At 36.7% G+C, this 144,179-nt stretch overlaps 2 protein-coding genes across 5 annotated transcripts; one reads left to right on the top strand and one right to left on the bottom strand.

Annotated features, from left to right (window-relative positions):
* Nucleotides 1-35,894: 35,894 nt before the first annotated feature.
* Nucleotides 35,895-92,865, bottom strand: EXOC5 (exocyst complex component 5). Of its 2 annotated transcripts, XR_014260780.1 has the most exons (19): nucleotides 92,726-92,865; nucleotides 76,050-76,144; nucleotides 75,274-75,421; nucleotides 74,103-74,297; nucleotides 70,364-70,428; nucleotides 67,992-68,020; nucleotides 64,536-64,645; nucleotides 63,977-64,021; nucleotides 63,728-63,868; nucleotides 62,648-62,730; nucleotides 61,121-61,330; nucleotides 59,665-59,812; nucleotides 49,685-49,793; nucleotides 46,045-46,165; nucleotides 44,783-44,869; nucleotides 42,805-42,913; nucleotides 42,393-42,608; nucleotides 37,596-41,736; nucleotides 35,895-36,800 (listed from the first exon to the last, which is right to left on the bottom strand). XR_014260780.1 is itself a non-coding variant. In XM_082450399.1 (18 exons), exons 1-18 carry the CDS (start codon nucleotides 92,750-92,752, stop codon nucleotides 41,548-41,550), a joined length of 2,127 nt encoding a protein of 708 aa, XP_082306525.1. In that variant the 5' UTR covers nucleotides 92,753-92,865; the 3' UTR covers nucleotides 35,895-41,547. The 2 variants fall into 2 exon arrangements, 1 of the variants encoding a protein (XP_082306525.1); XM_082450399.1 differs by having other exon boundaries at nucleotides 35,895-41,736.
* A 499-nt stretch (nucleotides 92,866-93,364) lies between these two features.
* Nucleotides 93,365-117,449, top strand: AP5M1 (adaptor related protein complex 5 subunit mu 1). Of its 3 annotated transcripts, none has more exons than XM_082450434.1 (8): nucleotides 93,365-93,506; nucleotides 100,011-100,656; nucleotides 104,847-105,074; nucleotides 105,647-105,786; nucleotides 106,510-106,595; nucleotides 106,686-106,804; nucleotides 109,678-109,774; nucleotides 114,364-117,449. In XM_082450434.1, exons 1-8 carry the CDS (start codon nucleotides 93,433-93,435, stop codon nucleotides 114,402-114,404), a joined length of 1,431 nt encoding a protein of 476 aa, XP_082306560.1. In that variant the 5' UTR covers nucleotides 93,365-93,432; the 3' UTR covers nucleotides 114,405-117,449. The 3 variants fall into 3 exon arrangements, with proteins under 3 accessions (XP_082306560.1, XP_082306559.1, XP_082306561.1); XM_082450433.1 differs by having other exon boundaries at nucleotides 112,190-117,449; XM_082450435.1 differs by lacking the exon at nucleotides 114,364-117,449 and adding an exon at nucleotides 112,190-112,277 and having other exon boundaries at nucleotides 109,678-109,804.
* Nucleotides 117,450-144,179: the final 26,730 nt, after the last annotated feature.

The raw sequence follows: 144,179 nt of genomic DNA, 5'->3' as shown, positions 1-144,179 counted from the left end.
GCTTCCTTAAAAAACTAAAAATAGAACTACCATACCAGCAATCCCACTACTGGGCATATACCCTTTGAAAACCATAATTCAAAAAGAGTCATGTACCAAAATGTTCATTGCAGGTCTATTTACAATAGCCAGGACATGGAAACAACCTAAGTGTCCAACAACAGATGAATGGATAAAGAAGATGTGGCACATATATACAATGGAATATTACTCAGCCATAAAAAGAAAGGAAATTGAGTTATTTGTAGTGAGGTGGATGGACCTAGAGTCTGTCATACAGAGTGAAGTAAGTCAGAAAGAGAAAAACAAATACTGTATGCTAACACATATATATGGAATCTAAGAAAAAAAAAAAAAAGGTCATGAAGAACCTAGGGGCAAGACGGGAATAAAGATACAGACCTACTAGAGAATGGACTTGAGGATATGGGGAGGGGGAAGGGTAAGCTGTGACAAAGAAAGAGAGTGGCATGGACATGTATACACTACCAAATGTAAAACAGATAGCTAGTGGGAAGCAGCCGCATAGCACAGGGAGATCAGCTCCGTGCTTTGTGACAACCTGGAGGAGTGGGATAGGGAGGGTGGGAGGGTGGGAGACGCAACAGGGAAGAGATATGGGGATATATGTATATGTATAGCTGATTCACTTTGTTGTACAGCAGAAACTAACACACCACTGTAAAGCAATTATACTCCAATAAAGATGTTAAAAAATAAAAAAACTAAAAAAAATAGTATGGGTTAAAAAAAGAAAAAGAATCTATTAGCAGAAAATAGGGAAATAAATTAATAATAACAGTATTAAATTGTTGTTTTTATTATTAAACAGGTTACATGTATTTATCCTTACCACGTGCTAGACACAGTTCTGAGCACTTCAAATGTCTTAACATTTTTAATCCCCACCATAACTCTTTGAAATACATACTATTCTTATTCTCATTTACCGTTGGGATTTAATATTCATATAATATTCATTATATGCAGCTTTTAAAGAATGAGATAGTCTGATGGGCTGACATGGAAAGTCATCTGTGATATAGTGTTATACAAATAAAGAAAATCATAAAAGAGAATATTTAAGATGATTACTACCTTCTTTGCTTTTACAAAAGGTGTATACAAAAATGTTTGTAAACATTTGTATACATGAAAAAGTCTGAAACAACAAACTAAATTATTGGTAGGGCTTTCTCCAGGGGAATGAGAGTGGAAGTGATGAAGAGAGTGACATTTTCCTTAATATATTCTAAATTTTTATTTAAAACATAAATATTTATTCTCATAATTGAAATATGATTATAGCCTTAAAAGAACAAAGAAGAATAAAATTACCCTACTTTTATACAACTAATACTTAGGAAGACAAAATATAATGCAGCTGGAAAAAATCCACAAGCCACCTAACAGAAGCTGATGTATATAAGCCAAAAGATATTTGTTATTACCTTAGTGAAGGTTATATGGATAAAAAAAGTGGGGATGCTTGTGAGCAAGGTTACTCAACAAAGAATGAGAAGTACAAGTTTAGGGGGTATAAGAGAGCAAAGGGTATTTATCAGTAAACAAAGGAAATTAATTTGATGAGGTGAGATAGTCTTAATATTTAGGATTTGATTCAGTAGGCATCAGGTAACTACTGTAAGTTCTAAGGCAAGAAATGACATGGTAGGTCACAGAATTTAAGAAAAATTCATCTTACAGATGATGTAGATGACGTGGCAGGAGAAAAATGCATAGGTGGTTAGAGCTACTTCAATATCAAGATACAAGATAACTAGAACCAGGTCTAAGAAATGGAGGGGAAGAGACATATCAGGACAGTTCCACCCTTAGACCCAGGCAAGACAGCTGGGATTCCAAGCTTTAGAGAGTTCTACGTATCACAAAATTCAAAAAAATTAAATTTAGTGAAAAGCACATGGACATGTCTTTCTGGATCCCATGCTCTGCACCAGCATGGCACAACCCATAGCTCTAAACATTCATGCTGCTAACTAACACTGCTTAGGCCCCAGGGAAATGCTTTTCCACCTTTCTTGCCCCATACCCTTAAAACAGAATGCAGTGGTGTTCAGGCACCTGTGTCCAGCACCATGAGGGTGGTCGGCTGTGCAGCTGAGGCCGCCCTCCTAGAGACAGACACTGCTTTGGAGCACAGGAGGGCTTCAGCAGCAGGACTGCTTAGATTCAAGAGAAGACAATAACTTACAAAGCCTTCCTCCCAGCATGAATGCCACAGATTCTTGCACAGAGAAATATCTTTTCCTAGTAGAGTTGAGCATCCATTTTCTTGCTTCTCTTTGTGTCCCAGTTTGTGGTTTCAGAGTCTTCATAAATTAGTGTATATTGAAAACAATTGCACATGGAAGCTGACGAACATTTTGCTATATTCAACAATTCACTTACTCTTAAATTTGAGGATCTAAATACAACACGTTCGTAAAAAATATCTTTCACTGCTGCTAATAGTTTCATTTTGACAAGCATAGTTAATGAAATTGAATTCATTTTTTAAAATTAAATTTAAAAGGTTAGCTTTATCTAAATAATTTTGCTTTAAAATATGGAAACTCATTACTATTTGTATTTTATCTTTTAAACTTTAATATGTAAATTTAAATATTTTAGAAGAAAATAACTTTTTGGAAGACCTATTAAAACAATTTCAATTTTTCGAACTAACTTAAATGTTTCAATGCTTATTTTTATGTTAAGTTATATTTTTGCTGAAAACATATTCAAAATTTGTACATTTGAATGCATTTTATTTTTCAGTCCTTTAGATCATCCCTGTTAATAGAAAACCAATTATGTGAAAATCTTCATTATAACAACATAATTGGTGATTTTGCTGAAAAGAAGACAAAAATTTTAATAAATATATACACAATAATTTATGAAATATGTGTATCTTTATTTTATTACTCACCTAAACACTGCCAGCTCGTCAACAATACACCCAGATATGTGCAATTATAATTAATGCACAAAAGCAATGTCAGTTGCTTTTGACATTTTGCCAACTTTCAGTCACACATAAACCATAGCTTCACTCACACTTTTCTATTGTGTCATTAGGAAGGTATTATTTGTCCAGGCAAAAGAGAACATTTTGTTCAATAGTTTGTGAGCTCAATTTTTTATAACTTTCAAGTATTTAGACACAGGGTGTATAGGCCACTATTATTTTACTCTTGCTCTGGGTCCCTCAAATGATAGAGGCAGTCCTGGATTCCAAAGACATTGAAAAGAAAGATATGGGGGAGCATATAGGATATAGGGTACGGGGAGCAAAGGAAATAAAGACAATCAGAATAAAAAAGTTTATGAGGGGGTTGGGGTTGGTGGTGTGATGAATTGGAAGATTGGGATTGACATGTATACACTAATATGTATAAAATAGATAACTAATAAGAACCTGCTGTATAGCACAGGGAACTCCACTTCGCTGTACAGTAGAAACTAACACAACATTGTAAAACAACTATACCCCAAATTAAAAAAAAAAAAATCGGAAACTTCTTTAGAGAGAGTAGCATTTTGAATATATGTATAGTGCCTTTGAATAGTATTATATAGATTTCATGTAGTTTTCTCCATATCTGTAGGTTAAGAAAATGATTAGTGGGACTTCCCTGGTGGTGCAGTGGTTAAGAATCTGCCTGCCAATGCAGGGGACACGGGTTTGATCCCTGGTCCGGAAAGATCCCACATGCCATGGAGCAACTAAGCCCGTGCGCCACAACTACTGAGCCTGCGCTCTAGAGCCCGTGAGCCACAGCTACTGAGCCCGCATGCCACAACTACTGAAGCCCACGTGCCTAGAGCCCATGCTCCACAACAAGAGAAGCCACCACAATGAGAAGCCTGCACACCACAACAAAGAGTAGCCCCAACTCGCCACAATTAGAGAAAGCCCGTGCACAGCAACGAAGACCTAGCACAGCCAAAAATAATATAAATAAATTATTTTTTAAATGATTAGTATATTTGCCATGCCTTGCTACTGTTCAATAATATTAAAAAATAAACTAATCATGTTGACCTTAAAAAAAAAAAAGGAAGATTATGAATCTGGTGGTCCCACTGACAAGAAGAGGGAAGTTGAAGAGGATAACCTGAATCTTATCTGTCTTGTCATAAAGCCTGGTGAGTTTAGGTAGTTGCAATCAGTCATCAACTTGAAGTCATAAACTGAGGAGCTACAAAATCAGAATCAGTACCATTAGTCAGGAATAGCAGAAGGATATCCTCGGGCATCAGCCCCATCAGGACACCACTAGTATAGCAGTCCCTGATGGGCAATGACTAGATGAACAGATGCTCTGTTGGGTGGAATTAGATTTAGGTATTTCTACTATGGATAATTCCAGAGTGGTTCTTTAATAGAAATTTCAGAAGCATGGGCATTATCTCAGAATTTCTGAATCACACCAGGGGGTTTTTAGAAGCAAATTTTACTACATAAAACATCTAGATCTTTCTTGTTACTGTACTGAAAATCACTTCTTTTTCTCTTAAGTAGCCTATGCATCTGTGCATTGTCTTACATTATGTGGGCTCTGTTGCCCTCATCTTCATGTCTCTACATTTTATATTGAAGATACATTTTTCTCTAAGGTTGTCGAACCCTTTAGAAAAAGGAACTAAGCACCGTCTACTTGGCCGCAGGTCTAGGACTTGACTGGTCACTTTTTGTTTCTCATCACATTGGCCCACCACCCACGTGGTCACAGCCAATGGCTGGGTGGCCACACACTGACCATTTTACTTTCATGGCCCCAGTCCTGCTGGTCTAATTGATCTCAGTCTCCTCCAGCTTTGCCCTACATGAGGCAGCTCTGGATATGGTCCCTGCAGATTTCAGCAGGGGGAAAAAAGAAGATCTCAGCAAAGAACCATGAGGAAGACTACCCCCACCCAAGCATGTAACTTAGCCTTTTCCTTCCTTTCACATCCATCTCTCCCCATTCCACCCCTAACTACCACCACCCAAGTCTTCAGGAATCTCCCAGGGTCAAAGCAGTGCTTTTGGCAACTCTGACCCACATCGGGCAGTCTTTCAGTACTTTTAACCCTTTAATAGACTGTCCTACTCATTTTTTGAGGTTAAGATGTAGCATCCCTAACCCCTACCCACGTTCAATTTATGTTGTTTTTTAAAAAATTCAGCTCAATTAATCATTTCTGGGATAAGCCTTATTAACATGAGTATTCCCAGTCTCCACCCACATTCTCCCACCCATGCACACACACACACACACATCACCCCTACCAGCTGAAAGAATGTAGTCCACTTCTCCCCACTCTCTCATCCTCTAAGCATATTCCGGCATTTGCCAAACCAGTTTGGGCTCTTTGAGAGACAGAATTTGAGGAATGAGTAGACAGAAAAAGGACCCAAAAGAAAGAGGAAAATGGGGAAGAATCTTGCTAGTAGGGCCACCTCCATTGCTCTCCTTTGTTGTAAAAAATCTAGGGGATGGGAAAAGCGGAAAGGAATTTTTTTTAAAAAAGAAGCACGAACAGTTTAACTGGTCTATACGATAAAGAACAGAGGAAAGGAGGAGGTACAGAGAGAGAAAATACCACAGTATGTGGGATCTAGAGATTATTTCTGGGGTAGGGTGGGTAAGTGAGAGTCTTTAGAACTGCTGTGGGGTATGGAAGAAGAGAGAAGGGGAGAAGGGATTTTTGTCACTGTGGGATATGAAATATACCCCCTAAAATGCTCTTTAAGTGATTTAGTTAAGAATTAGAATTCTTTTAATTTCTTGTGGTTGCTGGGCCTCCCAGAATATAACGCCTCACAGAGACTAGGTTAATTGGGCCTTAGTTAATATTTAAGTTACATAATTATAAGCCTCTGGTTAGAAAGGTATTATCAACTCCTTTTTACAGTCCACAGGGTGAAGCTCTCCACACAGAAGGAAGAGCAGGAACAAAGGCACAGAAATATGTTCAGGCAACAAGGAAAGTTCTAGCCGGCACAGCAATGAAGTCAACGTTTCCCACTGACATGCTTTCCTTTTTTTTCCCCGTTAGGAATCTTTCAAAAACCAGCTTCAAATGTCTCTTACCTTTCCAGGAAGAAAGACAGAATTTCAAAATGATGACCTTTCCCTACCTGAGAAAATTTACTATAGGAAGGCTTGCCACACTCTATGGCCTGGTGGTGGATCATTGGGCTAAACATTATTTATTTTTGCAGTTTTCTGATGTGTGTGTGTGTGTGTGTGTATTTCACAACAAAAAGGCTAAAAAAAATTAAAAGCATTTCTTACCACTGTATTGGTCACTAATAATTGAAACAACTCAAAATGCTGGGGAAAATGAAAGGGCACTTTTATTCTCTTTGATAATCTGAGAGTTGGGGGAACCACTCTTAAATTTGGAAACACCTAGATTTTCACTTTCACTGTTCCTCTCTCACTCAGTTGAGAACACCGGAAAAAGACTGACTCATTTTAAAACTACTCATTACACATTTAAAATTGAAGAGGACTTCCCTGGCACTCCGTGGTTAAGACTCTGCGCTTCCACTGCAGGGGGAACGGGTTTGATCCCTGGTCACCCTGGTTGGGGAATTAAGATCCTGCATGCCGCATGACCAAAAAAAAAATTAAAAATTAAAATATAATAAAATTAAATTGAAGAAGATCCTGGAAATCCTTACCAAATACTACCCAGCCCCATTATTGTCACTTCACTATTGAAATGCATGTATTTTTTTACCTTAATAAGGTGATCTAGATATTTGCTTATAACTCTCCCATGTTTATTATTTCAAGCAGTGTGGATTTCCATCTGTCAGAATTTGAAGTCAGATTCCAAAACAGGCCTAACTGAACAAGAACCCATGGAAATTGTTAAGACCCATTTTTCCAGAAGGATATAATCCAGCCCTAGAAGCAGCCACAGTCTAAGTATGCCAGATTTGGGGATAAAATCCCTTTTGGTCTGTGAAGGGGGTTGAAATTTTAATCAACTATTTTCTAGCTCATAGAATCCCATATGGTGTTGGGTCATTTTGACCTTGGGAATACTTTGACGCTGCATGTCACTTTTGTTTCTCCCCCTACAGGAAAGCCACAACACCCTCCTTTATGTGAAGAGCTGCACTGGATGGAAGCTACTCCCAAGAGCCCGTTGTTATCTGCTGGCAAAGCCACCTGAGCAAGTCAGGCGTGAGTAGTTTCCTTGCTAATGGTTTGGCTTGTCATGGTTATGCACTGCTAAGTCTTTGTCAGGAACGGACCTGTTGCCAGTGTTTGTTGTTCATGGCTGTTGTTATTAATTTTCTTTCTTCCCCTCCCCTACAGCAATCACACTCTGTTGTAAATGGAAAGAACTAACAAGGAAGCTGAAGGTTGCTCTCCTTCCACTGGCTTGCAAGAGCAAAGGGAGATGAGATGCAGGAGAGAGGAGAGAGAAGAGTAAATCAAACAACCTCAAGAAAGGAAGTTTCACTGGTATGAATTCCTAAGTCTAAAGCAGTTGTATTCTACCTTCGCTGCACATTGTAATCACTGGGGGAGATTTGAAAAGACTGATGCCTGGACCCCTTCCCCATGATTTCATGTGTCTGGGGATAGACCTAAGTATTAGAAGTTTTTTTAAGTTCACGAGATGCTGCTGATGTGAAGTCAAGATTGAGAATCACTCTTCTAGACTCGGTGAGTCAGCACAATGATGATCACTCTTGAATCGTTTCTATCTTCCACTCAGACTCATTGAATTGTACCCTCTCCATCATCATGGGACCATGTTACATTACAGCCATACAGGACCTGCAAGATCAGCTAGTCTTGCCTGCTTTTGAGGCAGCTGTGATGTGACAGAAAGAGCACTGGATCTAGGTCCAGGGATTAGACCCTCCTGTTCATAGTTAAATGAACTAGACAAATCTTGAACAAGACACTGCATCTCTCTGTGTTTCCTTTTTCTAAGAAACTGGACTTCAGGTAATTCAGTGACCATTATGAATATACCTAACTCAGTTTCAGGCATATGGTAATGTACAGTTGCTCGGTAAATATTTTTGTCTTTGTTTCTGTTTTTATAGAGGAGGGCACTGCACCCCACAAGGATAAAGTAATTGCCCAGAGCTCTTTCTATTATATCTAAGGCCATCAGCAGTTTTCTTGTTTGGATGTATTTTTTATTTAATTGGACCCGTTGAAAACATATCATATAACTCTTCCCATTGGTCACCCCTCACCCCCTCCCCCTATCAACATACAAACACATATACTCACAAATGTGGTTCAAGAGGATCTACAGTCCAGGGGCAAACAGATAATTTAAAGCTGCCTCGGGATTTCTAGGGCTTGTACTGCTCACCAAATCCCAGCTCTGAAAACATTCCACTTTGAAGTCCCAGACAATCTATCTATATCTCCTCCATCTACAAAATGGAAAAATTCCACCAGAGATTAATTCTTGCCTGCATAGCACTTTAAAGATTAAAATGCACTTCATAAAAAAAGCAAAGCATTAACCATAGGGCAGGATAGGAAAATTACCAAGGGAAGAGGTAATGGCAAGTGAATCAACCAGAAGGTAAGCCTTTGCTAAGAATGAGCTACACAATTGATATAAACTTAAATTTCCTGTCTTGATCCCTGCAGTATCTGTAGTTTGCCTGATTGAAACTTAACTAAAATCAAATTTCCAGGCCAGGCTGTTGTGCTTATATAAAGGGCAAACCCATTTTTTAAATTAGAAAAATGCAGGGTAACTTAATTCTTAATTCTTAGGTGAACATTGGAGCACTTTTTCTCTTTCTCTCCATCTCTCTCTCTCTCTCTCATGTGTTGATCTTTACATTCAAACATGTCATGGCTGATGGTGTTTTAAGTAATGCATTAGTACAGCTAAATATCTATCTGTGAAAAAGGCCCTTTTCTCTAGTGCCAAAAGTGCTTAGGGGCGGGAATTCCCTGGCAGTCCAGTGGTTAGGACTCCGTGCTTCCACTGCAGTGGGCAAGGGTTCAATCCCTGGTGGGGAACTAAGATCCCACAGGCTGTGCGTGTGGCCAAAAAAAAAAAAAAAAGTGCTTAGGGGCCATCAAATATTTCAAAAACAGCAAGCACCATCAGGTACCAATACAGACTCTCATCCCTTACTATCACCCAAAAGATCCCAAAGTTCCCAAAATGTATCTTATTTGGTCAAATACATTCTAAATCAGGTACATGTTTTCCAGAAAACTGCAAAATCAGCTAGGAGAATATTTTTTACTTGATATTGTAAAGTTTGTCTTTCCTGACTAACTATATTTCACATTTCCACAAAAGGTGCAAGCCTAACTTCTTTCAAGAAATCTTTGCTGCTACAACATACACTGGAATAACTACTCTCCAAGTTTGTGAAATAAAAAAATAACAAAAAATTTTAAAGAACAGTAAAAGGTCAATTTGAATATGACAAAAGTAATGATTGGCTGCCGTTGCCTGCCTAGCCCTGTTCTCAAAGAAGCTGGAGGGTGGGAAGACAGGCTGCTTGGAAGGAAAAGAGGAACTATGCAGGTAACCCCATCAGGAAGCAGGGAAGCCAAGGTGGTCACCACGTCCCCAATTTCCCTGGATTGAGCTAATGAAACGGATGCCAACTTTCTGGGAGATTCCTGGAATTGCTACCTCTTTCCTGGAAGTCCCATCAACCACAGGGCCCAGAATCATTCCAGGTATATTTAAGCTGGAGTGGACAACTGCCACCAGGTGGCACCAAACTGCGGCCAGGACCAGGTCGGATTTAGATGGCAAAGACCCCTGTAACTCCCAGATGGCTATTTGGGTAACCTCACTCTGGTCATTTCATTAATCTTGCAATATGACACCAGGTTTTAAGCAAATGAATTTGTTGGAACATGCTTCTCTCATCACGAAGAGAGTTTTACTCTACTTATTATTGTACTCAATTTTATTATCCAGTTACCTTTGAGTTTGTGTATTTGAACCCCCAGCCAAATTGCAAGCTCACTGAGAAAAGGAATCATGTTTTCTATCACTCTTATATACGCCACAAGTTCTAGTGTGGTACAGATGAGGGTTAGATATTGAACAACTGCCAGTTGTATTGCATTGCTGAAGCTTTAGTACAGTATGAACTATCTCAATATAGATTTCTTACTTGTCTACCATAGATACTCTTCCTGCAAATACATCCCTACATACATAGGAGGCCCTGGCACTTGACTCTATCATTGGCCAGACTTTCAGGATACAAGCAGCTCATTCCTTTATCAGAGAAGTAAACAAAGGAATGAAGTATCTTTATTCGAAATATCTTTGGATTCCAGTGTTCAGTTATAAACACAACTTTCTACTTTTTCTGGTTTTGCACATAGCTACTTATCAAATGGCTATTTATTTTTTCCTATTTTTGCTTAGTGATCAAGGAAAATAGAAAACACACAAACACAGACACACATAGTGTCCTTCTCGGAAGGAGTCACCAGCACAAAAGTCTGGAATGTGCTTGGCTTTGCACCCATCACAGCAAGGCATTAGAAATATTGGATTTAGTGTTGTGTATCCACAGATATAAAATTAGGCCGACAGAAGTCTGGATCTGGGCCTCACTCCATACTGCTAACTTGTAGAGCACTGGTAGCCAAAAGGGTTTGGAACGGTTGTCTCTCTACAGATGCTGCCATTCATTTCTGTGGGAACAGGACCACTTACATCTAATTACAGTTTCTGCTTAAATTAACAGGACAGATATGACAGCAAAAACTTCTTCAGACTAACTGGTAGGGAGACCTTTAGCTGACACAGCTTATGAAGTAGTTGGCTTGCAGCAAAGTAATGTCAATTTTAAAAAGTAATTTAGAATTCATATGATTCCATCCAACAATTTGCAGCAGCCTGAGAAAAATATGGGGGGGGGGGCAGCTGAGGAAGCAGGCAGGAGCTCCCACCATTTCAGAAAGAAAAATAGATTATCTTACAGAGTCAACAATTTTAGACAGATTAGGTTATTTTACACAGCACCATTATCAGCTAATAAGCGGTGAAGCTGATGTTGAAACCTGACAGTTGAACTTCAGAGCCCTTGTTTTTAACCTTGACTGCCTCCAAGGATATCTAAAGCCCTAACTCATGTTGAAAATGCCACTAACAATGAAAGGGGATTCTGTGTCTAATACTGGTTTGATGACAGTTTTACTGGTCTTCTTTCTGACTAGTCAACTTTATGCTGTGGGATCCAAGATGAATTGACCCTTCAGAACTCCACAAATCCCTAGAATGGGTCACTAAGTAGCCTACAGAGTTCATTCACTGTTAAAATTGGCCTCCACCCAACAAAAGGTGCCAGGCTGCCCTTGAGAAGGGACATCCCAGCAGATGCCCAGGGTTCATAGAATTTGCCTCCAAAGTGCCTTCTTGCCTGTTTTACACCATCTCTTTCAGTGCTCTAAACCTATCCTATCTACCTAACCTGCCAATTCCAACCTTTGTCTTTGCAACCTGGGCTCTGATTACCATCTCTCTTTACCTTGATCAAACAACCTGGCAAACAGTGACTTTGGCACAGGGCAGCCCGAAGCCATACACTGCCCCATGGACGGCTCTCACCTGGAACAGACCAACCCTGCAATTACTAACAGACATATGGTGGATTGGGATGCTTGTTTCACTTGGAGTCTAGAGAATGACAAGGAGGGACCCAGTCTTGTTCTTTGTGAAAGTAGCTACTAAAAATAAAGTTTGAAAAAGGTGTTGTAGGGTTTCACAGCATGCTAGATATAAGTATAGATATATCAGATACGCAGATGCAATATATGGATATATATGCAAACATGCACATATATATTTCCATGAGGAATATACCTTATTTAAAAGTTGTATTTTAAAATGAAGCAATTAAATTAAGTTCTCTTAATTGCTCAGCCTAATTCCTGATGTGAGGACAGGAAGTCCCTCATTTAAAGGTATAATTCTGGAGCCTAAATCATAGGAGTCAGAATCATAAAGCTTCTTGTCTACAACTAACTGATCTTTTTATCTTTTATCTGATATAATCTTCTACAGTTCAGAATAACAAATTTATTCCAAGAAGCCTCTAGATCAGAGGTCAGCAAACCACAGCCCATGGGCCAAATTCTGGCCCACTGCCTGTCTTTGTAAATAAAGTTTTATTGGAACACAGCCACACTTATTTGTTTACATACTGTCTACAGCTACTTTCACTCTACAATGGCTGAGTTAAGTACTTGTGACAGAAATTACACGACCCGCTAAGGGAAAAACTGTTTCCTTTTTCTACTCATAACACTTCTGACACCACTTCCCCACACCAACCAGTTCTCCAACTCTCCAAACACCAACTGGGTGTACCACAATTCACTTCCATCACTAACTACCCAGAGTTAGTGCAGACCCCCGGGTTAAGGGCTCAGTCTCAGGAGACTTCCATCACTTCAGATGCCAATCACAAGTCTCAGGTTGTTACCTATGCTTCTGACCAACAGGTTATAAATTGGGGGTTCCTGCAAACCCTTCCTCAGGTTCGACAACTTGCTATGATGGCTCATAGAACTCAGAGAAACACTTAGATCTACTAGTTTATTATATAATAAAGGATACAGATGAGCAGCTAGATAAAGAGGTACATAGGGTGAGGTCTGAAAGGTCTCAGGCGCAGGAGCTTCTGTCCTCATGAAGTTGAGGTGTACCACCCTCCCGGCTTGTGGGTGTGTTCACCAACATGGAAACTCTCCAAACCCTGTAGTTCAGAGATTTTTATGGAGTTTTCATCGTTTAGGTGTGATAGAGTATAAACTCCATTTCCAGCCCCAGAGGATGGAGGGTGGGGCTGAAAGTTCCAAGCTTCTAATCATGGCTTGGTCTTTCTGGTGATCAGCCCCTATCCTGAAGCTATCTAGAGGCCCCCAGCCACCGGCCATCTCATTAGCATACAAAAAGACACTCATACCACTCCAGGAATTCCAAGGATCTTAGAAGCTCTTGTATCAGGAACTTGAGTCAAAGACCAAATAATAGAACAAAGGATGCTCCTAGCACCTCTATTATTCAGGAAATTACAAAGGTTGTAGGAGCTCTCTGCCAGGAACTGGTACAAAGACCAAATATATTTCTTATCATACCACGCCCGTAAGACCTGAGATATATGCTTTATGACCCTTCTGACCCTTTACAGAAAGAGTTTGATGACCCCCTGGCCTAGATGAATAACAGAGGACAGCTTATATGAATAGCTCTGCAACAACAAAAACATAGCCTCTTGATAGGTCCACTCTAAGACTAACAATAACACCATATCTGATGTCTGAATTCAGGACAGACGGTTCCAAAGAGCTAATTTTTTAATTCATACACTTCACACTCAAATCATTAAAAACTCAACCTTGAACTTAAATACCAAGACATTTTTGCCAGTTACTTTCTCCAGGGGGTACTCAAGTTATAAAATAAAATCATCATTCTTTATTCACACAATCTCAGACTAGAATGAGTACATATTTGCCTGGTTGACTTAAACAATGAAGAATAACTGAAAAAAGCGCAACTCATAGGGTTAATATAAGATCTCCATTTCTTTGGAGGTAAAGAAAAAAGAGTTGGGGAAACAGTGACAAAGTTTTATTTCTCGTTAGAGGGAAAAAAATACTGCTTCCATCTAATTTAAATAATTATTCAAATAGCATTTGACTGTGTAATAATGAGATAGGTCTGTAAGTTAGTGGTTTCTAACCTTCTAAAATCTCTTCTAAACACAAAAAATAATTATAAAACACGCACAATGAACCAAATAAACACACTTTTACCTGTGAACTTAAGGAGGACGTAAAGGGAGCTTCCCAAGCTCACACTGTACCAGAGGTGAAGAAGCAGAGCATGGGAAGTTAATAAAGTATGTGCTGGATTCATGACTATATATAAAACCATCTCCAAAACCTTGGGCACATGTATTAAAACTGTTCTCTTTTGAGGAAAAAAAACCCAAAAAACAGTTGTCCTTTTTGAGTCTGGTTCTCATTTTGTTCATTTTAGTCACTTTTCAAAAGGTGTTTGTTTTATTGATGCTAGACTATTGTTTGGATTACTCTTTTGGTTGAGGGGAAGGAGAACAAAGTTTGCAGCATCTCAGGTATATAACTGCCACACTAACACTCATTGCTTCAAGGGAGGAAGAAAAGGGTTTGGGCTGGACATCGCAAGAACTGATTTGAGTCTCATTCCCATTTCTGTCAAAGCTGTGTGATTTTAGACCTGCCTACTCTGTGCCTCAGGTTCCTCATCTGAAAAACGTAGATCATGAAAGAAGTCCCAACCTATCAGAATGCAAAACTGCAGGAATAAAATGAGGTAGAAGATAAAGAATAACTCTTAAAACAGTAAAGATTTAATAAAGATTAACTTTTTCTCCCAGGGGTATACTACCTGTATATTCAATTCAAGTCATCAAACATAAATTGAACATCTTCTTACCTCAAGTGTGCCGACAATCTTAATACAGAAAGCCCCAATTAGTTTGAATGTATCAAGATTTGCAATTGACTCCTGTTTTCTCCCAGTCCTCGTTCTCAAACGGGGCTGGTTAAAGTTCTAACCTTTTGTGGGGAGAGGCTGAGGCTTCAGGGGAAAACACTGGGAAGCTGGGAAGCAGAGAGTGGGACCTCATAACCGTATATCCTCCCAGCCCAATCTCCCACCATTGGGTCAATGCAAGGAAAGGTAATTATCTGGAAAATTTTTGGAATTGTTATCATAGTCTTGTTAGTCCCAGAGAGCTACAAGACCCAGAATTATCCCCATTGATATATAAGCCAGAGTGAAATATCGCCACAGGTGGTGCCAACCAAAGTTGGGAAAGGGATGGATTTGGATGGTTCATTTTTACCCAGAACCCAGCAGCTAGTTGAACAAGCTTGCCCTGGCCATTTCCTTGGAACACTGTGACTCACAACTCAGCCAGTTTATTTTTTCAGCCATCATTTGTCACCTTATGATGAGTAATGATGACAAAAATTAGGTTAATAAAATGGGAGTGAAAGTCAAAGATCACTGGCTCTCCCCTGAAGTATTTGGTGGTGAGAAAATGAAAGAATCTAGCATATTGGCTTTAATGGTAAAGCTTTGGTGAAGGGCTCATTGTTACACAGTAGAATCTTGAATTTGTGACCAAATGAAGAGGGGATCTTATTTAATATGGACCTATCTCAGTGAATCCTAGAGTTGAATAACAGAAAACACCATTAAATTTGTAGGTCCTGAATGGGCCTTTTCAATTAGAACCTTCTGAGAAACAAACTTTTAGGGCTCAAGACCAAAAACAAGATAAGGAAAATATTTTTCCCAGGTCTCCCTAATGTTACTACTCAGATATTAAAACCATAGTGGTGATATGCAAAACAAGAAAATATACGATACTGGATAGTGGTAAAAAATTTACTCAGCTCTCCAGCACATTTTGAAAGCAGAAACTGACACAAAACCCTACTTAGAGAGTGAGTATGACCAACAGTCCCTCAGATAGCCACTCCGGTAGGTAAAGAAAAAACGATAGAAATGGAAATTTCAGCCTTCAGCGCACTGGTACTATCCTCCTTCAGGCCACCAATATGTGTTATGATCAAAGGAAAGGCAATTTAAATTTGTTGGGCAGAATTTTTTTCCCCAGCCTATGGGCAAGGCTGTTTTATTTGCTTGACCCTCTCTAGTCCTAAAACTATTTATGGTCAGATATCACCAAACGTGTGAAGAGCCACAGAACAAAATTACATTTCTTTTAACCAAGGGTAGGGGAAATAAGTTAATTTCATGCTATTTCTTGAGGTCAGATAACAAAATGCACATTTACCCAGGAAGAGAAATCATACACTTTTCTTCCCAAAATTGTTCGGCCTGAAAGTAAAGGCAGCTGAATCCAGGAAGTTGATGAAGCAAAGCGCTGAGAGAGCAGTTAGCTGGATGGAGAACCCAATGCCAGCCAGTCAGGCTGCTTTCAGAGCACAGGGCCATTGATAATGGCTCCTTCACTGGGTGACTACAATAAGGTACCTAAGAGAAGCGCCTGAAGATCGTCATTTCTACTTCCAATGAAGTAGAACCCAGGAGAGAACACAGGTGGTCACAGCTTCCTAGGTAGCTGCCTTCTACATCAGTGGTTCTCAAACTTTAGTGAATCAGAATCACCTGGAGGGCTTCTTATAACACAGATTGCTGGGTCTCACCCCCAGAGTTTCTAATTCAGAAGATCTGGGGTGGAGCTGATGATTTATCTGCATTTTTAACAAGTTCCCCTGGTGGTGCTGCTGCTGGTGGTCTGGGGATCACACATTGAGAACCACTGTCCTAGATCAAGACAAGGACAGCCTAGAACAGGAAAGGATAAACAAGCCCCAGTATTTCCTATTGAATTGTATTCGCATAGCAGATTCCATCATACGACACTGATGAACAGCCACAAGTCCTATCAATAAAGTTCTTAGAGAGTGTCTTGGATTGATGTTATAGGAGATTCTCACAACCCCAAGGAATTACAGACCACAAAGGGGCCCTCTAAGGGCTTAGAGATTGGTGGACCCAAAGCTAAAATGATAATCTTGAGAGGAAACTCTGGTCTTGTACCTTCAAAGCCACGTGGCTCACTCTGATTATCACAAACTGAAGAGCCCTACCCAAGGTCAAATCTACCAACCCAATAGTCCATACAAATCTCTCTGATGTCAGATTCTGGGGCACAGCACCCAATGAGTGATGTGCCCAGAGGCTGGTGATGATGACTCCTGAGCCGTGGCTTCAGGAAGGCCAGAGGATGATCTCAGCACATTTGTTCTGAAATGATCCATAGACCAAGAGCAGATGTCTGAAAAATATCCCCAGGCTTCCCTGGTGGCGCAGTGGTTGAGAGTCTGCCTGCCAATGCAGGGGACGCGGGTTTGACCCCTGGTCTGGGAAGATCCCACATGCCACAGAGCAACTGGGCCCGTGAGCCACAACCACTGAGCCTGCGCGTCTGGAGCCTGTGCTCCGCAACAAGAGAGGCCGCGATAGTGAGAGGCCCGCGCACCGCGATGAAGAGTGGCCCCCACTTGCCACAACTAGAGAAAGCCCTCGCACAGAAACGAAGACCCAACACAGCCAAAAAATAAATAAATTAATTAATTAATTAATTTAAAAAAAATATCCCCCAATAATCCATCCCCTTTCATCCTATCCTGAAGAGCTTTAACAGGCCCTCCCTGTGAGAGGGCCATGGAAGGGGAAAAAATCCTTTACACAGCATGTTATATAGTTTATAAAGCAATTTTCACATATATTGTCACTCAATGCTCATAATTCTGCCAGTGTATTAGCATCGTCCCCATTTTACAGATGAGGAAAAGGAAATCAACAAGATTTGCCCAAGGTCAAAGACTTGAGATTCAAACCCAGGATGCACAAGTTCAGTGCATGATGCCACACTGCCTCTCAGAGGCTGTGGATTAGAGGTAACGTAGCAGCCCTGGAAAATGTTCTAAACAAAAGTCAGGAGGACAACCAACAAAACTAATTAAAATTCTTCATGCCAAGTAAAGTGACAAGTGAACGGGTCAAGGGGCAAGCTATTTGGCTAGCAAATGATGGAGAAGCAAACTAAAGCAAGATAAAATTGGATTGGTGTTTTATAAAAGGATATTTACACAGTGATTTTACAATAACAAAATATGACATTTCTCTGAGGGCACACTTCAAGGTTCTTATATAAACTGTCTTGAGGGATCCTTAAGCAAACACCTCACTTACCACTACTCCCATAGATATTTTAACACTCAATTTTGTGCTAGTTTTTATTTTAGGATTTTCCAGGTAGAATCAGTACTACAGGAATTAAAAGTGCTTTGTTAGAGGTGGTCAATTTCCGAAACCCAGTGATGTTGAGAATGCTTGTTAAGACAGTTTTTAAATATGTATTCATGAAGATGCACTTTTCTCATAAACTCACTCTCCTCCTCGCTTCTTATCTCTATGTCCTGGGTCAGAGCCAGCCCTAGGCAAAATTGACAAATAGAAGTTTATTTTCAGCACCACCTCCTCATTCCTAATCTCCATTCTCCCCATCTTCCTGTAAAAACCCCAGGTACTTCTTCCTACTTCCCTTTGCCCAAGGATTCAGTTTTCTTTCCTTCCCAATCAAAATCTGCCCTCCAGAAAGGATATGATCAAATTTTTCACACTCTAGACCAGTGATTGCCAACTTTGGCTGCACATTAAAATTACCTTTCATTTTTAAAAAACATATACTAATGCCTAGGCCCTACCCTAGACCAACTGAATCAGAATCTCTGACAATGAAGCCCTGGCTTCAGTATTGAAAAAACAAAACTAACAAACCCTCCAAGTGATTCTAACATGTAGCAAGGGTTGAGAATCACTGTATAGACATTAATGGGGAGGCTTATTGCACTTTCTGGAGATAGTTGTATTTTATACCAAATAACAAAGCCTAAACGGTGAGATTTTCAGGCAGGCCACAAGACTGATGCAGAATAGAGGGAGAATTGGAAACAGAGAAGAGCCCTGTGTTGAAATTGCCCCCAGCCTCCTATGGTTCTCATCTCCACTAGTGAGTTTCATGGAACTGGACATTGGAGGGTCCTTCGAACATGTGTATTTGGCTTAGGATTGTTCTATCTCATGGTCTACTTCTCAGAGACACTGCCCTTTGACTGGTGTTCATGCCTGCACTTAGACCCTTCAGTTATCTCTATTTTGTCTCCAAGCTGTCAGATTATTTTTCTTCTTAGACCCAAGTCAAATACCTGCCCATGATTTCCAGCACTCAGCTAAGGGAGTAAGAGGCCCCAATTTATTCAACATGGTAAATGCTGTGGGATGGTTCCTGGGTCTTCCTGTAAAGAGACAGACTTAAAATGAAAGAGACGTCTCTTTCTGCGCAAGTCTCATGGGGTGGCAATTTGGTAGGATCATCAAGAAAGCTGGGTCTGGTTCTCAGCTTGGTGGGCTCTGCACCACAGTTTTATCATTGCACCTGAGAGTGATCAGGCCTTCATGAGGTGGCTCATACACAAATTGTAACGCCAACATATTCATTTTTATTGAGATCTTTGATTGCCAGATGGACTACTCCTGTTGGCTAGCTTATACCTTAGCTTAGGAAATTTAATTAAAGTCAAGAACTTTCTTACTGAGAATAAAGGTAGAGCAAAGGTACATAACAAAAAAGTGCCTCCATAATATGTTTCCTGAGACCCTGCCTAGAACCTCTAGAAAACCAGAGATTCCTATGTTTTAGCCATACTCACTGCCTCTCCTTCTCCTTTCCTTTGAAACAGAGACCTGCTTTCTGTGCATTAGATTTGGGGAGTGGCAGAAGGATCAATCCAAGAGAATACCCTTGTTGAGGAGATATTGCAGAGTCAATTACCTGACATCTGATGTAGTTTCCTCAACTAGACCAGTGGTTCTCAAACACTTCTGCACATTAGAATCACCTGCTAGCTTTAAAAAATCCTGAGACCTAGGTCAAACCTAGATCAGTGCCCCTAGGGGTGGGAGCCCACGGCATCAATATATTAGCTCTAAAAATACCACAGAAATGTGTTGCCAGTGAACTCAGGTTATTTTTTAAAACTGCCCCGGGGTGAGTGCAAAGAAAAGTCAACTTTGTGAACCACTGAACTGTATCTGTTAATCCAATTAGCACATCCACATCAGAGTCCCTTCCTCCTCAGACCTGGCTGGAAATAAATCCTTATTCCCTTTTTGTCTGCCATCCTGCTTAGGAGGGTTCAGGGTAAGTAAAGTTTATATTTATATGTCAAAGTCTTTACATACTTTGTTTCATCAGTTCTGGACAGAGGCTGCACATCCCAATCCACGGTGCTGAGCTTCCTAAAAATACATATGTCAACTACAACTCTCCTTGGGTCTCCTTTTCAGAAACTCTGAGATTGGGTGCTAGGAATCTGAAGACTTTAAAAACTCTTCAAATGCATTGATTCAAAACTAACTAGGGTTGAGAATCGCTGAGCCATGGAGATCAACCTGGAACTTGTGACATCTTTTGGCACTTTTCATAATAATATCCCTCTTTATACAGAGTCAGATTATGGAGTGGACCAACCAGACCAATGTCTGTGGTACCAATATATTAGAAGTGCTAAAAATACCACAAAATGTGTTGCCAGCGAACTGAGGTCTCTATACATGCCTCCTAACATAAAGGGCAAAATGTAACATGGTCCCATTTCTACTGAAATACATAAGCTTTTAGAGGAAATTGAAAGGGGGAAAAGGAAGCATTCTTGCCAGTGTTGACCCCTCCCCACTAAACAAATCTTGAACAAGTATATTCGACATCCACGGTGCTCACATAAATCAATCCAGCCTTAATTTCAAGTCAGATTTTCACTGATGCTATTTGGGTGGTTTGCTTCCACATAGAACATATGACAAAATAAAGTCAATGGCACTGCCATTTCTTAAGCACTTACTACACACCTGATGCTAAGTCTCACTTCAACTTCTTACTTGCTTCTCAGCAAAACTTCTCACTTGTAAGGAGAGTACCCGTTCAGTTATTCATTGATTCATTCGACAAGCACTGACTACCTGCTGCAGAAAAAGGTAGTATTTGATATTGGTAAGTACACAGGCTTTGGAATGAGACAGCATGAATTTGAGTCCCCTCCCCATGAGATATTGGCTGTATGCCTTTGGATAAGTGATTTATTCCTTCTAAGCCTCAGAGTTTCTTCCTCTGTAGAATAAGGATAATAATATCACCATAAAAGAGTAGTTCATTAAAGGACTGAACACAAAATCTGATAACTATTCAGTAAGAGTCATAGCATCAGAAACTATTATCACTACTATGCACGCTAACTGTGCTGTTAGGCTGGGTGCTAGACACCTTTATCTTATGAGTCAATTCACCCATCCATTTGTTTATTCATCTATTTAGTAAGTCAATGCATCAACAAATTATTTTTTAATGCTGTGCTAGGCTGTGGGAGCTCACAGGTAAGGAGGAGACAGATAGTAAATAAATGGTGGAAACCGGAGGTGATGAGAGCTGCAGTGGAGGTTTGTGTGTGTGTGAAGGGCCCTCTCAGTGTGGAGGGAGGTACCAGGGACCTTGCCAGGGGCAGGAGACAAAGGTTTCATGGCACAGGAGACATCAGAGCAGCATCTCCAAGGAAGAGTGCAGCCAGTAATGTGAGGGTGTGAGGGAGCGGGGGGAATAGCATGCCGGGGAGGGGGAAAACCACGTGACAGGATAGGTTGCTGGGATGATGGCCATCACTGACTGGAGAGGAAGGTCCTTGACTTTTCCCCAGATTTGGCATTCTGAGGGGTTGGGATTTAATTTTTGAGCCTGTAGACTTAGGTCTACCTATTATACTTCTCAGAAAATCCTCATTAAGATTTGATGAGTTAACCTATGCAATTCTTACGAATAAATTGAGCAAAGGCAAGTAGTGTTTTCATTTTCGCAATCACTCAATCATTTACTGGCAAGAAACTGAAGGTCCAAAGGCAAAAAGGAAATTTGGGTTTAATAACTGTTTGCAATGGATACTCTAATATGATTTTCATACTATTTTTCTATTACTTGGATTTATTTTATTAGCCTTTAAATATCAAACACATGATTCTGCAGCAAAAATGGGCTTTTGAAATGTTAACAGAAAGAAGTATTATCAACATTCACTTATTAGGTTAGAATATATATATTCTAAACACAAAGGTTCCCATCACTGGGGTTTCTATAGGAAGAAAGCACTGCTAGCGCAGCTACAAAACACAGACCAAACCTGTAGCCCTTTGTGTCACTTACCCCGGATCCAGAAGCTGCAAGGGACCCTTTCTGAACACTTCTGCACGCTCCCAGCAGCCACAATGTCTCCTGGGAGGTATATTTTATACTTAAATCTGGATTAAACCAAGATAAGGGGAAAAAACTGACTTTACAAGACAGTGATTGTCTCTGAAAATTGGAGTTGCGGGTAATATTTATTTTCTTTTTATACTTTTCTGTATTTTCCAATTTTCTGTAATGAACGTGTTTTACTTCTTAAAAATTTCCCCCAAATTACATAATTAAAAACATCATAATGAGAACACAGGTCAAACACTAAATCACTTGGGCTTCACATATAGCTCTCTCTCTCTTCCCTTAAGCCCATTTTGCTTTGTTTAATTCAGTTGTGACGGAGACATTAACATTAGTGATTAAGTGCCTCAATAAAAACCACATTTATTGTTACTGTTGTCAAATTCATCTGTTAAATTTCATTTCTGTTCATTTCCTTTTCTTAGCTGTATCATGTTTTGGAATTTATAACTTAATTATATTTTAGTAATGTGTGTTTTTAAATCAATTTATTGTCACAAATGATAAAACAATAGGAATACAATGGCTGAACACTGATCTTTTGCTTACGAAAGCTTCCCTAGAAACCTTGTAATAGGCGCAGTAGACTTGGAGGTAATTCACTAAAATTTCTCCCAAGAACTTAAAACAAACCACACAAAGCTAGTAATGACAACATTTTAATCATCTGGAAATACCAATGGCTAATACTATACTTTAAGAATCAAATCAGGATTATAATATAATCTTATAGACTGCTTCTTTTCTCAAGAAATTAAATTATAGGGAAAAAACGTCATCTCCTGGTCATAGCCTTACACAGCAAGAAACATTTTAATTGTAAATGTCTCTTTTAGAGCCTTTAAATTTCAAAAAGATGAGGAGGAGGATGGATCCTGTGTACTTACTAATCTGTAAATAGAGTACCAGGCCAGGAATCAATTCTGAAATGCAGCATCAATTGCATAGGCTTCCACTTAGTTTTAGTTGAATAAAAGCCCTACTAGATACGCAAATAACATCAAACTTGCCAGATTAAAGAGAGGCCCCTCATACTCTAAATCATGATTGTCAATCATCACCCAGGATTAAGGGATATATTTTAAAAACCTAAAAGCAAGCGCTTCCTTTTAACTTCTGCCTACTGCGCATTTTGGATTATCGCCCAGAAATAGTATTACTTGAAACAAGACTGCCTCCCTCCTACCATCTATGAGAAGTGCATTGTTACCATCTGCTGTTGTCTATTTGGAATAAAACTCAGCGAGGCATGCAGCTTAATGTTCAGAGCCCTTCAGCAGACTCTGCTTGTGTTTAGAACGCAGCTTCACATTTAAATGGAGCTGATTTTCGGTTTAGTCAGTGTTTTCTCCACATTGCTATCCTCCCCACCAGAAAGAAGCAAATTAGTCTAAGGACTAAGACGACCACAACATATTCACATTGTAAAGTGGAAACTTCCTTTAAACCCTGCAGTGACCAGTGAAGCCTTACTTGTAAACTCTCCAGGTTTATTCAGGTGAATAAGTTTTCCCATTTTGTATTTTCTCATTAGCATTACCCTCTCCAGACATATTACTTTCATTATTAGAAAATATTTTCTTTTAAAAGGCATGTGTTCTTAGAAAATAATACCCCAAAGATGTGATCATCAAAGGGCCTTGAATATAAATATAATAGGGAACTTTTAAAAAGAGTTATAATAGGTCTAACAAACAACAGATTTTGTGAATTTGTATGAAAGAGATGTGCAAATAATATCTCTAAAGTATACACAAGAAACTAATAACAGGTTTCTTTAGTTAGGGGTAGCAGGGAGACAGAGTCTGAAGTGGGAAAGACATTTACTTGTCTATACTATTTTGTGCTTTTTATTTTTAACATAGAAATGTATTAAATATTTTTATAAATAACCAATAATGCGGTTATTTAAATTGTGAAAAAGAAAAAATATATACTGGTTCTTTAAATTTAAAACAAAATCACATTCCAGGACTAACCTTATCAAGAAACAACCTTTTAATAAGATTATTAAAACAAAGTGTTAATTTATGAAAAGTTCAACATTCTATTAAATTGCTAACAAAACACTGAATTACAACCCAACAGGTTGCTTCAGTGAATTCATTCATCTACTCCTGGCAAAGACATTCCAAATTTGAACTTAATTAATATTCCTTCTTCTGGTTTCCATAGTTTCTTTTTAAACACGAGTACCAGTAGAAACTGGCAGTAACTTCACCCATGTTCTCAATAATAACCCCCTCTGGCTGTCAATATGTATGAAAAGGGAATTTTTTTCCATACCGAGAAGAGCCGGCATTTTCATGTCTATTGTTTAAAAATATGCTGGTAACATTTCTTTCTCCCTCTTTTTTATTTTGTGTATGCAGTTTGACATACTTAACTCTTTCCCTGCCCGTGGTTCTCACAATGCTCAGCTGAAAAATGAATGTTCAAGAGTAGTGTTGCCATACTGGATCCTAATAATAGCCTCCCATTCTGCCTTCCAGGAACCTCAAAAGAGCAGTGGTCGATGAAACTGGGGCCTGACAATTAACTGTTCTGGCAGAAACCAATATCATGGCTTATTGGTTTCTAAATGTAGCTGGGTGCAAAAGACTCTTGTTTCTGTTCTAACAACTAAACGAAGATCTCTCTTGGCCACTGTAAATGGCCTTTATCCTAAGGCCAGGTATTTTCCTACAGCCCAAAGCAAACAGAAGCTGTCTCAGACGTAGTCTGGTACCTCTTCTCTCTGCCTCATTTCCTCTTGGGTCCATGCTTGTCCTTGCTGGGCTGATTGCCCTCTATGAGTCACAATGTCTCCAGCAGTATGCTGCTGGGTTCTGGCTGCATACCAAAACATCTCTGTGTCCACTTAATTTTAGTCTAGAATGTTCACCTCTTTCTGCCATGGTGTTGTTGCTACTTTTAAGATTTTGCTCTTATTTTTCATCTAGCTGCTCCATCTCTGTGCATTTGCACATCCTACACTGCTGGTGAAAATATTTCTGCTGACTAAATGGGTCCGTTGAGGTTTACAATAACATTTACAGTCTTCTTGATCCGGGATGAGCTTCATTTTCCTTGGTTTGCACAGATCAGGCCTGGCCACACATCACATCAGCCCCCGTGGTCCCTGCTTGTGCTGCTCTTTGCATTTAGTCCTCAGCGGCCGGGGTGTCAAAGGTACATATGTAGACCCCACCCAAGAGGCCATGGGGTCACTGACCTCTCTGGCTACTTCTCTTTGGTCTTGCTGACAGCCATGGTTATCCCAACAAGTAACCACACAGAGCAGTCTGTTCTCATGGCCAGTACAGGCTTTGTCTTATCCACTACTGCTCTAACTTTGAGACTCACTGATCCCTGTATTTTCCCCCCAAAAGGATTATTTATCCAATTTCAATGGGTCTGAAGGAGAAGAATAAATTTGCAAGCAAAGGATGGCCAGAAATACAACATGCCAGGAAACAAAAAGACTATTTTGTTCCTAGTTTTGTGTTTCTCCGGAACTTTCTCCCTTCTATGATTTTAAGTCAAAAGACAAAATGCTGATTTTTAATATTAAAAAAATGTGCCTTGCATCGAAACTGCTGTCCCCCCAGGAAAGGTCTAGGAATAAATTAAAATAGAATTTAAATAAAAAAGAAATGTGCTGACCCTAAATAGGAAATATCTATATAATATCACCAGAGGACATAAAAACAGATAGAAAAGCATACCATCTTCTTGAATGGAAAGAACTTAATAACCTAAAAATGCCAAATTAATACACCAGTGTAATGCAGTTTTCAATTAGAATCTCAACACACATGGCAGACATGCAAATTGTGCATACCTCCTCTGCTTATACACATACTCCATTGTCCCATCAGACTTCACTTAAAAAACATAAGTTCAGGGGCTTTCCTGGTGACGCAGTGGTTAGGAATCCGCCTGCCAATGCAGGGGACACGGGTTCGAGCCCTGGACAGGCAAGATCCCACATGCTGTGAAGAAACTAAGCCCGTGCACCACAACTACTGAGCCTGCGCTCTAGAGCCTGTGAGCCACAACTACTGAAGCCCATGCGCCTACAGCCCGTGCTCTGCAACAAAGAGAAGCCACCACAACGAGAAGCCTGCATACCTCAACAAAGAGTAGCCCCCTCTCACCGCACTAGAGAAAGCCCAAGCACAGCACGGAAGATCCAATGTAGCCAAAAGTAAATAAATAAATTTATTTTAAAAAACCCAACACATAAGTTCAAAGACAAAATTATTAAGAATTTCAAGATGATGTCAGCAGAGCATTAAACCAAGTGCAATCCCTTCTGAGTATGGGCCTTGTGTAACTGCAGAGACTGCACACATATAAAGCTGATCCTACCATATTGAAAAGAGAAGCTCTTCCCTGCCAACTCTTTTTCTTTATAACCTGATCTGGGTTTTTTTTCCCCCAAAGCACTTATCGCTTTCTAATGTACTGCAGAATTTACTTATTAATTGTATTGATTCGCTTCTGCTGCTAAAAGGTAAGCTCAACAACGTCTGGGACTTTGTTCACTGATGTATCCCATGTGCCTAGACCAATGCCTAGCACATAGGTGTTCAGTAAATATTGAATTGAGTGAATGATAAACCCTTGAGTGCTGATAGGGCCTTTATCCTCGGCTAATAAGACTCTGTAGAGGTAGAGTTGTGTGGTGATTCATTACTGGAAACATGCCACGTTGACTTCTGAACTTTGGGCACCCTTCCATAAGAGCAAAGGAGACACTGAGGCCTCTCCACTCACACACTTGTATTGCTGCTCTTTTGCAGGTTTGTAAATTGGGTCAGAGTAATCTTAAAATGAGTTCAAGTCGTTTTTATTGCCCATCTTTGAACGTGGATCAGGCTTTGGGTCTGGTCTAGCCCAACACTTAGGCAACATTACTACTAACTGGCCTATGAATTCTCACCCACTGGCTCTAAATAACAAAGGAAAGTCTTACTCCCTAAACTCTTCATGTTGGTTCAGGTATTTTCATCCTCTGCTCGTGCTATGAAGGGTCACATCAATGTTCAACTTGCTGCATATTTAAATGTGAAAGGTATGGATTTCTTTAAGAGTAAGAACAAGTTTGAGAAGCTACCGAAATCAAAATTCATAACATGTCTACTAACAGAGTTGAGCACTGAGCAGGATTACTGCGATTTTCCACTTTTTAAATGTACTGGTTTGTTTTGTGAAATGATCTGGCTTTGGGGAGTTGCTGGATAGTTTGGGTTCCTGGTAGTAGATAAATCCATTATATTCTGAGATGTACCCTTTGTTTGGGGAAAATTATTCAGGATAGTCTCTTGTTACATGAAAGTAATAGTTCATCAGTTAATCTTGGAGAAACATGTGAAGTCGTCAGAAGTCCAAAGCCAGATGTTATCTGAGCAGCTTACTTTCCAAGAAATGTAACATGGTGGTGGTTAGGAGTACAGGTACCAATTGCTGACTGCCCATGTTCAATCCTGGTTCTAACTTCCCCTACCTGGGTGAACTTGCTTTAGGTTTCTCCACGCCTCCACTCTTTTAACCATAAAATAGTGACAATATTAGTATCTACCTCATAGAGTTTTTGTGTAGATTGACTATAAAGTCATTAAAATAACATCTGACATAAACGTTCCATTGAGTGTTAGCTATCATCATGAGGAGTTCTGTTTAGCAACCAGACGTGGTGTTGGCTGTGCTGGGCTCTTGAAGCACTGGAGAAATGCTTTCCTATATGTATATTTAGATAGGACTCTCAGTGTTCCTCTGTGGTGTTATTAAAATGAACTTGGGCTTTGAGAAATCCACTCTACTGTGACTTACCATCTAGTCCCTCTCTCAACCATTTTAAAGCAGAAAAATGAACAGGCCTTGGAATCAGGAGTGTGGGCATGGGGCAGACAGAGCCTCTTTGAGTCTGGATTTGGCACATGAAAGTTCTTGGAGAGTTTTGTTGATGGGCGTTAAATTAGCCTCAACATCTGGGAGCCTGATAGAAAGTCCGTGGGGTCCCTGATATTGAATTCAGGGCACATGAACCTGAGAAAAATCACTGCCAATGGCAGAGTAAATCACTTTTGCTGCTGTTCTTTGGTTATCCCCCAAGCATGCAGTAAAGCTTTATTATCCTCTACAACCTTAGGCTTGGGGGAATTCAAGGTGTTGGATTGGAATTCTTAGAATTTTAGTATTTTTAAAAAACTGACCTTTTGTAGACCAAGCCAATAAAGCAGGGGTACACTACGTACATATTTCTGGTTATACTGCATTGTATATTTCTGTAATGTCTGGAGTATTTAGAGCATGTATATATTACTTTAGAATGAGAAAAGAGAAAAAATATTATATATACACACATGGGTTTTAATCCACCTACACAGGAATTACTCTAGTAGGTCTTATCCTCTGCGGTCATATGATATAAATTATTCAACAAACAGCACAAGCCAGGAGGCATATTATATCCAGAAAGTTCTAGAAAATGTGCCTCTAGATTTTACATTATTTTTAATAGCATCATTAATGGCTATGAATGCAAAACCAAAGTAGTTCTGTTTCAATTACTTTAACCTCTTAATTAGAATATAACCTAAATTCAGAAAAGTGCACAAACTGTAAATGTACTTTTCTATGAATTATTACAAAGTGAACACACTCATGTAACAGTCCCCTGATCAAGAAATAAAACAATACCCCAGGACCTAAGCTCTTGAGCTACCTCCTCAGACACTACCTTTCCTTCCCTTCAAAGGAAAGAGTGGAATTGCTGGGTATGCATATGCAGTAGAAAATAGCAAATAGTTATCCAAATAGCAATATATCTGTTCCTACCAGAAATGTATACAAATCCCACTTGCTTCACATTTGCCAATACATGGAATTGTCAAGGCTTCTTAATTTTTGCCATTCTGTGGAATGTGTAATAGTATCTCATTGTGGTTTTAATTTGCAATTCCCTGATAACCAATGAGGTTGAGCATCTTTATATCTATTGGGTGCTGAATATCCTCTTTTGTGTACTGTGATTCAAATCTTTTGCCAATTTTTCTATTGAAATGTCCTTTTCTTAATGATTTATAGAAGTTATTCATACATTTTGGACACTAATATTGTCAATTATGCATATTGTAAATATTTTCCCTACTCTCTTTGGTCTTTTCAACTTAACTCCCACCAACAAATTTCTTCAAGAATCTTCATGCTTTTAAATCCAGTTCCCCAATCTCTAGCCTCCAGAGATTCAGAGGCTCTTTCTGTCCTGACCCTCTCACTCCTGATTGCAAAGTCTATTCATTTTCTGCCTTAGCATGACTGGGAGTTCCTAATTTATATGTAATTCAAGTTAGAGTTAATTCTTTCTGTCACTTGCAAAGATAGTTTTTCCTATTCTATTACAAATATATTTGCCTGTTATTTTTCAGAAGCTTTATTGTTTTATCTTTCACACTTGGGTGCATAAACCACCAAGAATTTGTGTATGGTATCAAGCAGGGAGGAGGGATCGAGATTCATAAATATACTACTCCTCAGCACCAATTTTATCATAAATCAAGTATCCATGTATGTGTCAGTTTATTTCTGGACCCTTTATTCTGCTCTATTGGTCTATTTTTCTATCCTTTTGTCAATATCACAGTCTTAATTACTGTAACTTTTTAATAAGTGTTGGTATCTAGTGGTGAAAGTTCTCCAAATTTTTCTTCTCTAAGAATATCTAGGCTATTGTTGGACCTTTGCATTTCCATATGAATTTCAGTCAGTCTGTCAGTTTCCACAACAAATGAGCTGGGATTTTGATTAGGATTTTATTAAGTCTATAGATCACTTTGTGGAGAACTGATTTATAATGTTGAGTTCTGATCAATAAACATGGCCTTTCACTCCCTTTAATTTCTCTCTATAATGTTTTAGAGTCTTATGCATAGAGGTCTTACATGTCTTTCACTAGTTTCATTCTTAGGTATTTGATGTTTTTGTAACAGATAACATTTCAAAATTATCTTCAAATTGTTTATTGGCATAAAGAATAATTTCTATAGTTAATCTGTAGTATACAGATTTTGTAACCTTGTTAAATTCACTTATGATAACTTATCTGTACTCTTTGACTTTCTATGTACATAATCACAATATCGGCCAATAATGAGTTTTATTTCTTCCCTTCTGCCTTATACATACATACATACATATATATATATATATATAATTTTTTTTTTTTGCATTACTGTATTGGCTAGGATCTCCATTATGATGTTAAACAGAAGTGGTGATAGCAAGCATTTACTGATCTCAGGAAGATAGCTTTCAAAACTATGTTACCATTACTAATCAAGGAAGTCATCTAAGCCTGCTTTCTTCACAGGAAAGTCTTTAATTACAGAATAACTATTTTTAATAGATATAGAATTGTTAATATTTTCTATTTTATCTTGTATCAGTGCTAAGTTTTTAAATTTTTTTGAAGGATAACCTTAATCTATTTTTTAAAGTTTATTAGCAAAGAGTTGGTATTATTATTATTTTTTTTTAAAGTTTTTTTGGCTGCGTTGGGTCTTCGTTGCTGCACGCGGGATCTTTGTTGCGGTACGTGGGCTTCTTTCTAGCTGCAGCGTGAGGGTTTTCTCTCTCTAGTTGTGGCGTGTGGGCTCCAGGGCGTGTGGGCTCTCTAGTTGTGGCACGCAAGCTCAGTAGTTGTGGCACACAGGCTTAGTTGCCCCACGGCATGTGGGATCTTAGTTCCCAGACCAGGGATCGAACCCGCATCCCCTGCATTGGAAGGCGGATTCTTTACCACAGGACCACCGGGGAAGTCCCACTTTAGTTTTCTTTTTAATGTCTGCAGAATATGTACAGAAGATTCCCTCTTATTTCCTGAGATAATATTCGTGCTCTTTTTTTACTTGATCAGTCTTGCAGAGGTTTATGTTTCATTAGTCTTCACAATAAAGCCAATTTTTGTTTTTATTTATCCTCTGTTTTATATTTTATTTTCTGTTATTTTCCTTCCTTCTTTCCTATGTGTTTAATTTGATGCTTTATTCTAAGTTTTTCAAATAGATTTAAATAGTTGTTTTCTGCTTTTCTTCTTTTAAATACATTCACATTTAAGGCTTTAAATGTTTCTCTATGCACTGCTTTGGCTGCATCTCACAAGTTTTGATAAGTTGTATTTTTACCAGTCAGTTCAAATATTTTCTAATTTCCAGTGTAATTTTTTTTGACTCCTGAGTTATTTAGAAATTGTTTATTTTCCAAGTGTATGAAAATTTAGTAAACTTTTATTTCTAACTTTATTCCACTACAGTCACAAAACATACTCTGAATAATTTCAAATTTTTGAAAATTGTTAGGACATTATAGACCTAGCACATAGTCCATTTTGTAAATTTCCATGTGTACTTGAAATGAATATGTATTCTGTGGTTATGTATGACTATCATTTGCTTTTTTATAATCTCCTTTATAGAAAAATCAAAATATTACAATCTATTTTAAAAACACATTTCTCTGTACTGATGAAAGTTAAATGTGTATTAAAATTAAAATATTTACTAAATATAATCACAAAATTTTAATGAAATTTGTATCCACTATTTTCTTAGTTAACAAAAATATTCAATATTCTGCAAATGATCTCTTTTGATCAAAGCCATTGTAATCACAATGAAAATAATTTTATTTCATTGTGTTAAAAAATTGCTAAAGCAGAGTAAAAGGCATCTGATAAAAGGATGACAATGTGTGAGTTTTGGGTTTTTTTTAAATCAGATTCAGAAATAAATTACCTCTAAAGGATTTTGCTAATCCTTTGGTTAACTATTAGCCTGCTTAAGACAACTCAGTTATGTCAAACTTCCAAAAGATCCAAAAATATGCCTTTAAAACATGTCTGAAATCCATCAAATACAATTAATTTGTGGTATATCCATAGTTTGTAATTATACTTTCCACATACTATTGCCAAGGAGTCATTTGTTAACCTTAATGAGGTAAACATGCTTTCTTTGGGATTACAGTTAAATATGATGGCTGAGAACTGTGTTATAGATCTGCAGTGTCTTCCCATAAGAAGATACTTGACATCCTCAAGGTTAAAGGTTAAAATTCTGGTTCAGAATCGGGAAGCATTCCTAGCATATAAACAGTCCAACTATAGGAAGTCATACTTCCCAGCTTAAATTTTCTAGAGGACTGGTGTCATTCCATTTGAGTCTACCCATTATATCCATACATTAAAATGCTAGAAAGCTTTCTTTTTTGCTTTAAGTAAAAAACAAAAACTCAACAACTATACATTATCAAAGTATTATTCAAATTTCAAAATCATTCCTCTGTTTCAAAGCCATAGAGAAAGAAGGGATGTTTTTCTTCTCCCACCATTTCTAGTATTTCTGAAAAAATGATGATTAAAAAGTTTAAAAAATTTTACATGACCTTAACCAAGTTCTCTTGGTGAGAAAATAGATGTTCTTCCAGCACTCATTGACATTCCCCCTAAACCTACTTTTGCTAATGTATATAATGTAAGTAAGTAATGTTGGTATTCAACAAGATATGTAAGCTAAGAATCTTGGAATCATTTTTGATTCCCTCTCTTCCTTGCCCTCCACATCCAATAATCAACAATAGATAAGTCCCATTGGTTTAATCTTCCAAGTGTTTCCTGAGTCCATCACTTCCTCTTCATTCCTGTGCTACTCCCCCAGTTCAGGCCCTCAGCATTCAGATTAATGCAGTAGCCTAGCTTCTGCTCTCTTCTGCCCTCTCACCCACAGCACACATTCCTATCAGCCGCCTTTTTAAAGAGTTGTTCATGTCATTCACCTACTTAATCATTAATGGTTGGTTCTCTATTATTTTTATGATAAAGCCTAAACAATTAGCATAGCATTTAAAACTCTTAATAAACTAACCCTGACCCAAATATTCCAGGCTTTACTTGCCTTTCTGACAGACCACATACCCTAAGCTCTACTCACATTCAGTGAATACACCAGTGACTCATGCACCACACCTTTGCAAGTGTGAGTCACATCTACCTGGAATGCCCCTCTACCTGTTCCATTTCCTGAAATGCTCCTTGACTTTTAAAAGTCTAGTGTGAAATCTTCTTGGAGGTAACAGAACAAAGTAGTTAAAGCACTGGCTCTAGAAGCCTGTGGTTATAGTTTGAATTCTGACTCTATTATTTCTTAGATATTTAACCTCTGTCAAGTTATCTAACTTCCCTGTGCCTCAGTTCCCTCATTTGTAAAATGGGGATAAAAACAGTACCTACCTCCCACTGTATTAAGCACAATAACAAATGTATTATTAGCAAGGTGTCTGACACATAATAGGTGTTTAGTAAAAGGTAACTTTAATAGTTTTAATTACCTACCCTCCCCAGCAGCCCACAAATTTAGTAACAGCTCCCTGTGGACTCTCACAGTACTTGGTTCCATGCTACTGTTATAGCACTTATTATAGAATACTATCATTGGTTGCATACATTAACTTTCTCACTAGGCTACACTCTTGAGGGCAGGATCTTATTACTTAATCTTAATATCCCTAACTTCTAATACAGTACCGGACAAAGGACAACATTTCAATAAATGTTGGTCAGATGAAAAATGAGCCAATGGTGGGGATGGTGGTGTGCTGAACTGGGCAATTGGGATTGACATGTATACACTGATGTGTATAAAATTGATGCCTAATAAGAACCTGCAGTATAAAAAAACAAACAAACAACTAATACTAAACTTTCATTGGGTTATTTGTATGGAAATATGTTAATATAAATGTTTCAGACATTACATGAAATTTCTAAAAATCTTATATTTGTATTTGTATAGAAATATGTATGGAAATATGTTAATATAAATGTTTTAGACATTATATGAAATTTCTAAAAATCTTATATTTGTATTTGTATGGAAATATGTATGGAAATATGTAAATAGAAATGTTTCAGACATCACAAAAAAAAAAAAATGAGCCAATGAGGTGATCCCACATAGGACTGGAAATACCTTCAAAAAGGTGACAGAAGTGGTGAGGATGAAAACCACAAATGTCTTTTCTCCCCACTTTACAACACTCGCACAAGGTCACATAATTAGCAAGTAACAAAGCCAAGATGCACATCTGCCTTTTGTCTGATTCAAGAGCCTTAGCTCTTAACCAAAGTGGTGTACGGTCACTGCAAGCTGGCAGCACTGGAGGAGGATCTAGCTCTCAGATACTCTCAGTTGGGCTCAGACATGACTTCTTAAGCTAATCTATTTCTGACATCACTATACACTCTCAACAGAATGCCTGCATTTGGAATTACAGAATTTTAGCCTTAGCAGTGATCATAGAGCACTAACAAGGAAACTGAGGATTAAGTACTTTGCCCATATATAGACTCCTATTTCAAACGAAGTTTATTTTAAGATGTATTAAATCCAGTCTAGATACAGACTCCTTTCTCATATAAAGTTGATCTTACTTAAATATATTTTTATTTGCTGGCCTACAAAACAATTTTATGATCATTTTTCCTTTGAATTTTATTAGTAATAAAATACCAATATCCTATTGGTATTTAGTCCTTAATGGTCAGATTTCCTTTCTCAGAATCAGTTTCTCTGATGTACTTTATCATTAATTAACAACTACTCATAGTAGCAAGGACACGTATTATAGAAAAACATATGATATGATTTCAAATTTAATTCCTTAAAATATAAGCCTCGTGTTTTTGGCATAAACACTTTACCCTTCTCAATTCAGCTTTATTAATTTGATCACTACAATAAAAGAAAATACACCAAAAAAAAATAGTTGTTTCTGAATGATGAAATTATGAGTAATTTTTATTTAGAATTTTTAAATCTTTACATGTTTTCTGTAATGACTGTTTTCATTCCCCCAACCTGTCCTAAAGCCAAAGCCTCAGAGGTTGAGTGGAGTGAGGAAGTCCCCCTCCTGCATGGGGGAAGAGAGAAATACAATATGGGGTACTGGAGCTCAAGTGAGGTGAAAAGGGTGCCACACAGTAAAGTGTATGTGTATGTAAATTTAAAACATATACATATATATACACACATAAAGCCCTAGAGCACCATCCACTGAGAAGGAGTGTGGCACCGATATCTCAATTATAAGCACATCTCATGCACAAATTGTTGTTTCTAAATACCAATTTCCACTAAAAGGCAGAGAAACAGCTGATTCCAAAGATGGGGAAGGTAAGTACAAGGTAAGTTTGGACAAACCTGTGTGCCCAAATGTAAGAAAGTACTTAAAAAATGATGGCAACTTGTCAAAGGACACAGGAGCCAACTTGAAAGGGCTCCCATTGACCAAATGTGGGATGATTTGAGATTCAAAATAAATAACAGATTATAATCCATTGACTAGAAAACCGTGAATTCATACTGATATTAATAACCTGAAATTTTGATTAGGAGCAGGATATATAAATAGCTTCAAACTACCTCCTCACAAAATATTTACAAAGGGGGGAAGTAACTTTACAGTGAAGAACCCTGATAGATAGTACCTTAAGCAAGTGATCAAAATGAGTATCATCAGAAACAGTGCACTGAAATTGTGCACTACCTCATAGGATGCAATGAGAACACAGAATTGCTTTTATAATACCCCTGCCAAAAAAGCACAACTGGAACCTATTCACAAGGAAACAGATAAATCCAAATTTAGGGACATTTTACGTAATAACTGGCTTATAATCTACAAACGTGCCAAGGGTAGTAAAAGTCAAGGAAAGACTGAGGAACCACTCCAGAGTGAAAGAAACTAGAGACACTACAATCTAAGATAACACATGATTTTGAAGTGGATCCTTATAAAACATTATTGGGATAACTGGTGAAACCTGAATGGGGTCTTAGGATTAGATGGGAGTCATATATCAATGTTAATTTCCTGATTTTGATGGTTGTATTGTGGCTATATAGGAGAATTCTTCTCTTTGGAAATACAAAAGTATTGCAGGGTGATGGGGCATCACGACAGCAACTTACTCTCAAAGTGGAAAAATTTTATTTGTACAATATTTACAACCTTTCTGTAAGTTAGAGATTGTTTCGAAAATTTTTCTTTAAAAAGGAGAAAGCAAAAAAATGAATCAATAGATTCTTATTATTCTTAAAGAGCTGATAAAAGAATTCAATGATTAAAAAAACAATTTCAATGACGAAGTCTGTCCAGTTCCTGGGTCCACTGTGCACATATATGTTCTTCAAAACTGTTTTAGTTTTGTGTCATTAATTCACCCAGAGATTCTTCTCACACATGACTTTCAGAATCTTAAACACACACACATACTCACACACTCTTCCTGTTAGTTAGGACAGCGACATGTTCATAGGTGCTGTTCAGTAGAGAAGCTATGTGAGTTCTATTTTTATCAAACAAAAATGTTTCTAAGTATTACTATAAAAATAACTTCTCCCCCTTGTGGCAAAAATTGAAAATACATTCTACTGAAGAATCCTAATATAGAGGCACTTAGTAGTATTCCTTATAAAGTATTTTCACATAATTTTATGTGAATCCTCTAGCACACAGCATTTGCAAACTATATACTTAAGACGTAGTTTCACAGTTTTCTTTAGTTCAGCATTGTCCAGATTCTATTTGGATAATATTCTCTACAGCAAAAAGCTGCAGGTTTGATAGACTGCCACAACAAAATGCCAGAGTTCAAAGAAACCAAATTTACCCACAGTATAAAGATTAAAAGACAGGCAGGTAAAAAGGGATGGCCCCATTCCAAGGCACCTGCCTATTTAAGATTACAGGGGCATCAAGAAGGCTTCCTACCTCTCAAAGTTTAATCTAAAAAATCTGAAAGTCCACCACTGGAGATTAATTCCTTGGAGTTGGTTCCATCCAATCTTCAAACTTAGTTTATTAATATGAAGGTACTCTGGAAGAAAGACATTTTCCTTCATTTAAGATTGCCAATGGTGAAAACAAAAGGAAGTCACTCATCTGAGTATAAATGAAACTTAATTTAACTCATTCCAGATTCTTATCCCTATTCTTAACCCTCCATACTTCTTCCTATTAAGTGACCAGTCACTGATAATTCTATGTTTTATTGACTTTCCAGTGATTATAAAGTAATTTAAGTGGTTTTTGAAAGTAAACTTAATTCCAGTTTCAGATTTTTAAATTAAAAGTGGCTCAGTTGGATACTGTCTCTTCAACACAGTAATATAAATATTAGTATCTCGGCTAAAATGAATTATTGACAATTTTAATACATGTTGCACAGTACATATTAATATAGGAAAATACATGTTAGCAGCAGCATAATGTTGACCATGTTCTAATCCATTCCACCTGCTCAAATATTAGTGGAAATAATTATATATTTGTAATGCATCACTGCTGTCTAGCGCAAATCTATGCCTTCTGAATAAATGACTTTCCTCTGAGCTTGTTTGCTGTTTGAAGTATGATTGTTATATATTCATATTTAAATTAGCTTTGTATGGTGAGGCAGACTGCAACCTTCTAAACCACTTAGAAAATGAGCAAGTATGGTTAATTACTTGTCTCTCCCCCACAAAAGTGTTATTAATCACAAGAACTGAAGTTTAGTGTTACCTCCCAGATAACTATGTTAAAGTATACAGGGCCTAGTTTAAAAATATCAATCTTGTTAAGCCCAGGGTTATCAACCCAGCTGCTTCAAAACACCAATTAAAATTCTTACTCTCTAATGTGTCAGGTTTCTCTCCTATATACACTTGAGGGTTGTTTCTCCCCTAAATTTGGAAAGAGAAAGATTGATCAGTGGTAAGAATAAAAGTTAAGAGTTAAGGCAATTTTAAAAATATTAAATATGCAATATTTGATTACATAAAAATGACTGACTGCCTATTGCTAATACACTGAGTACATTTTTCTCCATGTTTTCACTCCAGCATTAGCCATTTAAAAACTACCAATGCACTAAATAAACAACAGAATTGGCAAACTTGTGACACTAAAATAGTCTGTTTTTGAAGGTAGAAATACTGATTTCTTCATATCTTTCAAGGCAGAGTTGTCATTCACTCCCATGTTACAAAATATGGTACAAAATACCTCAAGTCTTTCTGTTGCAAAAATTATTACTCAAACAGTATTATGATTATGCAAAATAACTCACTGAAGAACTTTTTGATGGAAAGATTTCTAGTAGGTACACACTTAATATTCAATTAAAATTTCATGACCACTTATAAAATTTTAAAAACCAAATTTTATAAAAGTATGACCACACACCGGAGACACTACGAAAAAGTCTAACAGTAAATTAGATATTAGCCCTGTATCTCAACTCCATAATCTAAACACTACAACGAGAACCAAATATTGGATGAAAAGAAAATTAGACTCAGCAAAACTAATGAGCCTATCAAACAATATTTTATGTTGCATAAGGAGAATAGTGTATAGAAGATAAAGTGTGAGAAACATTCAGGTTTCTATCTGAGTCTTTTACTTAGCTGTAGAACTTGAGCAGATCTACTTAAAACTTTCTGTGCACAGGGTCTGTCAAATGGAGATAACAGTACCCTACTCCTAGGGCTCCTTTGAAACCAAATGAGATAATGTATGTAAAGGGCTTAGCACAGTGCATGGGACTAAAGTCAATAAATATAGCTATACTTTATTATGCATCAAAAATTTTTAAATGCTATTTTTACTTTACGTAGAATTATTTACAGTAACAATATGGACTGGTCTTTTCCTCCAAAGTACATGACGTATTTCAGGACAGACTTCTTCAAGCAGAGAGAAGTACTACAGGGACTGAATATAGTTAAACTAATTGGATGAAAGCTCAGAATGCTTCATATGTCAAATTCTCCACTAGAAATCACTATGCTTCTAGAAAATATGTCATACTTCTGAGTCAATGGGCAATAAACGGTAATACATAGAATATTTTTGTATTTAAAAAAAAAAAAGTTAAACTCCCAAATCAATTCCTCATAAGAAGTATTCAGCTACTTTGGTTAGCTGTCATTTTTAATATCATAACTTATAGAAGCTAGACTTCCTTCTTAAACCTGTGTTCTGTATTTCACTTTCTGTGTTATGAAAACATAATACACTCAAGCTTTTTATCGAGTGTTTCTGCATTTCCTAAAAACGCAGTGTTTAAGAGTCTATTATCGATTTCAAAACATCTAAACATTGCATGTTAGCTCATGTGAAACTACAGAAAATTATAAAGATTCTCCTTATTCAAATGTTGACTAAAGTTACTGATATACAAAGTTCCATTATCGCTACCTAAAATTTTACCATGTGCATATGAAAAACATTTTACTTATTGACCATCTCTTTTGAGCCATATATTTTGAGCAGAATTTTGTAGTGCCCATTAATATGAAAAATACTTTCAAAATGAAATACAACGAATGCAAAGAATGCATACTGCTTTATACAACAAATTATTTTTTCTTAGAGAAAGACGATCTGTTTCTAATTTTGATTATATAATCAAGTATTTTTCTGCTTAAAAAGGAAGATCTATGCTATGAAAAATAAGAAACATCTTAAAAATTTAAATAAAAAATAATTTATAAAATTCAGTATGAATGTCCTCAAAATGTAAAAATGGAGTGAAATAAAAAAAAAAAAAACAAATGCAGGGAATTTGTTTATTGAGCATTAATGTTAACACTTCTAAATTAAGTAGTCACTTATGAGTTTTCTTTGTTACTGTCCTGTCAATGGACATAATGGAAAATATTGCACAGAATTCAAACATGGAAGTAATAATTAACAAAATATCTAAGCAACAAATATATGTTTTACATTTAAAAAAAATAATCCAAACAAAATAATATGAAGCACTTTTCTGATTTGGAAGTCTTAAAGTGTTCTCTCATGTTTTATTTGATATTTTTTTCCCTTTTTTATTTTTTTACAAATTGACACTGTGTACAAAGAGTTCAAGTGGCCAGTAAAACTACTGCTTTAAAATTGTTGGCTTTAAGTAACAGAGGTATAATTTGAATTCACATCAGAGCTTTCTAAAACGGCAATAGTACAAGCATATGACTTTCTCTAGTATCCAAAACCTGTTCTGGCTTTCCTTTGGCTAAGGAATAGAAAACTAGACAGCCTTCTAAAGCTGCCACAATTTCCTAAAATGCTTTGATAAAAGTTGGCATACTTCATTTCTCTTGCTTACCCTGATAACACTGGGCTAAACAGAAAATGAAGAAAATTCAGTCAATAGTAACTTAAACAGTAGCTAGCTCGCTCTGGACCTGGAAGTTTTGGTAAAGTTGATGAACATTCAGAAACATATTCTTAAAATTAGTTTTCCAAAATTAGGCCAAAAAGCCTACATTAAAAGAAAAAGAAAAGTCAAGAATGAGTTGAACATTAAAGTTAATCTGTTCCTGAAGACTATGAAAAACACAATGAAAGCTGAAACACTACATATAGCTAAGAATGCATTCTCACAGAGCAAGTTTATAGTTTTTAGAGTAAAGATCTTTCTAAATTTCTGCTTGATGTTTAAAATTTTATAAGTGATTTATTATGCCACCATATTAAGCCAATTCAATTAACTACATTCAGTAGGAATCGCTTCAGAAATGCCTTGAAAAAGGTAATGACAGAAACTATAGATTTAAAAAGCAACTAGTCCTTGCAAAGTTTATCTCGAGACTTAGAATATAATGCTAACTATCAATTCCCAATTCCTCTTAAAATAGAAGACTACCTGCATGTTTAGCCATTCCATCTTATTCCAGTTTTGCATAAAGGTAGAAATCTTAAAGGACTGTATTGTTGCTAAACACTGTCAATACTTCTCATATGTACCATTTAGACTATACCTCATTTTTTTACTTCCCTTATAATATTAAAATAATGAATAAATATGGTCCTTTAGTTAAGATCCTCCACCTTATCTTAAGCGAAATATAAAATAATTTTATTAATTTCTTGCTAGCATTGGCTTAAAAATCTGTTTACCAAATAAGAAATTGTAAACTTTTAAGTTTTTTTTTTTTTACCCAGAAAGCAGATGTATTCTGATCCACTGCTAATACCTACATAAAACATTTCATCATTTTAGTTTTGTTTATAACATTTTTCTTGGAATAGTATTATTGTTGTACCTCAGAAAAATCCAATCAACCAACTACAAAAATTATGCCCAATTGTTAATTAACCTTCTGAAAGAAGCAAAAAGTTCTCTAGAAAAACCTAAAATAACCTGATTCACAATTACCAGTGCTGAAAATTGATAAATAATAATGTAGTTTTGCTGGATTTTACCCATCTTTAGTGCAAAATAGGATGGTGAAATTTCCCAATGGACTATGTTAAAGAACATGAACCAGAACACTGGTAACATCTCATTTGCCTTCTGACACCAACATTTTCCAGGATGAAAACAATGACATATAGCTGTACAGAGTTTGAAATTTATAAGTTCAAAAATGGAATTAAAATTCAACTTAAGGGAAAAGAGCAAAATATGCTTAGTAGTGTCCAAATTTCAAAAAAATCTCAAGGGTAAGTATGGCTGCTGTTTTTCTAAACAGTCATCATTTTTCAATAAAATGTTGGCTGTATCATAAGAAACCGCCTGTGCTTTCTATCAACCAAGGCCTGCTGAAGTACAACACACTGCCCTTGTAAATTCAACCTCAGCTGAAATGTCGAGCAAGGCGGGCAGATCTATAGTCAGCACGAAGTTGTACGAAGGAGTGAAGAATGTTCTTGTCCAGATTAGCAAGTTGTTCTCCTGAGCAGACTTGCTTTAAATTATCTGGGTTTACTACCAGAAGATTGCAAAGTGCATGCAGAGTATCAAAAAGCTGTAATACCAGAGGAATCTGAATTGAGATAAGAGAAGGAAAAAAATAACATTGAAACAAAATAATGTTTAGTTTTACAATCAGTTTGTAAATTCTTCTCACTTACGTACTGTTATTCAGGACTTAACTAATGTTGGAGAGTTCAACGTTAGAATTTTTTAAAGTTCCTGAAGTGTTAAAACTCAAATATTTCACACATTATAAAACTCACTATAATCTTTTTGAAAAGATTCATATTATGCCAATTTTCTTAAATAGTAATAATCATTTATACTTTTGTAAACTAGAATTAGTTATCATTGATTTAGCAGGTTTCTTAAATAATTTAAACATTAAGGGAAACTGATTTCGGAGAGATGTACATGAAGAAAGAACATATTTTCCTGATATCTGATATATGCAGCATTAGTCATGGGCGTTATTTAATAAGGTCATTCGGACTATGGAACTGAAATACGGCCTTGTCTAAAATAAAGCTCAAAGCAAAAATATGTTAATATTGAGAATATGACTGCAACAATACTTTTTCAGTTAGGAAATGTTAGATCTGTCTCACTACAATGTCAACAAAAGTTATAAACTTTTCACTAATGATTATAAGTCAGTACACATTTTTTATGATCTGACTTATGTTCTTGAACCTATTTACAAGTTTGATATTTGTGAATACATACCTTGAAGTCTTTGGCACACTTCCTATATTCAGCAACATCACAAATTGCTAACATGCCACCCATACAACTATAGGAATATTGTTGAAGATGCTCATAAATAAGTCGATGAAAACGTACTCCAAGTTCCATCAAAACTGTATCCACATTCTTCCCATCCATGGAATTTTTAATCTTCTCCACTTGTTTTCTTACATAAGCACAGACTTTAACACAGGCCTGTAAAAATTTTTTCTATACTTATTATACAGAAATGTGTATCAGCTTAGCTAAGGAGAAAATACATATAGTTTCTCATTAATCTCTAAGTATAAAAGAAAAAAACTTGAAGCATAATAAGATACATCAATGAAATGTTAACAAAGGTACAAACAAAGCAGATATTCTTACTAGCATACTGAATCATTTTACTCACATTAGTATACTGAATCAAAACATTGTTTTCATCTTCTGGCTTAAAATCTGTTTTCTTTTGTTCTGCAGCCAAGATATGCTTCATTTGTCCAATCATACAATTTAATGTCCTAAAGAATTGAGAACACCATGTATTTGATCCATTTAATTTACTTTATATTTACTTTTATTTATATTATTTATAACAAATTAAATTTAAATTATTTAATTTCATGTCACCATGAGACTATTTTACTATGGGTATACTTTAGATTTTAAAAAAGTAAATTCTAGGTCTTGACATCAAAGACCTCTTAGTTTTATTAGCTTCCTGCTCAAAACACAGGGCAAAGATTCATTTGCCCATTACTCTATTTAAGGAAATCTTAAAGATCTTAGAAGACTGTCACTATATTTGGAGAATGCTTAGGAAGGCAGTAAGATAGAGGGGCTTATGAGGAATGGCCAAAGTTTAGAAGAACAGGTGAGAAGAACCCGAGTTTCGCAGTCTAAGGACAAGCAGGAGGCTGAACAAGTGGTCCTGAAGACCCAGTTGAGAAATGAGAGTATGTGTTTGTAATGGCACAAATAATGTGTGAGTTACGTGGTCTTCTCCAACAGCAATCAGCCATACGGTTATGGGAATAAAAGAGTCTGCATTAATCCAGATTTTAGGATCTGTAAGATAATTATGGTTAAAGGAAATAAATTTTAGGGTAATTATGAGGGAGTAACTAAAGAGATGGACCAAGCAATCTAAGCACAACAATGAATAAAATAAAGCTGGGAAAGGATAATAGATTGGCAAAAGACAAAGATATTAAGGGCTAGAGTTCCTGTAACTAACTTATATTCAAATATGTTTTCTTGAATAGAAGAGAAAGGAGTAGAATTACAGTAAATAAAAATATGCCCAAACCTAGTAGCATGGGCTTTAGAATTTGAGTCCCAAATATCCAGCATTAGATCTTGAGCAAACTACCTCATTTCTTTAAGCTTTCATTTCCTCACCTGTAAAATGGGAATAGTATTTCCTACTTAAATAAACGAAATTATACAGGTAAAGATCCTTGTACTGTGCTCGGCACATAGCAAATTCTTGATAAATATTGAGTTGGCCAAAAAGTTCGTTCGGGTGTTTCATGTTACAACAACCCGAACGAACTTTCTGGCCAAACCAAATAGTAGCTATTGTCATCATCAATAAATAAATGCCCACCATCATCTCAAAAGACAGAGATCCACTGCTCCATATTATGAACAGGTAATTAACTACAATACACATTACAAAAATTTTTTGAATGTAGAGTCTGCATTCACTTAATGGAAGTTACTTTTAGAAAATCAGTATATTTATTTAAAGCATTTCAGATATTAGCCTGACAGTTCTAACTGAAAATAAAATCCTCTATGTTACATACCATTTTTAAGGAGTTTGGAGAGAGAGAGAGGGAGAGCGAGAGGGTGTGTGCACACACGCATGTGTGTGTGTGTGTAGGGGGGGCATTTACAAAAAAAGATTTTAAATAGAATCTGCTTTAAAAGTAAGTCTAAACATACTGGCTTCCATAAATAATAAACCTGGAAGCCAATAAAAACAACATTCTAATAAAGATGAAAGCAATATGTAAAAATAAAATCAAACGTTATAGCAGGATGGTGGAATTAAAATAGACTTTTTTCTTCTCTGAAAATCATTTTCATGTTGTTACAATGGTGTTTTTACAATTTGAAAAAAATGCAAGAGATAGCACAGGGAGATCAGCTCGGTGCTTTGTGACCACCTAGAGGGGTGGGATAGGGAGGGTGGGAGGAAGATGCAAGAGGGAGAGGATATGGGGATATAAGTATACATATAACTGATTTATTTTGTTATACAGTAGAAACTAACACAACACTGTAAAGCAATTATACTCCAATAAAGATGTTAAAAAAATTTAAAAATAAAAAAATAAACACAACAAAAAAATGCAAGAGAAATAGTAAAACTAACAACTTGCCTGTCAATGCCAGTATCTAATTTCATCTCCATCTGTTCAATTATTTCTTTTTTCTTCTGAAGGCATTCAGATAACTTAGGAGAAGAGCTATTGAATGTTTAAAGGGGGAAAAAGATCACATTAGTAGCCTTACAATTCTAACAGTTTTTCATAGGCATATGTGTATTGCTATATACCTACACACACACACACATTATTTTAATTTGCTCACCAATCCAAGAAGCATATAAATAGTAAAGTAATTATTTAGTATTCACTATGCCCAATTCATTACAATACTCACGCTAGGAAAAATTAACCAGTTAAAAGAGAAGGAAGAGGAGGATTTAGATTTATTACTTTCATCTGTGAGGAGACATCCCTTTAGAATATAAACATGTGATTTAGAAATTCTGAAATTATTTGGTTTCCTTTTTAATTAAATTTCTGGTATATCAGTAAGAAAAATCACAAAGTCTTGAGAATACAGCAAATTATAATAATTAAAATTTGGAGACTAACACCCAATTCAATTGTATTTAGCTTTCCTATATTAAAAAAAACGAAAAACAAAACCAACTTGGTAGCCATATTTACCTTCTGAATATTACCTAAATGTCAAAAAACACCCAAAATATTAAAGAATATGCAACCCTAATAATTACGTGAATTCTTTGTTATGTGACATTAGAGCTCTTTAAAAAGTAAATTTCCTTTCAAAATGTGATTCAGGGATCACAAGTAATCTTTATCTTTGAGATCGTTTCTAGACTAATTATTTCTTGGCATATCAACGTTTATACAAAATGTCTAGAATTGTATCTTCTATATGAATATTCTTCCTCTTTAATTATAGTACTACACATACAATTTTAAAAAGCATGTTCACATATACACTACCTTATTTAATCCTCACATGCTTTAAAAGTTCACGTAAATTGATAGGAAGATATAAACTAAACCTTATTTAATGCCTCATCAAAACCTGTCCTATTGATCTCATAAAATTGTTATTGTACATCTTTTTATTATAATAAGTGGGAACAAGCTAGAAGTTGTCTTTCATATCAGATTTAGGTTTCTGACACATTCAGTAAACTAAAATTAATACCACAGAAGGAAAACAGGAAGGCAAGGAAGAGGAAAAGGGCTTCTACTTATTTCACACCCTCCTGTTCCTGTTTGATGTTTTAACGAACATCTATTACTTTTAAATTTTAACAAGAAGTAGAATATTATAATATTCATTGAAACACCAATGAAAATCAGACAATTTGACTAACCTTATTAGTGGCATAAGGTGATCATTAAACTGCTTATCAAAAAGATGAAAAACAGTATTGGCCTGGTGCACAACATCCAAAAAATAAAGATTTGCATTCCTAGAATCCGAAGAAGGAATTCCTAAAGTTGGAAGGCATGTATATGTTAGAATCATATTAAAGAAATTCATGTAAGCAACAGAAAAAAGAATGTGGTTTTATATATACAACATGCATAAAAGTAACTGCTGTTTCATTAAATCAGCAATAATTTTTGTGGACAGAAGAGTAAAATTAAGCTTGTTAATAATTTAATAAAATTCATCCAACGTTTTTACATCCAAATTTTCACTATCTACTCAAGTCTTCATTATTTGCAGAGATAAATAAAAAATAAATAAATCAATAAATGAATCGTCTTGGACTATACCTTCTCCTTCCCTTTCCTGCCCTCCTATGCCCAATGATTCACATGAGCCATGAATACACTTCTACCATTTTTCTTATAACCAGGCCTCATTACCTCTGATAACAGTTAAAATAATTTTCTTATTAGTATCCTGGTTCAAATCTCCTTATCTCTGATGCTATATATTGTTGCCATAATAATGTATTTAACTTATTTCACTCACCATGTTCTCTACTATTTCGTCAAAAATAATTCAAAGTCTCCTCACTGTCAACATAATAAATTCCAGATTTTCAGCACTGTATTCAAGCCACTTCACATTCTGACCCCAAAACAGACAGCTGATCTCTCCAGATTTCAGTTTCCTCTTTTGTTAAGAGAGTAATAGTTAAACTCTAAAGTCCCTACTAACCACAGACATTTATGTTTCTAGCTAAAGTTCAAAGACATAAGGGGCTAGGAAAAATACTCACAGAAAATGAGAAAACAGAAGTTTAATACCTAGAGTTCTTTACAGGAGGAGGATTTTTTTTCAAAGTTTTAAAAATGGAAAATAAAGGTGTTTTATTTTCCCATAAACGACAAAATCACCAATTGATAAGAAAATTAAAGGCTCCAACACAAATTTACAAGAGAAAAAAATAAAGTCAATACACATGTAGAAAATACTAATCCTTGCTATTAATGAAAGACATGAAAAGGCAATAGTGATGTGTGTTTTTAACCACTAAATTATTAAAGTTTTTAAAGAATATTCAGTGGTGTGCAGAAAAGCTGGTATAATCATACATGCCAATAGCAGTATAGATTAGTGGGAAAAAACCACTTAGGAAAATAGTTTATACGTATAAAAATTTTTTAATTTGCAATACACTTTGATCTGGTAATTTCACTTCCAGAATTTTATCCAAAGAAAATAATTCAAAATAAGGAAAACACTTTAAGCTCTACAATGTTCATTGTAGCATTATTTATACTACTAAATTGCTGAAAAGATCCAAGATGTCTAATAATAGGGAGTGGTTAACTTTATAATATATATGCATGACAGAATTTTATAAAATCATTAGAAATAATAGCAGTATGTACTAACTAAATAGCTGCATGGAAAATGTTTATGAGTATAAGGGACATTCTCATCCTACCAGGAAATTTTCTAAGCCCTTCCAAATTATGAATACTGCTATTAAAATGAAGAAGCTAGGCTTCCATACTAGCTAAAGAACAACTCTTTCATACCATATAGAATCAAATTCATGTTACTTTTTTATTATCTTCTTTAATCGTCACATCTTTGAGGTAGATATTATTATCCCAATACAAATTACCACATTAGCTTATTTGTAAATGGCAAATGTTAAATACTTGATGTCAAGTTTCTGCTGTATGGGGTGGAGGAGGTGGGGGAAGCAGGCTACAAATGCTTATCTACGTCCTGCAGGTTAAAAAAAAAAAAAAAGGGTAAGAATAAACCACAAGGTTACTGAATTATGGGTAATTTTGCTTCAACCTTAGAAAATTTATGGAATGATGTTATATACAGTCAAACATTTTTGAGCATGTGCTATCTGCTTTCTAGGTGCTAGCCTATAATGGCAATTAGGACAGATAAGATTCCTAAGACAGGTAAGATTCCCGTGAAGTTCACTATTCAAGAGAACTTACATGCTGTTCTCTCTACTTAAAATACTCTTTCTCCAAATACTCAATTTACTCCTTCACTTCATTCAGCTCTCTGGTTCATGTCTCCTCAGAGAGGCCTTTTCTGACCAGCCTTTCTAAAAAAGCCCTCTGCCCCTGAATTCCCTATCCTACCTCCCATTACTATTCTCTATTCCTTACTCAATTTTATTTTTATTCATTGCACTTACTAGTCATTTGTCTATCTTTTCCACAAGAATGTAAGCTGCATGAGTACAAGGGTAAGGACTTAAGCATGTGTCCAATGAATGAATTCTGGTGAGGGAGGCAGATATTAACAAATGAAAATTTCATTGTAACAAGTGCTATGAAAAAAGTTAATTCAATGATGAAATAATGCATAACTAGGCTGGGAAAGGGGTGTCACTTTTTAGCTAAGTCGATCAGCAAAGGCCTAAGAAGGTAGCACTTTAGCTAAGATCAGAAGGGTGAAAAGCCAGACATGAGAAGAGCTGAAGGAAAAGGATTGGGGGGTAGGGAGATACCAAGTGCAAAGAACCTGAGTGAGGAAAATGAATGAAGGCCAAAGGGGCTGGGGTAGTGAGGGGAAATGCAACATGAGATGAAGATGAATATATAAGAGGAGGCCAGATCAAAAGCTATACTTTCATAAAGAGTTTCTTGTTGTTTTTCCCCTAAGAGTAACAGGAAACCACTAAAGGGTCTTAAGCAAGAAATTTTAAGACCCTTGAATTTATAACATAACTGTTACATGGAGTCAGTTATTTGGAAAGGTAAGAATGTACACAAAGAGACCAGTTAGGAATGGATACAGATGATGATCTTTAAATCAGGGTGGCATCAGCGGAAATGGAGAAAAGGAGACGAATTTGAGTTATGTTTGGCAGTATACAGACAGGATTTGCTGATAGACTGGCTATCAGGTTTGATGAAAAGGAGAATTATGATAACTCCGGGGTTTGGGCCTTGAGCAAACAGTAAATAGTAATGCCTTTTAAAGACATGGAAAAGAAGGGGAAAGGAAGAAGTTTAGGTGGAAGATAAAGAGTTTCATTTGGCATATATTAAATTTGAGATGCACACAGAACAGGTGAGAGAGGTCAAGGAGGCAACTGAATTAATGGGACTGTAATTTAGGGAAGAAGTCATTATTATCCTATTAATACCAGTAAACCCAGAAGACCAAAAATAAAAGAAAAAATTTTATATGAATCTACTCCTCTCCAGGCTTATTTTGAAAAGGCTTACTATCCTTTCTAAATCTTACTTTACTCAACTGTCTCAACCAGAATTGCTGTCACTTCCATTTCTGCTCCTTTGGCATTTCATAGCTTACAGCGCTGTGTTACTTTCTTCCATACACTGTAGTGACTTATGTAGCCCTGGTCAATGTAAGCAATATGAGAACTGTGTCTTTCTATAGCTTCTAGTATCTGACAAATCCTTGTTACAGAAGCTCAAAAAGCATTTCATTGCACTGAACTGCTTTTGACAGAGTTGAATATATATAAAGCAACATTATGCATACAGTTTAACCAAATAGGATCAAAGGAATTTAACACGAAGTATAACACAAATAAATATACTTACCAGCAAGTCCTGTTTCCAAGGCATAATCAATATGTTCAATACATAAAAATTCCACAAGAATGGTAAAAATTCTAAAGGCATTCCTTGGTAAATCAGAAGGATCAGAGAGCTTTAAAAACAAAAACCAAATATATCATTCCTCAAGTTTACCTTTTAAAAAAGGCAATACTTTTTTTTTTTTAGCAATCAACTTTGTATAAGACATAGTCAGTATTCAGGTATCAAAATGATAACTTAAAACTCTTCCTGCCCACCCAAAATGCCTTTCTCATGTACATACAGTTACAATGCTCCGTGTTTGTCTATAACTCTCCTGGCTTAGACTAGATCAATGTTTTTCTGACCTGGATTGTAACCTATTAGTGGACTGTGACAAGAAAGAAAGAGAGAAAAGAAGAGAGAACCAATAGAAAATAATGTCTAAAGTACACATTAAAACCAAATATGTTTTAATGAAATAAACACACACAAACATAACATACACACACACATAAATACATATAAAAAATGTACACTCAACTGCCATGTAAAGTGCCTTTCTTATTGTGAGTCACAGTAAAAGAATTTTGAGAGCCACCAAATGAACAAATGCTATTCTAGTAAAACTCAGAACAAAAAGGATTCTTTATTTTATTGGAGGGTGGGGATGGGAAGTCAATAACAGACACACTATAAAATACGACAGGCTCAAATCCCACCTTCATCACTTCTTGGTTGAGTGAACCCTTGAGATGTTATTTAACCCCACCAAGCCTCAATTTCTTCATCTGTAAGGTAGGAATAATATTAATAGTACTTATATCCTAGCCTTGAGGTGAAAATAAAGTATGAAAATGCATGTAAGGTATTTTTAGCTCAGTGTTTGGCATATAATAAGTTCACAATAATAAATTTTCATTTTGATGTTGACGTTGCTGCTGCTGATTAACTACTTAGTAAGGGAATTATTAGTAATTATGCTGAGAAAATTAAATCCCTCTTTAAAAGTTAGAAAATTACCTCTCAACTTCTTATAACTGCTTCCTATATTACTTATCAATTGATTGTTGCCTATTTGTAGTCTCCATTTGTGATCCACTCTCAGAGTAATGGGCACTGAAGTGCATAACCCACTTTAAATTCCCTAAATCTCTACTGATTATAAATACTAATTTGGTATTACTCAATTCCCTTCCTGGTCTTCTTAATACAACCCTAACCTTTACCCTTCTCATCAGTCTCTCTACCACAACCCTCACCTCCCTTCTTTGCTCACTGATGCTTAACAAATGCCCTTAGCAAGCCACAAAGAATAAATTTAATTTTTCACATTCCTCCTCTCTACATCCATACATTCATGCATAACTCATTGAAGAGGTAGACTGAAAATGTGTAATGATATGGAAGACATAAACAACACTGTTAATCAACTGGACCTAACTGACATTCATAGAATACGCTATCCAACAACATCAGGATATACATTTTCTTTAAGTATTCATAAAACACTTACCAAGATGGATCATATTCTGGGCTAAAAAACAAGTCTCGATAAATTTAAAATGGATTCATATCACACAAAGTATGTCCTCTAACCACAACGAAATCAAATTTAAATCAATAACAGAAAGACATCTAAAAAAATCCCTTAATATCTGGAAATGAAATAACATACTTCTAAGCCACTCTTGGGCCAAAAGAAATCAAAAGGGAAATTTAAAAGTATTTTGAACTGAATGAAAATAAATACAACAAATTAAAATTTGTGGTATGCAGCTAAAGCAGTACCTTAAAGGGAAATTTATAAGACTAAATGTCTATATTAGAAAATAAGAAAGGTCTCTAATCAATGTCTCACCTCCACCTTAAAAAACTAGAAAAAGAAGGGCAAATGAAACCCAAGTAAGCAGAAGGAAAAGAAGTAATAAAGAGTGGAAATCAATGAAATACAAAACAGAAAACAGAAAAATCAATGATACCAAAAGCTGATTCTCTGGGGAAACCAATAAAACTGATAAACCTCCAGCCAGAATGATCACACACAAAAAAATACCAATCATCAAAAATGAATAGGAGACATCACTATAGATACTACAAACGTTAAAAAGATAATAAGCTACTATATATAAACAACAAGGTCCTACTGTAAAGCAGAGGGAACTATATTCAATATCTTGTAATAACCTATATTGAAAAAGAATATATATATTATATATATAATGTATATATAACTGAATCACTTTGCTATACACCAGAAACTAACACAACATTGTAAACAAATTATACTTCAATTAAAAATCACACACACAGACACACACACACAATCAATTGACCATAAAAAAAAGGATAATAAGGCAACACCATGAACATCTTAATCCCAATAAATTCAACAATTTGTGTGAAATATACAAATCTTAAAAGACACAAACCACCAAAGCTCACTTAAAAAGAAACAAGTAACTAAAATAGCTCCATATCTACTAGAGAAGTTAATTTGTAGTTTAAAACCCTCACAAAGTTAAAAACTGCAGGCCCAAATGACTTCACTGGTGAGTTCTACCAAATATTTAAGGAAAATATAACACCAATTTTCATAAACTCTTCCAGAATATTGAAGAGGAAGGAACACTTTCCAACTTATTCTATGAGGCAAACATTACCCTGATACCAAAACTACACAAAGACATTATGAGAAAAAAATACGTATACGTCAATATCCCTCTTGAAGGAAAACACAAAAATTCTTAACAAAAGTTTAGCAAACCTAATCCAACCATACATAAATAGGATAATACATTATGACCAATGGGGTTTTATCAAAGGAATGCAAGGTTAACATTTGGAAATCAATCAATGTAATCCACCACATTAACAGAACAACAACAAAAAAAGCATTTGACAAAGTCTAACATCTAATCCTTATAAAAATACCCAGAAAACTAGGAATAAAAGAATTTCATCAATCTGATAAACAGCACCTATGAAAAACAAATGGGACCTAATTAAACTTAAAAGATTTTGCACAGCAAAGGAAACCATAAACAAAACTAAAAGACAACCTACAGAATGGGAGAAAATATTTACAAATGATTCGACTGCCAAGGGATTAATTTCCAAAATATACAAACAGCTCATAAAGCTCAATATCAAAAAAACAAACAACCTAATCAAAACATGGGCAGATGACCTAAATAGACATTTCTCCAAAGAAGACATACAGATGGCCAAGAGGCACATGAAAAGATCCTCGACATCGCTAATTATTAGAGAAAGGCAAATCAAAACTACAATGAGGTATCACCTCACACCAGTCAGAATGGCCATCATCAGTCTATACATAATGCTGGAGAGGGTGTGGAGAAAAGGAAACCCTCCTACACTGTTGGTGGGAATGTAAATTGGTAAATGTAAATTGCAGCCACTATGGAGAACAGTATGGAGGTTCCTTAAAAAACTAAAAATAGAATTACCATATGATCCAGCAATCCCACTGCTGGGCATATATCCAGATAAAACTATAATTCAAAAAGTTACATGCACCCCTATGTACATAGCAGCACTATTTACAATAGCAAGACATGGAAACAACCTAAATGTCCATTGACAGATAAATGGATAAAGATGTGGGGGGTGTGTGTGTGTGTGTGTGTGTGTGTGTGTGTGTGTGTATAAATTTATATATACAGGGGCTTCCCTGGTGGCACAGTGGTTGAGACTCTGCCTGCTAATTCAGGGGACACGGGTTTGAGCCCTGGTCTGGGAAGATCCCACATGCCGCGGAACAACTAGGCCTGTGAGCCACAACTACTGAGCCTGTGCGTCTGGAGCCTGTGCTCCGCAACAAAAGAGGCCACGACAGTGAGAGGCCTGCGCACCACGATGAAGAGTGGCCCCTGCTTGCCGCAACTAGAGAAAGCCCTTGCACAGAAACAAAGACCCAACATAGCCAAAAATAAATAAATAAATAAATAAATAATTTAAAAAATTATATATACATATATATATAATGGAATATTACTTAGCCATAAAAAAGAAGGAAATAATGCCATTTGCAACATGTATGGACCTAGAGACTATCATAGTAAGTGAAGTAAGCCAGACAGAGAAAGACAAATCTCATATGATATACCTTATATATGGAATCTAAAAGAAAAAGAAACGACACAAATGAACTTATTTCCAAAACAGAAAGAGACTCACAGACACAGAAAACAAACTTATGGTTACGCAAAGGGGAAAGCGGGATGCGAGAGGGATAAATTAGGAGGCCGGGATTAACATATACACACTACTATGTATAAAACAGATAACCAACAAGGACCTGCTGTATAGCACAGGGAAGTATACTCAATATTATGTGATAACCTATAAGGTTACATATTTATATGTATACATATATATGTATACATATTGCTTTGCTGTACACCTGAAAGTTACATGATATTGTAAATCAACTATATGTCAATAGGGGCTTCCGTGGTGGTGCAGTGGTCAAGAATCCACCTGCCAGTGCAAGGGACACGGGTTCAAGCCCTGGTCTGGGAAGATCCCACATGCCACAGAGCAACTAAGCCCATGTGCCACAACTACTGAGCCTGAGCTCTAGAGCCCTCGAGCCACAACTACTGAAGCCCGCGCACCTAGAGCTCATGCTCCACAACAAGAGAAGCCACCACAATGAGAAACCTGTGCACCTCAACGAAGAGTAGCCCCCGCTTGCCACAACTAGAGAAAGCTCGTGCACAGCAACGAAGACCCAACACAGCCATAAATAAATAAATAAATAAATAAATAAAACCTATACGTCAATAAAAAAAATTTAAAAAAAAGAAAAACCTACAGTTAGCATCATATTAATGATAAAGACAAGAATAATGCAGGGTATAGGGAGGGTGGGAGGGAGATGCTAGAGGGAGGGGATATGCAGATATATGTATACGTATAGCTGATTCACTTTATTATACAGCTGAAACTAACACAACAGTGTAAAGCAATTATACTCCAATAAAGATGTTTAAAAAAAATTTTAAAAACAAACAAACAAACAAAAAGAATAATACAAGGTGTATGCTCTCGCCACTTATAGTCAGCATTGTATTGGAGGTTCTCACCAGGGCAATAAGGCAAGAGACAAAACAACAGGCATCTATATTGAAAGGAATAAGTAAAACTGACTTTATTGGCAGAAAACATGATATTCTATACAGAAAATCCTGTGGAATCTACAAAAAATGCTATTAGAATAAGTGAGTTTAGTCAGGTTGCAGGTACAAAATCAACATATAAAAATCAACTGTATTTGAGAACTCAATATTGCTAAGATGTCAATTCTCCACAAACAGAACTATAGATTCAAAGCAATTCCAGTCAAAATCCCAAACTTTGTTTTTCCCCAGAAACTGACAAATTATTAGACTTATATGAAAACGCTTTCTATGGTAATGTTAGAGGACTCACACTACCTGATTCAAGATTTATAGTTACAGTGATCAAAACAGTGTAGTATTAAACTTCCAGAAGAAAACATAGGCAGTACGCTCTTTTCCAGAAGAAAACATAGGCAGTACGTAGGTCTTAGCAATAGTTTTTTGGATCCGTCTCCTCAGGAAAGGGAAACAAAAGCAAAAATAAACAAACGGGACACAATCCAACTTAAAAGCTTTTGCACAACGAAGGAAACCATCAACAAAACAAAAAGGCAACATACTGAATGGGAAAAGATATTTGCAAATGACATGCAAGATAATGGGTTAATATCCAAGATATATAAAAGACTCATACAACTCAATATCAAAAACAAAAAACCTGATTAAAAAATGGGCAGAGAATCTGAACAGACATTTTTCCAAAGGAGACAAACAGATGGCCAACAGGCAGATGAAAAGATGCTCAACATCACTGATCATCAGAGAAATGCAAATCAAAACCACAATGAGACACCACGTCACACCTCATACAGAAAGGCTATGAAGTCTACAAACAACAAATGTTGGCAAGGATGTGGAGAAAAAGAACCCTGTACAATGTTAGTAGGAATGTAAACATTCCTAGTGGCACAGCCACTATGAAAAACAGTATGGAGGTTCCTCAAAAAACTGAAAATAGAACTACCATATGACCCAGCAATTCCATACCTGGGTATATATCCGAAAAAAAACAAAAACACTAATTCCAAAAGATACATGCACCCCAATATTCAGAGCAGCATTATTTACAATTGCCAAGATATAAAAGCAACCTAAGTGTCCATCAGCAGATGAAGGGATAAAGAAGATGTGGTATATATATACAATGGAATACTACTCAGCCATAAAAACAAAAAGAAATTTTGCCATTTGCAGCAACATGGATGGACTTGGAGGGCATTATGCTAAGTGAAATAAGTCATACAGAAAAAGACAAATACTGTATGATATCACTTATATGTGGAATCTAAAAAAATGCAACAAACTAGTGAATACAACAAAAAATAAGCAGACTCACAGATGCAGAGAACAAACTAGTGGTTACAGAGCAGGTGGGCAGGGGGCAATGTAAGGGTTGGGGAGTGGCAGGTAGAAACCACTGGGTGTAAGATAGGCTCAAGGTATTGTACAATGTGGGGAATATAGCCAATATTTTGTAATAACTGTAAATGGAAAGTAAACTTTCAAAACTGTTGAAAAATTAAAAAAAAAATTTTTTTTAAAAAGAAAGAAAACTTAAAGGAAACAAAAAAAAAGAAAATATAAGAGGAAATCTTTGTGACCTTAGGTTAGGCAAAGATTCCTTAAATATGATACCAAAAATACCTTCAATAACAGAAAAGCGTTAAATTGGATATCATCAAAATTAATAACTTCTATTCTTTGAAATACTCTTTAGATATGAAAAAGACAAGCCACAGACTGAAAGAAAACATTTGTAAATCATATATCGAATAAATGAATTTTAACCAGATATACAACTGTCAAAAAATAAGAAAACAGACAACCCAATTTTAAAAAACGTACGCAAAATACACCAAATAATATACATGAATGGCAAATAAATGCAAGAAAAGATGCTCATCTTTAGTCATTAGGAAAATGCAAACTAAAACCATAATAAGGTATCATTACATACCTTATTAGACTCTAAAATAAAGACTGATCATACCAAATGTTGGAAATCATGTGGAACAAATGCAACTCTCTCATATACTGCTGGTAAGAATGTCACATGAAACAACTTTGAAAAACAGTTTGGCAGTTTCGTAAAAAGAATTACCATATCACACCATATAGCTACTCAGGAGAAATGAAAGCACATGTCTGCATAAAGACATATGCATGAATATTCATAGCAACTTCATTTGTAATAGTCAAACAATGGAGCCAATCTAAACTGCCATCAATAGGTAAATGGATAAACAAATTGTGGCGTACTCATTAAATAAAATATTACTCAGCAATAAAAGAACATACTAATTAATACACACAACAACATGAATGAATTTCAAAACATTTATGCTGAGTTAAAGAATCCAGAAACACATGTATACAGTATAATACACTATAATCCCATTTATTAAAAATTCTAGAAAATTAATCAACTTCTTGAAAATTCCTATTTAGCTTTCAAGACTCAGTCCTGAAGCATCCCCTTCTTTTTGAAAACTAATCTACAGTGAAGCAGATCAGCAGTTGCCCAAGGACAGAAATGGAGGCGAAAGGGAGATTTTAAAAGGGCAGAAGGAAACTTTTGGAGGTGATGGATCTGTTCATTATCTTGACTGCATTATAGTTTCACAAATGTACACATAATTTACCAAAGTTATCAAATTGTACAGTTCAAATACATGCAGTTTATTGAAGGTCAATTATATCTCAAAGTTACTAAGTTTTTTAAAAAGAAAGGAAAAAAACACCAATCTGCTCATTACACTGCCCTTTTTAATATCCTTTAAAGTTTCCATCATCACTTAACACGGTCAAGTCCAAACTTCTAAGTATGGTATACAAAGAGTTTTTGTCTACATTTTCAACCTCCTGACTTATTACTCTCCCCACATCCTTTTTTAGTTCAAGCATTTCATACTGCATGATTGATATTTGTATATGTCTTTGTGCACGTAATTTTCTCTATTCCTGAAACAGCTTGCCAGAATCATCCTCTTGAAGATATCCTATTTAGCTTTCAAGATCCAGACCTCAAATGTCTCCTCCTTTTTGAAATCTTTCCTGATACTCTTTCTCAATTCCTTAACCAGGCAGAGCTGGTTGTTTCCTCTTTGGTTCCAGCAGTGTTTACCTACCTTGCACTAATTCTTTTTATGTCTACCTCTTTTCTCCACACTAATCAAAAGTAATGTAAATGTCTTGTATTTATAACCTCAATGCCTAACATGGCAGATGGTACAAAGTAAACACAAAATAATGTTTGTTGGATCAGACTGCAATGAATTAAACTGATTTTCAATCTCATGACTCTCCAGACAGAAGGTCATGATTTAGACCTAGTTGCTGTGATTCAAATAAATATGTTGACAGCTTCATGTTTGATGATCCGATGCTTTAGAAACATTTTAATGTATTTCCAGTATTCAGAAAAGTACAGATATTACTGTACCAAATATACCCATCACCTACCCAGATGTGTCATATCTTAACATTTCTCCAAATGTACTTCAGATTTTCTTCCTTTTGGGGGGCAGGAGTTGTCCAACATTATACATATAGATAACGTCCCTTGGGTATTCCTCCCAAGGCAACCACTACTCTGAAGTTGTTTATCACACCCATGCTTGTGTATGCTCCTTAATAATATAAAGTATTGTTTTACTTTTTAAAATTTTATGTTGTGGTATACTGAATATATCTTTTCCCCATTTTGCTCTTTTCACTAAACATTGCATTTTTGAGATTTATTCATGCTGATGATACATGTAACTCTAGTTTAGTCATTTAAATTGGTATATAGTTTTCTAGTATATGAACAATGTCAGTTTATCAATTCTCTTTATGGCACACTTTGTTTGTTTCTAATTTTTCACCATGACAAACAACATAGCTTATGATGTTAGACATGTCATGTGCACCTACAAATTTCTCTAAGGAAATAACAAACTACTCTCCAAAGTATACCAATTTTTACTTCCATTGGCAGTGTATGAGAACTTCTATTGCTCCACACCCTTACCAATACTTAGTATCAACAGACTTCTTAATTTTTGCCAACCTATTGAGAATGACATAGTATTTTCCATTTTAAGTTTCATTTCCCCACTAGTGAGACTGAATATCTTATTGATAATTTATATTTTCTGTATTTATGTGTAGCCTTTGACTTGTTTTCTATTGAGTTATATGTATAATTTATATTGATTTACTATCTATCAATATAAGTATATAGATGATATACATCAATACAAATAAAAAATTAAGACTGCTTCAACTCTCAACTTCATACTTAAGAAGTATATACCTCAGTTTCTTCCTCTGTAAAACAGGAATAATAACCACACAGAAATGTTACAATGATTAAGTGAGTTAATAACATACCCTAAAGTGCTTGGAATAGTGCCTGGAACATAGTATGTGGTATACAATTATTAACCACTACTATTTGTTTTATAAATCTTCTGTTAGTAATATTGGTTACAAATACCTTCTCAGAGGCTGTGACTTATCTGTTACTTTGTTAAAGTATGTTTGTGGAAGAAATTCTAAATTTTAATGGAGTCAACTTTTCCTTTCCTTTGATATCTGTGTTCTTAAACATCCTTCTCTCCCTAATACTCTATTTCTTTATAAGATAGGTCTAACTTTCCCTTTCATATCTTGCTTTAATATCTCACTAAAGAAAATTTGATACGCTCAACTTTAAAATTATGTTAAAATATACTTCTAAATAATTTAAAAATAATTCTGTTCCCCAAGCAAAAATCCTATTTTTTATTACAATAAACAATTGTTCCTAACCAGAGAAAAATTAAAATACACAACTATATACAAATAAAATAAATCTACAATTACTCTTACCCTATGACATCTTTCAAAGGCTTGCTTGGTTTCTTGTAAAAGATTAACCACCACTTCTTGGGATAGGAAAGTCTCTCCATGAGTATCGATACTTGGCCCCAGTGGTAAGTTGGTACGCTGTCTAATTCTCTCTTTCAAATCTTGAATACTAGTGCATAATACCAACAAATGAAAAAAGAACACTACTATACATAGATTTCAATTTCAAATACTCTCAAACTTAGTATACATGAACTAAGAAAAAGAAAGAAGAAGAAACAAGGACCAACAGCCAGGAGACCTAAAACTTCTAATTTCAGTAAGTAGTTCTGTAAAGTGAAGCAAGCATTAATCTCTAAACAGAAGACGTTCGTCTGAAAAATGAGTAGATTTGGAGTTATTATCTCTAAAGTCTCTTTCAACTCTACAATTCTGACTCAGTAGCCCGAAACTCCTTGTCTGGTTTCCTTAGGAAGTGGGCTTTTCCAAATAAGTTAATATTCCAGATAACTAAATGGTCCTGCTTAAAACAAACTTTAAAATTTTAAAGATTTTTAAACACATTAACCATTTAAACATATTGTACATTTCATTATTATTAAACATAATTTAGCTTTTCTCAATGACTGAGGGTCATTAAGAACATTTATTACATGAGAGTATCTTTAGAAAATTACATTTTTTTTGGTCCTAGAATATACAGCTCCAGACTGTGAACTAATTTTTCAAAAAATTCTTATGATTGTTTTTTAGTTTTTCTCTTTTACTTGCTACTGCCTTTCAGATGTCACTTCTTATTGCTAATTATAATCTCTCCATGATCATTATTTAATATATGACAAACTGGGAAACAAGAAAATGATTTGGGTGTGCATTATGTGAACTGTCAACTCTGATTATATGGCTCCACAGAGGTCATTCTGATTCATCCTAAAATCAACTCAATTCCAGATAGTTGAGATCTAGATAACTGAGTTGCCACCAATTCTTACAGCAAATAATTTAATTTTATTCTAGTAGGTAAGTACATTCACGTTTTAATGTATTACTTAAATAATTTTATGCCCAAGTCATGAAAAAGCTCAGGGTACAAAACTGTGAACTATCTGCATTTTTCTTTTTAACCACACCTGCAATAGCAGCAATAAAACAATGTGCTTCCTAGTTAATAACCTGGAATAATTTACTCAGTCTAAAAAAAGGAAGGAAGGAAGGCAGGCAGGAAGGGAGCGAGGGAGGGAGGGAGGGAGGAACTCTTTATGGTACTAGTATTCTGCTTTACATTTTAATAATGTTATGTGGGAACATTTCAACATGTGGCTCGAGAGAAAGGATTTGATGAATGGTGTAAACAAACTGTATTAAAAAAATTCTTCACAGAAAATTCTAACGACTATCAATATTTCACAAGTTTGTCCAAATATAATAGCTTTTAGTATCTTTAGTTTTAACTATAACATTTAACAAAAACACTTACCCTCCTGTGCCAATGGATCTCTTTTGATGGTTTTTTGAATCATAATAGCGCTGCAGGATCATAGCACTTCTGCTTTTCAAATATCCAGTCTCCACTTCAATATAGTTCTCCAAATAGGAAATGAAAATGGACTTGATAAGCTTAGACAAGAAAGTCTGTTTATCAGTACCTAAGTTAAACTCCATCAACTTGCTGGAAAGATTTGTGGTTCTTTTCATGCAAAAGGGAGAGAAAAGATTAATGTATATTTTAGGTATAGTAACAATATTTAAGAAATACATATTTTTATAACGTGACTTTTTAATAACTTATGTTACACCACCATTTCTTAAACCCTGGGAAGTTACTTAGGATGCAGACAGCAACTGTATAGGGTTATATATATTAAGTAGAATGAATATTACAAACAACATCGTGGTTTTGAAAACTACCATAAACTCCTAGAGATGACTCAGGAGAGGAAACTGAGGCAACCAACCAGACTAGAAATGGCAACAGTGGCAGAATGGCTTCAAGTATGCCATTCATGACATGGTACACAAGTCAAAATACTGAGAAGTCTATGCGCTGTTCATTCTCTTCAGTCTTTGTCCGTGGACTTTCCTCTAATTTTCTGTTTCTCACTGTTCAAGATAGGCTCACAATAGTGCTGTTGTTGAGATGGACTTCCTGATTATAGTTACTTTTGAAAACCCTCTTCTCAAAGCGATGACAATAAAGGAAAGCAATAGAGTTGGAAAAAAACTCCACATGAAGCTTCTACGAAGTATAACACTGCCATTTACAAAAGCACAAGACAAATTTTCACATCAGACTTAAGTCTGAAATTGTCATATAAGAGTTTGTCACTCTGGGGGCTTCCCTGGTGGCGCAGTGGTTAAGAATCCGCCTGCCAACGCAGGGGACACGCGTTTGAGCCCTGGTCCGGAAAGATCCCACATGCCGCAAAGCAACTAAGCCCATGCACCACAACTACTGAGCCTGCGCTCTAGAGCCCATGCTCCACAAGAGAAGCCACTGCAACGAGAAGCCCGGGCACCACAACAAAGAATAGCCCCCGTTCGCCGCAACTAGAGAAAGCCCGCACGCAGCAACAAAGACCCAACAAAGCCAAAAATAAATAAAAATAAAATAAATAAATTTAAAAAAGAGTTTGTCACTCCCTTTCTCAACTTTTAAAGTTTTAACTGCAGATAAATGTAATTATACTAGTTCTTAAAGAAAAAAGTTAAAGAATAATGAACTAGCTTAAAATTAAAATCAGAAACAAAATTCTCAAGTCTTAAACAAGGTTTTTATATTTCATTAAAGTACATTAATATAAAGCATAATATCCGATTCCTTAAGTTAACATGTTAAGAATGCTGCTCTTGTACAATACTAGTCTATACAGTCAATTATTTAATGCTAAAAGGTATATTGTTATCTGACAAACTGTTATTCAAAAATACCTGAATACTTCCCCATTTTCTATTTGAAAAAAAGAAAATGTGAGATATTACCATTTTCTAATAATTAAAAATATACCTTGTATATAAATCGTAGAGACTTTTGAGATACTGCTCTGCATCAGACTTCCTACATTCTTCTAACTGGTCTTTCACAAAGCTCTAAAAAAAAAGTCAACATTCTGTCAATTAAGTAAATATTAAATTATATAGCCAATTTTTTTTTCTCTAGAATTACTCCACATTCTTGAACTGTTCTGAATTAAAATCCAGTGGAAAAGGCAATGCAGAGAAAAGAGACCAATATAAAAAAAAATAGGTTTTTAATTTTTACTGCTTCTCATATTTACTCATACATCTTATCAGTGTTGGGAATAAGCATTAAGAATCTCAAATACCTTGTCTTTTGAAATCTGCCTATCCTGCCTCATGAAGTACATTGGGAGAAAAAATTAAAAATCCCAAAAAACAAAACCTGAAGCTATATCAATATGGTCAATTCCTTAAAGCAGCTTTTCCAAAACTGCAGTCAAAGTAACACTAGTGCCCTTTGAGACATTACTATAAAATTGGGAAATGCTGTACATTACATCTCCACTTCTAGAGAATCACAATACATATTAGTATCTTTAAAGGCTATTAAAAGTCCTGAATTGTGTTTTAAAGACAACACTTATTTAATGTTGCTCCATCCATTGGTAAACATAGTTTAGGAAATGTTGCCTTAAAGTATAGAGCTATGGAAGCCAAGGTTGTAAATGAAATTCCTGTGTGTTTTCTTTTAATCTTAGTACCATATTATAAAAAATTCTACAGATTGAGCTTGTAATTCTTGTTCAATTTCAAAAATGCCATCTATTGGTCGAGGTAAGAAACCAATAAAAATTAAAACTGAGGCTAACCTACCACAACCTGATACACATGTAATTTCAAACAAATGCTCTGATGACACTGAGTGATGAGCACCTTTTTTCTTGGTGAAGAATAAAACATTTTTTTTTTTAAAAGCATGACACTGTCACTCCTTTCTCCTACACTTAATAAGTGGATTACTATGCCTAAGGATATTACACAAATAAACTAAATTTTAAAAACTTTTAAAACACAGAGGAAAAAAATCACATATTGCCTTAAGTACTTAATCATCGTTTAAAATTACCTGTAGTTTGATTTCAAATACATTTTGAATAAGTTTAGCCAGTACTGTTTCTGGATTACTAAAGATATCTCCAACTTGTTTGTTCACCCGTTGACAGAGTATTGCTGCATCTTCAAATATATCATTTCTCAAGTAAGCACCCTAAACAGCAGAGGAAATTTCATTGAATATATAATTTTAAAATGCTTTTTTAAAACACAAATTAGCATAAAATAAAATAAAATCCAATAAAGTGTACTGTTATGTTACCTCCTGGCACTGCTTTATATAAACATCAACACAATGGGAATAACCCTAGGAAGAAGAAAGAAATACACATCACTGTTGTGGTTCAATTATAACAATAATAACAACAATGTCAATAAAAGAGGTATTATATGTAATAAAGCTATGTCTATGCCTCAATAAATGGCCAACGGTAATAGCTACTCTCTGGTTCCTATATTCCAAACTTAAGGTCAAGCTTTCTGGTTTTTGAATTATTTCATCAAATGTTAGACTGGAAAAAGAAAAATACATTAAACACCCCGAAGGCAGACAATATGATTTTCTATATCAAACTATATAAAAATTCAGTGAAAAAATATTAATAGTATTGAATATAAGATCCTTATTTAAATAATATTAACTACCTAAAATTTAATATCATTTCTGGAGAAAGATACAAATGTACATTCAAATTATTCCAAATAATGAAAATTATCACTGACTCATACAACCAGGGAAAAACAGAGACTATAATACATAGAATTCATATAATCTCCGCACTCTTTAAGACTAATCTGCATTTTAAATTTTTACTATTTACCTTAAAATGGAGTAAAACAGCTGCTACTTCCCTCATTCTGGTGATTTCACCTCTTCTTTGAGCACTGGTAAACTCCTGAATCAGTTGGCATTCTAAATCATGGTATTTACCTAAAAATAGAATGTCATTCAGCTACAATGAGACAAAGTATCCAAGTTATTTATGAGTATATGGTTTCTTTATAAATATAATGACTAGGAATCTAGCTTTCTTTTAAAAGAATTGCAAAAACTATATGAGATTATAGGTAGTGGATCAAAACCTTATAATATACTGTGGTATATAAACCTATATTTTCAAGACCAAAAAATCTTCCCAACTGGTAAAACAGGTGAGCTCCTACAGTGTGACTGCCATTTACCACTGCTATGTAAAAAAGCAGCTGGCTGACAAAATCGTTCTCAATGGTGAAAAACTCAAACCATTTCCTCTAAGATCAGGAACAAGACAAGGTTGTCCACTCTCACCACTATTATTCAACATAGTTTTGGAAGTTTTAGCCACAGCAATCAGAGAAGAAAAAGAAATAAAAGGAATACAAATCAGAAAAGAAGAAGTAAAGCTGTCACTGTTTGCAGATGACATGATACTATACAGAGAATCCTAAAGATGTTACCAGAAAACTACTAGAGCTAATCAATGAATGTGGTAAAGTAGCAGGATACAAAATTAATGCACAGAAATCTCTTGCATTCCTATACACTAATGATGAAAAATCTGAAAGAGAAATTAAGGAAACATCCCCATTTACCAATGCAACAAAAAGAATAAAATACCTAGGAATAAACCTACCTAGGGAGACAAAAGACCTGTATGCAGAAAACTATAAGACACTGATGAAAGAAATTAAAGCTGATACAAACAGCTGGAGAGATATACCATGTTCTAGGACTGGAAGAATCAACATTGTGAAAATGACTATACTACCCAAAGCAATCTACAGATTCAATGCAATCCCTATCAAACTACCACTGGCATTTTTCACAGAACTAGAACAAAAAAATTCACAATTTGTATGGAAACACAAAAGACTCCGAATAGCAAAAGCAATCTTGAGAAAGAAAAATGGAGCTGGAGGAATCAGGCTCCCAGGTTTCAGACTATGCCACAAAGCTACAGTAATCAAGACAGTATGGTACTGGCACAAAAAAAGAAATATAGATCAATGGAACAGGATAGAAAGTCGAGAGATAAACCCACACACATATGGTCACCTTATTTTTGATAAAGGAGACAAGAATATACAGTGGAGAAAAGACAGCCTCTTCAATAAGTGGTGATGGGAAAACTGGACAGCTACATGTAAAAGAATGAAATTAGAACACTCCCTAACATCATACACAAAAATAAACTCAAAATGGATTAAAGACCTAAATGTAAGGCCAGACACTATCAAACTCTTAGAGGAAAACATAGGCAGAACACTCTATGACATAACTCACAGCAAGATCCTTTTTGACCCACCTCCTAGAGAAATGGAAATAAAAACACAAATAAAGAAATGGGACCTAATGAAACTTAAAAGCTTTTGCACAGCCAAGGAAACCAGAAGCAAGACAAAAAGACAACCCTCAGAATGGGAGAAAATATTTGCAAATGAAGCAACTGACAAAGGATTAATCTCCTAAATTTACAAGCAGCTCATGCAGCTCAATATCAAGAAAACAAACAACCCAATCCAAAAATGGGCAGAAGACCTAAATCGACATTTCTCCAAAGAAGATATACAGATTGCCAACAAACACATGAAAGGATGCTCAACATCACTAATCATTAGAGAAATACAAATCAAAACTACAATGAGATATCACCTCACACCAGTCAGAATGGCCATCATCAAAAAATCTACAAACAATAAATCCTAGAGAGGGTGTGAAGTAAAGGGAACCCTCTTGCACTGTTGGTGGGAATGTAAATTGATACAGCCACTATGGAGAACAGTATGGAGGTTCCTTAAAAAACTACAAATAGAACTACCATACGACCCAGCAATCCCACTACTGGGCATATACCCTGAGAAAACCATAATTCAAAAAGAGTCATGAACCACAATGTTCACTGCAGCTCTATTTACAATAGCCAGGACATGGAAGCAACCTAAGTGTCCATCGACAGGTGAATGGATAAAGAAGATGTGGCACATATATACAATGGAATATTACTCAGCCATAAAAAGAAAAGAAATTGAGTTATTTGTAGTGAGGTGGATGGACCTAGAGTCGGTCATACAGAGTGAAGTAAGTCTGAAAGAGAAAAACAAATACTGTAAGCTAATACATATCTATGGAATCTAAAAAAAACAAAATGGTTCTGATGAACCTAGGGGCAGGACAGGAATAAAGACACACGCATAGAGAATGGACTTGAGGACATGGGGAGGGGCAAGGGTAAGCTGGGATGAAGTGAGAGAGTAACACTGACATATATACAGTACCAAATGTAAAATAGATAGCTAGTGGGAAGCAGCTGCATAGCACAGGGAGATCAGCTCAGTGCTCTGTTACCACCTAGAGGGGTGGGATAGGGAGGGTGGGAAGGAGACGCAAGAGGGAGGAGATATGGGGATATGTGTATATGTATAGCTGATTCACTTTGTTATAAAGCAGAAACTTAACACACCATTGTAAAGCAATTATACTCCAATAAAGATGTTAAAAAAAGAAAGCAGCTGCCTGGGAAAAACCTTCTGGATGTCATTTGTGATAGCAAGAGACAGGAAAAATCTTAAACCTGAATTTATGGAAAGGGTGAGCAGAGTTATAAAACTCTTTACTAGTGTTCAGATGCCTTTACTACAAACAATGGCAGATTCAATACCAAGGTACACCTTAAGACAACATGTGGTATTTGATTCACTACATTCTTGAGGCTATTACGGTACACTTTTGGGAAAACAGGTGGTCTCTGAACTTCAATGACTTCCCAAAACAGTGACTTAGACTACCACGGGAGCCTGCAAATATAGCAGCCTTTCAAGAAATCCAGAATGATCTGCTTAAAATACAATCCAAAGATCAAGAATCAAGCTATCATGTAAGGAGTTAAATAGGTACTGAAATGGTCATTATGAGCTAGCTTTAAAAAAAGAGAACCTACATTAGAACTGTATGTATGAATACAAAAACAATCCCCAAGATACACTGTTAAATTAAAAACACAAGGTATGGAAGCTATTTGTATAGCATGCCACCAATTATTTTAAAATAAATGTGGACAGCAGAACTAAATTCTACACATTATATACACGATTTATGTCTTATGCTTGTATATCCATAGAATATTCTGGAAGAATACCCAAGAAATTGATCACACTTGTTTCAAGGAAGAGGAATCAAACTCAGGGATGGGGTGGGAGGATGACATTGTTCCCACTCTCTTCTTTTACTATTTTCTTTCTTTTATACAAGTAGTTTGATTACCTATCCAAAACAGTTAAATAAATAGAACCCCACTTACTTGCAATTTTGGATTTAACTTCGGAAAATCTGAAAGATAAAAACCAATGATGAGGTTCATTATTTGTGACAAATGTACCATAGTAATGTAAGATGTTAATAAAAGGGGAAACTGGTTTTGGGGGTACATAGGAATCCTCTATACTAAATGTCATCAGAAAAAAAGGAAGGAAGCGGGGGAGGGAGGGAGGGGAGGGAAAGACAAAGCCAGAGGGGAGAGAGTACTGATAGTAGGAAGCATGCCATGTAACAAAACTGAATTTGGGCAATCCAGATGGGGTATCTGGTTCTCACTGAGGAAATTCACATTGAATAACCAATTCCCCCACCCCTTTTTTTTTTGATGTGGACCATTTTTTTTTAAAGTCTTTATTGAACTTGCTATAATATTGCTTCTGTTTTATGTTTTGGTTTTTTGGCCCAGAGGCATGTGGGATCTTAGCTCCCCGACCAGGGATCAAACCTGCACCCCCTGCATTAGAAGGCGAAGTCTTAACCACTGGACTACCAGGGAAGTCCCACCAATCCCGTTTTAAAGGGAGGAATTCTGTATGAGGCATTAACAACCCAGAAGGCCCCAACAACTGGGTTATTGTCCCTACTCATATTCACCGGCATTTTAAATTCACTTGATATTTGTCTATTTTCCCCTCAGTTGGGATTTCCTCATATGACGTTCCACTATTGTTACTTAAAGAAAAACAACTATAAAATAAGCATATACAAATGAGTTATTTTAAAACTAGAAAAATAAAATAGAAGCCATAAAAAGGACCCAGTAATGTGCCTAGCATTCAACCTCTGCAAATTCAAAAACTAAAATATCACACACTACCATACACTAGAATTTTTTTCAAATCATAAGTATCAAGGTGGAATGCACAACATGGAAAATTAATGTTGAGAGATCTTATGTAATTAGTTTGAAGAGACAGGAGAGTGGGCGGCAAAAGAATGCCAAAGACAGATGAAGAAGGTAATAATTTAAAGATCTATACAAAATTGATATCAAAGTCACAGTGGATCACAGAGTATGTTAGGCCATATTGATCTTTGTGAAAAAATTAAACTTGATTAGGCTATATATTCAATTCTAAGGCTTGATACGCTAAAACAAAACTGTAAGAGAAGCATGTAATTGAGAAGCAGGAGAAGATGAGTATATGCCTGTGTGTTTGTAGGGGTGGGAGACAGATGAAGCCAACAATTATGATGCACTTATTGTGAGCCATACATTTTACCCATTTAAGTAAATGGTTTAACTCTGAAATAAAGTTAAAGAGAGGTTTTTTGTGGGTGACATTAAAAATCATTGCTCATAATGCTGGACAAGTATGAGATTATTAATAATAGCTAAATGATAGATGCTTATTACTGCTAATCCTTTATGATGATACAAAGTTCAGAGTAAAATAAGATATATTTGGGGGTAGGGAATTCACTTTCACTCTATGTTTGGGACATAATGGACAAGCTTTAAGTATAGCAATACATTTACATTCTACCTGTACCTCAGGATTTTCAAGTATTACCAAAAGAATAAAATGATTCACTTTGTTATAAAGCAGAAACTAACACACCATTGTGAAGCAATTATACTTCAATAAAGATGTTTAAAAAAAAAAAAAAGAATAAAATACGTATATTATCTGTTAAAAGGGAAGACATTTTTTCCAGATATTTAAATGGGAGAACCACTGTTAACAAGATTTTATTATAGAGTCTGACATTCCATGAACTAAAGGAAATCATGAAAGAATTTCCTTCTCAGTGAAGTTTCTTTTAGGATGAAACCATTAATACCTAACTTAGTAATGGCCCTAGGGTCTTGCATCTAAAACAGGATTTCTTAACCTGAAGTCCCTAGGAAGGAGCCTACAGATAGGCTAAAGGGTCTAAAACTCCATGAAATTGTATACAACAGTTTGTGTATCTGAATTTTTTAAGGAAATTTCATAGCTTTCACCAGCTTTTCAAAGGTGTCCAAGACCCCTAAAAGCTTAAGAATTTTCATGTAGACAGAAGAAGAAGGAACTCAAGAGCCCCATGTTTAAACTTTCTCTGTCCCCTTCTAGTCTGTTTATCAAAGTCCAGAAAAAAAGAAAATTCAAAATCTTACTCCAATTTCAAAATTCTCCATCAATTTTTTTCAAAAGAAAAACATAAGATTGAAATTATTTCAAGATATATCATTAAATTTAGTTGTTAAGATACCACATTTTTTTCAATCAGCTATTACATACCGTACCTGTACAAAGGCTGTCCTCAATAAGTTTTTGTTGAATTAATGAGCAAAATCATACCGGAAAAAGTACAATTTTATTCTATACACTATACCATATACTCAAATTAGCTCTTGAGAAATAAACTTGCCTATCAAAAGGTAACTCCTGGGCAATTAGGTGCAACTTCTGAATGATGTCTGCTGCCTCCTTTATCTATTAAAAAACAAAAGCAATAATTTAAAAAAACCTTTATACATATCAAAAAATAATTTTATATTTAAAAATAGTAATATTCTTCTATGTATGCCCACAGACACTCACCCAAACAATTTTCTTTAAAAAACACAACAAATAAAATCTTATGAGCAACAGGAATACATCTGGGGTATCACCAATAATGAGTCAACAAAACATAAACATTTGTCATTATTGTACTGAAATCTTGTGATTTTATAATGCCACAGTCCCTTCCCAATGAAACCTGCAGTTCAAGTTTACTCAGAAAAAATTCAAATCACTGATTGCTGAAAGCAAGTTTAAGTATCTTCTGAGTTTGTGAAACGATAAACAAGATTTATGAAAATAATTCAGATCATACTGCTGTATATAACCCATTTTAAGTGAAGAAAAAAACAACAAAATGCCTGTCATTTAATGAACATATCAAGTTATAAAACTTGTTATAAAAGCAAAGATTAAGTTTAATATGAAGTTTCTAGAATGGAAAATGGTACAGAAATGTTTGTACTTATTCAAGTTGTGGAACTAAAGGATTTAGGCAAGGGGTCCAAAATTCTTAAAATGCAGACATTTGTGCTTATTCACACTAATGTATAGGGGAGTTATATAATGTTTACTTTTTAAAACAAATTTCAAATAAGTATTGAGTTTTATTTTGGCACACCTTTGATTAAATGATTTTATGATCATTCACTTTCTCTTACATGAAAAAAAAAAAAAAAACAGACAGAGAGACTCATACAAACGTGAAGGAAGAGCTGAGAACATTAACACAGATCTTTCTAACCGAGTACTCATGTGAAGTCTGGCAAGCAACTGTGGAAAACAAAAGCAGGACCAAATGATATTGTTGTTTTGCCCAACAATAGTGAATATAGATAGCATTTCTGCTTCAGTTATCTCTTCTCTCCTAGTCAGCATGTCACTGTCATTTTCAGTTACCAGATGCTCACTCTATTCTACTGAACATGGGCACAGATACCACTGCATCATCTCTTTTCACCATACCATTTAGTTGTACTAGCAATGTCCACCCTTTTCTCCTCACCGATACTCCCTTCAGAAAGGACCTACATACATGTTTTATGTTCCTATCAGGAGTTTGTTCTTGTTGTTTTAAGAGATGCAAGTCCCCATTACGTAGTGTTTGAAAACTTCACTTAATATAGTAAGAAGTATAGCAGAGTAAATAACACTTGATTTTATGGAATTCCCACAGGTAATTATTTTATAAAAATTGTTTCAAGCACAAGTAGCTCTTAAGGTCATCCATCAGTTGAAATATACTATAAAAGTACAGAAGCTTTCAAAACCACAATCTAATAACTTGCTTACATCTGCTACTGATGTTAGGGTAAGGTGAGAGACCACCGCTACTGATGTTAGGGTAAGGTGAGAGACCACCACAGGTTAAAGATAATCAGGACCATCAGGCATTATCTACATGAAGAACATTAAGTTGTGATGCTAAGAGAAACAACTAACATACTTTGTAATGACAGAGGTAAGAGGGAATATATACTATGGCCATAAAATGGGTTTTTTTCCCAGAGAAGAAAATTAGAAGATTCTGAGAAGGAAAGATTAAAAAAAAGCAAAAATGACTATGGAGCAACAAGAAAAAGGAAAAAGATGTGTTGTTATCTTTTCGCATTCTAATTCCTTCCACAATCACACACCTCCCTAACTACATGGGTGATTTTCCTTTTCTTTCCATTGGGAAGGTGGCTGGCACACAGTGCAGAAATTGAGATAGTTAGAAGTTTATCTAATAATTAGCAATCTAATACCATATATGATGTTCCTAAGTGTAGTTAACTGTGATAGTACCAGGTCAGAAGTAATGATTCAACAGTAACCCAGAACTTATGGGAGATATGAGAGAAAAACAAGACAATTGGGAAAAGAGGACTAGAGTATAAGAAAAAAGGAACAAGATGAAAGAAGATGGGATATGGTAGGGAGTGAAGCACAGGAGAGAAAATAAGAGGAAGTAGCAAAAGCACTGTTAGCTCTACTTGCTCTTCAAAAATTACAGACAGCTAGTGACCAAGTGAATGAAGTAGCAAGGATATGAAGATTTTTTCCTTCTTCTTTCAATCAAAATCTTAAAAATTAAGAGACAATAGTAATATCATGAACTACACAATTACTTGAGGATAATTAAAATGTTTAAAGAAAAGTGTAAAAAACATAATTTCATTATGCAAAACATTACAAGCAATACAAATCAGGGTAAAAATATGTGTAATCAGTCAATTTTAAAATATTTATTTTTCTCTAGATTCTAAATGGCTGCCTTGAGCTGCATCAAATAAACAGACCAACTCACACTGGGTAAAATATCTGCATTTTGTTTATAACAAAACATAAATATACTCTACAATCCAACAGGTATAATCCAAGGTAACCCAAGGTATAAGACTTGAATTATATACAATTTTATATATATACAAAAAAACATTTTTATATGTATAAATATGTACTTTTATAATACATTAGAAATATGTTTATATTTAGGAAACATAAAATAAAAGCATTCCATAAACTATCCTGAAAAACAGTTCAGTGTTCAAGCCGTGTGTGTGTGTGTGTGTGTGTGTGTGTGTGTGTATATATTATTATATATAAAAATGTGAATATATAAAAACTAGATATTGCCAGTATTTTACAAGTGTTTAAGTATGATAATGTTCTTGATGTTAATCTTATCAGTTCTACTTTATATTACAAATATAATTCCTGAAACTCATTATTTAAAATACTGCCTTTTCTTTAGAGGAGTTATTTCTACATATGTAACCATTCCTTTCAAAGATCTCTAAAAATTATAAATTCTATACCCCTATATAGTTCCTACTCACAAAAAAATGTGTTGCTTAATTCAAAGTGAACTTCAGTACTACTTAGTTTTTAAAATTCCGCTATCTGAGATATCCCATGGAGTACACTCGGAAAAATTCTGGAAGACTGTATTCAACATATTAGTGGACAATGTCACTATGTACATATACCATCCATAAGAATGTCTATTTTTTCATGCATTTTGATTTTTTCCCCCGAGAGGAAGAAAGTGAGCTAAATAACCTCTTCCAAGATTGTACAGCAGCCAACACCATGCAACCTTAGACCAGGATTAAGTGACTAGTGCTATGAAAAAGATTAACATGAACAATTAATTCAGATTTTTCTATTCTCTTTGATCTAAACTATGCTTTAATTCTTTGTAAAAGATCTTTATTCAAGTAACAAAAACTAGAAGCTCTGAATTCCTTGCATAGAAAGATACTTCAGCTTGTCAATGATTTAGGTCAGACCACCCCTCACCCAATGGAATGTTACTATCAAATTCTGTTAATATTAAAAGTCAATTATGAAAAAGAAATATTTATTAAAATAGTTACCTCAACATATCTAAACCATACAAATTTCATAAACAAAAATGCCAGGCAATCCAACTAAAAATTTGAATATATATATACTTGATCAGCAATCTGTAGACAAGTGTACATTTCAGAATAAAGACTTTTAATAAGTCAGCTACTCAGTGATTTGAAGTCTGACTCTGGAAAGTAATAACTGTAGTTCATAATTAGGGCATTGTTATTAATGCTATAATTTGCTTTTATCTTTCTGACAGTGCTCACCTTTTCAGAATTTGTAAAAACATCAGATTTCAATTCTCCATCTAGAAACTCATTAAAGTATTTCATCAATTTCTGAGCCTCTACTGCCCGTTGTCTGGGTGTGTTTACCCCCTCCAACTGGTCTCCAAGGTGACAGACCTTGGTTGCTACATAGCTGATGTGCTCATCTAGTTCTTGGAAATGTTGGAAGGCAACCTAGAAAAAATGTGAACAAGCATAAAATACAATCAGAGAACCCAGATTAACGACTAATACTATCATTATTACCAAGGGGAATCTGCATTAGAAGTATTTGGAATCTATCACCTTAACTACTTAAAAACACATTCTCTATCTTATGTAAATTACTGACTTTATTATTTTCTAACAGTTATACATGCTTAAGTGAAGGAATCTAAACATATGAAATCTGAGCAGCAATCAGCTTGCTAACCCCTAACACTAAAGGACAAACAGCCCCTGGGAGGCAGCGATGCTAAACATGCTCTTCTAGCTACATTTACAAAGGGCAATCAAGTTCCACATCAGGTCCAGGCTGTGAAAGAGGTTCAGAGGTTCCAGATTAAGTTTAGGGCCTAAGAATGGCTAAGAAGCTTGGCCTACTTACCCCAGAGTCAGTCTAGAGATCTAGTTTTACTCCCAAATGGACTGAGGAAGAGTTCTGCACATGCTTTTCCCAATTACACCAGCATTCTCATTAGGGTATATACCTCATGACTTTTGTGAAGCTTCCCAGACCAGGTTTCCTCTAGGAAAAAACTCCATCCAGGCAATAGTTGGTCTGGTATTATTCTTTTGCTTTATGATTAAATGAGAATGCAAATAAATACCTAAATGTCCAAGCTAATCACGACCCCCTAAAAATAAAGGTCTACTGAATTATCATTCTTAAAAGTTTGCACTGTTAAAGAGGAAGCAAGGACCACACTGTAATGGATACCACCCCATCCTAAGAGAGTACTGTGATCCCAAACCAACACTCAGTAGGCAAGCAAGTGCACCAAGAGTGCCTAATAACAATTCATTAACATTTTATCCCATGAGATGGGAGCAGTATAAAGAAACCTCAACAATTACTATTGCACTAGATTTTTTTAAAAAACTGAAAACTGAAAGGAAATAAAGATAATAAAGCCTGTATAAACTATTCATTATTTAACTAAATGTTTACCTGATTGCTTTTCTGGAGCTCTTGTACCTTCTTGGCAAATTCCTTAGCTTCTTTCTGACACTGTTGCTCTAGTTTCTCTACTTTCCTTTGAATCCTTTCATCCATTATCTGGAGTTCTTGAATATGATTTACAAATTCTTCTAATAATCTAACAAAGGAAAATTAGAATATGTATCAATCCATCTATAACTGATCACTAGGAAGTGACCAGTTCACTTATAATTGTAAATAAAGTATTAGTGAGCATTCCTTGAGGTAAGGATGAACATGTTAATTTTCTCTTCAGCATCCTGTTAGGGATTATCTCTGACATAAATGAAAACCTCATAGGGAATCTCCATTAACCCCCAGAATTGAAACCAATTTTATAGAAATAGTTAAAAAGGTAAATCATACTATATAAAAATAATACTGTGCATTCCAGGGTATGGTGAATTTTTGTTCCCCCAATTTACACCGATACTTAAAACAACATATTCAACATGTTTTATTTTAGAGGTACAGCCAGCCATTTCTAATTTATTACTAATTGGAGAAAATATTAAATTCTCATAATGCAATAAAATCCCTTCCCCCATATCACTTAAAGTCCTTCTCTAAAATAAAAGAAACATAAAAGGAAAAAAATAAATCTCAAACTTCTAATGCTTCTTCCTTTTATTGGCCAGTTGTTAACTCCCTTTACATGAATGTTGAAAGGAATTCCAACAGTCACCTCTATTCCAGACACAAATTTGTACTAGATTGCATCTATGAAAAAGAAATTTTTACTTCACCTTTTAGGATCAAAAGCTTCAGGTCCCCCTCTAGAGCCTCCTCCTGGGGTTCTCCATACAAGACGTTCAATATACTCATCTGCCACAAAAGGCTCCTAGTTTACAAAATAAATGTTCTTTTAAAAAGTTTCACAGGCCATGACTTAATACTACTTACAAAAATGAAACAGTTTATACCATGTGAGAACTTAAAATTAAATTACTAAACACAACTCTATTATTAAAATGTACAGGGTTTTTCAATTTAAAAAAATCTTCAATAAACAAATTACTTAATGAAAATCAGTATATTAAAATATTAAAGAGTATTATGAGCAGGAACATACCAAAGGAAAAATGAGCAAGGGACACAAACAATTTATAGAAGAAATACAAATGGCCAAGAAACATGAAATATATACAGCTTCACTAGTAATCAAATAAGGTCTAGTTATCACTTTTTTTTTTCTTCTTTTTGCCTCACAAACTGACAAAGTTTTTCTTTTTCCTTAATTATAATATGCATACAGGAGAGGATAAGCTGAAATTCACTCTCATTATTGTTAGAAATGTTAAAAGGTACAGTATTTTTGGAGGACAGCAGGTAACATTTTGGTAACATCAAAGTACTACAAATGCTCATACCCTTTAACCCAGTAATTCTACTTATAAAATTCTAAGGGAAAAAGCAGATATGAACACAAAATTTTTGTATTATATATAACACTGAAAAATTATTACACAAATATTCAACAAAATCATTATTGAAAAATTATAGCAAACTTACAGGATAAAACAATTATGTTCCTATTAAAATCATGTTGTAAAACAATTTAATGAAATCAGAAAAAAATGCTCATGTATAATATCTGATATTAAAAAAGCAGGACAGGACTTCCCTGGTGGCACCGTGGTTAAGAATCCGCCTGCCAATGCAGGGGACACAGGTTTGAGCCCTGGTCTGGGAAGATCCCACATGCCGCAGAACAACTAAGCCCGTGCGCCACAACTACTGAGCCTGCGCTCTAGAGCCCGCACGCCTAGAGCCCGTGATCCGCAACAAGAGAAGCCACCACAATGAGAAGCCTGCGCACCACAACGAAGAGTAGTCCCCGCTCGCCACAACTAGAGAAAGCCCACATGCACCAACAAAGACCCAACGCAGCCAAAAATTAAAAATAAATAAATAAATAAATATTTTAAAAATGAAAAAAGTGAAAAAGCAGGGTAAAATTTTCTAAACTTTCCCAGAAAAAAAAGAATTATAAAAAAAGAATATCAGGGCTTCCCTGGTGGCACAGTGGTTGAGAATCTGCCTGCCAATGCGGGGGACACGGGTTCGAGCCCTGGTCTGGGAAGATCCCACATGCCGCGGAGCGACTAGGCCCATGAGCCACAATTGCTGAGCCTGCGCGTCTGGAGCCTGTGCTCCGCAACAAGAGAGGCCGCAATAGTGAGAGGCCTGCGCACCGCGATGAAGAGTGGCCCCCACTTGCCGCAACTAGAGAAAGCCCTCGCACAGAAACGAAGACCCAACATAGCCATAAATAAAATAAAATTAAAAAAACAAAAAAACAAAGAAAACAAAAAAACAAAAACTTTAAAAAAAAAAAAAAGAATATCAGAGTAGAAGGCCCAATCAAGAAAATAAACATTCAAATGTTCACCATCGGCCGAGAATGCATTTTTTAGACTAATACACACTAATTTACATATTTTCCATATTACCCTCTTTCGTACAAATAGATATCATATATTGCCTCCCACTTAGCATGTAACTTAAACTGATAGCATTTACTGGCGATTCCAGTTTGAATTCTTCTTATCCTCACCATCTAAACCTTAGGCACAAGGAGCTATTCGTAGTTTCCCAAAGTTACTATTAAGTTTTATACAGCAGTGAAAACAGAGTGATTTAAATCTCAGCTCTGCTCAACACTGCTAGTCATCAGGGAAATGAAAATCAAAACCACAATGAGCTATCATCTCACACCTGTCAGAATGGCTATCATCAAAAAGAACACAAATAACAAATGTTGGCCAGGATGCGGAGAAAAGGGAACCCTCCTACACTGTTGGTGGGAATGTAAATTGGTGCAGCCACTGTGGAAAACAGTATGGAGGTCTCTCAAAAAACTAAAAATAGAACTACCATATGTGGAGCAATTCCACACCTGGGTATATATCTGAAAAAAAACAAAAACACTAATTTGTAAAGATACATGCACCCCAGACTTCCCTGGTGGCGCAGTGGTTAAGAATCCACCTGCCAATGCAGGGGACACGGGTTCAAGCCCTGGTTCAGGAAGATCCCACATGCTGCAGAGCAACTAAGCCCATGCGCCACAACTACTGAAACCTGCGCACCTAGAGCCTGTACTCTGCAACAAGAGAAGCCACCGCAATGAGACGTCCGCACACCGCAACAAACAGTAGCCCCCGCTTGCCACAGCTAGAGAAAACCCGCATATAGCAATGAAGACCCAACGCAGCCATAAATAAATAAATAGATAGATAGACAAACATGTAAATTTTTAAAAAAAGATACATGTACCCCAATGTTCACAGCAGCATTATTTATAATTGCCAAGATATGGAAGCAACCTAAGTGTCCATCAACCGATGAATGGATAAAGAAGGTGTAGTATATAAATACAATGGAACACTACTCAGCCATAAAAAAGAATGATAGTTTGCCATTTGCAGCAACATGGATGGACTTGGAGGGCATTATGCTAAGTGAAATAAGTCAGACAGAGAAAGACACATACTGTATGAAATCACTTATATGTGGAATCTAAAAAATACAAGCTAATGACTATTACAAAAAAGAAGCAGACTCAGAGATATAGAGAACAAACTAGTGGTTACCAGTGGGGTGGAAGGGGGGCAATATAAGGGTGGGGGAGTGGGAGGCAGAAACTACTGGGTGTAAGATAGGCTACAAGGATGTATTGTACAATGCAGGAAATATATCCAATATTTTGTAATAACTGTAAAAAAATTAAAAATTCAGATTTATCCAGGTGCTGACATGTTCGAAGATTAAATTCTAAGGATGAGTTAGCTATGCTGCAAAGTAAAAATTCTGGCCCTCTAATATACAATTAACTCATTTAGCGAACATATCATTTATATAATCATACCTGTAGTCTACCTCACTTCTCTTGAGACAAAGAGTTGACATGTCTAACAATTCTTAATTTACATATATAAATTGAGAAGCAATGACTCAAAGAAATTTATGTTTAGAGCTACTTAGAACTTTAGAAAGTCTGATAAGCACATGAAATACTTCTAAATTATGATAAGATGGTGATGACAGCTGATTTTTTAAAGTGTATACTATGTACCAGATATGTGCCTAGCATTTTACAAACTTAATCTCATTTAATATGTACTTAACAAGTCCATGAGGTAGGTTCTATTAATGTTGATTCATTTTATACCTGGGAAATTATGTGATACAAAAAGGCTATTTAATCCAAGATCACATATGCTTATCTGATTTCAAAAGTTCAAGCCTTCACTTCTGGTAAAATAAAGAGTTTTTTTCTTTAAAAGGGGTTAAATTTATTTAGGAAGTAGCAGCTCTTCAAAAGTCCACAGTACTAAGGGTAAGCTGGGACAAAGTGAGAGAGTGGCATCGACATATATACACTACCAAACGTAAAATAGATAGCTAGGCGGAAGCAGCCGCATAGCACAGGGAGATTAGCTTGGTGCTTTGTGACCACCTAGAGGGGTGGGATAGGGAGGGTGGGAGGGAGGGAAACGTAAGAGGGAAGAGATATGGGGATATATGTATATGTATAGCTGATTTACTCTGTTATAAAGCAGAAACTAACACACCATTGTAAAGCAATTATACTCCAATAAAGATGTTAAAAAAAAAAAAGTCCACAGTACTTTCATTAAATTATATAGTCATCGTGCTCCTTTTCCCTGTCATTTTTTACGCATAGATACTTGTGTAAATACAGTACTTAATAATCTTAGTTCTCATGTGTGGTTTTTTGTTGTTGTTTTTTTTTTTTTGCCACACCATGTGGCACGTGGGATCTTAGTTCCCAACCAGGGATTGAACCCATGCCCCCTGAGGTGAAGCACAGAGTCTTAACCACTGGACCACCAGGGAAGTCCCAGTTCTCATGTGTTATTAATTTCATTTATTAGTTATTGAGAGTAGTTTCAGTTTTCAATTCAACATGTTACACTGTTCATTAATCTCAACAAACCAGTTTTATTAAATTATATGTCAAAAAACTTACAAATCAACAAGTATTATTGACAGTGAAAAAAAAGCAAGCATTTTTTCATATGAAACATTTTCAATTTTCTCAAAATACAGTATTCCCTCATTCAACAAATATTAATTGAGAGCCTACTACATGCTACTCACTATTCTAAATATTCTTAAGGGCAGGAGAAAAATCTCTGCTCCACTGGATTTCAGGGAGGAGAGTAACAGACAAATGAGCAGATACATGAAAACATAATAAGAACTATGAAGAAAGCTAAACAGGATACAGACGGATGGATAAGAGTGGAATTATTTTTAGTAGAAGTGATCAGGCAATGCCTCTCTAAGAAAGTAAATTCTGGGCTTCCCTGGTGACACAGTGGTTAAGAATCCGCCTGCCAGTACAAGGGACATGGGTTCAAGCCCTGGTCCGGGAAGACCCCACATGCCGCGGAGCAACTAAGCCCGTGTGCCACAACTATTGAGCCTGTGCTCTAGAGCCCGTGAGCCACAACTACTGAAGCCTGTGTGCCACAACTACTGAAGTGCACGCGCCTAGAGCCCGTGCTCCACAAGAGAAGCCACTGCAATGAGCCCACGCACCATAACAAAGAGTAGCCCCCGCTCGCCGCAACTAGAGAAAGCGCGCATGTAGCACCGAAGACCCAAAGCAGCCACAAATAAATAAATAAATAAATATTTTTTTAAAAAAGTAAATTCTGAACAAAGAACTAAATGCAGCTAAGGAATAAGTCATCTGGGGAAGGAATGCTCCAAGTACAGGGAACAAACTTAGTATGCAAGTAATGACAAGAGGCCAGTGTGACTAGAGCACAGTGAGTGAAGTGGAGAATAGTTGTAGATGAGACCAAGAGAGGTAGTGAGAATCCACAGCTTGTACTAAGGTCTTGAAGGATGTACTATAACATATTCCCCATTATCGACTGAAGAAAAGGCCAGGTTCCCAGGAGGAAGGACTCTGCAATATGCTGGCAAATATATGCAGTAATGAATCTACTATTCCTTCCCCCAAAAGCAGTTACAACAATTTACTTGAGTAACTATATACTAGGGAAAGGGAATACTCAAACTTTTTGAGGTCTGTTGTATACAGGGTCCTAGCTGACATTCTTGATTGACTCAAAGCACCATGGACTCAAGAGACATATGGGAGGAGGACATATGGGAGCCAAGTAATAAACACATTCCTAGCCAAAGTCAAGCTCACCATCGGTCCAATGGGCCATTAGCCCAACTAGTGGCCATTTCCCCAGTCTGCAAACCTTTAATAGGAACAGACACACCTGATGGCCAATGCAACTTCCACACTGAGTCCTTGGTTTATAGAGTAGGAACTATTATGGTGGGGAAGTCCAAGTAAAAGTCTCTGAAATTACCCCTCCCTACTCAATATAGTAACCAAGTGGAATGGCAAAAATTAGTGCCATTCTTAAAGCTCTAAAGCAAGGATCAGCAAATTTTTTCATAAAGGACTAGATAGTATTTTAGGCTTGAGAGCCAGAGTCTTTGTTAAAACCATTCAACTCTGCCTATGTAATACAAATGTAACCATAGGCAACACATAAACAAATGGTCTAGCTATATATCAATAAAACTTTAAAAACAGGCAGGTATCCCATGGGCTGTAAATTTGCCAACCCCCATCTAAAGGATGCAGCGGTAATGTTACCTATCATTTTCTCATTTAATTCATCAGTCTGGGTTTTGCAGAAACCACACAAATCCTGGAGGACGACTACCTCAATAATCAACCAAAAAGTAGCCCCAGTTACATCTGCCGTGCCACATGCAGAGGCAACCTCCGAGCCTCATGCTATATGGTCAATGATTTAGCTGATACGTTCTTTTCTATCCCTACTAGCAAAGAGGATCAGACAATTCATGGTCACATAAAACTGACAACAGTGTACATTTACAGTTTTGCTTCAAGGCTATGTGAACTCTCCTACCCTCTATTATAACATGATCTGTACTGTATGGACATTCTGCAGAACATCTTACTGATTCCTCATATGAACTGACATCATGCTAATTGGGCCAAATGAGCAAGAACTGGCTAGCACACTGGAGAAGCTTGGTAAGACACACGTGCTCCGGAGACTGAGACATATACTCTATAAAGATTCACGGGCACAGTGTATCAATAAAATGTTTAAGGTAGACAGGGGAGGCTGGGACATCACATCCAAAGTAAAGGACAAACTATGGTACCTTGCACCTCCACCACAAGGAAGGACACATAACACCTGGTAGGCCTTTTCAGCTTCTGGAGCCAACATATTCCACACCCACTCTGGCACATATTTCAGGTAACACAAAAACAGAAAAGGGATCTGTGGAAGAGGGGGCCATACAACCTAGCAGACCCAATAGTATTAAAGAAATCAGCATTTACTAAAGTATTAAAGTAATCAGTGCCAAGAAACAATGTCATGTGAAGTTACAGCAAGCTCCAGTGGGATAATCACAACACAGATCCCTGGATTGTGAAGCAAGATCATGCCATTTGCAGCAGGATTACATATCTTTTGAGGAACAACTCCTAGTACGCTTCTGGACCCTGGCAGAGAAGGTACACCTGACCACAGGACACGAAGTGACCGTGCATCCAGAATTATAACATGAGGTGTGTTCTAACAGACTCCCCAAGTGGACCTAGGAACTATCCATCATAAGACGGAAGCAGTAAATCCAGGATCAAACATGAACAGAACCACAAAGCAAACTGCATAAGCAGGTAGTCCAAACTCCCATGTCTTCCACTACTATTGCACTAGCATCCTTCCCTCAGTTCACATGTATGGCCTTATGGGAATCTCTTACAACCAGATGACAGAGAAGGAAATAGCATCAGCTTGGTTTATGAAGAGTTGGCTAAGCATGTGGGTGCCAAATGAAAATGGACAGCAGCTGCAGTTACAACCTCCCTCAACTGTGGCCTTGAAACTCAGTGGCAAGAAAAAAAAAAATCCTCCCAAAAGGCAAAGCTTTGGGAAATACACCTGGTCATCCTCTTGGATGGACAGAAAACTGACCTGCAGTTAGAATATATATGGACTCACAGACAATGGCAAAGGGCCTGGCTATCAGAGGAAAAAGACTGGAAGAAAGAGAACAGGAAAGTCTGGGGTACAGGCATGTGAATGGATACATGAGACTGGGCATGAAGTATGAAGATCTTAGTACCACATGTTAATATCCACAAGAAGACTTCAACCAAGTAGGCAAGATGACTCTGCCAGCTGACACCAGCCAGCCTCTGCCCAGCATTAGCATATTGCACACATGAACAGAGAGAACACAGTACAGAGATATGGCCCCAACAGCACGAGGTCTTACTTAGCAAGGCTGATCCATCTAGTGTCAAAGCCAAAGATCTAGCTTAAGAGTGACAGAGACCAACTCTGAGCCCCTAAAACAGCCTCATCCTTCAAGTAGGCTAATCAGCCACGTGGTAGCAAGTTGACTACACTGGGCTCTTTCCACGCTGGAAGAGTAATTCATTCTAACAGGAATAGAAACATTCCAAATTGAGTTTGCCTATCCTCAGAGGAAGTGTTTGTTCTCCTGGCACAGGATCTCATATATCAGACCATGGGACCCATTTAACAGCAAAGGGGGTGACCATGGGATCAGCTGGTCATATCATAAACCATACCACCCAGAAGCTGCCAGTCTGACAGAGCACTGAAAGAGCCTGCTGAAGGTATAACTGAACTACCAGTTCAGAGACAATACTCTATGAAGATGGAGCGCTATCCGCCAAGATGCAGTATACATTCTGAATTTAAAACCTTTATATGATGCTGTGTCCCCAACAGGAAAAACACATGAGCCTGGGAACAAGGAGTAAAATCAGAAGTGGCCCTGCTCATCATGATTCCCAATTTGTTCTTGCTATTCCTGCAATTCTAAGGTCTACAGGGTTAGAGGTCTTAATCTCCAAAGGGGGAATACTTTTGTATGGGAACATAATAAGAGTCCCAAAAAACTGTAACTGCAAGTGCTGCCTGGGCATTTGGCTGCTTTTATCCAGGGAATAAAAAACAAGAGGAGTGACTATCTTTGACAGGGCAACTGACATCATCAGAGGGAGGCAGGGTGGCTACTATACAGAGGGGGCAGGGAACAATATGTTTGACACACAGATCTCCTTGTAAGGATCTTGTGATACTCCCTTGACCAATTCTGAAAGTACACGGACAAGTGTGCAACCCGGCCTAAGAAGAGTATGGTAACCAGTTAAGCCACCAAAAGCAGCAGACATACTAGCTGAAGGTGAGGGGGAGTTAGAACGGAGAGTAAAAAATGGAAAGTGATATCAGTTGCAACCTGAGACCACATGCAACAGCAGGGGCCATAGTTCATCCCACTAACCACCTTCTAATTTTCCTCCAGGATAAGAACCCCAACTGGAGTCTAGAGGAGCTACCCCCCAAATGTATGTGAAGACATGGAGTCCAGTGGCACAGGGGTGGTCTGCGGTGGACACGTGTCCTCCAGATCTCCCTTCAAGAAGGGTCTTGCTCTAGCTGCTAGCAGTGCTGTCAGCACAGAACCTTCACCTGGCAGTATTTTCAGGGACCCTCTCAGCTGCAGAGAGCCACTTCACTCAATGTCACACTTTTCTCAATGTGGTCTATATCCAATGACTAAATAAGACGGGGATATAAAGGCCTGGCCACTTTGGTAAAAAGCAGGACAACTCTGATAGGTAATTTTAGTTCCAGATCTTCCCATAGGGATCATCACCACTGTCACTGGGCCAGCATTGTACTGCTACTTCTCCTAAGGCCCAATCTTGCTTCTTTACCCTGTCCTTTCACATGTATTTATCCCAAGGGTACTTTCTAATAAATATTCTGCACACTAAACTCTGTCTCAAAGTCTGCTTCTCTGAGAAAACCTGCAACACTGTACTAGTCTAGTCAAGAGATGCTAATGACTCAGATGAAAGTGGCAGTAGAGGAGGTACTGTGATGTGGCCCGGTTCATGACATTTTTAAAGATTGTACTCATACAAAGTGCTGATGAATTGGATGTGGGGAGAAATTTTAAAAGGGAATCATGATTACTCATAGAGGTCTGCAGCCTGAACAACTATGAATGGTAAGTGGTGCCATTTAGTGAGACTGGGGAAAGAGATGGAAAAGGGAGTAGGGATGTAAGAGTTCTATTCTGCATATGATATGTTGAAGATGCCAATTAGACATGCAAGTGAATATGCAGAGCACAGAGTCAGAAAAATAAGTTTGTATTACAGGGAAGAAACTGGTGCTAGACATAATCTTAGAGTTATTTAAAACCTCAGAACAGGATGAGATCATCTAGGAAGAAGAAGGGCATGGCAACATGTGGAGATAGAAGGAGGAAAGGGATCCAACAAAAGACAAAGTAAGGGGGACCAGTAAAGGAGGAGGAAAACTTAGGAGACAACAGCATCCTGGAAGCAAAGTTCAGGTTTCATCTTCAGAAGCAATCAAATTATCAACAAGAGTTTAAGATAAATCAGCTACTCATTCCAATGGAATGGAAGTTCCAAAAAAGCAAAAAACAAAACAAAACCTTTGCTGCTTATAAAACCAAATAAATCCCAATAATTTACTTTCTAATACTTAGCACTGCTGCAAAGGCATTTACAATGAGAAAAAGATAGTCAAAGTAACAAATTCTCCAAGACCTCCAAATGACCAAGTCCTCCTAAGAGGATTCTCAAAGATACCTGTAAACAATTACCCAAAAAATCTTTTAGAATTTCGTGAACCTGACAAAGGTATATCTTAATCTCTATTTTTCTGTAGTAATTAAAAGCAAACGTCCAAAACAAAAACAAAAATCTAAGTATGTACTACAAAGATACTATCATATTAAATTCAACTTTACATAGTCGATTACGGTGTTGATCTATTAAACTGATTTCCTATTCTTTACAAATGCTACCAATTGTAATAAAAACCTGGGGTTTGTGGTCATTTCTATTAAAAATTAAGACCTCAAGCCCTTGGACAGGAACATAAATCCCTAATTTAACATTGTTTCCTTGAGAAAATCCAACCAAACGTTTATATTTTCTTATAGTAGCTTTCCCAAAAATAGATCCAATAAAATATGTTACAGCCACCCACAAACTCAAAGAACCTATAATATTTTCACTTGCTTGGATTAAAAAATAAGGCTCAGAGGATTTCAGAGAGAAGTATTTCTGTGTCCTATTAAACCAACTAACAGGTGGGTTCAAGTACTTCCTATATAAGGTGCTTTTCTTAAATTCATTGTGCAGACCACTGCCAAACTAATCTTTAAAACACCATTCCCTTTTAGTCAGAAACTTCCCTATGCAATTCCTAAACTATGAAGTTTACACTCTTAAGTCTGCCCTTTGAAGTTCTTATATTACACTACCTAACCAAATTTCTTTGCACCCCAAAATGAACAGGTACACTACCAGCAGCCTCCTCTTGTCTTCTTTTCAAACCCATGCTACTTCTGCTTCCTTACCCGTGACCAGGTAACTCAACCCACAAGGATACTTATGGGGAAAGGGTTCTTTCCCTAGATGATCTCCACTGATTTCTTCACTCTTAACCCCTATGAGGCTTAAAAATTCAAATGCCAACACAAAACAATATATTACTGCCATTTTGTCATTTATTGTTTTATAGTAACATTTGTAAGTTTTTCTCTTCTCCACACTTAAATTGAAAGCAAAGGCAGGATTTGTCATACACTTCTCTTGCTTTCCAGCTGTGGTCAACAGAACAATGTTGAGCACACCATAGATGCACAATAAATCAAACCACTTGTTATCGGGGCCACGGCCAAATCCCCTGCACAGGATCTTGAAAATCAAGACTTGCTTCATAGATCCAAAACCAAAAAGGCAGGACTACCACCCTCCACTCCAGAAATAAAAAATAGGCATTCTATGGTGTTATAAATCCAAGATTCTACCAGAAACCAAATACGAACTTTATGCAATTCTGGCACTGGAACTAAATGAATTTTATCACATTTGGCTCTCCTTTTTAACCACATTTGATTTGATTTTCATGAGACTACGTGTTTCATGGTGGATTTAAATGAATTACATTTACTGAATATTGATTCTTTTGAAAAGCACTACAAACGTTTCGTTTCGTTTCAGACTAGCAAAATGGGATTCATCCTACCCATGGAAAGGTAGAAAGAAAGCACACACAAGACAACTAAGGGACTAAGTGATAAGCGTACTAGGAGCATCTTCTGTTCCAGTGGTCTTCAACCGTGGTTCCTGACACAGACCTCCTAAAACTCTTGTAATTTCCTGAGTGACAAAGGTGATAGGAGTGGTTTACACACAACTCCTAAATCCCTTGGAATCTCCTGGGTAATAGGAGCATCTTTTGTCCTACTGAAGCAACTCTTGGTGGGCTCCTTCCTGTATGGGGACTGGTCACCAGAAAGATAAGCATGATTAGAAGCCTGGAACTTTCAGCCTCACCCCTTATACTCTGGGAAGGGGAGAAGGGCTAGAGATGAGTTAATGATTACCCCTACATGATGAGACCTCCATAAAAATCCCTAAAGTGTGGGGTTCAGAGAGCTTCCAGGTTGCTGAACACATCAAGGTGCTGGAAGGGTGGCAGCACCCAAGTGAATGGAAGTGCTGCACTCCTTCCCCACATCTTGTCTTATGTACCTCTTCCATCTGGTTGTTCCTGAGTTTTATCTTTTTATAATAAACCAGTAATCTAGTTAGTAAACTGTTTTCCTGAGTTTTGTGAGCCATTCTAGCAAATTACTGAATCTCTAAGAGGGGGTCATGAGACCCTCCAATTTATAGCTGTCAGTCAGAAACACAGGTGACAACCTGAACTGCAACTGGTATCTGAAGCGGGGGCATTTTTGTGGGACTGAGCCCTTAACTTGTGGGATCTGATGCTAACTCCAGGTAGACAGTATCAGAATTACAGTGAATTGTAGGACACCCAGTCAGTGTCTATTGGAAAACTGAACTGAATTCTTGTGGAAGAAAATCCCCACACAGCTGGTGTCAGAAGTGAAGTAATATTGAGAGTAGTGGTAGAAAGAGTTTTTTTTTTTTCTTTGACTCCCCCAACTAGATTTTTAACTCAAACCATCTTTTAACTCCAGTACCTGGAAGGATTTCTGGCCTAGGGTAGGTAAGGTAAGGTAAGCTAAATGTTTACTGAATAAATACATTTTCTCATATACATGATACTGTAATTGGTGGCGAGGTTCCACAAACACTTGTTTAATAGCTAATATGTCTAAAACAAGTAGCATTTCAGCACCCTGAAGGCAAAGGAGTGGTCCTTACTTGCATATATCATGTTCATTAAACATATTTAACTAGTTAATTGAACAAGAGAATAAGTCTTTTTCAATGTCTGTTTAAATAGCTTTTGTTACTTAGTTTGTAAATCTAAGAGACATAAATATGTTTTTACACAAATGTGTTCTTAGCTATTCAAATTCTAAGCTGGAAGTCAAATAGCCATTGTCACCACAGTCAAATTACATGACCTCAAACACTACTATCAAGGCATCTATGTTTACAAGAAAGAAAAAAAAAAATCAAATTCCTAATCCTGGTATTTAGGACCTCTACAATTAAACCCCAATTACCTTACATGGCACTCCTCTTCTTCATGCATGCTATCTTTCAGCTAAAATGAACTCTTCCCTTGTCTCTGGGGTCTACAGTTACCTCCCTTTATAGCTTGACTTTTATCATCTTGTCTGCTTTATATATATATATAGTTATATATCTATCTTCTCTCCCCTTATTTAACAGTAAGGGTGAGTTCTATATACAATTCAACATTTTCCAAAGTATGTTCCATAGAATTCACAAAATTAACAGTAGAAAGTAAAACAGTCTCATGGTTAAAAAGGTTTGGGAAATGAACTTCTTAGAATACTTAACATACTAAGGTATACTGTAAATCTCTAATGAAACAAAGCATGCCCATACCCAAAACTTCCTTGGGCTCTGCCCATTTGGGTTTTTTGCAGCACATCTCATAGGATTAATATGTATACAGCACACCCTTTGAGACATGCAGCCTCATTAACTTAGTAGGTACTCAACAAATATTTGTTGAATGAATGGGTAACGGACCCTACTTAACAAAGAACTTTTCATAAAGGTAGCTTGCCCAAGCAGAAGAATAGCCATTGTCTCCAGAAGAATGACAGGAGAGAAAAATAGCAAGTGAGAAGGGAGTACAATGTTCTCAGTAGTGCAGTGAAAGGAGAGGAATACTTATGACAACAAAGAAAAAATTTACTATCCCCGTCACTTTTTATACGCAGAGGACATAATCCAAACCACATAGGAATTCCTGTTTAGAATGTCCAACCTGAGGTGATCATTTAGAAACACTGCAGACAGAACTTTTAAACCATTTCTGTCAACTGAGGAAATATCCTGTAGTTTGACTTTGTTGTATGAAGGTGTTTATGTTAAAAAGGAAGTCTCACAGGACCAATAAGAAGATTTTAAAAGAAACAGGATTAACACTTACGAAATTTCATGGATTCAAAACATAATTTTGTATTGAGTTAACTTCTTTTTCAATGTGAAAAAATTAAAACACAATTCAGTTTATTGGTGCATTAAAGCCAGGATGCAAAAACTAAATATCCTTGACTACATCCTGACCTCTGTTTTCCACAGTTCTCCAGCTGTGACTAAGAAAGGCAAGCAAGAGAAAAAGCACTCCCTGACTTGTCCTACAACCTAGGTCCTAAGGCAAAAGCAACAGGAAATGGCGGTGACAAACGAAGTTTGGTTTTTGTTTTCTTTTTTTCCTTCTCCCTCTAAAGCAAAGAGACCAACTTTTCACTTAGGGATGAAAACTTATTCAAGAGTAGAATCCACTGTAGGGATGAAAAGATAAATACACTTCTTAAAAAAAAATACTCTTCTTAATCATGACTATTAACCTTTAATTGTAACTATTAAGGTAACATGCTTTTTTAAAAAATTTATTTATTTAGTTAGTTTTGGCTGCCTTGGGTCTTCGTTGTTGCGCGCGGGCTTTCTCTAGCTGCGGCGAGCGGGGGCTACTCTTTGTTGCAGTGCACGGGCTTCTCATTGCGGTGGCTTCTCTTGTTGCGGAGCACAGGCTCTAGGCACGCAGGCTTCAGTAGTTGCGGCGCGCAGGCTCAGTAGTTGTGGCTCGCGGGCTCTAGAGCGCAGGCTCAGTAGTTTTGGTGCATGGGCTTAGTTGCTCCGCTGCATGTGAGATCTTCCCGGACCAGGGCTCGAACCCGTGTCTCCTGCACTGGCAGGCAGATTCTCAACCACTGCACCACCAGGGAAGTCCCTAAGGTAATATGCTTTTAATTTTGATGAAACAACAAACTACATATGGTCAGGAAAGAGAAAGTCACATGCGTTAAGATCCATAAGCATGTTCAAGGTCGTTCTATGAACACTGTAGACACAGGACTAGTCTGTCTCTATCATCACTGGTAAGTGAATATTACCTGCTATCATAACTGGAGTCACTGAGTTAACTTAAACCCTAATTTAGTTTAACTACTTTACTAAATGGCAAGACCCTAGAAAGCTAAATATACTACAGATATTTCTCTACCTCCTCTCCTTCCCCCATGGTGGGGGCAGGGGGAAGAAATCAAATATATTTTCAAGGAAGTATACGTGGACTCATGGGATCAAACATTTAAAGAAAAAAAAGACAACTGGGAATGTCAAGCAGGATTCATAAGCCCAAAGGTTAATGCCTTCTGAACTGTATGACAAAATAACGGTTTTCTATTAATAGCTGGCTGGTTCCATATTTCATTATATTAAAGACTTAAAGTTCATAAATTGTTTTCGACCTTTATAAAAATGTGAAAATAAAACAAGGAACTACAGAACTATTTAGTATCTTGCTCAGGAACACACAGTAAAAGCTTGTAGCAAAAAGAATGTCTCCCTGCTCCTGTGTCAATCAATAAACAGATGGCACAATTTTGGAGTTAGAGTACTTAATGTAATAATATATCCCTACACTTAAATCTGAGGAAATGTAATTAATATTTCCCAATTCTTTCTTATAATTATATTCCTTCACTCATAAATTACTAGTTTATTACAACTTATTATAAAAATGGCATATACTATTCCTCAATAAATGCATTATCTATCCAAAAGCTGACAGAAACCCAAAACATAGTTAGCTAAGAAATGAAAAGTTCCCAGTTGTTATAGAAACTGTGGCATTCAAATTCTAAGCCAAAAAAACAAACAAAAAAACCCACAAAACCTGCTGAATCTCACGCAGAAAAAAGGATCCAATTTTCACTTATGGAGAAATTATCTATTGTCAACTGCAGTCTTCTTAATTATTTCTTACACTTTTTATTATTCAATATGAAACACAAGCACACATCAAAAAGGTTCTTCCTTCCCCTTCCTTCACATCTCAGTTTTCATTTCTGTCACAAAAGAAGATCCCCTACACGTTGTTAGGTGGTCTAATTAGAATTTTCCTATTCTATTATCTCAAGCATCACAGCTTCTCACACTGGATTTCCCTAAACTGAATTTTAAGTTTTAGAGACTGAAAACGGTCCAAGAAACACATTAGAATCTCACTGTCTCACGCGTTAAGGACTCTTTTTTTTTTTTAACATCTTTATTGGAGTATAATTGCTTTACAATGGTGTGTTCGTTTCTGCTGTATAACAAAGTGAATCAGCTATACGTATACATATATCCCCATATCCCCTCCCTCTTGCGTCTCCCTCCCACCCCTCTAGGTGGTCACAAAGCACCGAGTTGAGGGGGGGTTATAATACACTTCAATTCCTCAAGATCCGAACACAAATGTTAATTTTAGTTTTGACTTCCTTCAGTCGGAAGGGTTTAGTAGGCCTTTATCGTCGTAAAAAATACTACAGCCTTTTCAAATGGAAGAGTAAATGCTAGGCAAGTGAGCGCCGCTTCTAACACTGGCTAACGGAGTCATTACTCAACCACGAGAAGCGCCTAGTCGTCCCAATCTCAAGGGGTGGCCCTAGAATATCACGCGGGGATCCAGGCGACAAGACGGGGCTCGCCAGACCTGGGTCAGGCTCCTCTTTCCGCGCCCCAAGTCAGCCCTTCCCACTCTCATCCCGAGTTCATCTTCCAACGCCCAAACCCTGAGGCTCCCTTCCAGCCGTGCGGACAAAACCAACGCTCCTCCGCTGGGACTCCGGGCTTGCTCCCCTGCCCACCTCCCCACCCCGGTCCCCAAGCCACCCCTCCCCCTTTCACGCTCCGCCCGCGCCGACACGGGAGCCACCACCCCACCCCTTGCCACCTTCCTTCCCCAGGGCTGCTCCCGAAGCCGCGAACGCCCGCTCCTCTGCCCGCCCACCTCGCTGCTTGCACCCCGGGCCTGCCACTCCCTGAAGAGCTGCGGGGACCCACCTCGAAGAGCTCGGCCGTCGTGGCCATCCCGGCCGGCTGAGAGGCTCGCCTCGCACTGGATGCCGTCTCTCCTTCACATGCTGCGCCTCAGCGGCGCCGCGCACAGGTCTCCGCTCGGCTCGCCAGCTCCGGCTCCCGGCTGCCGCGGGCCGCCCCGCTGCCCACAGAGCCCAGGCGGGGCGGGCAAGCGGCCATGAAGCAAAGCCGAAGACGCCTGTCAGCTGCCTCCCGGCGCCGCCCGCGCCGCTCCCATTGTCACCGCCTCGTACGCCGGAAGTGGAGCTGCGCGCGCCCGGGTGGCTGTTGGGAGGGGCCGGCGAGGGGGAGAGTAGCAGGCGAACCGCGAAGAGGCTTCCTGCGCGGGCTAGTGAGGAACCGTGATCCTTGCGGGCTACCGTCCCGGAAGTGGACTCGAGAGGAAGAAAGTAGCAGGGTTGGTGGGGATAAATAGATTTCCGGAGGTTTTAAGTGCGGATTAACAGAAGTTTTTGTGGCGTGTGTTGTCCAGCGTGGACTCAGAGGTTTTAGTGACTTCACCTGAAGGAGTTAGCTTCTCTGCTGAGCCCGACCTGTCTGTGGTGGGGCAGAAGGTGGCTCTAGATGCGTGAGCCTCGGGGCTTCTGGTAAAAGAAAACGCCTGAGAAAGCCGGTCTGCGCTCTTCTTCGGTGGCCGCCTTAGAGAAGAGCTGATGCCTTAGTGGCTTATCATGGCCCAGCGGGCAGTGTGGCTCATAAGCCACGAACCGGGAACTCCACTTTGTGGCACCGTCAGATTCTCCAGGTAAACGCAAATCTAAATCCTCAGGCGTGATGGATCGGACAGATGGATGGTGTAGCGTAGTTCTGTGATGCTGTGTATCCCTGGTCCGACACCTGGGCAAGTTACTTAACATTTGTTTCATCTGTTAAGTGGAGATTGTAATAATACTACCTCATAGTGTTGTGAGAATTAAATGAGTTGATGCCTGGCACATTTTAAGTATTATGTATTTTCTCATATTAATGTTACTGTATCGTAACTCCACCTACGTAAGATTGATGTGGAGATGACGAAAGGAAAGGAAACTTCCTGAGCAGTAAACATGTTTCACATTTTTCTACTTTAATAAAAATCATTCAAGGACATTTTAACTCATTTTTATGGAAAGTCTTTGCTGAGCAGTATCAGGCTGTTACTTTCATCTTGTAATTATTTTTCATTCCCAGAAATTCTCAGATAGTTTACTTTAAAGCTCCTAATTGTTGAAGAAAATTGAAAAAGTACAAAAAATTAAATTGAATTCACTTTTGAAAAATGGTGTGAGCTGATCTGTTTCCACTTTTAGAATTTGCCACGTTTTATCAAACTAGCTCTGTGAAGGGAATATACAGTAACTCACTGTAAAATATGGGTGGCAATTGAGTAATCTGTTTCACCTTTTGTTCTCAGTGGTGGACAGTTCTTTCTTGCAAACATTCATTCTTCCCTGAGAAAAGCTCTGTAGTGAAGTAGCTAGCTCTGAATCCAGATTGAGGCTGACAAAGATGAGTGTAATTTTAAGTGAAAAGTGGTAGGCAACGTGGATATGAAAAATTCCCTCTTTCCTACCTTAACAATTTTTGTTACTGAAGGCATCGAGCCTTGGAGTTTACCATTTTCTCTGGGATACCTGGCTTACATTTGTTGTTCTTGTTGTTGTACCTCAGTAGGTTAATAATAATCTTCAATATGGTTCATCAGCCTTATTGGTCCATCCATCCTAGGTACTCCTCCTTTACTTATGTATTCCCTTTGGTATCTTTATCCTTTTGTTTGTGTGTTTGTGTATGTATTTTTCAAATTATACGATTAAGTGTGCTATAGATGTCATTCCCTTTTCTTACGTTTGTCAGATTTCTCAGCACTATTTTTAAGAAACATCCAGGTTACTTTGTGTTCATCTAGGGCAGCACTGTCCAATAGAATTTTCTTCAGTGATGGAAATGGGAGATGTTCTAAATCTATGCTGTCTAATATTGCAGCTACTGGCCACATGTAGTTGTTGAGTTTTTGAAATACGGTTATTGTAACTGAGGAACTCAGTTTTTAATTTTGTTTCATTTTAAGTTTAAATAGCCATGTATGGCTAGCAGCTACTGTACTGGATAGTGCAGATCTAGGCCATTGCACCTACTTGCTCTGTAGTACTCCATGGTTTAGATCTGCCACATTTTACATCTCCCCTTCCCCTGGTGATGATCTCCCAGATTGCCCCCAACTCAGCTATCAAAACGGTGCTGCAGTAGATAACCTCAGACAGTTACATGGGGGCATATCTATACTGATTTTGGCTAAATATTACCAAGTAATTAGCTCCTCAGAATACTTTGACCAGTCTACACTCTGAGCAGTATCTCTATTCTTTCCTAACACTTACTCCACTTTTTGCCAGTATTGGTGTAAAGAATATCTTATTTTCGTTTGCATTTCTCTGTGTAGCAAGGGCCTTTAGGTTTCCTCTTCTGTGAATTGCCTGTATATATCCTTTGTCTGTTTTTTTCTTCAAGAGTTGCTGGTTTTTTCCTGTTAACTTGCAGGAGTTCATTGCGTAATCTTGATATTAGTTCTATGTCATTTTTAGGTATTATAGATATTTTATCTTAACTTATTGTCATTGTCAATTTCATTGACAATTGGTAATTTCATTACCCTTGGTTAAACAGAAATCCCTAGTTTTGTTGCAGTCAAAGTAGTTAGCCCTTTGGGGGAATTTGTTGAAGTCTTTCCCTTATTTCCCAAAGATATCTTCCTACGTTATTTCCTCTTGACTTTATCATTTTCTCTATTATATTTAGGCCTTTAATCCATCTGTAGTCCATCTTTGGATGTGGCGTTAAGTAGGAATCTCATTTTGTTTTTCTCTATGCTGTGGCCCAGTTTTCCTAACATCATCTTCCAAACAGTGTGTATTTTCTCCACTGATTTCTGGGGCTGTTGATAGTAGTTTATTATGTCTCCCATATAAACATTGGTCTGTCTCACTTCTATAACTTTGTTCTTTGCCAATGCCATAGTGTATTTATATCTGTGGCTTTGTAGCTTCTTTTAATAGCTCATAGAGGTAAAATTTTTGTACTGTGTACAATAATAAGTTTCTTGAAGAAGTTGTGCTTGTTTTCAGAGTTCTTTCCCACTGTGCTCAGAATATTTCAAAAGAAAAATTCTTTTTGCTGGGGTGGACTTTTCAACATCTCTATGAAGGCAGCAAGTTGGGTTCAGATAATTCATCTGTCACTTATTTATCCTATATCATTGAATGAATTAGTTAGGTTTTATTTTTTTTTTCTGTTTTCTGACCTCCTGGGGCCAGAGTTAGAGCTAAACAGATATGCACTGGCCTGTTATCCACATATTTGCCAAAGGATAATGGCCATCACTTAAGATTTAAGAATGCAGATGATCTTTCCTCTATCTAGCTACTTTTTCCCCACAACAGAACTTGATTTAGATTCTGGTTTAGAGATTTGCTGTCTGGATAGATAGTAACAATACCAGCTTAAGTCTAGCTTAGGTTGGTATTGTTCCCTATAGTTGCGGGGCCATTTAAAGTTCAAGTCCTGTTTTAGAAAAGGCCTAGAATAACTCTGAAATGACAGGTTGAGTCATCTGACAAGGTATTTATTGAACATATATTAAGACATTCTATAAGGTCCCAGATAAACTTATTTTTACAATTTCAATCATGAAATTCTTACACTTAAGAGAACTTTAATTATCCTCTAGAGGATAATAGTCTGGACTAGAGTTCAGTCCAGAGTTTTTAACTATCCTTATCCAAAGACTAAGAGAAAGAAGTGGCATTCACCTGCTAGGCCATTACTGGAGGGCTAGCTAATTCTTCCCTTTCCTCAATCAAGAAAATGCATCAGAATGTAAATGAGTGAGGTTCACTAATACATGGATAACTTTGAATACATTCTTATTTTTCTTTTTTAAAATTATTAATAAACACCAATATTTTATTAGTAGTATTAGTGAATTAGTAGAAAAACATTATTTGGCTAGGTCTGTTCTTGATTCTTGATGAGAATTGCTTATATGTTCTTTAGCCACTCCTTTATTTTACAAATAAGAAAACAGACTTAGAGAAGTTAGGCAATTTACACAGAAGTTAATAGCAAATAAATGACTTTGTTGTGGACTTTGGAGTGTTGAGATAAGGAATCGGGAAAGTACTTTTTTTTTTTTAATTAAGAAGATGTGATTTAACATTTTTGTAAATTTCTGTTTCCCCCCAAAAAAGAATGAATTAGTAACTTAGTGTTCAGGATAGAGCATGCAAACCATGAAAGATTATTCATTTCATTCTTTTTGTTACCTTATAGTATCTTCCAGGGCCATAGAGATAAACCACTATTACTAAAATGCTCTTACATGTTTTTGTAGGGGTTGGCAAGAAAACTCAGGGTACCAAGTGTACTCAGGGTACTAGTGAATCCACAATGTGGAGGATTAAATTGAACCACTTTTTTCCATCCTACTCTACTAAGATGGAATCAGAAAAAAAGTCCTGTGGTGGGGTGGGAGAAATTTATGAAGAGGGTCAAAAGATACACTCTTTCAGTTATAAAATAAATAAGTCATAGGGATGTAATGTACAGCATGGTGACTATAGTTGAATTATACTGTATTGCATATTTGGAAGTTGCTAAGACCGGAAGTCTTTTTTTTAATTTATTTAATTTATTTATTTTTGGCTGTGTTGGGTCTTCGTTGCTGCGCGCACTTCATTGTGGCTACTCTTCATTGCGGTGTGCGGGCTTCTTGTTGTGGTGGCTTCTCTTGTTGTGGAGCACGGGCTCTAGGAGCGCGGGCTTCAGTAGTTGTGGCGTGTGGGCTCAGTAGTTCTGGCTCGCGGGCTCTAGAGCGCAGGCTCAGTAGTTGTGGCACATGGGCTTAGTTGCTCCGCGGCATGTGAGATCTTCCCAGACTGGGGCTCAAATCTGTGTCCCCTGTATTGGCAGGCAGGTTCTTAACCACTGTGCCACCAAGGAAGCCCCGACAGGAAGTCTTAAAAGTTTTCATCACACACACAAAAAAATTTTGTAACTATGTAAGGTGACAGATGTTAACTAGACTTACTGTGGTGATCATTTTGCAATGTATACAAATATCAAATCATTATGTTACATACCTGAAACTATGGGTTGGCCAAAAAGTTCCTTCGGTTTTTAAGTAAAAATAAAAGACACATTTTTCATTTTCACCAAGGACTTTATTGAACAAGGTATTCACTGTTTTGTTCCACTACCTTCTGCCATTTTTCAGGCAGCTTCATAATTCCATCTTCCCAAAACTTTTTATCTTTTTGAGCAAAGAACTGTTCCAGGTGCCTTTTACAGTCTTACAGGGAATTTAAATTTTTTCCATTAAGAGAATTTTGTAAAGACCAAAATAAATGGAAATCCTGGAAATGTCTGGTGAATACAGCGGATGAATCGGAACTTCCCAGCCAAGCTGTATCAGTTTTTGCCTAGTCATCAAAGAAACACGCGGTCTTGCGTTATCCTGATGGAAGATTATGCGTTTTCTGTTGGCTAATTCTGGACGCTTTTTGTCGAGTGCTGCTTTCAGTTGGCCTAATTGGGAGCAGTACTTGTTGGAATTAATTGTTTGGTTTTCCGGAAGGAGCTCATAATAGAGGACTCCCTTCCAATCCCACTATACACAACATCACCTTCTTTGCATGAAGACCGGCCTTTGGTGTGGTTGGTGGTGGTTCATTTCACTTGCCCCACGATCTCTTCCGTTCCACATTATTGTACAGTATCCACTTTTCATCACCCATCACAATTTGTTTTAAATACAGAACGTTTTCGATATGTTTCAGCAGAGAATCGCACGCGGAAATACGGTCAAGAAGATTTTTTTTGCTTAACTTACGTGGAACCCAAACACCAAAGCGATTAACATTACCAAGCTGGTACAAATGATTTTCAACACTTGATTTGGATATTTTGAGTATGTCTGCTGTCTCCAGTGTGCTCTAACGTTGATTGTTCTCAGTTAATGTCTCGATTTGATTGCTGTCAACTTCAACTGGTCTGCCCAATGGTGGAGCATCGTCCAGCAGGAAATCTCTAGCATGAAACTTCGCAAACCACTTTTGACACGTTCTGTCAGTCACAGCACCTTCTCCATACACTGCACAAATCTTTTTTTTTGCGTTTTAATTGTGTTTTTACCTTTCTTGAAATAATAAAGCATAGTATGGTGAAAATGTTGCTTTTTCTTTCTTTTTCAATATTAAAATGGCAACACAGAAATTCACCAATTTTGATTTTTTTTTAAAATTAACACTGATATGACAGCTGTCACAATACAGTCTAACAAAATTGTTTCCAATGAAGTTAAAGACAACTAAGCACTACTAGAGCCACCTTACGGAAAAAAATGAATGAACTTTTTGACCAACCTAATGATATAATGTTATGTCTAAATTATACCTCAATTAGAAAGTGGGGAGGGAGGGAGAGGGAGGAAGGGGAAAGGAAAGACAAGACAAGAAAATCTTTGCAGCCTTACCTGTAACAACAAAAGAAGTGATGTTTCTACCAATGGGGGTCCAGATAGATTGCAGGTCCTTAACCCAATGGAATACTGTGCAGCTGTAGCTTTATGTGACCTAACCTGGAAAGTGAACAAAGTAAGTTTCACTGCAAAATGTATCATTCTGTTTTTTAAACATGACAGTGTGTTTATGTTTATGCTTTAAAAGCGTTGAAAACCCTCTAGAAGGATGAAACACTAAACCCTTGGCAGGGGTTACTCCTGGAGGTAGGATTGAGTGGGGAGAAAGATGTTCCCTGTGATTAAAAAACAAAGGAAAGGAGGAAATAAAAAGTAGAATTTTTTTAAAAAGATAAGAAAGAAAAATAAGTCCTTATAGATGCCTAAAATGTATACAGGTATACACGCCTTGCTTAAGTGCGAATCTGAGCAGCCAAAGACTAGGATTTTGAATTAGAACCAGGTACTCTACCCATTTAAAAAATTAACTAAATTGAATTTTTTAAAATAATAGATAATGATACTTTATCATTTGAGATATATCAAGTACACAACAGGTAGTTGTTTTAGTAAGAATTTAACATGTAATATAATATTTTTTTGGTTGTGGTTTTTGTGTGTTGGTGTGTGTATTTGTTATTGTGTGTTTTGTTGTTATTAGTGTTTGCCTTATGTTTTGTGTTTGTTTTTAGGTTTTGAACTTCAGTTTTATTTTACTTGCAGGAATTAATTATGTTTTTGTTTCCATTAATACAGACGGTATCCAACTGTTGAAAAAAGAGCCAAAGTCTTCAATGGAGCAAGTTATGTGCCTGTTCCTGAAGATGGTCCCTTCCTTAAAGCACTGCTTTTCGAACTGAGATTATTGGATGATGATAAGGACTTTTCGGAGAGTCGTGATAGCTGTTCACACATCAATAAAACATCCATTTATGCACTCCCAGTAGGAGGTGAAGAACTCTGGCCAGTTGTTGCTTTCTTGAAGAATGGCATGATATATGCTTGTGTTCCACTGGTTGAACAAACTTTATCCCCTCGTCCACCATTAATTAGCATTAGTGGAATTTCACAAGGCTTTGAACTTCTTTTTGGGGTACAGGGTTTTCTTTACTCAGGTCAAAAAAATGACAGTGAGCTAAATACAAAATTGAGCCAGTTGCCCGACTTGCTTCTACAGGCTTGTCCCTTTGGCACTTTGTTAGATGCCAACTTACAAAATTCATTGGATAGTATTAATTTTGCTTCTGTTACTCATCCACAAAAACAGCCAACCTGGAAAGCTGGAACATACAAAGGAAAACCACAGGTTTCTATTTCTATCACTGAAAAGGTAAAATCCATGCAATATGATAAACTGGATATAGCAGATACGTGGCAAGTCATTGGAGTTGTCACTTGCAAGGTGAGATTTTCCCTGGTACTTGTTTTATCATACCACTTAACATTTATGGAGAAAAGTAAAATTTGCCGACTTTATTTTACATCATAATGTGACATTCTTGATTCTTATAAACAGCAGTCATTAAATGTTATGTTCACGTGAAATTTTATAATGTTATCTTTTTGCATTTCTTACTAATTATACTGGCTATATGCATTTGACCCTTGAACAATACGGATTTGAACTGCGTGGGTCTACTTATACGTGGCTTTTTTTCACTAAATACGTACTGCATTCAGTACTATAGTATCTGCAGTTGGCTGAATCTACAGTTGGTTAAATCCACAGATGCAGAACCTTGGACACAGAGTGCTGACTGTAAAGTTATACATGGATTTTGACTGAACAGAGGGTCAGTGCCCCTAACCCTCGCATTGTTCAAGGGTCAACTGCATTGCTGTGTAATGAATTGACCTGTTACCACAACCAATAAACATTTATTATACTCGTAGTTTCTGTAGGTCAGGACTTCAAGAGCAACTTAGCTGGGAACTTATAGTGTGGAAGTCTGTCACAGTCAAGATTTCAGCTGGGGCTATAGTCACCTGAAGGTATGACTGGAGCTGGAAGTTCTGCTTGCAAGGTGACTCAGTCACATGGCTGGCAAGTTGGTGCTGATTATTGGTAGGAGACCTCAGTTCCTTTCCGTGTGGACTTCTCAACAGGCTGCTTAAGAACGTCCTCACAACTTGGTGACTGCCTTCCCTTTGATCAAATGATCATACAGACAGACAGCCACATGAGGCACAAGTGAAAGCTATTCTTTTTATTACCTAGGCTGAAAGGTCACATAGTGTCACTTCTACCACTTTCTGTTCATCAGAAGCAGGTCACTTTGTCTGGTCCACGTTCAAGGGGAGTGGGATTAGGCTCCATCTTTTGAAAAGAGTAGCGTCAAAGAATTTGTGAAAATATTTTAAAGTCACCATAGCTATTTTCCATTTTTCCTAGAGGGGGGTGAAATTGACAAATCTCTGACTTAATATCTGAAGCCATTTTCAAGGGCTCATGTTTTATTTAAACAAGTCACTAGGTTAATACAGGGTTCTGTGGTTTAAGGTTAGGTAATAGGAAAAGGCAATGAAAATAACAATACAGTTAGCAGTGATCAGTGCCACATTCAATAATGATCAAAAATAGAGCCCCTCCAAGAGAATGTCTACAAGTGCATATTAATATTCTCAGGTGTCTTTGTTTTTCTGTTATCTTCCTTTATTCTCTGCACTTATTGATATAAACTTTTTATATATCATATTAAAGTTGAGTAGTTAAGTGCAAATCCAATATATAAAAGTAGATTTCAAGAACAGAGAATTAGAAGAGTCCTGGCAGACAAATTGGGTCTTTTTTTTCCTTTTTAACCTTAACGTGACCTAAAAATTTATGTGCCTGTTTTAAACTCACTTCTATTTTGATCAAAAATACATTCCAGTTATTAATTTTAATAGAAATAATTATCATAAATGTTTCCAAAATTAAGGTGTTCACAGATTATGTCATTCATACCTCTTCAAGCTGTTGAATCTACGTTTCTTGTAAGTTCTGTAAAATATAAGTAGGAAAATTCACCGTCTCTGTTTTTCATTCTGTAGTAATGAACAGGGAATATGTTATATATAATTTAATACTAACTAATATTATGCTATTTAAATAGCTCATTGATAGGCTGACCCTAGTTTATTGCTTCTGGGAATTTTAGATTGGCTCCTATTCTTGATCTAATACAAATGATCATGATGGGAAACTTTCATCTTTAAAAAACTTTTTTCTAAAAATAAAAATAGTGAGGGTGTACTGAAACTCATGAACTAAATGTTTCTTTAGGGTTGTATGTAAATAGTATAACTGTTAGCCAAACCATTTTTTAAGTATTTAAAGGAGTTTTATTGTGAAGCCTATTGTAAATAGAAATACTTATCTTCATTTTATCTCAATCCTAGTAGGAAACCTGGTGAACCAAAAGCCAGTGGACTGAAGTTCTAGTCCTCATTCCACCACTAATTTCTGTCTCTTTGGAAGAGTTATACAATTTTTTCAATCTTTTCTCATTTTTAAAATTAGATAAGTACCTAGGTCCCTTCTGTTTTTATAATTCCTAATTAAAAGTCCAGATATATATATGCCAGATTGGTTTAAAGGGTAGTATACAGAGTTCTTCTAGAATGGATGTCCTCATCCCGTAGTGAATGGCTAGTGCTCTGGTATTTCAGCTGCCTAGATAGCAGATAATTTGTTGGTTATTTCCATAATGGTTGCTGTTTCCCTGATTCCTTTAATTATGTTAGAGTGTTAGAGAATAATTTAATAAGTATAAACAGAATATTTAAAAATTTTGATACTATTTGCTACTAATATTTGTTCATATATTATCTCCATAAATATCTGCCAAAAAATAAAACTTTTTTCTTTAATTCTTGCTATCCACATATAGAGAGTGAAGTAGCAGATGATTTAAAGTTGAAAATACTAAAATGTTCTTAAGTTTCATAGTAGTTATTTGGCATTTTTATTATCAAATGGGATTGATGTTATTCTAACTATCACTGAAAGACTTTTATAAGTCACTAATTATACATGGTACTGTTCATAATGCCTGCCTGCTCTCTAAATGCTTGCATTATACAGCAGATATATTCATGAATTCACACATATGTCAAGTGGTAGATAAAAAAATGAAACGTTTCCTATTAAAATTGCGAACCAAAGGTACGGTTCGTAATTATAAAAAGATATCCATTCAGCAAACATTATTGGAGTATCTCTGGCTGCGTTGGGTCTTTGTTGCTGCACATGGGCTTTCTCTTGTTGCAGAGGGCGGGGCCTACTCTTCGTTGCAGTGCGCGGGCTTCTTGTTGCGGTGCGCAGGCTTCTCATCGCAGTGGCTTCTCTTGTTGTGGAGCACGGGCCCTAGGCGTGCGGGCTTCAGTAGTTGTGGCATGTGGGCTTCAGTAGTTGTGTCTCACGAGCTCTAGAGCACAGGCTCAGTAGTTGTGGCGCATGGGCTTAGTTGCTCCGCGGCATGTGGGTCCTTCCCGGACCAGGGCTCGAACTCGTGTCCCCTGCATTGGCAGGTGGATTCTTAACCACTGCGCCACCAGGGAAGTCCTTGGAGTATCTCTTATACTTAGCAATGTACTGGGCACTAGAGATACAAAGAAAAATATAATAATTCTTGCTTTCAAAAACTTAAAGCTTAAAGAAGGAAACAAACAGGGGCACAGACGTTTGCTCTCACCTCTAGAGAGTGGGCAGTTAATTCATAATGCAGACTATGTATATGATAGTGGAACTAGCTGCTTGCATTTGGAGCTAAGCATTATACCTACTGAGTTCCACCAACTCTTAAAATATTGTACAAGTCTAGCCAAACAAAACTTGTCAGTAAGCCTTATATGCCTCAATTGGACAGTTGTAATTGGGTGCTTTAATAGAGGTAAATGTCAAGTTTGAGTTATAAAGGAAGAGCCTGACTGCCCACCGCCCCCCCAGCACACACACAAGTAAAGTGTATCAGTCTGGCTGGGTCAGAAAAAAAGCCACTACAGATTTATGGGAGTAAAGGTGTTTAGTATAGGAATGAGGGCTTACTCACGTATAGGAGGAGCTGGGAGAATAAGTCTCTGATCCTCTGACAGTCCCCAATGTGTCTCCAGCATTACTTGCAGGGTAGAAAACGATTAAAGAGGTAGATGGGAACCAAACAGCAAAAGGCTTTAAAAGTAATACAAAACTGAGGGGGAACTATTGAGAGGTTTTGACATGGATACGATATAATTAGAATTATGTTTTATTAAGATAGCTCTGGCATTGATGAAGGATGGATTGATTAGAGGAAAGCGAGTCTAGATACACTTAGAGGGCTATGACAGAAATTGTAAGGGCCTGTACCAGTGTAACAGGAATGAAGAAAAGTAGCATTTTCAGGGTTTTAAATGTAAGCAGAGGGCTCTAGGAAGGCTCTCCTGGTCTCTGGCTTGGGTGTCTGAGAGCATGATAGAATCATTAACCAGAACACAGAAAGCAATGAGAATAATACCTTGAGAGAAAAGTGAATTAAGTTGTGGAAAGTGACTCAGATAAATTAAGAAAGGCCTCATTCAGAACATGTATGCTTCAAGGATCTTGGTAATATCTGTTTGTTTGTGTTGCAGTGTGATTTAGAAGGAAGTATGCCAAATGTTACCATCAGCTTGAGTCTCCCCACCAATGGATCTCCGCTTCAGGATATTCTGGTTCATCCTTGTGTGACATCTCTCGACTCTGCCGTTCTGACTTCTAGTAGCATTGATGCAGCGGATGATTCTGCATTTAGTGGGCCTTACAAATTTCCACTCACTCCACCTTTAGAGTCATTCAACTTATGCTACTACACTTCTCAGGTAAACAACCTTGGAGAAGTCGGGACTTTGCTAATCTTATATTTATGAATTCTGTTGTAAGCAAATCATCCATACTTTTGGTCCAAACAAGAACTTTTCATGAGTTATTTACCAGAAGATTCAGATTGTTTCCCTTCAATCAGTTATTGATGACCCATTAAGCTACTGCTGATCTGGGAGGGTTGGGGAGTCAAGATACAAGCAGGGCAGCAGAAACGGTGGGCGGGTGTCAGTGATCAGTATGCCTAGTGCATGTTCTATGTTGCAGGTCATAGAGAACCTGGAGGAAGGGAATCTGAACAAGCAGGAGTAGGAAAAAGAATGTATCACACACCTCTGTAAGGCACCTTTCTCATCTCTGGAAATAGAAAGAGATGCAAGAATCCCTGACCTTAGAAGGAATGTAGCTTCATCATCTATTATCAAAATAACTTGGAGTAACCCATTAGTCATTTAAGTCATATCTGTATGTAATGACTATATTACTGCAAGGCTTTTTTCTCCATCACCACTGGTATTTTAGACCCATTAACCTGAGAATTATATAAAAATGTGTTTATGTTTGTTTCCAGGTCCCTGTGCCACCAATTTTGGGGTTTTATCAGGTAAAAGAGGAAGAAGTACAACTAAAAATAACAGTTAATTTAAAACTTCATGAAAGTGTGAAAAATAGTTTTGAATTCTGTGAAGCTCATATACCTTTTTACAACAGGTAGGAATAAAATAACATAATGCCATGATCTCTGCCTTCTTTAGTACATTCCCACTGCCCTATAATAAATTGTCTTGGTTTTTACCTTATTTTTAAGATCTAAAAATTTTATGTTATTCAAACGTATGCTGATTCTGAACCAAAACATTGTCATAAAAATAATCTCTTTATTTTTAAATATCATTTTTCTGGTTAAACTACTTGCTAGTAAATTATAAACTTCAGCCAGTGTAGCTTCTTCAGGGTTTATTTTACTACTGGCTTTATTTCTAGCAATTTCTCTGTACTCAATGTACAGATCAAGCCCAATTAGAAAACCTGGTGAATTAATATCATAAGATTACTTCCTTATCAGTTCTACTTTTAAGTTTGTCCTACAGAATAGTTCTTTTCAAAGGATACATAAATATATAGTAAAATCACAGTTTTAATGTTACGTCAATCTATGTGCCTGTATTAATACATTCTGCATGACTTTGTAGTTATCTTTAGAATTAATAATGAAATGTATAGCATCACCAAAAAAATGTTTATTGTGTTTCTGTGTTTTCTGAGATATAATATTCATTATTTATTCTACTGTATTCTGCAAACTTGAATACATATCTGCTTTTATGTTGTCCTTGTATTAAGTAACAGTAGCAAGATTTGACTTACATCTCTTAAAACTGTTATATCTATGATTATTTTTTTCTTTCCATTTTGTCCATTTCTTTTTTCAAGAGGTCCAGTCACACATGTGGAATACAAAGTTAGTTTTGGCCAGCTTGAAGTATTTCGAGAGAAAAGCTTATTGATCTGGATTATTGGTAAACTAGGTTTTGTTTATTTTTTTTTCATTCATTTGCTGTAGAATCTATTTAATTTATAATAGTTGATTGATGTATTTCTGTTTTTAGGACAGAAGTTCCCAAAATCAATGGAAATTAGTCTTTCTGGAACTGTAACTTTTGGAGCCAAGAGCCATGAAAAGCAGCCATTTGACCAGATTTGCATTGGAGGTACAGCATATTTAAAGGTAAATATATTTATATGGCTCACTACATTAGAAACCTTTCCTTTTGTTCCAAATTGCATATATCTAATTGATTTTTACTGTTTCCTAACTTTTTTTTTTTGGAGTTCTGTTCTTTTTGTCTAAGTCCTCTGTTAGATTTTAGTAAGATTCTTTTTGTTTAGTAATCACTTTCTATTTCACTTAAGACTTTAAAATTTTTAAGGTGAAAGAATTATGTAAAACCTAAATACCTCAACTTAACCTAGTTCTACCCAGCTCTTAGATATCACATTTGAGATTTGTATACAAAGAATGTAAGATGTAGTCTTTGCCCTCTAGGGATTTTTCAATGATGCGTGTCAGTAACTGATCAGGACTAACTGCTTTTGGTCTTTCAAAAAAAAGACTGAGCACTTCCAACCAAAGTGGTCAAGGAAAGCTTTGTAGTAGAGATGGAGTTCAGGCAAAACTCTGAGGCTCAGGTAAGCATCGATACGAAGCCTTGAAGATTGACTCTCGTTTGTATGGGTGAAGAAATGACTTAATCACAGGAATGAAGGATAACAAGGCATGTTTAGGAACCAGTGCTAGAAACAGTAGTCACACAAAAGTCTGAATAAGTGATTTAGGTCTGGATTGTAGAGGATTTGAATCTGGCTTTCATTGCTTTGTTAGAAAATGTTATACTTTTCTTGAGTACGGGAGTGGTCCTTCAGAAAGCGATACTTTATGAGGATCAATCTGAAATGGATGTGAGGAAGGTGAGTGAAGAAAAAAACTAGAGACAAAGAAACTATTTTTTAGCTATATTAGTATTCCAGATGAAAGGTAATAAGTTAATAATGCTGAACTAGTGTAGTGTCACAGAAAGAGAAAGGAAGGGAGGAAAAGGAATAGAGCTGTGATAAAGGTATAGCCTTTAATCTCACTAATTAAGTAGAAAGATAAGAAATAGTTTTAAGTCAAAGATGATGTCGTTAAAAAATTGTGACTTAAACCAGACTTGAAGCTCCAGGAGGGCAAAGACCGTGTGAATCTCATTCATTCACTGTTTTATTCCCAACATCTAGTTCAGTACCTAGCACATAAATATTTGATGAATGGATGAACATACTTAGAAGAAAGTTCTGTATCTTCGAAGAAATGTGGAGAAAGTTGGGAGGGAGTGGGCTTCGTATCATGTATGTTGCTGGTAATAGCAACTTACCCCAGTATAGGTGTCCAGTAGGTGGCTAAAAACCTAAAGCTTGATTCTCAAGAGAAAGCTCAACTGTTCTTAGGATCTAGGAGTTATCCATGGAGAAGAAATAGATGAGGCAGTAGAAATGAATAAGGTCAGAAAAAGATAAGAGAAAATAGGAGGAAGGTTCAAAACGATCAATGAGGGAAAGTGAAAATGTGATCAGAAAGGTAGCAGGAAAACCTAAATAGAGTAGTATCAAAGAAATCAAAGAGAGATTGAAATCTATATGTAAAAGCAACTAGGTGAAATGGTAGTGAAGTCAGAAGTACACTAGTGATATTCATTTCTTCTGTATTGGCTTCAACTATGTCCATGAGCTTTGTTTCAATGATTATTATAGAAATTCCCTCTTCCAGATGTTTTTCAGAAAAAAATGTGAGATGTTACTATACTGTATGTTTTTCAAAGTTAGGGATTATGACTCTTCTATTCATTTTCATTACCTAACCAGTTATAGTTGCATCAAAAGCGTGTAGTACGTATTTGTGTTCAATGAATACGTTTATTTTTATAATATCTAGTTGTGTGGAAATCAACCTTGTCATAACTTCCAGCATCCAGAATTATACCAAACAAGCAAGCAAAAGCCCTTTACTATTAGATAATTTGAGTTGCAATAGGGAAAAAATTGCTCAGAAGATCTGAAAATTACATCTATGCCTATGATCAGTTAGTTTGGCAATCAAAAGGAGAAAGATAGGAAAAGAGAGAAATTTGCAGGGAAGGGAGAAGGAAGAAAAGTATAGAAAAGCTATCAGGATATTGCCAAATCAAAAGCTTTTAGCAGCAAAGATGAGAATCACAGCAAAAGGAGACAGGAGTTCTGTAAGAATAGACCTTTCATGGTTCATGTGAATATCACTGTGGCTCAGAGACAGCCGAGCACTATGCCTTCAGAGAAGGTACTAATGGCCCTCTCTATTATAGCCCAATATATTAATTGGCATTTATACTGATATCACCACATTATCAGTTAAATCCAGGAACTTACATTCATTCATTATATTCATTCATTACATTTTAGAAAGGTTAGTTATGTAAAAGTTAAATTTTAGTTTTCTGAAAAATTAAGTAGAGCGTTTCATTCCCTCCAAACACCAGATAAACTGGCGTTTCTGTTCTAGTAATTACTTTATTGTGTTCTGCTAAAAGGTGTATAAAAGAATTACGATCTGAAATCTATCACAACCACATAGCCTTAGAGATAGGAGAGAACATACAGAACACCAAACACCATAGGGGAAGGAGCACCAGCTTTTGTAGTCAGTCAGGTCTGAGTTCAAATGCCAGCTCTACTGCTTACCTACTGGGATGCTAAGTGTTTCCATCTCTGAACCTCAGTTCCCTCATTTGTAAAATAGGGATACCTTGCAGTGCAGATAAGAGTTTATATCAGTGAAGGGCCTGGTACGTGTTAAGCACTTCATAATGGCAGCCTTACAAAGAAATGGCCCTAATGCGAAAGGGAAAGGTGAGTGTATATGTGTGAATATGTGCACTCTCACGCGCACACACACACAGTATTATTTGTGATTTTTATTTTGTGAACTCTGTGAAATAAATTCCTAAACTTGTGTCAAGGGAAAAAAATGTGAGCATCATTTTTACCAAATAATCACCTTAATTTGGTACATTTCTCTTCTTGTTCTAGCTTCATTTTAGGATCTTAGATTACACACTCACTGGGTGTTATGCGGATCAGCATTCAGTTCAAGTTTTTGCATCAGGAAAACCAAAAATAAGTACATGTAAGTTGTGCAGATTCAAACTAACTTAAGGTAATTAAAGTGGTGTTATGTTATTATTAACTAAGATAAAATTAAAATGTGACAGAAAAAGATCAGAGAATAATACCGATTTATAAGAATTCTGGCCTAATCCATCCTGTGTAACAGTTTATGTACATTGCCCTCTGCCTTCTCCTATTTGTAAAGTGGTCTGGATGAGCAAGGATTGACATAGAGGTGGGCTCTAGTCTAAAGTTGGATTTGCTTTGCTCTGCTTATAATTTACTCTTTTACTCTTGGGCAAGTTAGTGAACTTCTTATTTAGTTTCCTCATATATATAAAACGGAATTAGTAGTAGTATTTACCTCAGGGTTGTTAGGAGGTTTAAATAAAATCATATCAACCATGCACTTAGCATAATGCTTAGCATGTGGGATGGATTCAATAAATGTTAAGTATGATTATTACTTAAAATTTTAAATATTTTTAGCAAATGTTGTAGTCAATGAGCATTATTTAGTATCCTGTTTTACCAAAAGGAGGGCAAGAGAAATATGTGTGTGTGTGTGTGTGTGTGTGTGTGTGTGTACACATGCATACACACATAGTACAAATGGAAATATATGGAGGGGAAACAGCAATTTGTAGATGAATTCAAAATTATTAATTCAGATCAAATATAGATATGTGGCATAGAATAAAAAAGTAGCTAGAATGAGGTAGAGTTAGCTAAACATAAGCAGCAACATTTTTGCCTCATATATTAAGGGGAATAAAGCTATTTAGGTAGGTATTTCTTAAACTAAGGGTTAGGGTCCCTAGGAAGGATAAGACAAGACTTCGTACTTTAAAGTTTCTAAAGAATTACAGAACTCAGAACTACTGAATTCTAAGCAATTACCTGTGAATGGCAATAATAAATTCTATGTAGTATAACCAGAATAAGCCATATTCTTTACCTCCATACATCCCTGTGCTTTCTCCTACATCATTTTTTGGTTGCTTTTTAGAGAAATTGATGTATATGGAAGAGTCTTCATAATGCTTTTTTTTTTTAATGAAGGCACAATACAGTTGTTAGTTTGGACAAACCAGCAGTTTTGTCTAAATGCAAACAGACCAGTATTTTAGGTTGTCTATAGGAAATATGTTGTCTCTTTAGATAATGTTTAAAATATTGTATCTTATTAATATTAACTAAACATATTGTAGTAATTTTCAGAGATTATAATACAGAATGGGATGTTTCAGTAATTCACCTGCTTCTTAATATATGAATGAAAGAGGTCACTTTAAATGTATAATTATGACCAATATTTTATTTCCTTCTTCTATTAGTTTCAGAGCATAACTATCACTTCGTGCAACTATGTAAAAACCTTTATTTTGCCATCATCTTGACAATAAAATCTATATTCATAATATACAACTTAGTTCTGAAAATAGTTTAATAATGCTAATAATATTAATTTAAATAATAATAGCTGATGTTTATTGCTTACTATGTGCCAGGCACAGTTCTGAGTATGTAAGGTGTGCTAACTCATTGATCCTTACAGCACCCTACGTAAGTGTTGTTATCTCCATTTTACAGATGAGGATGCTGACGGAACACACAGAATAAGGTCACATAGCTAGTAAATGGCAGAACTGGACTCAAATCCAGGCAGTCTGTCTTTGACCCTGACCACTTAACCAATATGCTGTGTTGCCTCTCAATGTTACTAGGTTCTCAAACTGAACAAACAACAAAAAAAAGGCAATGAGGTAATACATCCTACCTCTATCCTTTTCATTATGAGGAAGGTAGAAAAGGCAGAATTGGATAAATAGAGATGTATGGAATAAGAACTTACACGTGTCTAGCTCCAAATGAGCATTATCATCTCAGTCTTACATATCAGAAAACTTTAAAGAGGTTTTCATTTGTCCAAAGCTCTTAAAACAGAAACCTTAAATTTGATCAGAACTATAAGAAACCACTGAAGCAACCTTTTTAAAACGTTACTAGGAAGTTGGGTGTGTATTTCCATCTCTGAAACTTTGAATGCATAAAGAATAGCAAGATCAGAATCAGAACTGTGGTGAAGAGGTTACAGAAGGGAAACAATAAAACTATTTTTAATGTTTTTGTAGCTGAAGTAATGGTCTGTAAGAAAAAGAATTTAGGGAAGATGTGAGAAAAAAATTAGCAGATTTGGCATGAGGGATTTTGGCATATATAAGCTAAAAGATGAATTATTCATGTCTTTAATGAAGCCATATTTTTAAAGTGGTGAAAGTTATAATAATGCCTTGATAAAAATTGAATTGAAATGGATATCTCAAAGTATTGCCTTCCTTGAAATAATTGTGTTCCACAATTTTAAATATCATGACTTTGCTTTCTCATTGAATTTTTAAGATAATATAATCTTATCATTTTTTTTTTTTAGACCGGAAACTAATTTCTTCTGACTATTACATCTGGAATTCTAAAGCTCCTGCTCCAGTAACATATGGATCCTTATTACTGTAATTGTCTCATGTTTAAATGGGATTTATACAATAGTAACTTAAATTAAATCACAGTCTTTTATTTTTAATATGTATGCATATAACCTATGAGTGAAAATCATTGATTTAATTACAAAATGCTCTTGTTCAATGTTTTTAGTCTGATCTACTTTGAAAGAACATTTTAAAGACTAATGTATCCAATTTCATTACCCTTTGATTTTGCTCAAGTATGTTTTCAGAGCATAAAATGTAGTGATTCACTTTCAGCTTATTCTAGACTAGTCTTGGGTTATCCTGCCATACATGTTTCTTCCTGCCCCTGTGGCAGACATGGCTAATCAGTCACAGCCCTCTTTCTCCACTGAGCCTTCCTGGATATGGGCTCAGGCTCCTCAGTGCAGAGCTGCAGGCAGCTACTCCCAATGGATTGTAGATGGCATGCAAGATAAAAAACTATTTGCTCTTCCAAACCTAAGTGCTAAGTGCTAGTACAATGTGTTGTTACAGAACACCAGAGACCACGTGAGAAACAACTTTGTAAATCTCTTAAGAAAACAGCTGATGAAAATGAAAGAAAATTGTTAAAATAGTAACCTGTTTTTCATCAGAACTATCCTCCGGACTAATAAAGAATCTGCATAATTCTATTTTGTTTATCTCTGTTCTGGAGTTACTTTTCAGGCAAGTTTATTAATCTGCCACAATAACATTTTGTTTAGTAAGCATATTAAGAGGGGTGGGATGCCTTCAGAAGATGAGCACCGTGTTTTGTGATTACTAAATATCTGCAGCCAAATTTTTAAAGATAAATTTAGATATAATATTGGTCTTTTACTGTTTTTTTATAATTCATTAATGAATGAATTCAGGTAAAAATTCAAAAGCTATTTTATGCATAGAGAGTATCACTTAAATCTTATTTCAGTTCCATGTAGCACATTTTCTTTAAATTTGTCACCCTTGCTTCCTTATTGGCATGCTCTGGGTTTCTTCAGGAACCATCCAGTCATACTCTTTATTCTCTACCTGTCTTTACAATTATTTGTCACATTCTGTTTTCAAAGTAGTTCATTGTCAAGTTGGACTTTAAATGACCATTCAAGAAAAGATGAAATCTCAAGAACCTCAAAACTTATTCCATGTCAAGTTTCTTTTTACAGAACAGAATTAGAAGAGTTATAAAAAAAAATACGCATTACAGATTAATATTCAATTAAATTATATCTTGGTTTCTTTTTTTTATGAGTCTCTTAAGGAAAAGCTTAGAAAAAGCTGCTAACTTCTTGAAAGAGAGCTATGATAGTTTGAAAGGAGATTGCATAGAAATTTAGGATTTGAAATGTAATTTTTTTAAATTAAGGTCAATCCTACTCATTGTAAACTCATTTTCTGCAAGGCATTATCATGGCATAATGTTCTATGTTCAAAATTATCCCAAGTAATGAAGAAAATAGAGTAACTTCCAGACCAGGACTTTAGCTTGTTATTCTAGGTTAATCATAGATAATCAGTAGTAAAAACTTGCCTTTTGAAAGAAGAAAAAAATCATTCCCTTTAAGTTTTTTGATCTCTCTTAAACTCAAGGAAAGCTTAACATTTCACTTATATTAATGGAGCCATTTGTACATCTTGATTGTATAAGTGTTTAACAAAGTACACTAAAATAGGGAAGAGGCATTTATCTAGTGAGTAGGCTGAGATTCAGTATAATAATCCCCTAGGCAAAACTTTATAAGCATTCAGAAAAACCAATGAATCTTTGATCTGACATTTCTAGAAACCTGAGGAAAATCTAAGAAGTACTGGAAAAGTGTAGGGACAATGGGGAACCTGATGCCATCTGTTGCCATTCCATTCTAACATAGCACTACAGAACTAAAACTAACTCATGTTTTCATCCTGTTGATATCAGCTGGGCACACTATGATGCTTTGATTTTGTCTAGAAACCTGTCACTTCAGGATAATTTCTGAAGACAAAGTCTGTTTCCCGTTTGGTAGGTGACCTGTTTAATGTTTTCTCTGTGTCTGGGAACTCCTTAGTGTAATTAGCGACCTTTGAACTCCACAACTAATCCTGAGCTATTTTGTATTCCTTACTCATCTTTAAGGCTGGACCTTTCTTTTCTTCAGAGTCCGCTGCCACAATTAAAGAAGAAACAGCTGCATTTCAAAGGGATTCCGATTCCAGAAGCTTAATCGTGATTGACATGTTCTTATTCTAAGCTATAAGACACTCTAAGAGTCCTTTCTTGGGTTAAAACTTCAATCATTTTCTAAAATATTATCTCGCTATGGATTTTATTCATTTTCTTTGATAACTATTCTTTGCATTTTTTAACTTGAAAGATGCTGTGTGTTTGCACTGAATATGAGCACCTTCTTCCAGTTAAAGATTTGGATGGTGTCAGACTGCTAGATGCAAAGTTGCTAAATTCCCTTTAGTGCCAAAATATGATTATGAAATCTGATGTCTATCATATGGGTAATTATTCTTCAGTAGACCCAAAATGTACAAAAAGTGTTACATTTCTGAAAATGTACTCAAACTTTTTAAAGTCAGCAGTACCCTTATAGCATAAGATAATCCCCTTACAGTGGTGGGCATTTTTTACCTTTTACTTTTTAAGTAATTGATTCAAATGTCAGGTTTGAAGTAAATAACCTTATCAGGAATTCTTAAATTATTTTTTTTTAATTTTTAATCATTAGTCTTACAAAATTAATTTTTTCACACCAACTCAATATTTTCAGTGAGTTAAAATTGTGGTTTTATATATACATTGTATGGTTTAGGATATTTCAAAGCACAATTTAATACATAGAACAGCTACTAGTATTTTTCCTCTAGTTTTTATTATAGTATTTCAGAATCCGTTATAGATATTCGTGGACTCCTGCACCACCCCTGGGAGGAAGGTAGGTCGAGTTATCATCCAGAGTCTCTGCAGGGACCGCTGCCACAGCAGAACGGTTGTTTCTAAGACAAAGGTCAGAAAAGGGATGTTAATAAACAGTTCTCAGGTTTAAGGGACTTTTTTAGGATTACATCTTAAATTCCAACAAATCAGATTTAGGAGTTACTGAAAGTGAAATTGATCCATCCCTCATCCAAACTTTGCAATACTTTCCTGTTCTGACATCATTTAGATAGTTAGCTGTATTATCAGATTAGAAACCATTGTACCAGGCTGCTGAAAGGAAAAGGAGGCAAAAAGCTAAACATGGGATGAATTCTGAACCTTTTAACCTGGCTGAAGTACGTTGGTCCCTGTTATGCAAATACCTTCAATCCTCTGCTAAGTTCAGTGGAAATAATTTTCTTGAATGACAGGTTTATTCAGCAAGGATTCAGTTGGTGATTAATCCCCCTTTGATCTAGGGTATTTCACTTAACTACCAGTTACCTCGTTCTGACAAAGTGCAACTGAGATTAGGGAGATCACTAGAACACTACCAGGGTGTGCGTTTATTCTCTATAACCTTTTAAAGCAAGGGCCAAGAATGCAATTTATTTTCAGTATTTGAAGATGTAAAAGTCCTGTCTGCTAAGTTAGAAAGTCAATTGAATACCAAATGAAGTTTATTTCTTATGTAATAGAACAAACATTTCTTTTTACTTTGCCTAACAATGATTTTAGAAAACATAGGCTTTGAAGAAACAAAGACCACAGTTTAAGTATATCTTCTAGTTTTGTTTCATACACTAGAGTGTATATTTATTGGCCCTGAGATAACCCAAAAATCAAAGCTACAACTTACGCTGAGAAAATGCTTCTATTTTATTAAACTGCACAGTTTCTCCCCATCCGCCTCCATTAAAAAATGTCATGGTATGTGGTAAAGAAATCCAATTGGGGAAAACATGTCGCAATACACAATTATTCATCTTAAGACTTCTGATTTCGAAGATTTATTTAACTTTGTCCTTTCTTGAGGAAAAAGAGCTTGTTTTGTTCCCAAGGTGAATCAAGATTTTTTTCATAAAAGTACCATTACAAAAATACTTCAAACTAATTATTTTAAGTTATCAAAATAACCATTTTCGACAGTACTGTTTACTATTTTACTATTTTTTTCTGCCTTTTTCTCATTTAACTGGGTACCCTTCCTCCATAACTTTAAACTTTGAAACATTCTATGAAATTTTGCACAATATTTGAAGAATAAAATTGTAAAATGTGTTTCTTGACTAGTTTTATTATTATAGACAGCATTTTTTAATGCTTTGTAATTGTTCATTATTCTAGTATCAGTTTGCAAGTTATGTATTAGGATAATTTTCTTATACCTTTTTTTTGGCTCAAACTTTTTGTGATCCAATTTCTAAATTGAAACAGTGACTCAAATAAATGCATATCTAACTTATGTTTGTGCCAAATGAACATCTCTAGTTTGAATTTATTAACCAAAATGTTTCTAAATATCTTTTGATAGCAAGTTACTTAACCATGGTAAAATTGAGGATCAGAAAAAATATAAGATGGAAGGCAGGATCCCCTGGCCATGTTGCTAAGAAACTAGTATTTTTAATAATTAACTTACTCTACGCAGTAAATTTTTAGTAATAAAATGTTGCAATATATTTTGAAATATGCTATCAGAGAAAGAATATATTTATGTAAGACATAGATGTATGTGTGTGCGTATTTATATAATGTTTTATGTTAGTGTGTCCAACTTGGTGGGTTTCCCTATGAAATATTTCATTATCATGTCAGAGGAAGAAGAATATTTAAAGTTAAATATTCAAATGTCTTCCCTGCAAACACAATGTTAGTAGTAATGAAGAGGTGCATAAAATGAATATTGCCAAAGAGCTCTTGAGATTACTCTTATAAAATGTTTAAAACTCTTATGAGTTGAAAGCTTTTCAACTAGCTTCTAGTTTTTTTTTCAACAATTGTTTTATGGATATGATAACATTATTGTCTATATATAGCCTGGAGCAATGCAATGCCTTATCTGTATTACTAATTTACTGCCTTGTAAGCAGGTTACTTTGAGGTCCAGGTTGACTTTTCTCAGGCCTTGGCCAATCTGTGTAATTGATGGTAGTGTGGTGTTAATATATGATGCGCAGCATTTACATATTGACGGATGCCCTGGGGTGGAAACCACCTGCTGCTGAATTGTTTTTCCAGTAGGACGTGAAAATTTGTATATCTTAATACTCCATTAAACATTTAAGATCAAACTATGTTTCCTCTAAATGTCTTCTCTTTAAATGATAGTTTATGTGAAAAAAAAAGGTTATTTAGTTAACACTACTAATAAATAAAAATGAAAAATTATTGTTATCCCTCTTAAATTTTTTACTTTTTCTTTCAAGGGACTTGAGTGCCCTCTGCAGGTTATATAAAGAGATAACTAATGACTATATTTTTAAACCCTGTGATTTTTCCCTTTTAGAAGCAAAGCCTGGTAAGTGTGATCCATTTTATTTATATTGTTAACTTTGTTAATTTGCCAGTGATTGAAGTAAGAGTTTCTTTTCTTTCCCAGTTTTATAGTTTTGTTTAATGTGACGAATGTAATACCACTGAATTTTCCAAATCACTTAGCTGGCACTCTTTAAATGTTAGAACTATAGTAATACACATTCCCTCACAGAAAGCAGATTGGGAAAACATTCAGCTATTTTGAAATTTATTGAAAATGTGGAGAATAACTTGATTATTTCCCATTACATTTTTAGAATATTATACATTGAAATAAAATAAGCCTTTTCCAGTATGCATCATGTAAATTTTAAAAATTACATGAGTTTTATTTCTTAATCTTGTTGATGAGTGATGATTGTGTTCAAGCTCAAAACACGAGGCTACTTAGAATTTCTTTAAACAAAGTTAAGATTGAACAGGTAATGCTTTGGTATTATTGTTGCATAGGTCCACTAACCAGAAAGAGTATTTCCATTTGAAGAACAAAAGGCAAAGGTTTCGTATCCAAGTCACTCATTTCAAAGAACCCATACTTTCTCAATGAGTATAACAGATTTGTTTCTAAAGGATAATAGGAATTCATTTTGTATATGAAACGATAGAACTGGAGCACCAGTGGCACTTCTGATTCACTTAAAGCTGCCAGGGAAACTAAATATGATGAGAACAAGAGGAATGACTGGATCAAGTTAATAGAAATAGTTCTTCTGCAAGCCACATAATGATCCTGATCATCAACCTTGAAAAGTAAATTAGAACAAGCAAATTGCTGTTGAAAAATTCTTTCAGCGCTCTGCTGTTGCTACTCAGCTAGTCACGGCTCAACCAGAGACAAGGAAAAAATGCACTCAGTTTTGCATTAACAAAGGAAACATTATTAAAGTGAATGTTTACATTCTGTTTATTGAAGTGTTCAAAGAATATTTGTTGCATCTTCAAGCAACCTGCTGTTCTCCCAACTATTACAGTGCATGAGTGATAATAAAAATGAGTCATTTGTACATTTTAGAAAAATAAATAGCATTTAACTTGTGTTTCTGAGCTATCTTACTTCAAAATATTGAAGTATTAATACTTTCTCTTTTAAAGATTTTTGTCACTAGGTAAAGTATCCTATTAAAAAAAAAAACCTCATTCACTTGATTACACCTTTGAATTATTTTCAAATGCTTTATGTAACTTTCCTCCCAGAATCTACAATGCATAAGAAATAATCAACTGAAAATAATTTTTTAAATGAAAACAATTGTGAAATTACTTGAGTGTGTAATTGAATATATAATATGTGCATTGGAAAAATAGCTTGATAATTATGAGAGCTTTTTTGAGCTACATTTATCTTGAGCTACTTCATAAGAAAAAGTTGAGAATTAAACAAGACAGCAATTGAAAGCAGGCATACCAATCTGACATTTAAAAATTTAATAAGTATTATATGTACTGCTAAAATTGGGGGAAAGTCAATAATTAAAAACTCAGAATTTTAGCTTTCATCTGTGGAAAATGAACAATCTAAATCACTTTTATATTTTAGGAGTGTAGTGTTTAATAGGGATTTAAATACCATATTTTACTTGGTCCCTTGCAGGTGTTATTGAATACAATTCAGTATTCTGTAATCTCTTATGGATTGAGTAATTTTTGAAGAACTGTTTTCTTAGATTCACCAAGATGACCAGTTGTCAGTCTTCTGTATTTCAGCCTAAAAATCTTTCTATCACACTTAGCAAAGATTATTAGCCTATGCTACAAGCTCTTGAGAACCTCTTTGCTAGATATTTTATTATTTACCATTTCTATAGTATTTACAGAGCATCATATAAAGTATAGAAATAATTGATAAAAAATATTTAATTTGAGTTAACCTGGATATTTTATATTTAAAATGAATATCTTATTTAACATTTTTCTAAGGAACTTCAGTCTTTGTTCATAATCTTAAAAAAAAATTTTTTGAATCTAAAATAAAGCAAATGCCAAGCTTCTAACTCTGCTTTTGCTAAGGAAATCACCAGGAGAAGTGGTTAATAATGCTTACAGCTTGTTAACTGGTAGCAGCAAGAAGACTTTTTAACTAATGTGAATATAAGTGGCTTCAGGCCCATAATTTAAGTATTTCCCTGATACTAAAATAGTAAGTCATTTAATGTTAAAGGTCTAAACAAAGTTGAACATAACGTATGATTTGGATTTAAAAACTGCTGAGTAATCCCGTTGAAATTGAGACCTTAGTTTAGTCAATAAAAACTCATAATTAAACTTTTACTGTGCTCCTATTATATACCATTCCAGAACTAGACAAAAAATAGTACCTGATTTTGAATGGTACATTATAACTCCTGCAATGTGTTCACACTGTAATGTGGAAGACTACTTCTATACATTGTTTGTACAGAAATTGTCCAAAGAGGTGTGATGGTTGAAGTTCACCAGGCAGACAAAGGAAAGAAGGGCATCCCAGGGACAATGTCATATCCCTGGAGGTCTATCTCTCCAAAAAGAGAATCGCAGAAACCCAGAAACATCTAATATAGTAAGTATATACATGCAAGGGAATATTTTTTGCTTCCGGATGTTTGATATTTGGCTATTTAGATAAATAAAAACTTCTAAAGAAAGGAATTACTATATTTAATTTCCACCTTAATATACAGACATACTAACGCATTCCTAAAGACTCAAATATACACTCACACACTCTGTCTCCCCTCTCTGCCTCCCTTCCTTGCTAATTTTGAATGCATGTTCACATGTGCTCGTATGAGACTTACCTCTGCATTATCAATGAAGAAAATGTAATGATGTATAAATAGGATTATACAGAAAATATATAAGTGAAGAGCTGTTTTATAATTTGTTGATATGCTAATATACGTTATACTCAGTTGATAAACTAATTTTTTTTTAGTACACCCAGATATTTATTTATAATATAACTTCTGTATTTTTGTCATTACCCACTGCAAGTGGGTAATGCAAGAAGTCATGAAGCAGAGTTAATGCCAATCTAAAATGCCATGGTCTAAAAAGTCATAGCTTTTTAGCATTTTTATTTTTTATTTTTTTAATAGAACTTTATTGGAGTATACTTGCTTCACAATACTGTGTTACTTTCTGTTGTACAATAAAGTGAATCAGCCAGGTGCATACAGTTATCCCCATATCCCCTCCCTCTTGAACCTCCCTCCCACCCTCCCTATCCCACCCCTCTAGGTCCTCGGCAAAGCACCGAGCTGATCTCCCTGTGCTATGCTGCTGCTTCCCACTAGCTATCTGTTTTACATTTGGTAGTGTATATATGTTGATGCTACTCTCACTTCGCCCCAGCTTCCCCCTCCCGCCGTGTCCTCAAGTCCATCTATGTCTACGTCTTTATTCCTGCCCTGCCACTAAGTTCATCAGTACCGTTGTTTTTTTTTTTTTTTTTCAGATTCCATGTATATGTGTTAGCATACGGAATTTGTTCTTCTCCTTCTGACTTACTTCACCCTGTATGACAGACTCTAGGTCCACCCACCTCACTACAAATAACTCAATTTTATTTCTTTTTATGGCTGAGTAATATTCCATTCTATTTATGTGCCACATCTTCTTTATCCACTCATCTGTCAACGGACAGATAAATTAAAAAACTAAATTTTTTAGTTCATATCCAGTAGAACTGTGGAACACATTCTTAGCCTTGTTTCATTTGAGTATATATATACATACATATATACATGAGTGTGCATATGTGTATAAGTAAAACAAAAATGCAAGCTCTAGAGCACTGCTCTTACATATTAGTTTGCAAACTTTACGCCACTCTCCTCACCAATATTTTGAACCCCCTTGAGGACAATGACATTCATCTTTGCATCTTTGTATTCCCAGTGCCACTAGAAACAAAAGCTTAGTCTTGATTCACTAACAGTGAAATGTTAAATATGAAATAAAGCAGATTGTCCTCCCACCTGAGACAAATCAATGATGTCAAGTGATTATGGTTTTGCATGTGTGTATAAAAAGTCCATTGTGCAAACAGTAGTTCCATCCACATTCAGCACAGGTGATTTCTGCCCTGTGATTGCCATCTCTAACACTATTTGGAGGGTTTGTCACCATCTGTGCACTGCTCTTCAGACACAGTGTGCAGTGTTCTGGATCAACCTGTTAGACTAGCAACAGCGGAGGCCTGCAGTTGCTGCCCATCATAGGACACATTCTTTGCAGTTATGCTTCCGTAAACCCTAAAGCATTTGGCACTCTCATCTTAGAATTCCCTTCTGGAACTCTACAATGGCTTTGTGAGCTCCCCACTATTCACCAGAGTCAATCCTGGTTTTGTTCAATATAATATGACCTGGTATGCTATGACTCCCCTCACCTCATAAAGTCACAGCTTTCGGTGAGTCCCATATACTGATGAAGTAGAGTTGCCAGTATCCAAGAATTCCAAGTGATTATTTGAAAATTTCCATTTATCATAAAGGCAGAATGAGGTAGAGGAAATATATAATCTTTGAAGTCATACAGGCCTGATTTCAAATCCCAGCTCTGCCATTTACAAGCTGGGTGGTCTTGGATAAATTACTTAATGTCTGTGGTCTTCACTTTCCTCCAAGCTTCATAGGGTATTGTGAGCACTGAATGATACAGAGTTCTAAGTACATAGGTATTTGACTAGTGTTCATTCCCTTCTACATCAAAGATTAAAAATGGCCTTTTCATGCAACTTAGTTATTAGACAGTTATGCCTTCAGACTATCAAAATTATATGAATTGTCCATTCTGCCTTGGTTTTGACTGTTCAGCTGTATATTGTATTGCAGGAATGCGTACTCCATTGCTTGAATGGGTCTTTGGGAGTTAATAAAATGGCCGTAGAAGTGAGTGGGTTTAAGTATTTATATAAAGTTTGCTAAAGTTTAACAATTCATCATTATTCATGGAAAGACATTTATGCAAAACTCACATAAGGTGACCGAACAGTCATATTCTGCCAAAAGTGGGATTGAACAAAAATAAAATTCATCCACAGGAACATTGAACAAATGCAGTAATAACCCACAAACTATTAACAGAGCTCAATTAGCTTCTGGAAGGCTTTTCTTTATAATGTCCAAGATACAGCCTGTACCATTCATAACTAATTGCTACGTGTGGAAGTCATTTCTTCATAAGATGAACAACTGATTAAACCTGGTAAGGAAATAAATACATTCAGAATATTCTGACACACATTATTTATTATGTAATATACAGTACTAGACTCTAAGGAAAAAAATGTAAATATTAAAGTGCTTGCTTTCCCAGAATTTACAATCTGAAAGAAAGAAATGCTTTAAGTACCAACTCTTATCTCTTGAATTTTCTTGAAATTTTTTTCCTAAAAATAATAGAAAAAAATGATTTAATTGTCAACATGATTTTTTTAATGTCAGATTGCTTGATTTATTGATTTAATAAAACATTTGAATCATCAAATTTAGCTTCCTAGAAATCTGAAGTTTTGGATCAGGGCACTTAAATCTTAGTAATGCTAAAAAGAGTTGAAAATAATTTGTTCTGTTTTAACAGAATAGGAACATTTTGTTTTCTTTTATTCTACCAGCCCTTTTGCCCAAATTAGCTCTATTGAATAAAGAAAGTACTCTGAGCTGCAGCTACAGATTTCTAATAGCAGTGGACATATTCCTTCATCTTCTCTAGGCCTGAGTCCCTACCACAATGCAAAGACTGTCTGATACCTGAAAGTGGAAAAGTGAATGGCATGATAAAACCATCGAGGCCTGGATGTGACCCTCAGGAAACTCGTGCTGAGGACCACTCCCCACACCCAAGGAGGGAGGAACTTCCTAACTTCCCAGTCCTGCACCGGAGGCTTCCCTTGGGATGCCCAGTTGATGGTGCCTGAGAGCTTCCTAGAGGCCACATAAACTCACATCTATTAATAGTTATTTCTCTTTATGTTTCTATTTCTAGCAAGCATGCTGGTTGTACATTTTTAATAGTAATATAAAGTTTCCTCCTTAAATCTATTGATAAATTTTAAATGAATACATATAAAGCAAAATATAGAGTAAATAATAGTTCAGGTAGTATTTGGCAACAGAAAAGTTGAAGCTCAAATGGGTACACAAAAGTTACCTTGAGCCTTTTTGAAAATGAAAGATTGACGCTCAGGGAATCTGAAATCAGGATGAGTCTTCATTGTGCTACTTAACATAGTTTTCCAGTAAAGCCCTTGGAGGGGTTAGTAAGCAGTGTGGTCAGTGGAGAATATAGTGTGACTTTCAGGTTAGGCAGACACAGTTCAAATGCCATCTCTGTTTAAGGAAACCTTGGACCCAGCATCCTCATTTATAAAATAGGAATCTTACTTCGTAAGACTGGTGTACGAATGAAATGACACAGCACAAAGTGAATGGTACACAGGTGATGGCACATTCCCCTTGACTTGCCCTCACATAATGATAGCAGCTGTTTCTATTTTCTTAACGACTTATGAACTGGAAGTAGGTCACTATTATTTACATCCCAAGTATTTTTTTTTTTTTTGTAATGTGCTAGCAAAATAGGGAAAAGCAAAATATTAAATCCCCACATTTACTGCAGGACAGACAAATTTAAAGTTGTGTTAATGGCAAAGTTAGATTTAGATTTCCATCTAGTTAAGCTAACCAGCCCCACTGCTTCTCCTTAAACACACACACACACACCACAGGGGTGGGGGCAGGGTGGGGAGAGAGAAGAGAAAGAGAATGAACTCATTCACACACATATATATTCTTATTCTTGTAACAGATCATTTTCCTCTCTGGTCACGAGGAAGCTGAGAGCTGAAATTTTGACCTTTATTAAAGATGTGCAGAGTTTTTCATATATATTTTTTGTCATTTTTTTTTTTTGTCATCTTTGTATTGAATCATTTTACTATTCTAACTTTACTTACCTTTGCCTCAATTTCTCTATCTTTTTATCCTACTGTATCCTATGGTACTATCCTATCCTATTATATTGAACTTTATTAATATTATACTATTATATCCTTTATTTTTAATTTCCTCAAATCATTTTTGGAATGAGGTTGAGAATAATTACATATGCAAAAGGGTGTCATTGATCCACCACTGATAATGTTCTAGGCAAAATTTAAGAGACAAAGATCGGAGAAAATTTAATATGATTCTGAAACTGATTATGTCAGTTTCCTGGTGACTTCTAACTTGAAGTATTTCACTCTTGTTCAAACACAGCTAACTTAAGTTATGCCACCATCATTGCTTTACATCAAAAGCCATTAGAATCCATTTGCCTCTCTTTTAAAAATGGGACTCACATCATCAACAACTCCACCAGTTTCAGGTATTCAAATACATGTTGTCTTTCAGATTAATCTCTAGAGCTGATTCTAGTAAAGCTATCATAGCAAGTAAGATATTTCGGGGACTACTCTTTGCAAAAGCCTTCAAAGCTAACTTAGAAGCTGCAGAAGGAAAATGAATCTTATGATTGCCTCATTGTATTAAATAAAAAACCATTTTATCTAGCTTAATCAACCATCTTATAGTCATGGGGCTTAAATTTAAGAAATCAAATATTTGGAAGAATATGCCACATGGTTTAAAGGCTATTCACAAAGAAAAAGGAACTCCCAGAAAGATTTGGCACAAAGACAGAATCATGGAATAAGTGTGTAGTTAACCAAAGACTGCTTTGAAGCTCAGTTGCAAATTCTGGTGTGTTTGTTTTTAAATGAATCTCAATAATAAGCACACCCCATATAGCATAATCCTACATGTTTCTAGCAAGCCAAAATATTTTCAATATCAGGATTTATTTGGGTTCTGTTTGTATAAAGCATAAAGATAAATTTTTAGAATAATAATATGGGGGTCTTTTATAGCAAAGGTCTATCTTGACAGGAAAATTATAGCAATTGTACCTGTAGTGTATAGGACTGGGACTGCTTAAAACGAAGGGGAAATAAAAGAGTATTTGTGCATGTGTTTTCATATTCTAATGTGGGTACTCTCTCAAGAGAAACTAAAAATTGTGTTTTATAGGTCATTCTCATTTTTATGACAATCTTGTGATTACTTGTATTTAATGTTAAATATTTCCTGACATTTTTACTTCAGTTATTTTTAGCTATTCACCCACAAATGCAGTAAGGCTGACATAATTACCCCCTTTAATTCACAAAAGATGTGTTTTTACACATGTGTATTTACCTATTTGTTATAAGGCTTTTCAAGCTAGCATGCTGTTACTGTGACAAGACTACTTTGAACAAACAGTAGGTAAAATCATATCGTATGTTGCACAGCAACCCCAAGAGCTGAATGTTAATTTAACCAGTAAAGACAAAGTAATTACAATAATAAGAATCCTTATCTTTTGATGGAGTTAAAAATGGAACTCAAATTGTTATGTAACCCATTGGCTTAGTAATCACTAGAAAAAACAACCAATGTGCAAAGTATTATTTGCAAAGTTACAACTAGCTACTAGAGATGCTGGTAGAAGATCTCAGTGTAGTGTCAGTGTGGATATTGGTGGCATACCTGGAGTATTTGACATATGGAGTGGATTATTTTTTAACACCTATCATCTCCATATGACAAAATTATTTTCAGCATACGAAAGGAACAAGAATTATGGCCAGAAAAGGGGTGCAGATAGTAAAAATTGTCTTTTATTGAATATATATGTACATATGTGTGTATCTCATATATGTATATATATGCCATATACATAATAATCATGCCAGTAAAAAATACAAAATAAAATATCACAGAACAAATTAAAATGTACTTACTTTTAAATTACATTGATGTATTTTTAAAGGGGGATGAATTTATACCTACATAACAGTTTGTTACAGTAACACAAAATAACATTGCAGTAACTGATAAGTGAATTTTAATAAAACCAAAACATATGCAAAAGGTACAATTTAGACAACTAAAACATACTACTGATGTAACATTCTATTTTCTTGTTATATTTTAGTTTAAAACAAATGATTAATGATGAAAGTATTATTCTAATTGAGTAAAAGATTAGATGTTTGAAACAAAATTTACACTTCCCAAACAGAAACATTATACCTCAGAGTTAGTATGCTGTTTCACTATTATAATAAAAACTGCCCAGAAAGACCAAATTGAAGCAACCCAAGTTCTATTTCTTCATCTTTCCAATCACTGTGCTAAATTGTTAATTATTTCAACAACAACAACAAAAAAAGCTGCTTAAACGCAGGACTATGTAGTGCCCCAAAGTTGAGAGAGAGAAACTGCTTTCAAAGCAAGCTTTAACAATCTTCAATTGTTATTACTCTGGAAAGGAATGGGTGTAGCCGGGTCCACGTGTGGAGCAAACAGTATAATTGGGAATTCTCCAAATCAATCTACATGCAGGATACAGTGTTTATTAAAGGATAAGTTATCCAAATGTGCTCATTTTATATATTTCAACTCAACAATAACCACAGCAATTGTTTAGAATTTAGACTAAAAGAGAGTTTGGGGGAGGATTATTTCATCACTAACATTATTTGGAATTGTTGGCACATGGCAATAAAAAGCAGACCAACTTTTGGTCAGTTTTGTTATTGTGTTTAGCTTCTCTACAGACAATGCATCCCCTTCTTGCGTACGTGGGAAGAGGACCACCCTGCCCTCGACACATCACTGCCTACTCTCCTCTTTACCCGCAAAACATGCTTTGTTTTGTGCCACGTACACCAACTGCAGAAAACATCCAGAGATGTATGGTACCCACTGAAGTATTAGGAACCTGTGTGTTCCACCATTCAGAAGATTTGCTTTTCAAATAGGACTGCAGAGTGAGTAAAGCTTGGCACAAAGGCCAATGGTGCAATTTCTGACCTTGGGGGTGTTCTGTATTTGGAGTTACAGGGCCTCCATCCTACCTCTCAAATTACACCACGTCAACCATTCCCTACTCATCCTATTCACGTGGTCCACCCTGATAAATCATTACCTCCAGATTCCAAACGGGGGAATTAGGGCTTGCAAGTTTAAGGGGGGATCTTCTATTCTGATGAGGACAGGTTTTCAAATCCCTTTGTAAAGTCACATGACATTTCTCTCCTAAAACTAAAACAAAAGCCCCCAGATCCAGGCAGTGCTGGTAGCTATGCAATCATGACTACATCATTTACTGTCTGTTTCCTCATCTGAAAAATGCGGGAGCAAGGCAAGATGACTGGGTGATCTCTAAGTCTCTGTCACCTGCTATGCATATAAGACAAATTTTATGTAAACCAAATATTATCGTTTGTAGCCACGTAATGTGGGGAAAATAATTTGGATGACACAAATCATTAGCAATAGGAAAGAGTGATGGTGATGAAAATGATGGTAGGGCTCATAGTTAGGAAGGCAAATTATGGAGTTATAAAAATCTTTCCCTTATAGAATTTTCTTGGTTGGGTCACATACACACATACATATACAAAGACTTTGGTAAATTCTACCTGCAGTTTTTTCTTTAATTCAACAACTATTTATTGAGCATCTACTATGTTCAGGCATTATATTTGGCACTGGGAATTCAGCAATGAATAAAACAAACCCCTGCCCTCATGGAGCTTATACTATATTAAGGAGAGATGGGAAATAAAGACATAAATAAGTGTTGAGAGTTTAGACTACCCTATAACACATATTCCTGCCTTGGCATTCATTTTATGTGGCCACACTGCCTGCAGGGGCCTTGAACTGACACCATACCCGCAGAGTCACAAGTTCCTGATATGACTCCCCCAATTGTGATAAGCACTCTCCCCCATCTCCCAGGGCCTTCTCCTTGTGCACCCCTTAGATTACACCAAAACTGTACTCTTTTTGGTTTGAATTAACCAATTTAGCCTTCACCTGGGAATCCCAAAGCATTCCACCCGAGGACACTATTAAGGCATGTGCCCTGGGTCCTGCCACACCCCCTCCACCTGCACCCTGACTCAACCTCTCCTCATGGCCCCTCTCGGTGTGTCATGTCCTTCCTCCAGGACCTATGAGTAATAAGTTTCTCTATTTCACTTTCCCTGGCGGTTTTCATTGAACACCTCGTGGCTCACCATCCAACACCCCAGGGCTCTACTTAACAAATGTTAACAAAGTCACAACAATAAGTAAAATATGGAGTATGTCAGTAGTGACAAATTCTCTGGAGTTAAAAAAGGAGTGGGGGGAGGAAGAAGGATGCAGAGGTCCAGAGGGTGGTGTAATTTCTACAACATAATGCACAGTGGCCGCAGAACTTGAGGGTGGAGGTGGCAGGGGGCAAGAGTGAGCCTTCTGGTAATCAGGGAAAGAGCAGCAAGTGCTGTGAAAAGTAGCTACCACACGATTCAGGAAAGGGAGTTGACCACGCTTGTCACAAGGACTGGTGAGGGTGTAATTGGGAAGTACTCTACTTCTCCAACTCAGTATCTTGTTACGAATTAATGATTTTAAAACAACTGGTTATTTCACCAAACACCTAAAGCCTAATTGTAGTCGCAAACTATCTCCTGAAACACAGGCAAAATCCACAGACATCAAGGATAATCACGCTTGAAAGACTGTCTCCTAGGCAATACTGTTTCTCAGTAAGACATAGTCTGCTATGCAACTTGCCATTTTTCTTTTCAGCTTTCTCTCAGTCACTATTATTGGAAGTCAGAGGTTGGAAATTTGTAATCCAGGAAACCCCTCTGAGGGTATTTTGAGGGTTTAAACTGAGAAGTTGCCCAATTCCTGGACGTGTCAAATCCAGGGAAGGGTGGGGAGAGAGGGCTCTGGGTTGAACCAGTCCTGACCCAGAGTTACTGAGGCTGACCAGGACGTGGGGTATAAAAACAGAAAAAGGCATACTCTGGTCAAAGCTAGCTCCAAGGAAGAGGAGTTAGCCTTCATCTAAGATCGGTTTTGTCCTGCTGAGAGAGGCCTCCTTGCAACATGGATGGGGGCTGTTGGACATTCTTCAGCAGCGACCCTGTGGGGCAATAAGAAGCAATAGCAGTAGTGGACCGGTGTGATCGAGGTCAGTATTCTGCTTCGTTGGGTGGAGCAGTTTTTTTCCCCTCTTTTGGTCTTCTTCTTAGCAGAGGTAACAAGGAAGCTACATTACTCACATTGAACAAATCCATATTTTCTCTAATTAGGTTGGTGTAAACATTTCTTGGCTTTAAGCTCTCTTAACCTTCCCTTTTACAAATCACGCCATTCAGCTGATGTGTGTTCTCCAGCAAGCCTGCCAACAATACTTTGTAGTCATCTCTGAAATAAACTTTCATCCTGACTCCCTCTGTTTCCACAAGCAAATGACTCACTCAAATTTCATAGGTAAGAGGTGAGAAAAATGTAAATGTGATTCTTTAAATGTCTCCTTTGGCGTCAGGGAACGCACTTTGTAGGGGCTAATTGTCAGAAAGTTTAATTGTTACCCTGCATCTCGAGCTTCCCTCGTGTAGCGCCATAGGTGCTAATAGTGAGAAAATTTGTGCCTCTGCTGTGCTCTCTTCATTAAGCTAATGGAACATTTTCCTCTCATTTTCTCCCTAGGGTGGCTGTAGGAGTACAACCTTATAATTGTTGCTCTTACTGTAATTGGAGGTAGTAGGAGTATATATAATCATACTGTCTTTCGTATGTGGTGGTCGTTTATTTATGACCTATTGATGATAGGTCCCAGCCAGCAGCAGAAGACTGTGAGTATTACATTAGCATTTCCTCATAGGAGAGTGACTACTAAACAAAGACTATTATTAACCAGAAAGAACACATACTAGGGATGGCCCATCATACCAAATACTGCAAATACTTGCATACCAAATACTTGCATCATTACTGCAAAGATTGGCCCCTCTGGGTATCATGGGTGTTTTTTCACTAAAATTAGTGGAGACTTCATCTTACCTTTCTTTAGATACGTGAACTAAGCTTCATGAGTCTTTTGGGGAGGCTCTCAAAGGCCATTGCATACGTTCTTCAAAGTGATGGGGAGTCTTGTTTGGCCACTGAAGTCTTTGGAGTATAATGGGCCTAGAGAAAAACTCACAGTGTAGCATCCACCACCCTGATTCAGGGCCACAGGGCTGCACTGAGTACAGTTTGGGGCCAGCAGGACCCTCCCCAAAAGAGGGAGGCTGAGATGCCCTGGGAACCTGTTAACCCAAATACAAATGAGGAGATCTGCTGAGGCACCAATATCTGTATTGTTACATATTGACCTCTTACAACATACTTTGATGAATAACCCTTTTACTAGCTTTTACAAGATGTAACATTCTTCAGGACATTGAGTATTCTCTGAAAATTCTCCACAATTTGTGTGCTGCATTTGGTCTTCGTTAAAGAGTAACTGAAGAGAACTTGCATGTTTACCATTTACTGTTTAAAATAGTTCCATTCAAGGACTGCCCTTTACTTTTGGACAGAAAGTATCTTCTAAGGTCAGTACACAGAGCTCACAAATGTATAAAATTAGGTTGGCATCCATGAGAACATAGCATTGTGTATTCTGCCCCCACAAAGATACTGAACATCTAAGAATTTAATGCTGGACAGGATGCACAGTCAAATATCTCAATTGCTAAAACTTACAAACTGCAAAGAGGTATTGGTCAAATATCTGCTATGTGGCAAGCACAATGCTAAGAATAGTCACAGACATTGTTTCATTTTATACTCCTGTAGCAGGCAGAATAATGACCTCCAAAGCTGTCTGTGTTCTAATCCCTGAATCCTGTAAGTATGTTATCCTATATGGCAAAAAGGACCTTACAGATGCGACTGAGCTAAGGATCATGAGATGGGAAGATTACCCTGGATTATCTGGGTGGGCCAGTGTAATCACAAGGATCATTGTAAGAGGGAGGCAGGAGGGTCAGCATTGGAAAAGAAGATATGACCACAGACGCAGAAGTTGGAGTGATGTGGCCATGAGCTAAGGAATGTGGGTAGCCTCTAGAACCTAGAAAAGGCAAAAAAAAAACAAAAAGGATTATCCCTCTAGAGACTCCAGAAAGAATACAACCCTGCTGACCCATTTTGGGCTCTGACTGCCAGAACTATAGATAATAAGTTTGTGTTGTTTTAAGCCACTAAGTTTGTAGTAATTTGTTATAGCAGCAATAGGGCACAAATACAACTCCCAACAGCTTTGCAAAACAAATTTATCTCCATTTTGCAGATGAGGAAACTGATGTTTAAAGGGATTCGAGAGGCTTAGTTCACCCTGCTTCCTCTCACAATGCATAGTGTGTAGATATTTTTGAGGGTAGCAGCTTTCTCTCTTGAAGCAGGTGGGTTCTCGCAAGGTTCTGAAAAAGCTGCAAGATGCATGAGCTGGGTAACTCACTAACTGAATATCCACCCTTTTGTCTTCAATCATCATGTTAGATGATTTCTTAATGAGCTTAGCTGAGTTTTTTACTTTCTAAAAATTTGGCAGCGTTATGAAGATTAATTCAGCATTTCTGAAATCAGAGCTTCTTGAATTACTCTTTCTTTTGGCAAACATCTTCCTTTGTCTCATCATTTAAGTTTAGACTCTAAAACTATTTATATCAGGAGTGAATAAACAGTGTGTGAGGGGAAGGGGCTTGATGTGTTTTCCAGTTTGTTATAATCAGCTTTAATCAGGTTGGGTCTTAGAGAAGGATGTCAACTTCACAGTCCACATAAATGGAGAGCAAACTTTTATATGGTTAACGGTCATTTTCCAGGTCCCTAGCATCTTGTGGGTCCCTGAGTTCTGCAGTAAGTCTAGATATAAATGCCTGAGCCACAGGGATTTGGATTTGTTCTGGTTTTAAGTACATTTGGCTTTATAGTAGATTCGTGTTCACTGCCCATCATGCCAGCCTTAGGGGAATATTCCTCCCCTTTCTATGTGGTACAAGTGAGGGCATCCTCACCGTTCCCATATGAACTAGGCCTGGCCAATCAGAGTATTCTACCTCCTGACCACAATGATTGGTTCAGAGGTCAAGAAGGATATGTGACCCAAGATGGTCTAGACTTAACTGTCAGAGAAGGAAAGATGTTTTCTCTTCCTCTTTGGCAAGGTCTCAGGATAATATAAGCCTATGACTCATGCATCTTGTGGCCATTTTTCCTGAACTTTGAGGGTCAGCCATCTGCTGCAAGAGAGAATACAGCCAACACCCAGGAGCTGAGAGTTGAGAGTTAGAGAACAAAAACAAGAAAGTTCTGATTTATCCAGCCATCCCTTACTCTGCCCCCGGACTCTTCCAGTACATAAAACAACAAAACACATTTTTCAAACTTAAGTTAGTTGAATATGGATTTGTGATTAAAATAGAATATATATATATATATATATATATATTTCTTTTTTAAGATTTATTGATTGATTGATTGATTGCTATGTTGGGTCTTCGTTTCTGTGCTAGGGCTTTCTCTAGCTGCGGCAAGCAGGGGCCACTCTTCATCGCGGTGCGCGGGCCTCTCACTATCGTGGCCTCTCTTGTTGCGGAGCACAGGCTCCAGACGCGCAGGCTCAGTAGTTGTGGCTCACGGGCCTAGTTGCTCTGCGGCATGTGGGATCTTCCCAGACCAGGGCTCGAACCCGTGTCCCCTGCATTAGCAGGCAGATTCTCAACCACTGCGCCACCAGGGAAGCCCAGAATATATTTTTAAATTTAAATTTTCAGAAAGGTGATAGCATAACTAAAGAAAAGGTATATAACAAAAGCCTCCTCTTCAGATTGTCCCATCTGCCCAGTTCCCACCCCATAGGTTCACAGTGGTTCTTAAATTTTTACATAACCTATGGATATATTTCATGTTTATACAAGCAACTATAAAAATATATCTCTATTTTCCTCTACTTAACCACAAAAAGTGTTATATTAGACATATTGTTCTCCACCTTGGCTTTTCACCTAACGATGTATCTTATCAATCTTTTCCTATCAATGGTGAGGGAGCTTCTCCACTCCTTTATGGGGCTAGATAATATTACAGGATCCATTTTGATCAGAAGGACCTTGGAAAAGCAGGTTGGTTTTGAGGAGTTGGGTCAACTCTATATGAGGAAACTGTGTAGCTCCTTGGCAAGGATTTCTAGGCCCATTTTTTCACATTTCCTTTTTCATATCTTAACAAGCTTACTATTCCCCAAAGATTAACATCAAACTTTAGGGTTACATTTGCCGTGAAAATTATGAATGACCCTATATAATCTTGAAAAATGAACCCAGGGCAAATAGAAGACTGTGGCTTAGGTTGTAAATTGGAGACCTGCAACTCAATTTGGTTCACAAATATGTTTTCTTTGAAGAGTATTTTAAAAAGATTTTTAACTACTTGCTAATGTTTAAAACTTCTTAATTGGGCTATTTCATATTAATATTTTAGTATTTCATTTTTTATATTTCATTTTTTGTTCAATTATGGATTCATGACTATTTATTTTATACTATGGGTCATACATCCAATACTACCTTATTTATTTTGTTGCCCACGTTGTTCCAGGTTTGTCTGTTAGTAGTTTTTTCAGGTCGCTTTTTATTTCCCTTTGACATGCCTCATTTTTTTGTTGTTTCTTTTTGTTTTTTGAGCACTTCCTCACTCTCTGGCACTACAGGATGCTCCAGATTCATGCTGAATATTCTCTGCCTCAGTCCTATAATCAGCCATTTTTCCAAGGAGCCTGGTTCCTTTTATTAGAGAATGTCACATACCCCTAGTTCACTGCTGTGATTCTTTTTTTTTTTTTTTATGACTCCACCCCCCTGTCAACTTAAGAGCTATTTGAAATATCAGGGAAAGAGAAAGATACTGTGAATTTTCCTCAGGATTAATGTAAACTTTGTTTTAACATCTGACTCCAGCTTCCTACAAGACAAAGGCTGTATTAGTTGCCCCTTATCTTGGAAGAACAGTACTAGAAATTGGAATTTTCAGTCTTCACCTTGTACCCTTAGAAATATTATTTAACTAACATTTTACAATCCATCTGAAGAATGCTAAACAGGTATTCCAAGAATTAGATTAAGTGATATTAAGTATTTTAAGAGCAGGAGCTTCACAAATATATAAGATCGTTAGCATTCTTAGTCTTTGCATTTTTATTAGGAATAGCTAACAGATTTTATAAATCCCATACCCTGAGTTATTCAGTATGTGCATAGCTAGTGTCATTTTTTTTAACTTATCTTAAGGTGGAAAAAAAGATGTTTTTACTCTACACATAAAGTGAATGACCAACACTACAACTAAAAAATTACTTCAGAAAGGGGAAGTTAACTTAGTCTGAAATCCGTACTATATAAATGTGAATGCAAAGTTAATTGTATTTTTTTCCAAAAAACTACATTTGTATTTACAGATACAAGGCTCAGCTCAACTGTCTGTGTCAAATGACATAATCTGGTTATTAGACTTATGATGGGATTTAAACATTTTAATGAAAGGGAAAAAATAAAATATTCTTTTGTGTAAGTTAAGTTTTGCAATTCAAAGGATTAGTTCATCTGGGTCTCCAGGTTCTTCTTTTCAACATTTGAGTCTTGAAGGTAGTATCTTGGCTTCAAAGCCTTTTGCTTTTGAATCTAACTTTTACTTTGAAACTAACCAAAAAGAAACTAAGTATATCAGAACCATACCTAATCCCGTAGGAGTCAGCATTGCATCAAGTTTATTAAAGACTTTTTTTTTTCTCCTCCCCAAATAGGCATCTGGTAATAAAAGGCAAATCAGCTGGGTTAGAATAAAACAGGCAATGTTTTTCCTTCACTAGTTCATTTGGAAAAGTCGGTTTGCTAACTGAGAAAAATTAATGAATTTTACTTGTATTAAAATGAAGGTGGTTGCTTCACGGCAACAGTGCGCTCACTTGAGAAAGTCATTACATTTACGTATTGTGTTTTCATGTACATACTTTTGCCAAAATGTATTAGCAAGGAATATAATATTATGGTTCATGGTTCATGTAGTATCTGAAAAGAATAATTGTATAACTAATAAGTGAAAACAAAGTAAATGTTCCTCTTGGGTTTGTATAATAAAAATGGAATTAAAATTATTCAGCCTCAAAAATGCAAATATGGGGCTTCCCTGGTGGCGCAGTGGTTGAGATTCTGCCTGCCAATGCAGGGGACACGGGTTCGAGCCCTGGTCTGGGAAGATCGCACATGCCGCAGAGCAACTGGGCCCGTGAGCCACAACTACTGAGCCTGCGCGTCTGGAACCTGTGATCCGCAACAAGAGAGGCCACGATAGTGAGAGGCCCGTGCACCGCGATGAAGACTGGCCCCCGCTTGCCACAACTAGAGAAAGCCCTCGCACAGAAACGAAGACCCAATACAGCCAAAAGTAAATAAATAAATAAATTTATAAAAAAAAAACCCAAAAAACATTTATTAAAAAAAAAATGGAATTAAAATTATTCAGCCTCAATAATGCAAATATGGGGCTTCCCTGGTGGTGCAGTGGTTGAGATTCTGCCTGCTAATGCAGGGGACACGGGTTCGAGCCCTGGTCTGGGAAGATCCCACATGCCGCAGAGCAACTAGGCCCGTGAGCCACAACTACTGAGCCTGCGCGTCTGGAGCTTGTGCTCCGCAACAAGAGAGGCCGCGATAGTGAAGAGGCCGGCACACCGCGATGAAGAGTGGCCCCCGCTTGCTGCAACTAGAGAAAGCCCTCGCACAGAAACGAAGACCCAACACAGCCAAAAATAAAAATATAAAAATAAATAAAAGATTATTTAAAAAAACGAGGGGATTCCACTATTTACTCATTTAAATAATAAAAAAAAAGCAAATATAATGCATCTCTACCAGCAGGAAAATAAAATTTTAAAGGCAAGACTTGTATGTTAAGACTAGTGTTTCAATTCTTCTGAAAGTCTTAGTTTGATTCTAGAACCGATCTCATCAAAATTCACTTCATGCATTTTATAAAGTAATCAAATATTTCACTGTTTAAAAAACAATAAAATTATCATTCCTTCTGCTGAACAAGTTCACTGATATTCAGAACACATTCTGGGGAAAATTAATGCTAATCAGTGTAGTGGTAGCAATCAAAATAGCACTTTAATGTATTAAACAGTAATATAAGATTAAATTCACAGTAAACTCAAGAGCAAATAACCAATATCAATTTAAACAGATTAAATCCTGGGAAAGGGCAAAGGTTAGCAATGATCTGAAGCGATAACCAAATTCTATGGAGAACAATAGGCCTTGTATTAGACAACAGCAACCCCTACCGGAAGCTTGAGGCTGCCTGGGCAGGCATTCTTGGAGGCTGCAAGGGAGGATGGGTAGGGAGAATGGATTTGTGAAGATGCTCAGACCTCCACCTGGCAGGTGGAGCCGCCATGGAATTCATGTGCATCAATCCCAAAATCATTTCTTTTCTAGTACTGCGTACTTACAGTCCTCATGTTCATCACCTAGAATTTTTAAAGAGGAAGAAATTGATTCAGAATGTTTTATTAGTAAATATTCAGAGTGCCCTTTTTTAAAAGAAAGCTAAAATTCTGTGATAAATACCTGACATGAAAAAGCAGTATCTGCTCCGGCAAGGATTTTAATTAGGCTTCCTTGGAATTTCCCCCACAGTGCTCAAAATTGTTCCTGTCCTTAGTGGAGAATGTTTTGGAGGGTGCTTTGATCTGACACCCCAACAAGTATGCATGGTGACTAAATTTATACATCTGTATACATAAACACACATACACACACACACACACACACACACCCATATATACAAACAGCGTGTTATCTAAGGTTCAAAGTGGAACTGAGAGAAGCCTGGGTAAGATGGAAGGTCTTCACCATCCGCTTGGCCCTTCCTGTTCAGGCTTATGGCTTTTTTTTTTTTTTTCCCCCGTTATTCTTTGGGTGAGTAACCATCCTTAACAAACACTTACAAGAAGAAATATGAAAACTTTTAAGAAACGGTAAAAGGCAATAATTTGACAAACAGACTAGTCATCTATAAAGCATCCTCTTTTTAAAATTAATGTAAAATGCCCAACAGTATTTTGAATTCAGCAATTCAAATAAATCAAATATTTAAACTGGCTTATGTTACATAACTAAAGGAAACCTCCGTCAAGCTGACTTGCTAAAACATGTTTAAATGTCACAAGCAAGAAGTATAGTGATCAGAGAAATAAGCTGAAGAAAAATCAGGAGTGATCATTTTAACAGATGGGGGCAGAGTCATAGAATGGAAGAAAGAAGGAAACAGAAGCAAGGACTCAAACTAGGCTTGGCTTGAATAGAGGCCTAAATTACTGTGGGAAACGATCATAGAAACAACTCTCAGCTTTGCTTTACTTTCCGAACACCCATCCCACCACCTCCAGCACCGAATACTTTAGTTTCGTGACTAACTTGTGAATGGTTTTTATAAAAACCTACCAGGGGGCGCATTACACAACCAAGTGGATCCTGTCTCAGAGACCATGTTCATGTTCCCAGTCAGGAGAAGCTGACTTTCCTTCCTTAGAATTTTTGAAGTGCTTGGAGGAGGCCAGGGGCAGCTGAATTGGAAACACTTTGTTTAACCCTCCTGCCTGAAATACAGAGTAACATCATTTCAGAAAGGAGTCAGATATCTCCTGGGAGCTGTCTGCAGGTGGGAGCGTTTATTTCCTGAGGCTAGAAGCACTCAACACATTCCTCAAAGAAACAAGATCAAAAGTATTTGAAATTACAAGTGCTTAAGGGAGGCAGCTTAGTAGTTGGGGAAAAAAACACTGAGTCAGGACAGAGGAGCCCAGGATCCTACCCTAGCTGTGTGCCCTTGAGTGTCATTCAACCTCTCTGTGACTTAGTTTCCTCATCTGTAAAAACAAAGACATTTGACTATTTTTCCAGCTTTGATGGCAAAAGAAATTTTAATGAGGATATAGGGTTCAGACGAGACACGATCTAGCAGTGTTTCATAAAACCATCATTGTTCAAGAAGAGAGTGGGTCCACAGAATCAAAGAACTAGAGTTAGTGATGCATCGTCTCTGCATTCACTCATTTATCTATTCTTCAATAGGTGCTTATTAAGGATAAATTCATTATGTGTCAGACTCTAAACAGGAAATGGAATACAAATTTGCATAAGACTCAATCTCTTCCCTCAGAGAACATGCAGCTTAGTGGAGAAGAAAGACAAATTTGTTTTCACAACACAAGGCAGCGAATCCTCTGCTCGCATATGCCACAGTGGTGTAAGAGCATGTCTGGAAGATCTCAACCAGGGAGCCAAGGGTGAAAACTGTCACCAAAGAATGCCTGGAGCAGCAACACCCAAGTTCCCCCTTAAATCGTGAACAGGAGTTAGCCACGAAGAAAGAAGGAAAAAGGGACATTTTTGGCAAAGTGAGCAGCCTTTGAGCTAAATCCCAGAGCAGGGAGAGAATGTGGTAGGTTCAGGGAACTGCGAGCTGTTCAGTGTGGCTGGAGAGCAGGGGTGTGGCCAGAGAAGGGGCTGCAGAGGGAGCAGGAGTGAGCTGCTGAAGGACAAAGCTCATTCTAGCCAGGGTGAGAGTAGGGGTGGGAATAGGACAGAATAGACAGGGGTTTTTTAAGACTGGTGGCCAGAAGACTAGTTAAGAGCCTGTAATAAAGATCTGTACTAAGGCCACAGCAGTGGAAAGACAGAGAAGGGAAGAAATTTGCAAATCTTTATAAAGTAGAATTAGCAGGGTTTGGGGGTTGCTTGCGTTTGGGCGTGAAGAAGAGGGAGATGTTGAGGATGACTTCCAGATGTCTGGCTTGGATGGCTGGTGCCACTGACAGCAATGCAGGATGGAGATCAGTTTGGGTGTGGGGAAATGAAGAATTCTGTCGGGGCCCTGGGTTAATGAGGAATTCAGATGGAGATGTTTTTAGGGATTCTAGAGGGTAAAGGAGAGATTAGAGCCAGAAATATCGATTTGGGAGTCACCTGGAGCACTGTTCCAGAATCATATCCTCACAGTTCAGTGCCCAGAGAGGAACTCTCTTCTCCCGTCTTCCACCCACTTCCCCAACCAAGTACTGAAAAGTCCTGTGGAAGAATTCTGCTGGGCTTTGATGATACACCCAACCCGGTGGTCAAGAGAGTAGGTTGCCATGATTGGCAGCCTCAACTAGGACCGTTTACTTGGATGGATGATTTCCCAAATGATATAAGAGTGCTGTGCAAAGCAGCAAATGTCCCCAACACCCCTCTTTCCATCATTCATTATCTTCTGGTAAGAACTCATTCTCTTGACCACATCCTGAAAATTTATAATTCTGGAACTCGTCCACACCAGAAATTCCATTCTCCCATCACAGCCTTTTCTCATCTCACATCTGTCTCCATCAACCCCAGTCTCATACTCACACTTAACCTAATCTTCAAGTTCATCAAGGACTCCAGTCTGCAGTCCCTGCCCATCTCCCCAGTACACCATCCTCCTCCCAGCTTTACTTCCTTCCCTATCCAGTCTGGACCACACAGGTCATCATTTTTGGTCTGATTGTAGGTTCATACAGGATCACAAGAAACTCATAGAAGACACTGACCAGCTTGAGGATGGACCATGACCATCCTGAATTGTCTTTTGGACTCAGACCTGAATATTCACATACTCCGTGATATGTCCTCCCCCGAACCCCTAGTTCAGATGATGCTCAGCTTATTGGCCCACAGCTACCTCTGCATAGCCCCAAACCAAGTTGTTTTAAAGTGTTTTAAAGTGAGGTTGATGGAGACAACCATTTGGTTCTTGGCCAAATCCTCTCCTCTTAGGAAATTCGGAAGCGCCAGTGAAAGTTACCACAATTATAAAATGGCAGCTTCACTGTGCCATTAGAGAAATCCACAGTTCCTGGACTTGATGAGTTACTCCATTTATTTTCTTTTTCATTAAGTAATCAATAAATATCTGTCAAGCAAATATTTCAAGATATATCCATAGCCTTTAAATTTTTTATCCTGTAAGCATTTTAATAAATAGACTAAAACCTTTTTATTCTCTCTGCCAAAGTGCCCAACCAACAGGGACCATTGATGAATATGGTGATAAAGAAAAATAAGGTTACCCAGTTACCTAGAGTTAAATAGTGATATCCACATAAAATGAACAGTCATCTGAAGAAGTAAACCAAGACTTTGTCTATAAGTGTGTGACTTAAACCCCACAATTAGAAATCCCCACAATTCCAATCAAGGTGATCTGGAAATTGTGTTTAGAAAGGGTAAACTTATATAGTGAATTATATGGTACTAAAACTGGAGATAGGCTGTATGAAATGTCCAGGAAAGAGAGTGACCTCTCTGAATAACAAGGCTACATACATCTCATCTGATTCTGTTTGTTAGTAAACTTGTGATTTTCTGTGGGCAGTTGTTTGACTATAAAAGGAGAAAATACTGGTTGTGCAGGTGGAAATGCACCATCTCCCTAGCAGTTATATTTCTCATTGCCAATTAAAATTTTGGTATTAATTTAACCACCTCTACTGTGAGTTTAGTTATGTGAGTTGGCATGTCCAGATGCTGACTGCATAGGTTGTTGCAGATTCTGCAAAGCGTCAGGTTTGAAAGTCATGGAGAAGTAAATGCCACCTTGTGGGACCCTCCGGCAGAAGGCTTGCTAATCCCTCCAGTCATACACTTGGACAGGATCCCTACAGGGCACCTTCTGTAGTATTCGAAGAGGAACCCCAGTTGATAAGTCAACAAATAATTATTGACCACACTAAACTTAGGTGTGGCTGTTAGTGAAAATGATAATTCCTATTTGTTGAATGTCTACGATATGCCACAAGTAGCTGTAGGTAATTTATGGAGGTACACAAAAAAAGTATGTAAAATTTTTCCCTTGAAACCTTATTTATAACAGTGTGCTATGGACTGAATATCTGTACTCCTCCAAACTTCAAATGTTGAAGGCCTAACCCCCGACATTTGGAAGTGGGGTCTTTGGGCGGTGATTAGGTCAGGAGAATGGGGCTCTCATGAATGGGAGTAGTGCCCTTATAAGAAGAGGCAAGAGAGCTTGCTCTCTCTTTCTCTCTACTCTGTGCCACGTAAGGATACAATCAGAAGGTGGCTGTCTGCAAACCAAGGAGACACTGCCCGCTCTCACCAGACACTGAATTTGCTGACACTTTGATCTTGGATTCCTAACCTCCAGAACTGTGAGAAATAATAAATATTTGTCGTATAAGCCACGCACCCTACAGTAATTTGTTATAGCAGCCCAAGCTGAGACAGTGAAAAACTAGAATTAACCTGAATATTCAACATACAAAAATAATGTACAATCCCAATTGATAAAAACATATAAATGAAAAGACTGAAGAGCTACACATGAAAACATTAACAGCCAGGATCAGGTGCCCTTTTTTCTTTATCATCTGCTCTTTTCGTTTATTTATTTAAATTTTTTTCTGCAGCAAACATGTATTTTATAATTGAGAAGTTTTCATTCACTGTTCATTCACAAAAGAAACGTTAATATTACTGTGTAAGTCTTCAGAATCTTTTTAGATTTTATTATTTCAAAGGAACGTAGGAGTTCTTATAAAGTTTACATTGAAATTTTAGATGAAATACAGTTAGACTGTCTTTTAGGCTTACTGAAGACTTAATTTGTCTTTCTGCTTGCTCAGAGTTGGTCTCTCATTCAAAACAAAACCAATAGAGCAGCATCAGCCCAATTTTGCTTCATTACCATAGCAACATAATAGTGACAAAAGCACGCAGCTCCTTCCCTCCCTCTCACATATGTGCCCTGTTACTGTCTCTCTTCCACCTCTCATTCATTGCCATTTTCTTCCATCCATTTTTCTTCATCTTCTTTCGTATGTTGGCTTCCTTCCTCACCCCCAAATTTATGTGTGGCAAAGAGTCTATGTGGCTAATCAAAATGCCCTAAATTCTAAATGCCAATTTGTTTGCTCTGTTTTTACTCTTCAGGGATCCTCCTGGTCAACCATGAGTAAGGAATAGTTATAGTTTCCCTGGGAAGCTTGTCTAATTCATACTTCTGAACACTAGTAATTTCAATATTCAGACTTAATTCAAATGAGCCCTTAGGCAGAGGAGAGAATGCATATTGGGGGAGCTACTAGCAGTAACTGAGTTTAATTGGACTTTGTTCCATTCCCCTGCTCTCAATTCCCCCCACAGAAATACACAATAAATTCACTATTGATTTTGGTAGTTGAGAAGAGATGGGACTATGTAACAGGAGCCATCACAGACAAACATTTCAATTGCACTTAAAATATAATCAAGGACATGGGCACTGTTATACTCTATGCATAGGGTGTACAGGTGACCTTGCCTACCAACTTTACTCTGGGCTCCCCTTTTCCTACACCCCTTCCTCCTTCCTATGAATTCTGATTTCTCTCAGGTGTCTGCCCTCTTCTGGGAACCCATGTCCTTCAGGAGGGGCTAGCACCAGCTCCAAGCCTAGATGGTGAGTCTTGATTGATATAAGTTAATTATCATGGCACCATTCTTCTTTTCTTTTTTTTTTTCTTTTTTCTTTTTTTATTAATTTATTTATTTTTGGCTGTGTTGGGTCTTCGTTTCTGTGCGAGGGCTTTCTCTAGTTGCGGCAAGCGGGGGCCACTTTTCATCGCGGTGCGCGGGCCACTCACTATCGCGGCCTCTCTTGTTGCGGAGCACAGGCTCCAAATGCTCAGGCTCCGTAGTTGTGGCTCACGGGCCCAGTTGCTCCGCGGCATGTGGGATCTTCCCAGACCAGGGCTCGAACCCGCGTCCCCTGCATTGGCAGGCAGACTCTTAACCACTGTGCCACCAGGGAAGCCCCATGGCACCATTCTTTTGTCAGGTTTGGCCTAGGCATGGGCAAGCAATGCTCTTTTGGCCAATAAAGCATAAGGTGAAATCTGGGACTTCCCTGGCAGTCCTGTAGTTAAGACTCCAAGTTTCCACTGCCGGGGGGGTGCAGGTTGGATCCCTGGTCAGGGAACTAAGATCCTGCATACGGTGCTGTGTGGTCAAAAGAAAAAAAAAAGACATAAGGGGAAGTCTGCTGGTGGCTCTGAGAAAGGTTGCTGAAAGGTACAAGAACGTGGCAGTGAATGCTCCACTCAGTCCATAGGCAAAACGTTTTGTAGACACTAAGTACAATTATTTTTTAATGTAATTGTTTTTGAAGATATCTCTCTGAACAATTCTTAAACTGGGTATGCATAATATAGCAATGTGTATTCATATATCTGAACTATTTATACACTTCAGGCATAGTAAACTGAAAATTATCAAAGTTTAAAAAAATTTATCTTTGGCCTGACACAGTTTGCAAGGTGATAGCTTTTTGTCTAACATAAATGTAATGGAAAGACCAGAAGCTGTTCACAGATGAATAATAATAAAGGAGAGTTTCAGGCACAAATAAAAATTGAAAAAGAATGGAATTGTTAAAAACCTTTACCAGCGCATTCATGCTGACAGCACCATCATTAAGTGGTTGAAATATTTGTTGTCATCA

The sequence above is a fragment of the Balaenoptera physalus genome (assembly GCF_965194825.1).
Source record: "Balaenoptera physalus genome assembly, chromosome: 2".
In the NCBI taxonomy this organism is placed as follows: Eukaryota; Metazoa; Chordata; class Mammalia; order Artiodactyla; family Balaenopteridae; genus Balaenoptera; species Balaenoptera physalus.
The sequence above is the reverse complement of the archived record's forward strand: the minus strand, read 5'-3'. Positions and strand labels throughout refer to the sequence as shown.

Coding starts and splice junctions, on each gene's coding strand:
- AP5M1 (XM_082450433.1), top strand. CDS start 93,433: ATGGCCCAGCGGGCAGTGTGGCTCATAAGCCACGAACCGGGAACTCCA. Junction 105,787..106,509: donor CATATACCTTTTTACAACAG/GTAGGAATAAAA, acceptor TCTTTTTTCAAG/AGGTCCAGTCACACATGTGG. Junction 109,775..112,189: donor AAAACCAAAAATAAGTACAT/GTAAGTTGTGCA, acceptor TTTTTTTTTTAG/ACCGGAAACTAATTTCTTCT.
- EXOC5 (XM_082450399.1), bottom strand. CDS start 92,752: ATGGCCACGACGGCCGAGCTCTTCGAG. Junction 64,646..67,991: donor AGTTAAATCCAAAATTGCAA/GTAAGTGGGGTT, acceptor TTCTATTTTTAG/GTAAATACCATGATTTAGAA. Junction 49,794..59,664: donor CCTTTGAAAGATGTCATAGG/GTAAGAGTAATT, acceptor TTGTTTTTAAAG/CTCTCTGATCCTTCTGATTT.